This window comes from Ostrinia nubilalis, chromosome 29 (assembly GCF_963855985.1).
Source record: "Ostrinia nubilalis chromosome 29, ilOstNubi1.1, whole genome shotgun sequence".
NCBI lineage: Eukaryota > Metazoa > Arthropoda > Insecta > Lepidoptera > Crambidae > Ostrinia > Ostrinia nubilalis.
Window position 1 is genome coordinate 5,380,292 of NC_087116.1, and position 144,179 is coordinate 5,524,470.

At 41.2% G+C, this 144,179-nt stretch overlaps 2 protein-coding genes and 1 long non-coding RNA gene across 3 annotated transcripts; 2 read left to right on the forward strand and 1 right to left on the reverse strand.

Annotated features, from left to right (window-relative positions):
- Nucleotides 1-6,219: 6,219 nt before the first annotated feature.
- Nucleotides 6,220-107,649, forward strand: LOC135085617 (uncharacterized). The gene is made up of 34 exons (XM_063980393.1): nucleotides 6,220-6,483; nucleotides 40,937-41,028; nucleotides 57,493-57,652; nucleotides 57,709-57,731; nucleotides 57,839-57,971; nucleotides 58,332-58,400; nucleotides 58,860-58,964; nucleotides 60,601-60,711; nucleotides 61,387-61,569; nucleotides 62,075-62,235; nucleotides 63,444-63,579; nucleotides 67,452-67,567; nucleotides 68,986-69,190; nucleotides 81,363-81,497; nucleotides 82,774-82,884; nucleotides 83,662-83,751; nucleotides 87,574-87,704; nucleotides 87,995-88,123; nucleotides 89,296-89,421; nucleotides 90,885-91,012; nucleotides 91,503-91,594; nucleotides 92,796-92,912; nucleotides 95,312-95,401; nucleotides 95,741-95,865; nucleotides 97,104-97,254; nucleotides 97,392-97,448; nucleotides 97,917-98,061; nucleotides 99,264-99,433; nucleotides 99,590-99,672; nucleotides 100,072-100,219; nucleotides 101,028-101,174; nucleotides 101,711-101,800; nucleotides 102,470-102,596; nucleotides 103,918-107,649. The coding sequence occupies exons 1-34, from the start codon at nucleotides 6,283-6,285 to the stop codon at nucleotides 107,511-107,513; spliced, it is 7,683 nt and encodes a 2,560-aa protein (XP_063836463.1). The 5' UTR covers nucleotides 6,220-6,282; the 3' UTR covers nucleotides 107,514-107,649.
- Nucleotides 107,650-126,944: 19,295 nt separating this feature from the next.
- Nucleotides 126,945-128,229, reverse strand: LOC135085569 (uncharacterized). Its single transcript, XR_010260166.1, has 3 exons — nucleotides 128,105-128,229; nucleotides 127,562-127,654; nucleotides 126,945-127,047 (listed from the first exon to the last, which is right to left on the reverse strand). It is a non-coding gene; the product is annotated as an uncharacterized LOC135085569 (long non-coding RNA).
- A 1,727-nt stretch (nucleotides 128,230-129,956) lies between these two features.
- LOC135085646 (uncharacterized) lies at nucleotides 129,957-136,704 on the forward strand. The gene is made up of 6 exons (XM_063980416.1): nucleotides 129,957-130,046; nucleotides 134,160-134,240; nucleotides 134,577-134,675; nucleotides 135,098-135,180; nucleotides 135,620-135,834; nucleotides 136,466-136,704. Exons 1-6 carry the CDS (start codon nucleotides 130,004-130,006, stop codon nucleotides 136,572-136,574), a joined length of 630 nt encoding a protein of 209 aa, XP_063836486.1. The 5' UTR covers nucleotides 129,957-130,003; the 3' UTR covers nucleotides 136,575-136,704.
- The last annotated feature ends 7,475 nt before the right edge of the window (nucleotides 136,705-144,179 follow it).

Sequence of the window (144,179 nt, forward strand, 5' to 3'; positions counted from 1 at the left end):
GTTTAGCGCCATCTGTTGGCAAGTGGCGGGAATGCGTTGGTGATGGAAGCAGGCTTCATACCGGCCGGCGCGGGCGGTGCCGCCGGGAGCGCCGCGCCGCCTGCCGTGGTGGCGCCACCGGCGAATGTGATTCGCGCGCCGGGCTTGAAGAGAGGGAAGATGGAGGAGGCGATTTCTGATCGGGTGAGTTTTTTTTTACCAATATCTATGGGATCCGCTCGTGCCTAAATGTGCTTGTGGTAGTTAAGCTCGCTCGCGCTCACGGGTGACTTCTTCCGTGACTTTTTTGTCACCTCCATACATTTATTTGGAGGTGACAAAAAAGTTTCTGTCACTGTCACGCGTGCGCGCACCTCCTTAAATCTCCATGGGCTTGGTATGATTGACGAAACAGTTATGGTGACAAAAGTCACCAGTACAAGCGAGCCCAGACATTGTTTTCCAATTCGAGATTCTATTGCCCCAGTAAACAGAATCGACCCCAGTTTAGACCGACCAAAATAAGCGACCTTGTATTGTAAATAAACTGAACTTCCAGTTTCCGACTTGCCTTATTTGTGTGGCATTTCATATTTTAATGACCTGTTTATAATGACAGTATTTAAGGGGAAAAGTCAAGAGAAATCTTTGGTACCATACTGTTTTTGAGGTCGCGTTTCTTGCGCTGCTTCTTCTCAGCACTGGCCCGTTTATTGTCCCGTAACAGTGGTAGGGTTAGTAATAGGACGTGTAAAAGTGCTTTTTAAAAGCCTATTTGCAAAAATAAACGACCCATTGCGGAAAATAAATCCATTTTCGTTGTAGGTTGTACACCATTTTTGGTTCATTTGAAAATCTTCAAAATAAGCAAAGTTCTTTACTCATGTGCTTATGCTTACTAACGTTTATCAATAATTACCTATAACTACTTAATATAATTGTAATTTGTGAACTATTTAGTAAAGATTGCAAAATTTATTAACCGACCTTCTCTACCTTGACACAAATTCTTAAATACCCGTAAAACGATGCTCGGTTTTAAAGCTAAAAGATGAAACTGAAAAGGCATCTGAAGGGCCCTTCCTTCGACGGGTAAGTGGCGCCCTCAGCGATCCTCTTTCAAACGGGTCAGGGGATATGGAATTAAAATGTTCATCTCACATTTCTTTATAGATCGGTTTTTTGAAGTTCTCTGTAGGATCGAGGGATAAAGAATGGTGAAATATTTTGACTTGCTAAGAGCATTATTGAAACAGCTAGGAAGATCCAAAGCTGCAGTCAGAAGTTAGTTTAATATGCATCCTTTTCAAATAATCTCATCATCATCAGCCCTTTACAGTCCACTGCTGGACTATGAGCCTCCTCCACTATAGTGGAGTGCTTTGCCATAATCCCCACACTTGGCAAGCGGGTTAAAGATCGCAGTTCAAAAGATTTATGTTTTTGAGAGAGCGCTGCTGCCCGTTTTCTGTTTGATGTGTAGTCCCTAAGTCGCCTCTTACGTCACCCGCGGGAAGAGTAGGGGTTGGTGACAAATGTATTCTACTCTGCTGTCACCACACGGCTACTGCAGGAGCACGACCCTCTCTAATTTACCACAGACAAAAGGAGGATTTGGCCTTCAGTCCACATGCTGGCCAGACGCAAACCGTCTGGCCAGCATGTGGACTGAATTCATGCAGCATGTGAGGAATTCGCATATTTGTCCCTTAGTGGCCTCTTACGATATCCACGGAAAGATTGGGGTCCTATTCCAATTGCAATAGGTGTGGTTTTTCATCAAATGTAGCATCAATATGATGTACTGTCACTAACGTCAAGTTTTCCACGTAAACACCCACAGTTCGCATCGAACGGTATTTATTTCCGAGAAACGACGCACGCGCAACGGTGTCGCGGGGTGACTGCGAAAACGACTTTAATACCAATTAGTGTGGTTTAAAATGCATTAACGAAATGCTGGGCAGAGTATACTTACAAGGTCGATTTAAACTTTGAACTCAATATAATCCACTTAATCTGCTCAATATAAAAAAGTATCGAAAAACATTTTTAAAACAAGCTTCATCAGATACTATTTCCATCTCTCGTTCCCACCGCTGCAACTCCTGTGTAGCCAGGATGTACAGCTTGATCGCCAATAACCCAACCAGTGAAGGTCAAGTTAGTCCCGGGGGAAAGTTAAACTGTCATTGGACCCGCAACGAAATTAATCAAAAGAACATAGGAGAAAAAAGTTAAGGTACGACTTTTCTTCAAAACAGATGACAGGGACAAGTGAAACTAAATAAAAGTTTCTAAAAAAATTCAACGTACAGTCACCGTAATATAGTTCGTGTCACCCAAAGTAGCCAAAAAGTTCGCAACACGTCTTTGTTACATTTGGAATAAGCTTGTGCTGTCAACTTTTTGGCCACTGGGTGTCACGAACTATTTGACGCTGACTGTACCTAAACCAGCGTGTTTAGTTCTCCGTAAAACGGTCATAATGTTATCATAGACATCTCTTATCTGGCAGATAACCCACTAACTAACAATGCCTCATTTATTCGCAGAGAGTTATCATTGAAGCGCATGTAAACACAAAATTGCTTGTATTCTGTATGTTGTCTTGTAATGGTAGTTGAGAGAAATGTCTAAGGAGTTTAGATAATTTTAGTACGTAAAGGTCTACCCAACCCGTCTGGTCAGCGTGGGGAGTGTAGACCAAAATCTCCATTCATCATCATCATTTCAGCCACAGGACGTCCACTGCTGAACATAGGCATCCCCCAATGATTTCCATACTGACAGGTTGGCCTGCATCCAGCGCCTTCCTGCTACCTTTATGAGGTCTTCGATCCACCCTGTAGGTCGATGTTCTATGCTGCGTTTTCCTGAATGTGGCCCTCACTACAGAACCTTGCTGCACCTACTGCCCTATATGGCTATATGCCCTGCCAATCCTCCATTTGCCTCTGGTAAATTAGATAAGGTTATGCTGATGACCATGATGGTCACATTTATATGGACGATGGCATAAGCGGGACAAACTTGACCTTCACTGGTTGGGTTATTGGCGGTCAAGCTGTAGATCCTGGCTACACAGGAGTTGCAGCGGTGGGAACGAGAGGTGGGAATAGACCCGCATCTTATTTATTTCTAATAGGTGCTAGGCAGGGTTGCCAGATATCAGCTAACTCAATTCGCCTAATTTTTCCGACCGAGTAGCCTAAATCGCCTAATATTTTTTTTCCTGAAGTAGCCTAATTCGCCTAACATTTTGAGGTAAGTAGGTATACAAAAATACATATCAAATCGACACATTAATGACAAACACTGTTTATCTCTTTCTAACTTACTCATGGTGACGTATGAAAAAAGAGATAGATAATGTTTGGTCAGCTTACTCATTCTGGCAACATTTTTATGTGACGTCACTAACTACCTGACTAGTGCCGAGTACATACAAGATTTAAGAAATCAACATGGCTGCAATATAGGCAATCAGCTGACGACAACTACACACTCACGCACGCACGCACACACACACGCACACACACACACACACACACACACACACTCACACACACACACACACACACACACACACACACACACACAAAACCTGTCATTTCCTATATTGCGGCCATGTTGTTTTCTTAAATCGTGTATTTATATTGCGTGTAAGTGTGTGCGTAATGTATGTGTTTGCGGCAATTTGTATAATTTAGGAATTCTATACAATCCCTAGTCAATGTGTAAAATCAATGCCTGGGGCGCGAAGGCAATGTATAAAATCTTATTGTTCAATAAATACTTTACCTAGGCGGTGTATGTAATTCCTTCCTAGACATTGTATAGAATACCAGCTGGCCCACCGGTAATGTGTAAAGTAAACAGATTTTGATCATTATTATTTATGTACGGTTAGGGTGTAGCAAAGGGGGTGCAGGACTTAGCCGAATAACCGAATTTTCGAACGTTTGTATGGAGCTGACACTTAGAAAAAAATTGACGAATTTAGTATGGAGTTTGAACTTTTTAGAGTATTATAGGGGGTAGGGGTCATTTTAAAAAACTAACTGAATTACAGAATACTAGGTTAGGATTTATTTTTCCAAGGTAATCCTGAAGTAGTCTAAATAGCCCGATCTTATTTTCTAGGTAGCCTAAATGGCTACCGGTAGCCGTTTGCATTTTTTGGTCGCCATTTGACCCCCAGAGGTAGCCTAAATGGCGATAATTCGCCTAATCTGGCACCACTGGTGCTAGGTACTTTGCAACGAAAAAGTGAAGCTTAATGTAGTAACTATAAGTATACCTATTAATTCTCCAGTAACATAGTATCTTTTTGTTTAACTCACGTAACTGAAGATGACCACCGATATTTTTTATGCCACTTTTTGCCTCGTACAAAAAGCCAATTCGTCTACTTTAACGGTGCAAAAAACTACTAATGACGTAATAAGTATATTTCACTACGAAACGATTCTATGTATCAATTGTTTCGCTCGTAGAGTCGGCGTCAAATATTTCGTGACACCCGAAGCAAAAAGTTCGCGACACGTCTTTGTTACAATTGGAATAGGGTTGTGTTGTCAACTTTTTGGGCACTTTCATCATCATCATCTCAGCCATAGGACGTCCACTGCTGAACATAGGCCTCCCCCAATGCTTTCCATGTTGCCCGGTTGGTAGCGGCCTCCACTCCAGAACATTGCTGCCCCATCGGCCACTTTGGGTGTCATGAACTATTTGACTCTGACTGTACACTTACAGTCTTTAGTTTACGTCTATTAATGAGTGTAAAACTGGTTTTATATTTATAAAAAGACGGGTTTTTAGTCAATGAAAAACAAAAACTAAAACTATGTAGGTACTGGTGGCTAGTAAATATAAACTTTAGAGGCGACTAAAACCCAAAGGTTTTTGCTACTACAGTGTAGATTCTACACTAATATTATAAAGAGGAAATATTTCATTGTGTCTTTGTATTGAATAGGCTCCGAAACTGGACTTACTGGACCAATTTGAAAATATCTTTCACCATTAGAAGCCTACATCACCCCTGACGAATATGATAGACTAAAGTAGATAAGACAACCTTTTTCTGGCGGTACGAAGTTCACCGGGTCAGCTAGATTACTAATCTATTCTAACTGCATGCCGAATGCCGATTCGATATTCGAGGAATTCGAGTCAGATTCGACGACCGCTTACGCGCTTTGGAAATTGTGGTAAACCCAATCCTCCTAACTAAATGCTTGTGCACATAATCTCTACCCTTAAGATTATTTGGAGATGTTAACAGGAATATTATAATATTTTTTTTATTCTTTGCCTGGCCCATTCCCATTTTATTTGAGGTCGGCCCTGTAATTACAAATTACAAAAATATACTGCCCTGTTACGTTCTTTCTAAATCGGTCATGGTCATGGTCACCAACAAAATTATTCTAAAATCTATTTATTTAAAATTAGTACTGCGTCAAAATTACCATCATAAACATGGTTATTTTCATAGTATTCATCAAAACCTTTTCAGCTGTTGAAATATCAAAATTTGTAACGCTTCAGTGGCTTTTCGTAACAAACTGGGGTATCAATGGCGGCATATCCACTTACCATTGTTGAATGGACACCAAAAAATCTTTTGAATCCCACACACACCATACAACTTCGCGTATAAGGCAAGGACGTTTATAAGGTCATACAGGACATTTGAGATCCAAACAAAGTCACTGTATGACGTTTATTGAACATTATTTTTACCCTGTTACATCACATATTAAACCATTTATTTTCCGAAAATTCTCAGAAAAATTGAAAGGTCACTAACTAACTCACTCATCACGAAATCTCAGAAACTACAAGTGCTAAGAGTCTCAAATTTTGCATGGGGGTTCCTTTTAGAACGTAGGTGCTCAGTTGCTCACTTAGACGGGATTTTGCAAAATTCAACCTCTTAAAGGGGTATAACGGGATTAACGGGAAAGTCAACAAACACATCCAAATGTATTTTTTTTATATGATTAACTCACAGTCTGCCACTACTTCCGGACAATAATTTGGGCCAGTGCTGAGAAGCAACAGCGACAAACTCAAGTCACTCACTTAACCCTGTTATTGTTTTCCCCGCGTTAAATTCCAAAAGATCTCCCTTTACACACGAGACCAGACATCCGTAAATTAACGAATACATCACCTTCTAACTCCCACTCGTCCCACTACCGAGAACATCAGTCACTATTCCACCGCGACGCGAGGCGGTCGCCCGACGCGACCGAACGAACAAAATTTCTCTCGCCCGAGAGTAGTTAAATGGTTAAATCGAAATCTGTGCCTGTGCTGTTTAAAAAGTGTATGTGTCAATGCGGTACCACCCCAAACTCGACCGGAACTCGAAGTTGTAATCTCGTGACGGGAAATGCATGTTTTGCAGCCTCCATTGGAAAGTGCATTGCAGTGTCACACGATATGCGTTCGAGTTGGAAAATTGATGATGCCGAATCAGCTAATTCGGTTTGTTTGGTACATTTCACATATTTATGTAATTAATACGCGAGTTTTATTGATAACAGGGTCATGAATGTGTTTGATAGCGCGTACGGTTGAAGGGTATTTGCTCTGTCATATAGTAACCCAGCTGATTTTACTTCTAATTCGTATGAGGAATCGGCCGATACCAAATCGGTGTAATGTGCGCACTTTCATACGGATTAACAGCCCAATCAAATAATAATAGTGACTGAGTTTCTTGCGCTGCTTCTTCTCAGCACTGGCCTATTTATTGTCCCGAAGCAGTGGTAGAGTTAATACTGGGACGTGTAAAAGTGCTTCTTAAAAGCCTATTTGCAAAAATAAACGAGTTTTATTGGCTGACTAAAGTCTGTGGTCTACGAGGGCTATTTCTCTCTATTCTCTAAACTATGTATTGCTTGTTTAAATACTGCATAGATAAACTGGTTTAAACTAAGTATAACTTGTGAAAAACATACTTAAATATAGGTTTAAACTGTTTGCAACGTTCTCATACTCATGAAAATAATAATAGATAAGACGAGTTTAATTGCTTAAACTAGTTCATATCACATTTGCGTTCATACGCTTTTATCTTAATTTAAACAACTGAAACACAGCTGCTCTGTGACTTGAGAGTTAGGGTTGCCAGGTGTCCGGCTTTAACCGGACATATTTGGCTTTTTAGGGACGTGTGCGGCCAAATATTCTCTCGTCCGGCCTGTCCGGCTTTTGTTAGGCTTTTTATGTGGCTGCAGGGTCTTATTTGCTAACTTTTGAATAACGCAGGCAGTAGACACTGGCTAACATAAATATTACCTAATGTAGGATTACCCATAAGGAAATTCAGCAAGTTTCTAGGGCATGACGCACCAAAAAGAACAAGAATTTGCTAGCACATAAAAAATATTTTTCGGGGCTGGTGTACGCCATGAATGTCCGGCCAAATTACGCGCGAAGTCCGGCTTTTGTGTTTTTGGACCTGGCAACCCTAGACTTAGAGAAAACAACGCGATTGAAATTCCTAATTTATTTCTCGTTAAGCGTCAGTGCATAAGAAGAATTTCCGTTCTAACCAGGTATTCGAGCAAAATAAGATTAGCTCATAATATGTAAGTATACAGGATGACATTTAATTGTTCAGACAATTATTCTCATAAAGACAAATTATGCCACTTACATGAAAACACAGTAAAAAACAAAGATGTAATCGTTGTCGTTAAAAGAAATAACAAATAAAAATAAATAAATAATATACCCATCACTCAGTCATAGACCCAGATTTAGAAGCGACTAGCATAGAAGCCTAACTTTAAATCGTTGGCATCCTTTTAAAATAAGACTCTACTCATGATACATAGATGTATCACGTTCGTGTGTCACCCTGTGCGTCCACGCGCACTGTGAGACCTCATAGTAACATTTGTGAATACTGGCGGCGTTAGTTTAAAAGGATGCGAACGATTTCAAAGTCACCCTGTATTCCACCCAACTATATTGAGTTCATGGTTGTGTGACCAAATTTTTCGCATCTGTAGGCAGCAGTTTGGGCTGTTGAAGGTCGCGTTGAATAATTGCTACGTAATATTAAAGGCGTTTGATAGAACCAGTTTTGAGTAATCGATATTTTTGCCAAACGAAAGGTATGTGGGTCAAACTGAATGGTTTTTATGGGTTCTAACCAAATTGGCATGGAATTAACGATAATGTCTTCATTTTGTTGAAGGAAACTGGTAATTTTATTCACAGCTGATAGATAATAACTTGTATGGTAGACTACTCAATATGTAGTTAACTTCGAACTCCTCCTATGTTCTTCTCAATAGGTAATTTCGTTGCGGGTCCAATGACAGTTTTACTTTCCCCCGGGACAAAGGCCTGGTTGAATTTTTATTGGCGGTCAAGCTGTAGATCCTGGCTACACAGGAGTTGCAGCGGTAGGAATTTAAGGCAATACTCATTGCTAGAATACCACTTGATACCAAACTAGCATTTCCACAACATTAGGAACATTGGATTAGCAATCCAAATGCGCATTCCTCGCCATTCTATGTTCAACGAGACACAAAATGAATTATGCACAGAAAATCGGGTGCTACTCGGAATCTTGTCTGCCCTAATTTGTATGCTAAGCGTTACATAGGGCCTGGCGCACATGCGTGTGGCTTGAATTATTTTGATTCATGTAAAGTTGATCGTGAGGCACATATCTGTCCAAATTCAAATATAAATACTGTATTGTAAACCCTTGAAAAAGATTCTGACAAAGGTGACAGACATAGAGGTATAGAGATGCCAACTAATGCGCTGAGTTCGAAACTCAGTGTCGCATTAGAAATTCACACAAACAAAGAAATCAAAATATGTGATCATTATCCACTGCGGTATCAGTACTCAACGTTCGAATAATCTTTAGTACTACGCAAGCAATATGTCTTTAGTGCAATGTGTTCCGTTTTTGGGCATATTGCTGCGACACCGGCCCCGCCCCCTTGCCACATCTTCCTTTAGTTTCTGTAATCTGTGGTTTAAATACAAATAAATGCATTAGAATCCGGGCCTCTTCAAGGCGAGAGTGAATAGGCACTTACAGGGACAGGACAGATTATGTTATGTACCATCCTAGACTGCATCTCACTTAACACCAGCTGCGATTGCGGTCAAATACCTGCCTTGTCTTGCATTAAAAAAAACTTATCTAGTTCCTACTTCCGATATCCTAAGTATTGACGAAGTATTGCTTCAATGTGTCCACAGCCTATAAAAGCCCTTGCAGGAAGCTACCTAGACGTGTTTAAGGTTCGACACAATACATCTAGGTAAACACTGCATCTTATGCAATTGCTGTAAGTACTATTTTCCATTGAACTTGTGAGTCATGTGATGATAACTGTACTTAAGCACATCATGTGACAGGTTGACCTTGGGGCAGTTCTTATTGCCATCGAAATAAGGTCTACTTTGGAATTACTACCGTTGATGCAGTCTGTGTACTAAGGATACGGAACTTGTCAATATAAATGGTCTGTACTCTGTTCCTTTTACGGTAAAGAATATTGATGATGCTATTTATCTTTTAATTAGTGATAAGGGACTATTCCCTCTTTCCCAACTCTCGTTTCCACCGCTGCAACTCTTGAGTAGCCAGGATCTACAGCTTGACCACGAGCTGGAAGACGTAGCGTGGGCAGGCCTCCCACTAGGTGGACCGACGATCTGGTGAAGGTCGCGGGAGGTACCTGGATGCAAGCGGCGCAGGACCGGTCTTTGTGGTAATTATTATTTGATATATCCTGTGGAAAAGCACGGCGCGGAGGCCGGTCCTTTTGGAAGGCGTTCATGGGGATACAGATCCAACACGAAGAGGCCCCTTCGAGATACGATAATGTGTTGGATATTTTGAACTTTTTGTCCGTTATAGGTAGGCTTCGTTCAACTGTGTTTCTTGTTACTTTTATTTTGTGGTGTGCATAAAATGTGCGTGTGTGAGTTGGTAAGAAAATCCTCTCCCATAAAACAAATGACTTCACTTCACTTGAAAGTTAATTATAACAGATTATAAACGGCTGTAAACGAAAGTGATACAACACAGCATGGCGTCATTGCTATGTACAGTCAGCTTTAGTTCAGTTCAGTTCGCAACACGTCTTTGTTACAATTGGAATAAGGTTGTGTTGTCAACTTTTTGGCCACTTTGGGTGTCACGGACTATTTGACGCTGACTGTACGTACAGCATGTAAAATAATTTAACTAAAGTGCATCCTACGATCTCCTGTATTATTACATCCTGGACATGCTGTCTCATACAAATGACAGTTAATTTTGTGTGGCAATTTAAAGCGTTAGGTACTACGGTTGTCCCGAGAACTAATCTTGACGTACATTGTATGGATTATGCGACTTAGGAAATCACTAATTTTAGTTCCATTGACAATCGTATCTGTTTACAGTATGGCCTACAGCGCTAAAATGGCGAAACTCAAATAGGCATATAAATATTACTAGCTTTCCGCCCGCGTGGAATTTTGTCTGTCACAGAAAAACTTTATCGCGTGAGTCCCTGTTTCAAAAACCGGGATAAAAACTATCCTATGTCCTTTTCCGGGACTCAAACTATCTCTATGCCAAATTTCATCAAAATCGGTTCAGTGGTTTAGGCGTGAAATCAAGACAGACAGACAGACAGAGTTACTTTCGCATTTATAATATTAGTAATAGATAGAAATATAGATGACAGCAGCCAGTCCAGTATTAATACAGGTCAGTGATGCGATGTTACCACTGAAATGTGCTTTCGAGTGTACATTGCGATAAGTGAATCAACTGTAGGGAACTGGATATTTGTTGGGATGACTCTGCCAGTTGTGGTTCAGTTTTGTTTGCACGCTACATGAGTAACTTGTGTCTGTTAATTGAAATGTAAGAATACTGAAAATGTTAGATATATTTCACGTCATATCCCATAAAGGGTCACTTTTTGACTGTCTTATAAAGACCCTGGAGACAATATTTACATACTTACAAGTTTGTACGGAACCCTCAGTGCGCAAATACGACTTGCACTTGACTGGCTGTTCTGTTACATGAACTTGGTTATTATTTGGTATTTGGTATCAAAGATATTACAATACAGATCAACATAAAGAGCAAAAAAAAGAATTATTTGTACCAAATTGGTCTCTGCTCAGTATTACAAGAATCATCTCGTACATGGCAATAATTAATGTCTCGTAACCCTTACAGTAATTATTATACAAAAGCCATGATACTGCGTCTCCATAACACGTTCTATGCAATTACTTATAGCTCGACCTTCGAACATACGGCATAACAATAAACTCCGTACTTAAACACAGTAAGGACACTGATGTCATTCGTCTAAAGATATTACGTTATGACGACGCCTTCTACAGTCAGTGTCAAATAGTTCGTGACACCCGTGCCAAAAAATTGACAGCACAACCTTATTCCAATTTTCAAAATAACTTGAGTAAATCGAACTGCCTAAGGTGGGCATCGACCCCACGACCTTTGGCTTGCCGGGCGACTACTCTTCCATCTGAGCTACTTAGACACTGTACTCAACATTGATGAAACAAATGCTGGCCGTAACAGCGTATTACATTTGAAAATTTCGACGGGTTCATCCAGTGTCGTAAGTCGCTCAGCTGGATGAGCAGTCGCCCGGCAAGCGAAAGGTCGTGGGTTCGATTTTTTCAAGTTATTTTAAAAATATTTATATCGAGAGGCGACTCTTAACGTCAGAAAAAAAAAATAACTTATTCCAATTGCAACAAAAACGTGTTGCGAACTTTTTGGCTACTTCGGGTGTCACGAAATATTTGACGCTGACTGTACAGATGGTACATCAAGCTAAACTTTGAACCTTTGTATGGTGGAAATAAGTGCGGTTTTGCAACGAAAAGTTACCTAGTCTGTATGTATTTGAAATATCGAGACGGATTAGTGAGGTGTGGAGTGGAGTGCATAGTTTGTTTCGAAGTAGGTTATATCATAGGTTATATGCAGGTCATCGAATACCACGTGCTTGGGTCATGTTTTATTGTTTAAGGTCATAAAATCAAAGATAAAGCAGTAAATATTTTGGTATTACAAGCAGTAAACATTCCTCCGTCGCTTCTGTGATCTAATTGCTAGACCACTTGACTCAGACCTCGAGGTCCCGGGTTGATTTTCCCTCTCAGTGGACAAAATTTTCTGCTCGATTTGGTTTGTGGTAAAGCCCGGTCTGTGAGCACGTAGATTTTTGTCCAATGACCCCAAGCTACCCATCCTTATCGCTCGCGCGTAATTATATTGCTGTCGCGACTGTGCGACGGGCGCCCGCAGTGAGTGTGCGAGCGCGACAGCAACATAATTAGTTACGCGCGAGCGATAAGGATGGGTGGCTTGGGGTCATTGGATAAAATTCTACGTGCTCGCAGACCAGACTATAGAGCTTGCACTAAGTCCGCCTGGCTAACAAGTTTGACGCCATAACAACAATGTGTGTTTCGGCATTTGGAGGTAAGATAGCCAGTTCCTCTGCATTTGAGAATACGGGGTGAAGCTCGCTTCCACCTTCGGCCTGATCATCACTTTTTATCAAGTGTCAGTCAAGATGCAGGCCAAGAGCTTCCTAGTTCTGGATAAAATTAGTATATTTCTTTAAAATCCATTGCCAAATGTTTAATGACAAATGTTATCATCGTGGAATCTCAATGTGTTAATAATACTGTTACACATTCGGCGCAGTGGCCACGGTCGGCTGGCGATGGAGACCGCTTATGTAACATGGAGATTTGATAGCCATCGCATGCAGTCGCTATTCGCTAATAATGCTAATGGAGGGTTTGGTGACCCCTTATTCATATAAAGTGCAATGACTTGGTTTTTACTATTGACTACTCTGTCACTTTCTGTATAATATTATTTTTACGGAAACAATTAATTGATATTATCGTTACACAAACTGCGTTGGTAAAAATAACTTTACCACCGCAGTCTAACCAGTCTAACTAAAAATAAACAGCGCCATCTAGTTTTCAAAATGGAAAACTTTAAATACTTGGAATTAACAATTTTAGACTTATCACATGCTTGAATCGAGTTTTAAAGGTTTAAATTACATTGTTTTTGGACCTTAAAGACGGTAAAGTTAAAAATAAAGGGTTACTGCTTGAGTGTTTCCATCTTTAATTAATTTTGTATTTCCCAATCATCATCATCATTTCAGCCACAGGACGTCCACTGCTAAACATAAGCCTTCGCCAATGATTTCCACATCGCCCGGTTGGTAGCGGCCTGCATTCAGCGCCTTACTGCTACCTTCATGAGATCGTCGGTCCACTTTGTGGGTGGACGTCAGACGCTGTGTTTTCCTCTCCATAACCTTGCTGCTCTATCGGCCATATTTTCCAATACAAGCCTCAAATCTTGGCTACAAACGAGTGCTAATTACAACGTAATCGTGTATCATTAATATCAACGTTGAGCATTCGTGGGCTGTTATTCGTTTTCCTGCTCGGCCATATGTACACTTATATGGAAGGCACTATACATACAGTTATGTCAGTTGTTTTGACGTCGGATTCCTTACCTGATTTGTGGTTTGTGGTGTTTACTTCACTTATTGTCATTGTGTGTCTAATTTTCCTTTGTTTACGTTAAGTTATTTCTCAAGTGTAAGTAAAAGAAATTGAAATGTTATAGCGTAGAAAGCCTTAAATGTCATGGTCCAGTGGATAGAGAGTTACTTTCGACCCAAGAAGTTCTGGGTTGTATTACCAGATTGGACAACAACAAATAGTGCAAAATCACAGTAGTAATTCTTTTGCCTTATTTTCGTGGGGATATCAATTGTTGTTTCACAGTAGAATGAACAGAATTTCATTAATCTAGGAGAGAAAGAGGTTTATAGGAGTTTCATTGGACATAGTAACATTCTCTATAAATTTCGATTCGATAATGCCACATAGCGAAACTCCAGAACTGATCGACTGGTCATCATCAGTTTCACTGCAGATTTGCCCACCCAATTTCTACTTTAGCTTTTTGTAGCTATATTGTTTACCTTGGCTTTTAAGTTAGTAATATAAAAGTATTGTAAACAAAACTCTATACAAAGTTTTACAAGTTGTGTAAAAGCTATGAATACGAACGGCATAGTAAAATTTTACGATCGGTTTACGTCACAATTGTTGTAAAGATTCGTTTCGCATACAAAACCCATAAAATATTATTTATTAGTTGAGCCCGCGACTTTGTCGATGAAGAATAATTACTGCAAGTATTAAACACCAACTTTTATCAAAGTTTCTTACGGTTTACGTACTCAATAATTTATTACATTCATAATGTTCCATAAGGTGGTGATGTTACGTACTAAAATTATCAAGTGAACTACTCGTGACTATGCTTAACGAATAAAAAACATATTTTTATCTCTGAAAAATATTCTCCATACAAATTACAAACTGATATCCCCATTACAGTGGTTGGGTCCAAGGTTTTTCCATAACCAATGGCACATATTGGCGTATTGGTTTCAAGATTATAGCAATTATAGTCAATGATTTGGTGGTATAATAAGACGATCCCAAAGTAAATATGTTGGGCATAGCTACATAGTGAACCCAGAAGACTATTTTATTGGGTCAAACATTTGGTAAATATTACATTATAGTACGAGAGCCCACGACCAAAACCATGTCTCATAGCAATACGGCAAAAACCCTATAAAATCGTTAGATTGTATGATTCTGAACCCGACTAGGTGTGTAGTAACGGTCGAAAGTGTAGCAACTGCGTGGGAGGCCATTTCTGCTGTGTCAAAAAAAAAAAGACAGTCGGTATTATAGCAATACGTCTGATAGTGAAAATTTACATAGATTTTATAATTGTATTACGAAAAAGTTTGTTTTCAGACATTTTGCGCGTAGCATATAGCCTGTGCGCATTTTTGAAAATGTCAACAAATTTAGCCGACCTGTATCATAGCAATACGGATAATTTTTTTTTTCACCTTTTCGTATTGCTGCCATGATTACCAAAAACCTGTTTTCAGACACTTTAAGTGTATCAAAAAGTTGTATGATAGAGAAGGTGCTACACTTAATTTGTCTGATATAATTTTTTTGCACATGTGGACAACTTATTTTATCATGTCCAACAATTTTCAGACATATTGCTATGATACCGATCGGTAAAATTTGTTAACATTTTCAAAACGGTCTCAAAATTTAATGTGTTCACATTTCCGTCTGAAAATTGTTTTGTTCGCATCAAATAACCAAAATTTACTAATAAAAAAGATTTTCAGACGTATTGCTATGAGACATTTTTTTTGTCTCATTTTTAATTTTTTTAAGTGATTTTAAGGGTTTGCGCTACACCACTAACGTCTGAAAATAATGTTTCCGGTATCTCAGAACTATCATTCAACAACAGTCTGCAAATCAGACATATTGCTATGATGCAGTTCGGTAAAATTCTTTGACAATTTTGAAAATTCGGTCAGATCAAACGCTACGCGGAAAATGTCTGATATTGGTATTTTCGAGTTCAGGATAATCGTATCTATCCATTTGATGCGGTTTTGGCCGTATTGCTATGAGACAAAAATTTTGGTCGTGGGCTCTCGTACTATTAGGCATGCTGCATGTTTACGCTTTAGACCAGTTTGTACGTACGACGAAATTTATGCAAAACAGCGTGATGTTGCAACCAGCAAACGAATTCTGAAGTGTCTAACCGGTCTCTGAACGACTCAAGGTTAATGGTAGATAAATATGGATAAGTGTCAAAGTAAACGCTTATCTAATGAGTAATTATTTATACTTACTTCAGTCCTAATTACGTTTAATATCGTCATCAGGTCATTTAGTCTCCACTGCAGGAGCACGACCCTCTAATTTACCAGAGGCAAATGAAGGATTTGGCCTACACTCCCCACGCTGGCCAGACGGGTTGGGGAGGCCTGTTGCTCGCATATTTGTCCCTTAGTCGCCTCTTACGACATCTACGGGAAGAGTGCAAGTCTGATATTCGCATATTTGTCGCCTCTTGCGATATCCATGGGAAGTGGAGTGGTATTTTTTGCCGGAATCACATAGCACGTTCAATACTTTTTGTATGAACATCTCAGGTTTATAATCTCGAATGTAACAGGATATCTATTGAGCAACTGGCTTTTAAAATCTTAATTGCAGGCTTGCTCAATACTGAATTGTATTCGCGAAAAATTTCAAAACGATCCACCAAATACAATGCACCTTTGATCGTTAACTGTGTAATTTGCATCGATGATATAATACTTGCAGTTTCGTACGAATTTAGTGAAGGTAGGTAGATATCGGATTTAATTAAAAGAATTGAGTCTTGGTATTACCATAATCCGTATTTTTCCGAGTATAAATTTTATTTGACCACAATCAAATCTGATGTTAAGTTTAGATGCAGTATTACTGTATTAGGGTGGTCCTTAACTACCCAGGAGTGCCCTTTCCTCTTGTTTTGAAAAGAGTTGGCAAAACTTCGATCTCACTTGTTTATATATTAATTCTGATTAATTTAAGACTATTTATTTCTTTCTATGTTTAGAATGATCAAGCGTATATTTTTCAATCCATCAAAATCATCACCCAGATCAAAAATGCTGTACTAAATTGAAATCGCAACCGAAGGAAGCTAGTGTCCACCAAAAATTCGATGCTCTATGCTCGCTTGACAATGACGAATCCTCCTCAAATTCAACTTAGGAAAAAATAAACTCCTCCAGCTCGAGGAGTGAAGTCATATCCTCATTTGACGCTAATCTCACGAGTATATTGGACGACATTGACACCCACGTGTTCGTGAGCATATGCAGAATGATCTAGACCATAATACGGATTTGGGGTTCCGTAAATGTATTGGGAAACCTTGGTCTAGTTGTGGCGAAGAAAAAATTATGAATGTTAGAGAAGGCATGTTCACAGGGATGCTATTTAAGTTTTCATACTGAATCTTTTTGTGATTCGAATACCCGAACGATTCGAAGTCGAAAGTTATTCGTGCTAGAAATACCGAATTCTAATCGAAATTCGAGTGCAGAACTCGAGTCCGTTACCGATTTTAGGAAAAAGGAAAACTCGAGTCAGCTCGCATAATAAATTCGAGTCAGTGGGAACAAAATCGATTCTTGCAAACTGCACTATTGCACTGTTAAGCCATGCACGAGATTACAAAAACCGATCTAAAAATATCGACAACAACAAAAAACTTTGTACTCTCCGACCGTCAAGTAATATTTGCACCTCGCCAACTTTTTTAATGTATATTCATACATATTCAAGGATACAAGGACATTAGCGATTGTCTTCGATGATAATTAACTATTATGCATATACTTTTGCTTTTATGGTGCTTGCCTAACCAAGATCTCGCGACCTCTGCGTTGAATTTCACTTTCTATTGCCGCCTGAGGGCAAACTTTTGAGGAGGTGTGAAACGCCTTGATGGATTTTTGCGAGGTATCTTTAGATTCGTTAATCATCACGGGACTATTCCCACCTCTCGTTCCCACAGCTGCAACTCCTGTGTAGCCAGGATCTACAGCTTGACCGCCAATAAAGATCCAACCAGTGAAGGTGAAGTTAATCATCAGCATCATTTCAGCCACGGGATGTCCACTGCTGAACATAGACCCAATGATTTCCAGATAGGGTGGTTGGTAGTGGCATCCAGCGTCTTCTATTTTTTTAACTCGAGACATCTTTTATTTCTCCTTGTGTCGTACGTATCGTATACTATTGTGGATTTTGGTGAATTTTTGGTTTCTTTACTACTTCAGTAGATTGAGGTTATTACTCTATGTCCTGCTGTTCTTTCAAAGATCCGATCTACACTGGCATGTCACCACCACAGTAATCGACCAATTAATTACCCTAATGTCATTAATGAACTTTTTCTCAGCAAAACACAAACCTAACTGTGCAGAACGTACGTTCATTGCATGCTAAACATTCTAATAAATCATTACAGTTGCGTAGGACTTGTAGATTGATATTCTGAACCTTACTGCCTTGCTTTAAGGGTTTATGAAGTATAGTTACGAAACTATAGTTAGTTTTTGCTCATATACCTTATGTAGATTGTCGTAATGTGTTATTAGAATGCATGCATATACACTGCTGCCTCTGTTAAGTCAATTATGTTTGTTATTAAATAATGAAGGGGTCTTCATAAGGTGGGTTTAATGCACTAATGTTCGTTTTAGTTTTTTAACCACCAGTAGCTAAAGGATTAGTTAACAGGCAAGTAAGATTAATTCGTAGTGCATTGAAGGTTCTGGAGGCCACATACTGGCAAGCGCAGTGTAGTACGTCCCTCAAGTTGGATAGACGACCTCATAAAGGTAGCAGGAAATTGAGGAAGGAGCTGGATGCAGGCCGTTACCAAAAATCATTTGACGGCATATTTTCGGCAGTGGGCGCCCTGTGGCTGAAATGATAATGATGAAGTATTTTTCCAGATATGCTAATACGCCATGTAGTCAGCAGTCAGCACCTTTTTTGTTGCAAAAAGGCATATATGGGCGACGTTAATCACTTACCATCAGGTGATCCGTCTGCTCGTTTGCCTCCTGTAACATAAAAAAAATACATTAGATGCCACTCATGTATCTCGCAAGTCTCAATATATGAACCTTTGAAATAGTTTTTGAGTTATGAGGAGATCAAAAGTGGCTCCAAATGGTTCGTGTAATATTACACACGCCAGTTCTGTTACTTGAACTTGGCTTGACACGCTGCCGCTTGTCTAGATTAACGCTGTCCAACGTTTTTTCTTTAGAAACACAGCACTATTATTAAAATAACAAGCGATATTTCTTTTACTTTTTGTTCATTTGACATTGCTTTGACAGCTTAATTAGTCATTAGCTGTTTTGTATGGTAGCCGTTTTAATAAAAAATATTTAATAAGTTTATGCTAAGCTAGCTCGGCGAACTTTGTAAAGTCCTGTCAAATATTCACCCAATATTTGAGTGACACCTCATGAACACATTATTTGACAAATTGCGGAAAATGGCGGAGTCAATTATTATTTCATTTACTAGGTTTTTCCCTGCGCCCGCCTGACATTTTGTCTGTCATCGAAATTTTCATACGGATCCCTAACTTTTTTGAAAATATTCTATGGCCTATGTTCATCAGGGATAATTTGAGATTCTAATGGTGAAAGAATTTTTAAAATCGGTCCAGTAGTTTCTGAGTCTATTCAATACAAACAAACAAATCATTCCTTTTTATAATATTACTTGAATGTTTATGCCATAAAAACGGAGTCCTTTTAGATCGCCACCAAAAAGGTCATGACAGTTATGGTCAGTTTCCCGCGCTTTGCCTGTCATGGCGTCGCTTCCGGTCGACGCCATCTAGCGGTCGCGCCTTAAAAAGATATATTTTTATGGCATTGTTGATAGGCCGCGATTTCCGTGGTCACTGGTTGATTAATAACTCTAGTTTATTTATAGATCCTGTATGAGGTTGGTTTGATTACTTTAACCCTTTAACATAACCGAACATGAAGCCACGATAAAGTCGACGAAGCACATGATGTGCCTTGCGTGCACAAACAACTGCACGCAGGAAGATTTAATGAAGGCTACTGACAACGCCACTCTTGTGGCGGAGTTTTGGGCTGACACTGTAAAGGTTTGTTGTCGTCACAAGAAGATGTAGCCACGATAGCCGAATGGTGAAGGGGTCGGACTGGCCGACTCGTGACGAGGAACGCGGGTTCGAACCCCGCTGACGGTCGACTATTGTGGTGAGCCCACTCGTGACACAAGTATTTAGCTTAGTATGAGGGGCTAACGGGACTATTAGTAATTTGTGCATAAACAAAGTAAAAAAAACATGAATTTTTCATTGTCTTTGGACCTTAAGACAAGCGGATAAGGTTCAAAATATGGTGGGAATTATATTCCCACTTTTAAAGAGTTAGTTATTGACTACAATATGAATATGATAAACGATATTGATATTTAAAAAGTACCAACGAGTTTTCCTAAAGGAAGAGAGCGTTAAATCATTCGTTAAAGTCGAAAGCAAATTATGTGAGTAATTAGTTGGATACATAATATATTAAAAAAACCACTTCCGATATTATAAGTAAAGGAATGATTATTAAAGATGCAGTATAACATCAATTAGGTGGCTTTTTTGTTAAGAACAATTCTATTAATTAAGCTTAAATGATGCTGTCTATACTTTTCAAACATTTCCCCTACAATATCTTAAATCACCTCTATTCCTATTAAACATACGGTCGATAATACAAACCTTATAGACAATGCAGGGTACTTTCTCGCGGTTTTCTTGCACGGTGCGGTTTCCGCCATTATCTCAGATTGCCGGAAACGGCGACGTTTTCTTTGCGTTGATCTGAGGGCTTAGTGTGAGTTTAAACGTCGTCACTAGTGAGCGCGTAAAAAAATGACATTAAATGTATGACGGATTGTACAGCACCCCTAACGGGAAACGTTCAAAACAAATTTTCATATATTTTTTTAAATTCACACTAAGCCCACTGGGCTGTTCTGGATGACGATTAGTAGGTAATGTGGGAATATATTCGTCTTATTGACGCAAAAAAAGCGTCGCAAGCGTCGGTTACTTTACTACTACTAAGTAAAAGTTACTTTACGAGCGCTGAACACTCATTTAAAGTGACGTTTAGTATATAAATGTCATTGTCATACTAATGTTCAACGTGTGTGTAACTTCTTAAAGAGGTAAATGTTTTATGAAACAATTTTGTTAATAAGTATGTCTTTCAACTATGAGCGATGGAGTATTTTTGTTCTCTATCATAGTCCCACCCAATCACCTAAATGGTCTTCTAAAGTTAGAGTTAGCTGTCCCAAAAGATGTCTAGATTTTTTCGTGTTGTCAATGACTTAGAGGAGTATAAAATATTTTGAAATAAACAAAAAGAAAATACCTTTCTTTAAAGCACTATATTGACCTTTACTGTTATGTGATCTAACAATAAAAACAAACGTTACAAAACCTCTTCTGTCATCTGTTTAACCCATGTCACTTCAATCGTGAAGCTCAACTATTTCTGAAGTGACAACGCCTTGAAAGTTCAAACAACGAAAGCGAAAACGCTCAAGTCGTCTAGATAAACAAACAGAGATATCTTACCTAAGCATTCAAACGTCCGTCGCTCACGGAGGGCCTCGGGCGACTGGTGAACTCGCAAATGCCATTTCGTGACCTCTCGTTGCCTAATACTCCAATTTTGATATCGGAAAGTGCTTGGCTATGCAAAATTGGATTTGTTTCTATTTGAAAGTATTCTGTTGTCAGCTCCAAAGGGGGAAGAAGGAAAGATGTGCTTTCACCTTTTATGTAACGAGCAGACTTTGACATCTATGGATTGCATCATGTGCATTCCCGATTGCGGCAGAAGGAGGGTTATGTTTTTTTGCACCCTTCTGTTGAGAAATTTTTATTAGCAGCAGCGCGTGCCACAAGCTAAATAATTTCGTTTTAATATACCGTAGGTTTCACGTGTTTTGGAATCTTGTAATCAAAATTCTGGAATTCGTTGCCTGCTAATGTATTCCCGAACACTACAATCCAGGCCTTTTCAAGGCGAGATTAAATAAGCACTTACAAGGCAGATATGTACGTACCATCCTAGACTGCATCTCACTTAACATCAGGTGCGATTGCGGTCAAATACCTGCCTTGTTTGTGTTGCATTAAAAAAGTTATCAATGTTAACTTAATTAATTTGAATTCTAAAGTTAAAAACATCAACATTGCAATGTCATTATTTATCACTTTCTTATCTCTTAGTATGTTTACATAAATGTTTGCAATAAATTGTCAGATGTCTATTTATACTCACTTGAAATCCGATCAATGTTTACTAAGCAAATCTATGTGCAATAACATCTTGTATGTCCCAAAAACGGCTTTATTTTCTTACTTAATCATCTTGCGACAGAGTTGCGAACTAACAACATAAAATAGATAGGAGCAGAAGTCAATCTACATTCAAAGTCTTTATTTGAAATTTGAATTTTTATGAATTTTTATTGTCTGACAAATTGTATGCTCTTTGAGCGGAACATAGTGATACTACCTAATGTAACATGTCACCATTTTACTTATGATTCACAATAAATGATTTTGTATTTGTAAAAAGTGCGCTTGGCATAGACAAAAATTAAGGACACGATATCTCCAATAATCGTAATTGCGTAAACCAGTATAAACCAGTGCGAGCGCGAATGCCGCCCGCTTGAGACGCGTCTGTGTGGGTATGCAAAATGAAGTCAGTATCAAATAGTTCGTTACACCCAAAGTAGCCAAAAAGTTCGCAACACGTCTTTGTTACAATGTGAATAAGGTCGTTCCATCCACGAAGACGCGCCCCACCATTCTTCCGTGAATGTTTGAGTGTTATCGGTACACGCTAAATTATCCATGAGTGCACACGAACACTACAATAATGACGCTCGGGTTGCTCGGATCAAACTTCCCGCACCCCGCGCGACCGAGACCAAAAATTGGTGGAGCGCGTCTTCGTGGATGAAACAAAATATGTATACAGAGTATTTGACGCTGTGTGTAGTACATACAGGAGATTGTCTTCTGTCACTATCTATTCTGTGGTTACGATATGTTGTGTTTCGTATTCATCGATCGTGACACAATAATCGATACCTCATCGTGACGAGGCGAACCAAATTACGATGCTGATCCGATTATGAATTGGATTTAGTAACAGCATTAGTGCATTATGGCTTGAACGATATAATGTATTAGTGCTATTACTTTGAAGGCTTTCCTTGAAGTGGAACCTCGTTTCGTTATGATTGCCATTGATAGAGTGTAGTCAGTAGGTGTACTGTACACTTATACAGTCTATTTTTTTTCTCACATTTGTTGTTAGCTGACATAAATACACACGGGACTATTCCCACCTCTCGTTCCCACCGCTACATCTCCTGTGTAGCCAGGATCTACAGACAGACAGCTTGACCGCCAATAAAAACCCAACCAGTGAAAGTCAAGTTTGTCCCGGGGGACAGTAAACTGTCATTGAACCCGCAACGAAATTAATCAAAAGAACATAGGAGGAGTTCAAAGTTAAGGTTCGACTTCCCTCCAGGCGGGCTTGCTAGTCGTAGGTACATAATCAAAGTTTGAAGTGCTTATACAACAAGATTGTCAAGCCACCAATCTTTGTAAGTATTTATTAGTAGAAATCTTAAGTGAACTATGAGAATTGTGAGCACGTAATATTCTCACGGGCTTTTATATCTTGATTACAGTGATGGCGTTGATGAGATTTGATTTATGTTATGTACATTTCCTTATAGGATATTGTGCTAAGATCTATTTTGGAACCATTCTAATTCGCACGGGAAGTAGCACGAATTCTATTTGGAGCTATCATCATAACCTCCTAAAAAATTTGCTATTAGAAAAATGCTATTATAAATTGGAAGATTATTTTAAAGATAAACTTTGACATAGTGACCAATTTATACAATTTTTATTAATTTTTATTATTGACATTATACTACAATTCCATGACATTATGCAATTATTTAATTTATTTTTTTATTATCTTTGTTTTAGACATGAATATTATTATTAATTAAGTGTATGACTGTGTACTCAATATTGTATAATTTTAGCAAACTTCCACGTAAATTCTGTTATATTGAACATACCTATTATTATAATAATATTGACATTGTAAATTGACATCGTGAACTTGACATCTTTAAAACTATGACATCAAATACTTCCAGTTAAAATTAAGATTTTTCAATATTTCTGAAATTATTAACACTAATATGCATGCCGAATTAATTAATAAATGTTTTGTAAAACACAATGTTGCTGTGCCCAAACCGGGTCTATGTTTGAGACTATACAATATATTGTTAAAGACCTTATGTACAACATAGAATGCAATAAAGATTTTGAATTTGAATTTGAATTGATCATTTCGGCCACTGCTGAACATATGCCTCCCCCAATGATTTCCACGTCGCCCAGTTGGTAGCCTACATCCAGCCTCTTCCTGCTACTTTTACGAGGTCGTCGTGAATTCTTTGGTCTCTTTACTCGTTAAAAATTAACGAAAGGCGTAGTGTAGGCAGGCTCTCCACCTGGTGGACCGACAATCTGGTGAAGGTCGCGAGAAGTGCCTGGATGCGGGCGGCACAGGACCGGTCGTTGTGGAAATCCTTGGAGAAGGCCTTTGTCCAGCAGAGGACGTCATTTGGCTGAAACGAACGAACGAACATTAAAAATTAAAAAGAAACGGCTACCCACAAAATAGTGTTGCTATAACTATGTTTTTAACTTTTTATCGCGCCATAAAAGTCTTGATAGCAGGACAATACCGATGTAATGGCACATGGCAGGGGTCCAAACTCGCGCCACAAAGCTATTGTCTTTGAAGTACCCTCAGTGCTTTCCGAACTCAGATTTTACACTTGCCTTTTAAAACTTTATGCCAGCAAGAAGTGGTTTTAGTTTTTGTTTGACTGTGAGAGCTTTTTGGGTTTTAGTCTCTTTTCTATTTATCTCTCTTTTCTGTTTCAAATCAAATCAATTCGTATAATAAAGGTTCGCCTTGAAAGGGAGGGAGAGAAAGAATATGGTATCAAACAAAATATTTTGACCACATTTTTTTTCTGTTTATTCAATCATTTATAGCTTCTATTATGAACTTACATTATGGGCCTTGTACGGCAAGGCAAATAATTTTTTTTATGTGGCAGACTACTGGAACTTAGGATTTAAATTCAAATTGTATGCCTCATTTATACAACACTGATCTTAGGGGTAAATCTAAATTTAAGAAAAGAAACTAATTTTCTTGATCTGACATTTTCCGCGATCAGTCAGTCAGACGGGTATCACCCATTTTGACATACTTTCATGTGACAGAGCATACAAATGTGAAGTCTCGCTGACATTTGACGTGACAAAAAACACTCCCCTGCCGCTCCCATACCTCAGGCACTGACTTAGTTAAGCGCTACAGCTATAGCTAGGCACTATACTAAACCGCATCTCTTTTCACATCCAGAGAATTCCGGTGTGATTCTGTCAAATACAGGCTTTTTGATCCATAGCAAAAAGGTTCCAGAATAATCCACAAATATCTGACTTCTGCACTCTCCTGCACTGCACCGCACAAGCCGCACAACATCAACATTGCCCATAATAAAAAAACTGCATATTCCTTATTACGAATCTAAATGTAAAAATTGGGAAACCAAATTCTTCTTCTTCAAATAGCAAATCACCAGAATATTCCAAAAGTATTTGACTGCAGTAACTTATTAAAATCTGTACTACTGCACTCTCCTGCTCTATGCACAGCATCAACATTGCCCATAATAGACGGCCGGCGAAAGCGGTGCCCAATTAAGCCCCGTCCAGGTGAAAGTGGACAGTCTGCAGGGCTCGGGAAACGTGATAGATAAACTGGATGGAATTTACCGGACGGCCTTCAACGTCTTAGACTAGAGCATTGGTTCTCAAAGTGTGGGGCGCGCCCCCCAGGGGAGGCGCAAAGACCTTTAAAGGGGGGCGCGGGCCATCTGTGTACTTGAGTATAAAAAACCTGCGACCGCATTATGAGAAATAATGAGAATGCATTCCAGACTGCTCAATACGACCAGTAAATAATCTTGACTGGAGGAGGGGGGGTGCGGAATTTTTTGTATGGTCGTAAGGGGGCGCGTCTCAAATAAGTTTGGGAACCAATGTCTTAGAGGCTGCGCTAGACACAAACGCGTAAACGTACACATTTATGTAGCCTAGACCGACTTTTAGTCGGCTGATAAGCCCGGTTCTAATTTGTATGAAGAATGGGCCGATACCAAATCGGTGTAATGTGCATACTTTCATATATCTCCATACTGATTAACAGCCGGACTCAACTAGGCTTAGATGCTGCGCTTAGGGTTACATGTTACATGTTTGGCTTTTTACGGTCTTGTCCGTTCAAATATTGGCTTGTCCGGCTTTTGTTAGGCTTTATATGGTCGACCTACACAATAGTATCACTCGTGAGCTGTGACACTAATTGCACCCCCTTTTTATTTTCACGCTGTCAGTACTTAAATATAATGTTATTACATAAATGTATTTCTACTTTTAAGTGCACGTTTTGGAGTCTGTTTTTTAATAAATTTAACCTAACAAATAATTAAGACGTTTAGTTTGACTTATTGATCTAATTTGGCCAATAACTTGTCTACGAACGACCTTTAAATCGTAAATAAAATTACATTATTTTTAATACTCTTTATTGTCAGTAACTATGTAATATAACTTAATTAAAAAACCTTTTATAATTGCACACTCCAGAACGTTTTTAACCGATCGTCGCACATTTTGTTAATTAATAACAGCATGTAAAATAATTATGAAAATAAGTTGAAATATCTTTGAAACTCGTCTCTATGAAATGTATTAAACAACCCGAGCATGAAGAGATATGAATTCGCTGTTTCATGAACAAAATCAATGAAAATAAAGGACTTGACACACTGGATGCGATCTGCATTGCGTTCAGGTTAAAGGAACGCAGCCCGCATCATATAAGAACAGTCAGCATCAAATATAGATGACCTAAACTGAACTGTCCCACCAAACTCATTGACTAGGGGACGCCACCATCGTTCAACTATATGTATAGTTTCCAACATGGCAAAAATTAGAACCAGCGATCCGGTATTGACGGTGGCGCCCCGCTGTCAATGTCACGGATAGGACAGTTCAGTATATTGGGTTTGGGTCTATAGTTCGTGATCGTGACACCCAAAGTAGCCAAATAGTACGCAAGTAACACGTCTTTGTTACAATTGAAAAGGTTGTGTTGTCAACTTTTTGGTCACTTTGGGTGCCATGAACTATTTGACGCTGACTAAACAACATTATCGGTCAGGGTGACAGTTAGCGGTCGTGACAAGGCAATCTGTCAGCAGTGCAGTTTGCGTTTTTTGCTCGTGCCCGAACGGTCAGATAGCATCAATAAAAAATGTATAGAGACCTACAATGTTGCGGACTGCGTTCACTTTGACCTGAACGCTGCCCGCAGACCGCATCCAGTGTGGCAAATCCTTAACTAAAAACTATTGTAAAACTCCACAGATTTTACAGCAAAAAAGTAACATCAACTCGAACATTTGAACGTGCAAAAAGTAACGACTTATTAGTATACGGCAAATAAAGCAGCGTTACATTAAAGCGTTAATTCAACTGACCTTGTATTACATCAGTAGGAAGTGTGCATAAGCTGTGAAGTAACAACACGCTGTTATTTTTACTCTGTGCCTGTGCTTTACGCGCCAAAACTGACAGCTGTCAGTTGACTTTCTCATCGAGTTCGAAAATCGAAAACTGCCAGTGCTTTTCGGTGAATTTGAAATTCAAATTTGGAATGTGAAGTGCCATATGAAAGTGTTGCGGCTTGGACGGGAGTCCTTCCTTTCAGACAGTGAAGTGTCACAAAGTTTACAGTTGTTGGTTAATTGAGCTAATTAACTCGTTTCGCGTCGAGATTAATCATTTTATGTTTTAAAATGAAAATATGGCGTTTATCGGACCGAGGAACAGTGCGCCAGTCATCAAGGACAGCCTGCACACGCCGGCGTACGAGGTTAGTGAACTGTTAGGCTTACCCTACACTAGCGTCTTTGGAACGTCGTCGTTTCGCTAGCATTTGCGGGGTTACTTCGAAAAAAGTAATCCGGAGTTTCGGATATTATCATTCCTCACACGCGAAGCGAGATCCCAGCATGAGTGTCGATGCAGATAGATCCGAAACTACGTAAACAGCGCTTCGGAGTAGCTCTGCTGCGCAGCGTCGACGCGGCAAACCAATTCTCCTTAAACTGTGGTCTAGTAGTAAACACCACATGCTTCAGACCCACAGGTCCCGGGTTCGATTCCCAGTGGGGATAGATTTTTCTGTTCCACTTAGTTGGTGGTACCCTTGTCTGAGTCCGTTTGGCTAGCTACCACCATATTACCTAAGTCTGTCGCCATAAACACAATGTTAATAGCATTGTTGTGTTCCGGCAGTTGGGGGTAAGATAGCCAGTTCCTCTGAGGATTCTGGGTGAAGCTCGCTTCCACCTTCGGTCTTACGACTTTCCATAAGGCGAGATAGGTGAGATGCAGACCAAGGGCTTCCTCGTTGTGGATAGCTTCCTTCATATATCTGGCGTTCGACAAGACGCGAAGACGATCTCGAAAGACGCTAATGTGCGGTGTCCCTTATTCGTGAAACAATTTCGCTAACGTTGGTCTAGTTTAGTTTATCGTTCGTTTCGCCTTCGCTTCATGTTAGGAAAAAGTTTTCTTTCTTTTTCAATGAATTTGTCTATGTTTGTTAATGGATTGGCTGGCTTGAGGTTGAGGATGAATGAGGTTTAATTTGTGTAATAAAGGGGTATTGTGTGAATCGATGTTCTTCTGATTAATTCCGTTAGGGATCCAATGACAGTTTAACTTTCCCCGGGACAAACTTGACCCTCACTGGTTGGGTTATTGGCGGTCAAGCTGTAGATCCTGGCTACACAGGAGTTGCAGCGGTGGAATAGAGGTGGGAATAGTCCCGTAATCGAGAAATGTAATACCACCATGATTGATATTTTGGAGTCGGTGCCGGTATATTTATTACTTGCCTTGAACTTGACTCCGAGAATACCAATTTGTCCTAATAAATAAATAAATAACGTAATTATTTTTATACTTTATAGTAGACATTTTAATAAACAATTAGAAAATGATACCGCGACGTATGAAATTCACAAGAACTCGCCCAGACAAGTTATTTATTACCAGTAAGAAATCGTAAGGCTGTTTTAGAAAGCGGTCGTTATCAGAACCTAGATATTATAGGTCTAGCGCTTAACTCAGTCAGTGCCCGAGGTATGGGAGCGGTAGGTGAGGGCGTTTTTGTAACGTCAGATATGCTTCAGATTTGTATGCTCTGTCACATCATAATGAGGGCTATCGTTTTTATACTTAACAGTTGGCACCCCTGGCGATTGACAGGACCTTACTCTACAGTGGCGCCATCTTGATGAGTGCAAATGCGATAGTCCTCCTACTTTCGCGCTCACCAGTTGGTGCCACTGTCTTCGCTACTAGCAAGTGACAGGACCTTACTCTACAGTGGCGCTAACTGGTGAGCGCTAAAACGGTAGCCCTCATTATCGTCTCACGTTGCTGAAACGTCAAGTGGCAAAAATCAAAAACTAACGTCCGTATTCACAAACGGTGCTTGCTTAAGTGAAACAGAAAATCGAACGCACAGCGTTGAATAGAGCTCTGTGATTGGTTCATGTGTCACCTTATGCGTCCACGCGCACTGTGAGACCTCATAGTAATGTTTGTGGGCGCAGACCACCGACTTTTAGTTAGCCGATAGTTGTGCCCGATTTTAAATTGTATGAAGAATCGGCCAAATCAAATCGGTGTAATGTGCCCACTTCCATACATGCCCATACTGATCAACTGCCCGACTAAACTATCGGCCGACGAAAAATCGATGGACTGCGCCTAGGCTAACAACACAGTATGTATTGATAGTAGCGCCCTCCTGTAAATATTATGTCATAATTATATGGTTGCCCAAAGTGCCAAATGACGTCCACTGCTGGACAAAGGCCTCGCCCAAGGTTTTTCACAATGAACGGTCTTGCGCCGCCCGCATCCAGGCTCTTCCCGCGACCTTTACCAGATCGTCGGACCACCTAGCATCGTGGCAAAAATCAGAACTAATAATCCAGTATAGATAGTAGCGCCCTCCTGACAATGACATGGCTGGGACGGTTCATTGTTGGCCATCTTTATGTCGATGTCATCCCTCCCGGCTTATTCCACTATTCCCCGTTGACAATCCCCGTCAACGGGGATTAGTGAACTTTTTGTTCACTATTCCCCGTTAACGCCAATTGGAGCTTAAAATGGGGAATAATGAACTCAAAAGTTAACTGATCCCCGTTGACGGGGATTGTCAACGGGTAATAGTGGAATAAGCCTCCCTCCCGTGCCGCTCCCATAGCTCAGGCACTGATTGAGTTTAGCGCTAGACCAATAGGTATAGAAAATAGTTTTGACGGCTCCTGTGTTTGATAAAGCGGTGTTTTCAAGAGAAACGTGAAAGCTATGTTGTATAATGTATAAATTAATTACATCATTGGTTATTGAACCCGCTAGGAAGTTGATCGGGTGTCATGCGACTGTAATTAATATTATACGGAATTAATATTGATTTAATCAATGATTGAGTTGGTTGATTGGAGAAATTTTCGCTTGGAGGTGATTTGCTTGTCATTATTATCATCATCAAGTCATATAGGCCTAGTTTCCATGCAAGCGGAGAGGAGAGACAGACTGACTGACTGATGTTATGACGTAGGCATCCGCTAAGAAAGGATTTTACGAAACTCCACCCCTAAGGGGGTAAAACGGGATCAACGCGTACGAAGTCGCGGGCGGCCGCTAGTTTTTTCATATGTTCAAAAATCGTTAGTTTGTTATTCCGTCCTCTATTATTATGACGTTATGTATATTCGTTGATTCAATGAGATCATACCAGACGAATGGCTAAGACAGTAAAACTGAGCAAATGACGATTTAAATTGACTATTGCGTAGGTGCACTGTGGTGCACAGTAAAACTGTGTACAGTAACTTCGTTCGCTCTGAGATGCAAATTCCGGTAAAAAATAACTTTTTGTGGCCATAAGACAAAAACAGACCATAGTAAGATTCATGCCCGTTTTCACCATCAATCCCTAATTTTTAAGTGACCCTTATGAAAATAAATTCTTGTTTTGTGTTACCATAGGGGTCACTGTTAGGTATTGATGGTGAAAACGGGCATTATTTCGGATTGATTGTGGCATGTCAAACCACCAACCCAGGCCTCTGATTAAGCTTAAAGACTGCGCAAATGTCACTTCTGTACGGCTAAAAGATGTAATAAAAATTTCTAATACTCGTAGATAGCCCGATTCGGCCGGACCGACACCATTGGGCTATTGTCGCTAAATAGTTATTGTGTCTTACGCCCGTATTCACAAACATTACTATGAGGTCTCACAGTGTGCGTGGACGCACGGGGTGACACATGAACGAATCACAGAGCTTTATTCAATGCTGTGCGTTCGATTTGCTGCTTCATTTAAGCAAGCATCGTTTGTGAATACGGGCGTTTTTTTCAGAACCTCCTGTTTCCTTTCTCCTTTCGCGTTTTCGAGTTTAAAGTTACTGCTTTTAACTGATCTGCACTGTGGTCTATGACCTTATGAATAAGATCATATCAGACCATATCCTCTCAGCTGATTCAAAATAACGACCTCGTAGGACATTTTACGGTTGGTTTTATATGATTTTGATTCGAAATAATAGCTGTTTGTTATTAAAGACCAGCCCTATAACAGCGGCGATTATTGTTACTATTACTTAAGTAGTTATGTACGTACAAGCTTTTTTCTCTGGTTGTGCTCGCGTGGATTCATAATATTGGAAAATTGGAATCGATATAACATTTATTACTTATATCATTTAATATTATTGAAGTTGTAAACGTGAATTTATTGGGTTTATTATCCTTTTAATGATAAAATGTTAGCGTCATTTATATCATACATAATATCGTTTCAAAAGCATTACATTTCCAAATTGGCTATTTATAATAATAATATGTAGTATAGCCAAATAGAATACTTAAATGTAATTAATGACTGGACACGAAGAACTTGGTAATTCGATTATAATAACATGTGTCTAATCAGTCGCTATGTGTTTGTTGTGAACAAAATACCATTTTGACCTACCTACCCACCTCGTCTGTAATAACAGTATGTGTGTATAAAGATGTTTATTTCTTAGAGATTACGTAATGCCAATATTAAAAACACATCGATCATACTGTCATATTGCACTATGGCATTATGCAATCCAAGGTTTGGTGCTCACATTTACCAATACCAACGTCGGAGGTCGCGGGTTCGATCCCCGAATACATAACATAATACATTCAATCATCATCATCATCATCATCATCTCAGCCATAGGACGTCCACTGCTGAACTTCTCCCCATATACATTACAGAATACATAACATTAACAGAGGCAAATGGAGGATTTAGCCTACATTCCCCTTGCTCTGGCCAGACGAACATATTTTGTCAGCCTTTTCTTTATTAGATACCAACCGATTTGAGAACCTCCTCCTTTTGTTGAAGTCGGTTAAAATATGTATTAAGTGCCGCTAAAGGCGCTAATTTAGATAGATAATCTATAAAAGCGAAAGGTCACTGATTGACTGACTCACTCATCACGAAATATCAGAAACTACAGGTGCTAGGAGTCTCAAAATGCATGGGGGTTCCTTTTAGAACGTAGGTGCTCACTAAGACGAGATTTGCTACCCCCTAAGGGGGTAAAACGGGATCCACGCGTACGAAGTCGCGGGCGGCCGCTAGTAATAAATAAAATAATGAAATGTTACCTCCAATAGAAAAGCACGTGGGCTAAATTCTATTACGATCCCACTATAAATTAACCCTTAACCACGGACGTGTCATTTTGTTACACTAACACTGACGTACGTACGGCATACGTACGTAACTTTGAAGACCTCCTGATGTATCAATAGAGTGTAACTTTGGTGATATTTGAATTTAAATTATTAACACATGTTTATATTAAACAGAGATAGTAAAAAAAATCATAGTAACATTAATAGAATAGTATGATATTGGTGAAATCCTCCAGACGTAATAAAAGTTACACAGGCATTTTTTAAAAATCAACACAAAAATATTCGATAACACTAGGAACTTCTATTTTGGCCATATTAAAGATAAATAACAGTTTTAATCAGAAAAAAATCACAATAGCAATAATTCACAAAATAAGTCATTTTTTAATACAGTTCATTTAGGAAGGCTATTTTCTATAGTCTTTCTTTGTTTGATGACCTGGTCAAAAGTTTGCCGTGCTTCAAACTAGCTAGGAAATATGAAAATATGGTACACAATCTTCAGAAGAAGTCAAATCCAAAGCCACGAACTAAAGCTCCTTCACCATCATGATGATTATCCTCGAAAACAGCAACTAGTATAAAAATTTTCATCCACTGGATTTTTTGCTAATTTCTTCGTCATTTGTAATATTTTTTGGCGTAAATAAGGTTTTTTATATACAGACGGCCAAGTAAATAAATTAGACTGCTAACAATTAATTTTATCTATGGACCAACATACAAAAGCGATGTTGAAAAAGTTACACTAACACTGACGTTACGTACCACATACGTCAGGTGGTCTAGCTCTCCTACTTAAGGACGTGCTACCTATCAATTTTCTCCCGTCGCACACGCATCTCTGGCCACTAGGAAACTACCAAAAAGGACACGGAAAAATTCCCGCACAAAATGAAGTTTTGAATGAAAAACCGTTTGACCGACGTACCACGTACGTACGTCAGTGGTTAAGGGTTAAATTAGACTAACCATGAAGAATCTAACCGCCCAGGCGAAATTCAATTAACAAAACATTTTATGTGTGGACGTCAAAACAACGCTTGATAATGATTTATCCGATTATAAGGCTCGCCGTACACGGACAGCTTGAAGCAGCTTGTATCGACAGCATCAAGCTACAGACACCAGATCGTTTCATCTACGAAGACGCGCCCCACCATTCTTCCGCTAATGTTTGAGTGTTATCAGTACACGCTAAATTATCTAAGAGTGTACACGCACACTACATTAATGACGCTCGGATTGCTCGGATCAAACTCCCCGCACCCCGCGCAGACCGAAAATGAGTGGGGCGCGTCTTCGTGGATGAACGATCTATATCTAATTATCGACAGCTTCAAGATGTGACTTCACCGAACCGCTCGAGCAGTTACGTAGTAAGCTGCGACTGCATATCAAACTATAGTATTCTTAATTCTACGCATAGATCAGAGAAACTATAGGGAGATGTGAAAAGGGGGCGGGGCTAGTGTCGCAGCAATATGCCCAAAAACAGAACATGTCATCATTGCTGTCTCGAGCATAGCAGCGACGTCATATTTTATGTGTACAGACTAACAGAAGAATACATTCAATCGCACGTCACTGCGTATGTAGTGGTGCTGTATGTGACTGCAAGAGCGGTCCGTGCATGGCAGGCCTAACAGTCTAATACATTGTTAATTGCGACGTTGATTTATTAATAGGTCCGACAACTGTCATTACAGGTGAATTAAGCGATGCTTTGTGTTGGTGTTGAAAGGCTTATAAATGAGCACATTCTTTGAGAAACAAATCCTTCTGGTGTTGTAGGTCTAGTAAAATTCATACAAGATTTATATGTGGTTCCGACCGATTAGAATTAAATCACTTCCTCTTTTCTCGTGGAGGGTCTAATATGCGAACCACTTTAGCCAGGATGGGGAGTGGTAGGCCAAATCCCCCATTTTTCTCTGGTAAATTAGAGAGGGTCGTGCTCCTGCAGTGGAGACTAATGCCCGTTTCCACCATCAATCCCTAATTTTTATTAAGTGACCCCTATGAAAACAAAATTCCCGTTATGTGTTACTTGATATCAGGGATTGATGGTGAAATTCGGCATAAATGACATGAATATGATGGCTGCTGTACGTTATCAGGAATCCCTACTATCCCTACTTCCCTACTAATATTATAAATGCGAAAGTAACTCTGTCTGTCTGTCTGTCTGTTACGCTTTCACGCCTAAACCACTGAACTAATTTTGATGAAATTTGGCATAGAGATAGTTTGAATTCCGGGAACGGACATAGGATAGTTTTTATCCCGGTTTTTGAAACAGGGACGCGCGCGATAAAGTTTTTCTGTGACAGACAAAATTCCACGCGGGCGAAGCCGCGGGCGGTAAGCTAGTGAAGAATATGAATAAGATTCCATGGATCTCTCCCCCCTAGTACACCATCATTATCATCATCATTTCAGCCACAGGACGTCCACTGCTGAACATAGGCCTCCCCAAGTACACGCGGTAGGTACTCCTTAGTATACGCGGGTAAAAAACTTAAAAAATTTAGCTACGTCCATGATATTATTATACTATTACGCATTTAACCTCAAACTATTGACTCTCTGTAGGACGTATTTATAGACTTGAGTCTATGGTGGCCATAACGAACTAGACAGATATGGCGAAGGCATGCGCGTGGGCACGGCTTTGCATATCAAATGAAATAATAATGGCACTTGCCACTTGCTGGACTGTTGCTGTTTATAGGAAAATTTATGTTGAATACGTCATTGCAGTCTTATTTTTTTCATGACCGTGGTTTATGTGTTTTGATTAATGTCAACTGACCGACCCTTGTTGAAGCGTCGCTCCAGGAATTTGACTGCTGCCGAAAAGTAGCTTCTCTAACGGTTTTCTACAGGCTACAGGAATTACACGAACTAATTCCACCAGCCCCCTTCCATCACCGGGGAACCAGACACAGATTAGCGTACCATCCCTACATTGTCGACATTCCACCAGCTCGCATTAAGCGTTTTGATAACTCTTTTATAATGCGAACAGCTAGGGACTGGAATTCGCTGCCTGCTGCTGTCTTTCCTGAACACTATAACACGGACCTTTTCAAGGCGAGAGTGAATAGACACTTACAGGGCTGATATGTACCATCCTAGACTGCATCTCATTTAATACCAGGTGCGATTGCGGTCAAATACCTGCCTTGTTATGCATAAAAAACCCTAAATCCAGGTCATAAGCTTCAAATTGCACTGGCAACTCCAGGGTCTATAAAGTAAGGCAAAAGTACGGCAGAAACTCATGAATGGAATGCCTAACAATCAGCTGATGCGCCCACGCAGAAATGGCGAAACTATGTTGAACATTTCGAAATGGACACCTCTTACAAACTGAGGACTGTGTTGCAAGTGTGGAGAATGTTTTGAATTGTAACAATTAACTGTACTGGGTAGTTAAATTCTGTGGTATAAGGTGGTGTTTGAATTTTATTCTGATTTCTTTTGACTTGAGGCGAGAATAGCCCAAGATTTAGACATCTGACGGCCGATTCTACAGGCTGCTAGTGTAATACCCATCAAAAATGCTTAAAATTGCATACCAGATCAGATCGTTAGTTCACCTAGTGGGAGGCCTGCCCACACTGCGTCTACGATCTGGCGAACACGCAGGGAGTACCTGGATACGGTCAGCGCAGGACCGGTCTTTGTGGAAATCCTTGGGAGCCTTTTTCCAGCAGTAGACGAACAGTCATTTGGCTGACACGACGAATGAAAAAATAAACCAAAAGAATTGAGAACCTACTCCTTTTGTTGAAGTTGGTTAAAAAAAGACAGTGGCGGTCGTCTGACAACATTTGACAGTTCCATATTACTTTTAATTGCTTCCCACTTCAATTAGTCGGACATACACAGCCAGATGAATACCGAGAATCGAGATATCGCATAAACTATTCACGATCGTAATCGTCCGAATCGATTTCCAGCGCTCCAATTGTGCTCCGATCGAGTGAAAGCGAGAGTCTATCTCTCGATTATTAATTTTTATAGTATTCGAAAGTCCGGTATGAAGTAATTATTTAGATTAAACTGAATAGACGGCGTCTTAACGGTGGTTAAGGTCGGAACGACAGTAGGAGCTATTATAATTATGGTATAAGAAAAATACCTGTCATGCGCCTTGCACTGGAGTGGAGGGAAGTCGAACCTTAACTTCGAACTCCTCCCATGTTCTTCTAATTTCGTTGCGGGTTCAATGACAGTTTAACTTTCTCCCGGGACAAACTTGACCTTCACTGGTTGGGTTATTGGCGGTCAAGCTGTAGATCCTGGCTACACAGAAGTTGCACGGTGCGAACGAGAGGTGGGAATGGACCCATATAAGAAAAATAGTAAATAAATGATGAAGAGTTCACGATGTCAATGTGACATTGAAGATAAATCTACTTAGTTGTATAATTAATCATAGATCGCGACTGTAGCGTCGCTGTTAATAGACTTTATGCGACTAGAAGAATTATTTAACTGGACTGTACTGCGTTTTTGTCGCTACAAAAAGTGTGCAGTGTTTATAGCGCTTAAATCTTCGTCATTCATCAGATAAAATTCTGGATCTATCTACATAATATTTCTAAAATACTGACTTATATTCCTGAACTTCTTAATACATAGCGTCGTATATTTTTATCCTCGCTTCAGCTGGACCACGAAACTTTATCAGCAAATGAATTTTTAAACTGTTTAATATAAATTGGGTTTTATTTGCCAGTTATGCAAGCTGCATAATTTGGTTCATTCCACCTGCATAATACGGTGAATTGCATTTTTATTAGCGCGTTATTAAGTGATAATATCGTCCACAAGTTCTATAACAGACTCCCAACATTATTTGTTTACTAGTTTCTCTTCTCTCCTCATCTGCCTCTCAATATACAGGGTGGCCAGGGAGTTGACATTCAAAGCTAAAATTTAGATTCCTTACATAAAGGTGTATCTAAATCACCCCATGTATGTTCTATGATTTTGCTTAGTTTAGGTTAGGAAAGTGAGAAAAAAAATTAAAAACGAACCCTATGTGACAGTTAAGGATAAATCACAAAATTAACTCTATCTCCTAAACTAAGCAAAATCGTAGAACATACACGGGGGTGATTTAGATACACCTTGATGTAAGGAATCTAAATTTTAGCTTTGAACGTCAACTCCCTGGCCACCCTGTATTTTGAGATGCAAATGATAGTGAAAATTGCACGCCCTTTGTACCACCTGCTCTTAAAATATGATGACAACCCTATTTCTGTGTAAAGGCCAAAAACACGTATTTTAGTATTTTAAACACCAATATTATATCAGTGCCTTAAGAACTAAGGACTGGTCAGTGTCGCTGAACAACAGACCCGAAACTACGTAAACTTCCTTGTAGTCTCAAAAACGTAAATCAATATCATAAGTCAATTGAAATAATGAATCCATTTTCAGTTTATGTTCAAACTTGTGTTCTCACAAATTCACAATACAGAGCGGAGTACTGAGCAGGCTTGTATAAAATTTAGGGCCTCGTTCACCATCTCTAGTGGAGTGTCAAGTAGGCTACTCATTGCTTAAAGTCACGGGTAGCAAGGAAACCATGACACTGACAAGCCTTTGACGCTAAAATTATTTCTTTTACATGCCAAATTGTGTTAATCAGGAAGTAACTACTCAGAACTTTACTCAGAGATCGTGAAAGAGGCACTAAGGCTGGGTTGCACCATCTTACTTTAACAAACGTCAAAAATCTGTCAAACTCCATAGTCCATACAAACCGGTTATCGTTATAGTTACGGTCAAAGTTAGATGGTGGAAGTCAGCCTAAAGGTAATAAAGATAACTGTAAGTTTAACTATCCAACTGTTTACCTTCCTATAACCGTAAAACCTGACCTTTAAACGCCATCAAACTTTTAGAAAAACCTTTTTTACGCAACTCTTGCGCACCTCCATAATCTGTAGGCAAACAGCGTGTGCACACTAGATATAGCAGACAAGGTTGGACTAGTTCCTATACAAATATACTAAAACCTTGACTTGATAAAGACTTCTCCAAATATGGGGTTTATTTGTTTAGTTCTAGAAGAAAACAAAATAAAATGAGTGAGCATTTACTTGACATTTTTGAACCACGTCACTGACAATCAAAAAATGAAATTCATATCTTTAGTTTCATATAGGCAATGGATCTAAGCAAAAAGCATTTCATTATTTACGGGACTATTCCCACCTCTCGTTCCCACCGCTGCAACTCCTATGAAGCCAAGATCTACAGCTTGACCGCTAATAAAAACCCAAACATTTAGTCAGGACATTTAGTCTCCACTGCAGGAGCACGACCCTCTCTTATTTTCTAGAAGTAAAGAAAGAACAGCGTATTATTGTTAAAAATCAACAATTTAGAACCTACTGTCTACCTCAATATGAATCGAATGCCTATTAAAAATTTAGCGTTCAAACTAATTTATAATGAAAATACTGAAAGTTATTACCAGCTATTTGCTGGCCATTGTCCGCTGCCGAAAACTGTCACTTGGAATGACAGATGTCACATGTGGATCTATCAAAGATGGCCGCGCGTACGCTGGTTTCACGTCTAATATTGTTGATGCGAGATGTCATTGCAAACGATTGTGAAATAAAAGAGCAGTGATGATGGTGATTAATGATGAATATAAACATTTTTGTACAAAGAACAGACTATATTTTTGAAGTTAAAGGAGGAAGGATCTACTACAAGTAGATAAGACAGCACACTTAATGCGAAATGTAATTATCTTGTCTGTTACACTGGATTTTGATTAATTTTAGTATTGAGTCTAGTGATAAATGACACCTATCAGACCGTATAATTTTTGTCTAAAACAAGCGATTTAAAGTTTCTATGACTAATTTCATAATTTGATCAGAGGTGGAATTGTGTGAAGCAATCGTAATCATTTTACAGTTCATATCGTACCTACGCGATAAAATCCGTTAAACAAAGCGTTTGATGAATCGTACGTTATCCAATCTGAAAACGTAAAAAATTCCGCGGGTCAAAGCCAGTTTACATGTAACCTCACGGAAGGCTAAAAAAAGTAAAAACGGCTATCCACACCGCAAGGTCACCACAACCAGTCCGGTAACTGTACGCATCCTTGCGCGGACGCAAGGACGGCAGCCATCTTGGAACGACCTTGCGGGGGAAACTGGTTCCTATGACGTGTGAGTTGAAGGCTGAAGTTCGTAATGTGGAACGTTTATTTTAGGGTTCGCTTGTATTCTTGTATATCACTGGGATTCTCTTCCTGCTGATGTCTTTCCCGAACATTATAATCCGGGCCTTTTCAAGGCGTGAGTGAATAGGCACTTACAAGGCAGATAATTATGTACTATCCTAGACTGCATCTCACTTAACACCAGATGCGATTGAGGTCAAATACCTACCTGCCTTGTTAAGCATAAAAAATACTGCAATTTGGTAGTTAATACTAAAAGGCAATTGACATAGTTTTGACGAGCCATCAAAACGCAGCAATATGGGATTTTGTGTATCAATTAGGAGTTACTTTTTCGTCAATCCAATCGACTTAGCCTGGTTTGCACCATCTTACTTTAACCGGTTATGGTTATAGTTACTGTTAAAGTAAGACGGTGCAATTCAGCCGTAGAGAGATGCAATAGAGATGCGTTGACGTTGCGACGCGATGCAACGCCGCGGCCCCCCCTAACCTGAGGGCTTAGTGTGAGTTTACATCAAACGTCGTCGCTAGTGAGCGCGTAAAAAATGACATTAAATGTATGACGGATTTTACAGCGCCCCTAGCGGATACTTTTAAGAACTAAAATTTTTTTTTTATCCACAACGAGGAAGCTCTTGGCCTATATCTCACCTGATGGTTAGTGACGATCAGGCCGAAGGTGGAAGCGAGCTTCACCCGGAATCCTCAACCACGGAGGAACTGGCTATCTTACCTCTAACTGCCGGAACACAACAATGCTGTTAACATTGTTGTTATGGCGACTGACTTAGGTAAGATGGTGGTAGCTAGGCGGACTTAGAACAAGCCCTACCACCAACCAAACCGAACAGAAAAATCTGCCCCCACTGGGAATCGAACCCGGGACATCTGCGTCTGTAGCAGGTGGTCTTACCACTAGACCACCGAGGCGGTTAAAAAAATCTTCATAGATTTTTTAAACGCGCTCACTAGTGACGACGTTTGATGTAAAAAACTCAGTATTCATTGCCACTGGTTCGCAGGGCGTCTTGCTTGCTCAATGGCCGCCTAAAAATTAAACCTAAGCGAGTCCAGTTCTCTGACTACCTTCACTAAATGTGCTGTTTCCTTGTCCACAGATCAAGTTGGAGAGCGTGTTGGGGCTGACAGTCGGCAGCAATGCGGCGCTCGACTGCGACCCCAACACCGAGGTGGTGGCTTATCCTGCAGGGTGAGTGGTCTTTGTTAATCTTCTTCTTCTTATCGTGTCGATAACAAACCTACATAGTGTCAGCCCAGAACTCCGCTACAAAAGTGGCGTTGTCAGCAGCATTCATTTAGTCCCAGTGAAATATAGCCCTAAATGTAGTAGTGTGGATATACCTTTAATCGGAAATGACGTTGCGGGATGGGATGATACGACACGTTTTACGGTGAGCGGGTCGAATTCAACCAATTTAACGCTCGCGCCCAATGGCCCGTGAATTTGATAACCTGCAAATTGCGGTAACATATCCTATGTAGGTTGGATGGAAATATGGTTAAGGTTAAAGGTTGAGCTGATGTTTTGGCGAAAACTTTCGATGAAATAGAAGGGATGATCCTTTGATTTTATGCACAAATTATTTGGTAGCGACATAAAAACATATAACGCCCATTACAATGGGACCTCACTCTACAATCTGCATGTCATGACTACGGTGATGAAGGCCACGACTCTACCATAGATACCGTAGTATAATAATGACTGAGTATTGAGTGTGCATTACTTATGAGAAATGAGTCACGGTTTTTCTTTCGCAATTATTTTCTTTAAGTAAATAGGAAATGTCTGCTCAAGTGAAGTAATTTAAGTATTTCAAGTACATTCGTTCGTAGAGTTTATAATATAAGATAGGTCTAGGAACTTAATGAGTCCAGAATAATACCTAATACGAGAAATGAAAAATAAATTAATAATTCAGAAGTTAGAAAATATGTGTATTTTACTAGCGTGTATAACCAGATAATTCAATCTTTTAAACTGCGATCTCCAACCCGCCTGCCAAGCGTGGAGATTATGGCAAAACCTCAGATCATAGAAGGGAATAGATGTGAAACGGGGGCGTGGCGCGTGTCTCCGCGATATGCCCAGAAACGAACATCGGCCGCGACGCCAGGTTAGTCGCGATTCAGTCGTACTGAGGAAATGTTCTCCGATATTGTTGGATAATGCGTCGTAACGTGCAATAACATAAGTGAAACGAAGAACTACAGGAACAATGAAGTCATTTACCACATGTAAGTATTGCAAATCCATTGGTATTTTGCTTATAAATAAAAAAAACTAAACATTTTTACGAACGAATTCAGTGCCGTGACATTTACTGCGATATCGAAATTAGTGGTGATAAAAATTCAAACACGTTGTACATTGACGATTTAGTTAGCAACCACTTTATGTCATGCGTAACTACTGCGCAATGTATTTTATTTCTTCCGATATCCACTGACGCGTGAAAATACACAGTACGGCCGCATGTGCCGGTCGTAACATAGTGCAGGGCTCGTGTTCTAATACGGTTTCCTATTATCGATAAATAGAAGTAAATTATTATTTTCTATTTTCTAATTTTGAATGAAAAAATCATGAGTTGCTTGCGATTTTTAAGTTTTTACAAAAACAATAACAATAGTAGAAGGGATTAGTAACTGTCAACTATGTAATTACTATAAGAGCTAGTTGAAAGCCTAATATAGGCATTATTTTTGATAAACATAGGCGGTACGAATTTCGCCATAATTAAAAAGTTAATGCGCGATAGTAGTTAATAATAATTACAGTGATCCTGTTATTATTATTAAAGTAAATAATAATATATTACCAATATTGTAAATACTGGTAAAAATCGCAAGTACCTACGTAACCCATGACTTTTCATACAAACTTTGTCAGTCTATAACTTCTATACTCCATCGATAACGACATTGAGCTTTGGTTGGGGTAAATTAATGTAAGGTAACTTCATTTAGTCCCAATAATTGATTCTGAGTTTTTCTTCCATACAAAATGGAACTGACTCCTTTATGCAAAAATCGTTAAAGAACATAAACATAACGTATAATAATAAAAAGGTTTTCATACAAGCATTTTTTAAACCAATTTCGAGCCTTGCCCCCAGGATTTAAAGTATCGATATCTTATCGACTCCATTTTATCTTTCTTCTCTCTAATTGCTTTTTTCAAAGTGTGCGTCACGTCACGCGGCCATTGATTGGCCATAAGGCACGCCTTCTGGCCAATCACAGCACTTTTAAGCCGGTTGCACATGTTGTCGTAGACTCTCAGTCGCTTTGTTTTTACACAGTTGAATGTGTGTGTGGGAGCTGTGGTGGGGGAAATGTGGGGACACTGGTTCTCGTTGTAGTTACGCGCGACTTCATATCTATTCTCTTTCTATGATCTGAGGGCAAAACCCTCCACTATAGTGGAGGAGGCTCATAGTCCAGCAGTGGACTGTAAAGGGCTGTTGATGATGATAACCAGACGAAGTCGCGGTTATTAGCTAGTACATACACAGGGAAATAATTTACGAAATTGCCGGGCCTCGGATACTTTACCAAATTGCTTTACAGATGCGTATCTTGGGAGGCTCCTGTACCCTAAGCACGAACAACTCTCGTAATAAAAAAACTAGACGAAAAAATAAAGCTATCTTTCGACAAAAGCTAGTAGCTAACATTATTTTCATTGTCATTAGGCAAATTAATAACAATATTAGCATGATCTTAGCATCTCAAACAATCAATAGTCAGGATTATTAAGCGGGTTTCCCACCGCCAGCGGAGCGAGTCCATTAATGACTCCGTTTACCTCGCAATACAAAAATGCTTAAATCTGTTTCCACCAATAAAAAAGAGTCGAGTGAAAATGACAAATAGGGCAAAAGCAAAAAAAGTCAAAATGAGCTCGCTAATCAAATCAATACTCCCGAACTCTTTCTCGGTGCAATTGTTACTATTTTATGTATACGAAGACCTCCGCTAGTCATTCCTAGTTTATTCCTCTTTGGCGGTGGAAAACGGGCTTTACGATTGTTATACGATTACGAGATTCGTGCTTGGGGTACTGTATCTTCAGGTAAGCTGAAGTATTATTAAAGATTAATATTAAGTAAAAGTTCTTTAATATTCCTTGGGGAAGTTTTGGAAAGTTGTAAAAGTTAATTGCAGACTTTTTCTTTGGATGTGAAAAAGTTTTATTGGGCAACTTCAAAAAAGGTCGAGGTTCATTCAGGTTGTATTTTCTTGTTTGTTTAAGAACTCCGTTATTTACTTACTGATTTGGAAAATAATAATTGGTTAGAGCTGCTTGTGATCCAATTTAAATGTTATTTTATTTTAACAACCCTCTTTCTGTGGCAGTCGGGTAAAAATCAGTTCAGTAGATGGGATATTAAAATGATATTGGTTTAAATAGATAAACACGGGTCTCAACTCAACGCGACATTTTTTATACGAGATCCTACTAATATTATAAATGCGAAAGTTTTTATGTATGTCTGGATGTTTGTTACTCTTTCACGCAAAAACTGCTGAACGGATTTTGATGTGTATTTTGTTTATAACCCAGAATAACATATAGGCTATAATTTATGTCAATCTGTGACAAACTAAATTTCACGCGGGTGAAGCCGCGGGCAAAAGCTAGTACATAATAATATGTACTCGGCTTGACGTTTCAGCTGCTATGCTAGCGTTGAGACCCGTGTTTAGTTACCAAACTAATTTGAAACCATTCAAATCAAAATAATTGGAAAAAAGTTCATCCAAGAAAACTGAATTTGCGTGTTTTGATGCTTTTTGTGATTTTCCTCCAATTTCAGTCTGTATATTTCAGAAAAAATTAAAGTGATATAAGTGAATGCAATTAATTCTGAGTTCAATCAAACTTTTTCCATGTTTTTAGACCTAAAGATAAGGCCACAAGGTTCAAATTGACACGGTGATACCGCGACCGGTTAAACTTTGAACTTTGCGCCCAATTACAGTTAGGGGTGAAGGTCTTGCCTTCGCGATAAAGTTTATCGGAGAAACGATTCCTATTTTCGTAGTAGATCTTATCCCGCTATAATATATTTAAAGTGGAAAAGAAGCCGAGTTTTCGCCTATAAAACATTTTATTTTTCCTTCCTTCACAATACTCAACTTGGTCAAGATATTTTCATTTCCATCAGGTAAGATGCAAGCCTAGAGTTTCCCTTTTGTGGTTAAAAAGACTGGTTCGTCTTTTCAGCCAATGGCAGTTCAATAAAAAAAAAATGCAAGACCCCCAAGAAGTCACAAAGCACGATTTGTCCTTTTTTTATCCACGAGGAAGCTCTTGGCCTGTATCTCACCTGATGGAGTGATGATCAGGCCGAAGGTAGAAGCGAGCTTCACCGGAATCCTCAACCACGGAGGAACTGGCTATCTTACCTCTAACTGCCGGAACACAACAATACTGATAACATTGTTGTTATGGCGACAGACTTAGGTAAGATGGATGGTGAAGCTAGCCAAGCGGACTTAGAACAAGCCCTGCCACTAACCAAACCGAACATAAAAATCTGCCCCCACTGGGAATCGAACTTACCACTAGACTAAAGGAGCTAGCTAGGGAATAATTTGGAACTTTATAATTTATTCAAAAGGAAATTATTGTTGAAAGCTTTTTGAGAAACAGATACTTCACGGAAGAATTCTCCAGGGCCTTCGCAAATTAATCCTGTCATTAAAACAGAATTCGTTCGAGAAAATTTTCATGACAATGATTGTGTCAACGACCGCTCGGCATTGTGACATTGACATAATGACTTCCGGTTCGCGTAGCAAGTAGCGGTGGTCGAATTTTGCTCTTTCAAGTTCAAGAACTTTTAAGGCTTGTATTTTTTTATTCACGGTGGCCAAAGACTTCGAGCGCTTCACATTAGGGCGTTAGAAGCGCGACAGCAGCGCGGCAGCGGCGTTTTTATAATGTAAAGGCATGCATCCACTGTCACATAGAATGATGTTTTCGGCAGCTCGTCTGTCGCGCGTTTGTCGCGCTGCTAAATCGCCTAAATGTGAAAGCGCTCTTAGAGCGTGCCCTGACAAATATTTCGACAACCCAGGACAGACTCTCCTGGCGCTTCAGAACAAGGAGAGCCGACCCCAAATAATGGAAAAAAGGGCAAGGGAAAAGAAGAAGAACAAGGAAGCTCTGGGCCTGTATCACACCTGATGGAAAGTGATTATTATGCTGAAATTTCTGCTCGTTTGCCTCCTTTCACATAAAAAAAAAGTTGTGAACTAGCTTCACTCGAAATCCTCAACCACAGAAGAACTGGAACACCTTTAAAAGGCTTTTTCTGGGCTTGCTTCAAACCTGCTTAAAATATCTTGATGATCTTTTATCCGGCCTATTTTGGCTATGGCGACCATTTCCACTCATAACTGTCATGGCGGCGCTTGTGCGCCTGAAAATGGCTTACGTAGCCGATCTTCGCGGCAAACTCCCTCGCACATTGAGGGCATCTGAGCACGCCGCCAAGGGGTGTAGTGTGTTAAGAGCGCCTATCTCTGTCAGGAGACTTCTATAGAGGTGGCAGAAATGTTTAGCGAAGAACAGGGGAGGTACCCTTGAAGCCAGTCTTCGCTTGCTCAAACAGAGCGAGCCACAGTCTGGGGTGGAGCCGCGAAAGAATGTCTAGGCCATCTAGCTCGGACAATAACTCGCAGTCAAAGACTTTGGGAGGACACCGTCAGGTTTTAGTGAGTAGGCCCTGCCCATCTGGCAGGGAGAGCCTCACATAACCGACTGGTTCCCCCGGGCCAGTGGGTATGCAATTTCATGCATTTCCTGACGAAAAAAAAGGGTGCAGAGATGTGTTTTATCTGCTGTTAGCACATAAAATCTTTCCAAAATATCTTATTAAAGTAGCTAGTTAATTAAGGTGGACAGAAATGACATTTCTCTGGTTTTTCCCAACTCACTAGTTAACCATTTCCCTCGGTCGCACCATCACCTGCCAATGCGCAGATCGGAAGTGATGACGTCACAATGGCCGGTCGTCGACCCCTGCGGTCGGGCCATTCATTCGGACACCGTTCCGTCTCGCGTGGCATGAATGAAGATTTGACAGTGACGTCACATGCGACGTTGTCAAGACGATCGGTTCTTCTGATTAATTTCGTTGCGGGTCCAATGACAGTTTAACATTCCTCCGAGACAAAAGGCCTTCACTGGTTGGTTTTATTGGCGATCAAGCTGTAGATCCTGGCTACACAGGAGTAGTAGCCTCGCTTAAGACCATCGGTGAAAAGACAACTGCCAATTATTTAATTTTGTGCTTTTACATTGTTTTCAATTCAAAATGAAGGCAGAAACACAGCAGGTACTAGCTAAATAAAAGTTTTACAAAATTCTATTAAGGTTCTCGTAATAAATTACCCCAAACACATTAAAATAATTAGAAACCATCTCACTTTGAATTATCCAAATAAACGACGAAACTTCATAACAAGCTATTTAAGTTGGTGTATAAATAAAACAACAATAACATTATTCATCGTGTTTAGGCGTTTAATAACGCCCAAGGGCGAAGGAATGGACTTCACCATGGAGAGGTGACTTGGTCATGGGGTTCCGTACTCATAGTATTTTTTTTAATTCTCGAAGTTTAAATTCCGACCATGCAAACGCCCGTATTCACAAACATTACTATGAGGTCTCACAGTGCGCGTGGACGCACAGGGTGACAATGACAAACGAACGAATCACAGAGCTCTATTCAACACTGTACGTTCGATTTGCTGCTTCACTTAAGCAAGCATCGTTTGTGAATACGGGCGAAAAAGCTGTTGCAATTGAAAGAAAGAAAGAAATAAATGTTTATTTAGTACCAAAATAAAACAATAATGCTACTTATTCTTCATGGCCACTAGTATTCTTGAACTACAGAATCAAACCTTTTTCATCGGACAAGGTTTTTTAAAACTACTATACTTACGAGCAAAAGTATGGAATCATCCCTTTATGTTTCGAGCGGTCTTAACAACTGAATGACTATGTATTGTATGTATCTATGGTATCAATTTAAAGTTTATAATATCACCTTTAAAATGGTACCATTTTTATTGATCTTCTATTAGTCATTTAGTTCTTATGATCGCTCGGAATAAATAGGGTGATTCCATATTTTTGCTCGCGAGTGTAGAAAGCCTGTAGAGTCAGCGCCAAATAATTCGTGACATCCAAAGTGGCCAAAGTTGAGAACACAACCTTATTCCAATTGTAACAAAGACGTGTTGCGAACTTTTTGGCTACTTTGGGTGTCACGAACTATTTGACACTACAGTAAAGTTTTAGTGCTATAATGGTAAAAAAGTCCAAAGTAATTACAAACTTATACCATCACTCAGATTTTTCCCTAAAGACAACTGGAATATGTGACGACGAGAACGATAGATTTTTTAAGGCCATTTATTTATTCATCACATCAAATTGCCTATTCATTGCGGTCTACACATTTCCCAACGGAACCCCAACTCGAATGATATACAACGACGAACCCACGGGCGCGGTCTGGCTGCACCCCCAATCGATACTAGACGCCCGCCTGGTTTTACGCGGGGTAGCTTTAAAGCCTATGATGCTATTGGTGCAAGTACACTATTGTCGAGACTTTATAGTGTGAACACCATCTCGGTAACTTTTTCCCGTGCTAGCCCATACTTCGGTGTGCGATCTAGCGCTTCGTCTCGATCAACTTTCCGTGTGTACTTGCAGTCAGTGTAGATGCAGTCATATGCATGATTCAGACATGCGATTTTCGCGGTTGCTGGACAGTTTTAAAAACTAAAAACTCATAAAACTCATTTCATACTTGCATTAAATCATAACCGCATGGTTACTCAGTGCCTCACCAATGAGATTCACACAGAAACCGCGCGGTTATCGCACGTCGAACCAGGCTTTAGTGGAGGCCTTTAATTTTTAAACTTATTTCTTAGTTGACCTCAGTTTGGTTTCTGTTTCTCTGTTGGGATGATCATTTTTTAGTTTTTTTTTATGCATAACAAGGCAGGCATTTGACCACAATCGCACCTGGTGTTAAGTGGGATGTAGTCTTGGATGGTAGGTACATATCTGCCCTGCAAGTGTCTATTTACTTTCCCCACGGAGCCCCAAATCGAATGATATAGGTTATAGCAGACTTATCAACTCGGAAAGGGTATCAAAAGTATCAACACCAGTCACCATCATCGGGACTATTCCCACCTCTCGTTCCCACCACTGCAACTCCTGTGTAGCCAGGATCTACAGCTTGACCGCCACAAAAACCCAACCAATGAAGGTCAAGTTTGTCCCGGGGGAAAGTTAAACTGTCATTGGACCCGCAACGAAATTAATCAGAAGAACATAGGAGAAGTTCGAAATTCCAGTCACCATCAGTATCGCCTTTCGCTAGCTGTCATCCGCGAGGCGAATACGGCGCGAATAAGTGTGCGTTGCAGTATGGAGTTTCATACAAAGAATACTGACCGCCTCGAGTTGATACGGTTACGATCCCTTTCCGGGTTGATAAGTGTGCTGCGTCCTTACAGCGGTGAAAAGCGGGTGCGGTCTGGGTGCACCCCCAATCGATACTAGACGCCAGCCCGGCTTTACGCGGGGTAGCTTTAAACTAATTTGTTTAGCGATCGCCTCCGTGCATTTGCAGACATAATAGACTTCAATTTGGCTTCTCTTTCTCTCTTTAGTTGTCTCTTTCTAGTTAGAAATGATCGATTTGTGATCTCCGAAGGATAAAATTCCCCGCAGACTAAACAGAATTTTTGTCGGCCGATAGTTTTATTGACTTTCAATATGTATGAGGAATCGGCCGATATCAAACACATAGTGACTGAGTTTCTTGCGCTGCTTCTTCTCAGCATGTATTGTCCTGAAGCAGTGGTAGGGTTAATACTGGGACGTGTAAAAGTATTTTTTAAAAGCCTACTTGCATAAATAAATGAGTTTTACACAATAATACTTCTGATTTTAATGCTTCCAGAATACGTACAAAAATTTTCTTCGTTTATACACATGGTGCAGGATCGGTCTTCGTGGAATTCCTTGGGGGAGGCCTTTGTCCAGCAGTTGACGTCTTCCGACTGAAATGAACGAACGAATACACATGAACGATGCTTAATGACATTTATATTACGAGTATATTTAAGTACAAGAATTTAAGAATTATTTAAGTTTCAAATGTCAGGAATTTCCTCCAGGATTTTTATTTTTTGATCTGGGAACCCTAACTGTACCTTTTTTCGCAACTTCCTGTCTGCAGCATCCTGCAACAAAAAAGTGTCTGCAGGTTCCTTGCACCTTCATTGGTTCGAATCGATATGAAACTGCGCTGGTGTTAACTTGCAATTAGTTTTCCAAGACCTTTACTTAATGATTTCTTTTATGTTATTTAAAGTACTTCCAAGAGACCACTGAATCAATTTTATTGTGAAAAATCATCCCATTTATCTTATCAATTAAAAAGATTTATTCCGTATTCACAAACGATGCTTGCTTATGTGAAGCAGCAAATCGAACGCACAGCGTTGAATAGAGCTCTGTGATTGGTTCGTGTGTCACCCTGTGCGTCCACGCGCACTGTGAGACCTCATAGTAATGTTTGTGTATACGGGCTTGAATCTGCTAAGCACATCCAAATTCAAAAAGACGCATTTACAATCGCATTGAGTACTCCTTTTTTTAAGTCGGTTAAAAAGGCAATTATTAATTTATAACATTGCGTTCAAATATTGTGTAACAGCTCTGAAAGTAGCTTATACTGATATTAATTTGAATTTAAAGTAATCAATAACATAATAATGTATTTATCTAAAGTAACTAACAATCTAATTTCTTAATATTTTACTTTGCAATTAAATAAAAATTTTCCGGTTATTTACTTTATTGAAATATTTTTATTCTGTTTCCTTTACTAAGGAAATAATCAGCTGTTGAATACATATTTAATTTCGCTAATAAATAATGTATAACACTAAATTATTATAAGTTTCCACGAGCTGTTTGTTTATACAGAAATTATAACGAGACAGAAGTGCGATTGAAATGAATGAAATAGGTAAAGTGCGAGTCGGGTATAGGGTTGCCAGGTGTCCGGCTTCAGCCGGACATGTTTGGCTTTTTACGGTCTTGTCCGGCCAAATATTGGCTTGTCCGGCCTGTCCGGCTTTTGTTAGGCTTTTTATGTGGCTGCTGCGCCAAGCTAAAGTCGAGAATACCAAGCGCACGCATCAGGATGTTAGGCAACCGATGATGGTAGTACTCACTCGTGAGTTATGACACTAATTGCCCCCTCGTGACATGTCCGGCTTTTAGGGTAAAATGTCTGGCCAAATGAAGCACAGACTCCGGCTTTTGTGTTTTTGGACCTGGCAACCCTAGTCGGGTATGATGTGTAATGTGTGCACTTTCATACATACCCATACTGATCAACTGCCCGATTAAACTATCGGCCGACGAAAAATCGATGGTCTGCGCATAGGCTTTGATTTTTTCAAGTTATTTATACTTTTCAAATGTATTATCTTTGTTTTTATTCTCAATAGTTGTAATTTTTCCAGGCAATAAATTGATTGCCCCATAAAATTACCGTTTGTTGTGCTTTTTCCCTATAAAATGATTGCCCCATCAAATTATAGTTACGCCATTCCCGTTCATTATTATAATAATATCCTGATTCCCTATGCGAGGGGGCAAAGCCCTACCCGTTGAGTCATACAACACAAAAGGGAACATGCAGGCCACACCTTAGTGTGAATGACCTTGTGAATCAGCAGTTTTGTATTTGTGACACTAAAATTTAAGTATACAAAGAGATTTTCGGGAAGGACATTGTAAAGAAAAAACATGATTGGTTATTTTTGACATGACATTGACAGATATGTCAAAATCCACCAATCATGCAGCATTTGGACCTCCCGTCTACGTATTGCCATCTGGCGGATTTTTCAATCGCGAAAACCCTCATTGCATGAGCACGACCCTCTCCAATTTACTAGAGTCAAATGGAAGATTTGGCCAACACTCGATGGGATGGGAGGCCTGATGTTTTCTTATTTGTTCCTTACTCTTAGTACCTAGCTTCTTATGACATCCACGGGTGAGGGATTGGCACTCTTCCAGTGGGATTCCCACTGGTAGTAATCTTATACTGGCCTGCATGCTGAAACCATTCGGGCAAGATTTTGGTTTTCAATCAATGCAAAAAAGCAGTCAATTAGTTAAAATTATGTGACAAAGAGAATTAGGAAAAGAACTGAAAAGAAAAAGGAAAAGGAAAAGAAAAACTTTGTCCAGTAACGGTGGTGCGTCTTTCCGTTCTATACATGGCCAGAACGCACCCATAGGAAACTGCTCGTGTATATTTTGGAGTGTCTCTTTGTAAGTCGGTCACTACAAACTATACACGAATTTTGCGTACTGATCGTGTATAGTTTGTGTCGTGGATGGATTCCGTCTTCGCTCCAAAATATACTACACCACTTACAGTTGACTAGAGTGTGTTTAGTTTATTTGATTTAATAAAATATGGAATTATATTTAAAATTATTACATTTATTAGATATTATGCTCGTGCTTTGTCCTCGAGATTAGAAATAAGAACTACCTATGTAGATCACGTACGGTGATGCCATTTTTAAATTCATTAATTTTTACATAAAATATTATTATTTTACTAAATCTACATTTTATTATAATAAATCTAGATTTATAACACTAATGTAAGTGGTTTCTGAAATTAAATTGATTAGGTAGATTTCAAATTAAATAACAATTATTTATTAGTGAGAGTGAATGAAGAAAGTTAAACGTGCATTATTAACTAAAATTGTCGACCGTTCGGTGTAGTGGTTCTAAACGGATAACTGTTCCGGAGGTAGCGGGTTCGATTCCCGCACAGTACAAACATTAATTTGTGTGCATGAACATATTTTGATATTTGTTTGTATTGGACTGGGTGTCTTCTATGTATAATAAGTATGTATTTACAAAAAAAGTATTTAAGTATGTTTATATCCGTTATCTAGTACCCATAGTACAAGCTTTGCTTAGTTTGGGACTAGAAGCGCAGTGTAAAATGTCCAGGGATATTCATTTTTATTTATAAGCTTTTATCTCAAGAACAAAAATCATTTTCACATACATAATTCTTAATTTCAGAGTTATTCAGCCCCAAAACAAATATCTTTTCTATGGCAGAATATGAAACACCAAAAAGCTCTTTATCAAAACAATGGCACGTGTCGAAATTGATTCAATGTTTAAAGTAGACACGCAGTTATGAATTAATATGCAATAGAAAGAGAGGTAAATAAGTCAAAATGACGAGCATGCAACTAAGTACTCGCGTATACATTGTAATCGCGAACTTATTACAATACATACATGATTAGTCCGTATGCGTACTGACGATGTATATTTTGGAGTAAGATAATTGACCTAAGTCACTACAAAGTATACGCGAGCAGTACGCAGCGTATGCGTACTGGTCGTGTATAGTTTGGAGGAGCTTAGTAAAAAAAGTCACATCCAAACTATACTCGATTAGTTTCACACCCTTGCGTTCTGGCTATGTATAGAATGGAAAGACGCAACGGTGGTCTTTGCAAACGAACAAAAAAGAAAAGATCTAATTGGACGTTATTAAACTATTTTTTCTCATCTCGACAACAACATTCAGTTTAACGGAAAACCGTTCTTCGCTAAACCGTACTATTTATAACTCAATCGCCCGCCGTCAGACAATGACGCGTTTGTAATGACGAAAAAAACAATGTCACCGTAACGGGCACGCGACGTCATCAGTGCATTGACTCCGGCTAAGATGTGTCATTGTCACGGGACTATTCCCACCTCTCGTTCCCACCGCTGCAACTCCTGTGTAGCCAGGATCTACAGCTTTACCGCCAATAAAAATCCAATCAACAGGACTATTCCCACCTCTCGTTCCCACCGCTGCAACTCCTGTGCAGCCAGGATCTACAGCTTGACCGCCAATAACCCAACCAGTGAAGATCAAGTTGGTCTCGGAGGAAAGTAAAATTGTCATTGGACCCGCAACGAAATTAATCAGTAGAACATAGTTTAGGTGTTCGAAGTTATTGAAGTTTACTAGTGTACCTTAAAATAAATATTTTACTTTACGAACTTCATCATCAGCCTACAAATCACTCGTCATAGGAACCAAAGTTCATGGGTCCAGTGGACCCCTTAGACTCCTCGCAGACTTTAATCGATCGATATTATAGTTTGGTCGGTTTCTAATTTGTATGAGAAATCGGCCGATACCAAATCCATGTAATTTGCTTTCATACATGTTCATAGTGATTAACAGCCCCCCAAACTATCGGCCGACAAAAATTCTGCCGTCTACAGGGTGTCTCTTGGGATGGTAGTTCCCTTTCCCTGTTGTGGGTGTGACTGTTGTTAACACGCACATTCGGTCGTTGACCCCCATAAAACACTTCTAAACAAGCAATTTTAACTGGCCAGTTACCACCATCTTACTTAAGTTTGTCGTCATTAACAATGGTAACAGTATTGTTGAGTTTCGGCAGTTGGATTGGAAGATAGCCAGTTCCTCTGTGGTTGAGGATTCCAAGTGAAGTTGATCATCGCTTTCCATCATCTGCAGGCCAAGAGCTTACCCGTTGTGGGCGAAAAAACTGAAAACAATCTTGATTGGTTATAAGTGTTTTGTTCGTAACAAATTACTAGGTATAGTCGAGTTCATAAATATACTGGCAGTGCCAATGTTTCAAAATATTGTAAGCGTTTCAATTCAACGATCATTACGGCCCACCCCAGAAAATCTTAGAAATACAATTTACAAAATAAATCTACATACTTATGATACTAATTGCACCCTAGATACGCCAATGGGTATATCCTTGTTGAACCCTCTAAGTAATCTAATTTAGGAGTGGGTTTAAAACAAGTCTCACAATGGATTTGACCTATAGTGTACGCTGGTTGACAAAAAATGCGAATCCCCTCATAGAATAATACATTTTATGCGTAATCGAATCAAGTAAACGGACTCTACATTCGATTGTTTAAGCGACTACCGTACAGTACAGTACAACGTGGGCCGTATTGACAGTCGCATTAGAAGTACGATGCGGGTACTGTGGTGAGCGGAGCGGTAGGCGATTAGAAACGCCTCAGCAATCTTTTAGGGATTTGTTTTTACCCGACTGCGCCAGAAGGAGTGTCATGTTATTTGCTGTACATCATCAGCCATAGGACGTCCACTGCTGAACATAGGCCTCCCTCAATGCTTTCCATGTTGCCCGGTTGGTAGCGGCCTGCATCCAGCGCCTTCCTGCTACCTTTACGACGTCGTCGGTCCACCTTGTGGGTGGAGGTCCCACGCTGCGTTTTCCGATACGCGGCCTCCGCTCCAGAACAAGGTTCTGGCCTAAGCCTAACAGCAAAAAGTTGCCGGAAGAAAAAATATTTTAAAATTCAATCCACTTATTGTCCCGTGGACCAAGATAAATAAAAGTGGGCCAAGTCGCTGTAAGCTAAAGTGGCAATGGGCAGGGCACATAGTACGCAGAACTGACGGCCGATGGGGCAGCAAGGTTCTGGAGTGGAGGCCACGCAGTGTGTGACGTCCACCCACAAGGTTGACCGACGACCTGATAAAGGTAGCAGGAAGGCGCTGGATGCAGGCCGCTACCAACCGTGCGATGTGGAAGTCATTGGGGGAGGCCTATGTTTAGCAGTGGACGTCATGTGGCTGAAATGATGATGATGATGAAGTCGCTGGAAGATTCTTAGTAGGATAAAGCCTAGACTAGCGCTATAAACTATACTTGAACGCTTCCGCTAATCGCTCATTCTATCACCATACCCTACCCAACTTGTTAGTATTCGCTGGGCATGGGACAGCGTCCCACGGCCCCATGGAACGCTTGGTAAACACCATAGAAACACGTGCGGTGAAAGGCTGACGCTTATGGGGATTTTATGGTGTTGTTAACGTGGGGCTATCGGTTTTTGGATGTGTAAATGTTGTATCGAGTAGGGAACTCCTGATGGTTATGTTTATCTTGGTAATTGGGGCAGGGTGTTGAAATCTAGTAGTTAACATTATAAACGAATAATATCAAGGCGCAACTTTTACTTACGTATACATGTAGATATGTATCATGTATATCCAAATAAAACATTAATTAGGTATAATATTTTAAACTATTATGTTGCATTTTTTACTATAAAATTATCACTTCACGGGATTTATTGCAACAATATCTATTTTAACGGTAAATAATATTTACCCTCCCGACGTTTCGGCTCGGTTGCACGAGTCATGGTCGCGGGCAGACTGAAGAGATGCGGCGTCGTCTGCTCCGGCGCGATGAGTTTTCTTCACCCACCCGCATTTGCACAATATTTTCGTCAGTGGTATCGCGTTCTAGGCCGTCTCAGAGAAACCCGGACACTGTTAGTGTAGTTTGTCGGACTGACTGTACCACCAGGCCTGTTCATCTCCGCGAGTTTACATCGAAAACAAAACACGCACGATTGCCCCCTACAAGAGTACTATTCGACAAGGCCTCACATACGAGCGAACATTGACTCACGCACGCGTATTCTTGTGTATGATGGAAAAAAATAAAGAAAATGGTGTACTAAATACTGTGCAGTATTTAACTGCCTAAATAATAATAAAAACACAGAATGTACTTTTTTAAGTTGCCTGAAGACACTGAGAGGTAAATAAGTAGTTAATATTATTCATGATAATTCATGCTAAATCATGTATTTCCTCCGCCATTTTCTGCAGATTGGCACCTCACGTCACATCATTTTACCGAAGTCAGCCCTATAGCTTCGGCGCAGTACCGATCACTGACGTTTGTCAACAAAACTTCTGACAAACTTGCTTGACTCTTGAGACAAGCTAAATTACACCATATTGTTAATGACATTGAGCATACATTTTTTTAAATACCTTCGCGAAGTAAAACTTCTGTACGTAGTACTTATTATTATTCTGTGGTACCACTGACGAAAATATTGTGCAAATGCGGGTGGGTGAAGAAAACTCATCGCGCCGGAGCAGACGACGCCGCATCTCTTCAGTCTGCCCGCGACCATGACTCGTGCAACCGAGCCGAAACGTCGGGAGGGTAAATATTATTTACCGTTAAAATAGATATTGTTGCAATAAATCCCGTGAAGTGATAATTTTATTAATTAGGTATATTATAATATTCTAAAGTAACTCATAAAATTTATAGCCCAATAAATCCAATGAATTAGATTATATTGTAGTACTTATGAAAACAATAAATTGCAAGTTATTAGCAATATACAAAATACATAACGCCCAAATAAAAAACAAACAATATGGAAGAAGAACTGTCTTTCAGCTCATATTCCCACGAACGAAAGTTTCGCCCGTATTCACAAACGATGCTTGCTTAACTGTAGCAGCAAATCGAACGCACAGCGTTGAATAGAGCTCTGTGATTAGTTCATGTGTCACCCTGTCCGTCCACGCGCACTGTGAGACCGCATAGTAATGTTTGTGATAGAGCGTTAGTGTTTAATTTTAATAGAAGACCCTAGCCTAAAAACACCTTTTTAATGTCTTCTCTCCAATCTTTCCAGATGCACAGTGGTCCTGTACAACGTCAGGAAGAACAGGCAGTCCCATGTTCTCAATGCGTCAAGGAAGAGTGTCACGTGTGTTGCCTTCTCTCCCGACGGAAGGTTTCTGGCTACGGGGGAGTGCGGACACGCGCCCGCCGTGCGGGTGTGGGATCTACAGGTAATTTAACGCCATCTGTTGGTGGGGAGTTAAAACAGGGATTTTGAACTCCTGAGATAACACCATCTATTGGTGAAAAGTGAGAACGACGCTGCGGTCTGGAAACTTCGCGAAAAAGAGTCACGGGGGAGTGCGGCCATATAGTGGGTGTGGGATCTACAGATAATTAATAAATTGTTAAGTTAGCGCCATCTGTCGGTGGTCCTATGTACTAAATGCTGGGATGAGCGTCACGTGTGTCGCCTTCTCTCCCGACGGAAGGTTCCTGGCTACGGGGGAATGCGGACACGCGCCCGCTGTGCGGGTGTGGGATCTACAGGTAAATAATTAATTGTGAAGTTAACGCCATCTGTTGGTGGGAAGTTAAAACAGAGATCTTGAAATCCTGAGATAGCACCATCTGTTGGTGAAAAACGAGAACGACGGAGCTTATGATCAGCTACATAGTGTTGTATCGTTTGCGGAAGAGGGTCACGTGTGTCGCCTGATCTTCCGATGGAAGGTTCCTAACGGGAGAACGCGGACACGGTTTCGGGTCTGCCGGTAAATATTGAGTTAGCGCCCTCTATTGGTGGGAAGCGAGAACAGCAAAACGCAATTCAGTAAACTCCTATTACCATGAGTAAGCACCATCTATTGGTTAATATTGAGTACTAATTGTTTGTCATTTGCATTGCAGGATCCGACAGCGTCTGGTGCCGTACAAATAGGGGAATTCCCGGGTCACACGCATGGAGTCAGCTGTGTGGTAAATATAATTCAATATATTTATAAATAATGGACAGTTTGTATGGATACTGGCACATCAAATTTCGGAGTAGCCGTTGTCATGTGCTTTCGACTGTACAGTTAGCTGTGTTGACTTCTTTAAGCTATCTTTTGATTAAAGATGATCTTAATTACATGCCGATGATGTTCAATAATTAAAAGCAAGATTTTATTAGGTGACGAATATTGTTCTTTAATTTGGTAATACTGCGATTGAAATTGCAATGGTACTAACTGTCACAGGTAACCACGACTTTGTCAAACTATTTTCATTGCATTTGCAATAGTATTTCTTTTACATTAAGGTACATGATTATAATTAAATCTATGATGGTTTAGCAAACCACGGTCTTGCCACCTGACTACTATAACGACAATTTCAACCATACTACTATAGTATCAAAGGTCCGTTCAATCACAATGTTTTCTCCATTTCCAGGCGTTTTCCACGTCGTCCAAGTATCTAGTCTCGGTTGGGTCGCAGCACGATATGATCGTCAATGTGTGGGACTGGCGAGCCAACCTGAAACTGGCCAGTAATAAAGTGAGTATGTTATTTTAAAATTAAACGGGGCCATTACAGGTCTAGCATTTCTTCTTCTTTTTTGATGATGTTGGCAATACACGTCGAGGTCGACTTGATTTGTGCCATTTTCAAGTATTTATGTGATACGAGTTACAAAATGAGATCAAGTAATGATATAATGAAGGATGATAGATGATACCCCTTCCCACCCTTTGAGTCTCAGTAAAGTTGTGGTGCTTTACTGAGACCTCCTATGGACAACTTGAGAGAACCCGAAGAATCACGATGCACTGTTTTGCTTCACTTGCCCACACTCATGCACGTTCACGAACACACAATGGTTTATAATCCACCATTATTACACATTAATAGTCGCCTAAACACGAATTTGAGGAAATAAAACAAAACCGCTAACATGACGCTTCAGATTCCCGCCAAGAAGTCAGGTCTAGCATTTGTTAATCATCCTACCCTAATCATAATAGCCTAGCGCTTAACTGAGTCAGTGCCTGGTTTGAGGTATGGAAGCGGCACGAAAGGGTGTTTTTGAGATGTCAAACGTCATCGAGACTTCAGATTGTATGCTCTGTCACGTCATAATGCTACTCCCGTGCCGCTCCCATACCTCAGGCGTATAGTATTATTTCTATTTTAATTGATTATTTATTTAATTTAAGATAAGATAAGATAAGATAAGATAAGAAAAACTTTATTTGACACAAAAAGAAAAAATAAAAAATAGAACAAAGGGACTTAAAATTATACACGCATATTTACTAATATAGTTGATTTTTTTGATTTAAAAAATGCAGTGTCAGTAAATAAATTAAGCACTAAATATAGTTTCCACCAAATGACGTCCACTGCTGGAAAAAGCCTCCCCCAAGGATTTCCTCAATGAACGCGGTTCTGCGTTGCCGCATCTAAAGCCTGGTCCGTGAGCACGTAGAATTTTGTCCAATGACCCCAAGCTACCCATCCTTATCGCTCGCGTGTAATTATATTGCTGTCGCGACTGTGCGACGGGCGCCCGCAGTGAGTGTGCGAGCGCTACAGCAATGGGGTAGGTAGCAGGGTAGCTTGGGGTCATTGGACAAAATTCTACGTGCTCACGGACCAGGCTTTAGGCCGTTTGGTCCCGGCAGAGTAGAATAGGACTACCCTCACTCTTCCCGTGGATGTCGTAAGAGTCTACTAAGTTACAAAAATGCGAACATATAGAAGACAAAAATTCTGCAGTCTACAGGGTGTCTCTTGGGATGGTAGTTCCCTTTCCCTGTTGTGGGTGTGACTGTTGTTTACACGCACATTCGTTCGTTGACCCCCATAAAACACCTTTAAAACAATTTTAACTGGCCAACTACCATCGTCTGTCGTCATTTACAATGGTAACAGTATTGTTGAGTTTCGCCAGTTGGAGGTAAGATAGCCAGTTCCTCTGTGGTTGAGGATTCCATGTGAAGCTCGCTTCCATCTTCGGCCTGATCATCACTTTCCATAAGGTGAGATGCAGGCCAAGAGCTTCTTCATTGCGGATTAAAAAAGCTTCCCCTCCCCAACCAGCCTGGCCTGTGGGGGAAATAAGAGTCGTGCTCCTGCAGTGGAGACTAAATGACCCGATGATGATGATTAATAAGTATTTTTTCTGTTTCAGGTGTCATCTCGCGTGAAGGCTGTCAGTTTTTCTGAGAGCGGAAACTATTTTGTCACCGTTGGCTTTAGGCATGTCAAGTTTTGGTATTTGGAGTACTCGAGAAGTGCTAAGGTGAGATTAACATATTTTTTACCTTATCCCCTTGACTTGGGGCTGATTTTTCAATCGTCAGATAACTTTTAACTGAAGAATAACCTTGCCATTTTGACATGTCCCATACTAAATCTGTCAATGTGCCAAACTTATTCTTCACTTAAAAGTTATCTATCGATTGAAAAATCAGCCCTTAAGGTAAAAAAACAATGAAAAGTTTTGGCTTTGTATTCGTCAAAGGGTTAATAAATACTTTAACAGTCAATTTAAGCGACAATAGATCAATGGTGTCGGTTTCGGGTCAGATCCGCGAAGTTAGGAACGCGGGTTCGATCCCCGCCGCCTGACTATTGTGGTAAACCTACTCGTAACACAAGCATATTTAGCTTACCACTAGGATTAACAAGGTAAAAAATCGGGACAAGTGCCATATTTGGCACATTCAAAATATTTTCTTAGGATGTTTTATTTGACATTGTGAATTTATTAACGCCCGTATTCACAAACGATGCTTGCTTAAGTCAAGCAGCAAATTGAACGCACAGCATGGTATAGAGCTCTGTGATTGGTTCGTGTGTCACCCTGTGCGTCCACGCGTATTGTGAGGCATCATAGTAATGTTTGTGCATACGGGTGTAAATGATTTTGACGTGAACGATATAACTTATTAGACTTTTTTTACCTCATTTCCAGTTCAAAGAACCAGTGCCTCTTATGGGTCGGTCGGCCATCTTGGGAGAGCAGAAAGACAACGAGTTCTGCGATGTAGTCTGTGGTCGAGGAGCGGCGAGCGATAGCACGTATGCCATTACTAGAGGAGGGCTGCTGTGTGAATTTAACAGCAGAAGGTTGCTGGACAAGTGGGTGGAGCTTAGGGTAAGTTTTCTTTAGGAAATTGAATCTTATGTGTAATATTAGAAGGATAAATAATGGACAAAATGACAGGCTGTGCTCTGGTGTGTACGAAGAGCTTTGGGTAAGTTTTATAGAAGAATATGGACCTTATAGGAGACTAATTAATGCATAAAGGTAAGGTTAGTAGAGGAAAATCGACATTATCGTATTAAATAGCGCATAAAATGCAATAAGAACAGGTTTGTGCCACTTATGGGTCGGTCCGCCATCTCAGGAGGAAAAAAATATGACGATAAAGGTGAAACAAACGTCCACCCATTAATAAACTTTCATAATAGTACTCTAAAATCTCATAAACCAAGTTTAACTTTCCCCCGGGACAAACTTGACCTTCACTGGTTGGGTTTTATTGGCGGTCAAGCTGTAGATCCTGGCTACACAGGAGTTGCAGCGTATCCCACATCTCGTGCTAGGAATATTCCCGTACAATATGACTGTTCTTATACTATAATGTTTTTATTCCCAGACATCTTCAGCTAACTGCATGGCCATCGGTTCGAACTACATCTTCGTTGGATGCGCGGAAGGAATCGTGCGAGTTTTCGCGCCGGATTCACTGCGCTACGTCACAACGTTGCCCAGAACACATTACTTAGGCGTAGACGTCGCCCAGGGAACAAATATCAGGTACCATAAACAAAACACTGGATATAGATCGTTTCATCCACTCAGACGCGCCCCACCATTCTTCCGCGAATGTTTGAGTGTTATCGGTACACGCTAATGCTCCATGAGTGCACACGCACACTACAGTAATGCCTTACGGCTTGCTCGGACCACACTCCCCGCACCCCGCGCGACCGGGACCACACATTCTGGGGCGCGCCCGAGTGGATGAAACGATCTTTAATTACGAAGTTATGATGCGTTGAAGTTTCGCGTGGCGTCACATTCACATAGTGCTACACTTTTAAGCACGCCTTGACGTCACGGGCCTCTTCTTTTGAACTTTGGCACTTTTTCTATTTACATTAGTTTGAAAAAGTGAATCATACGTGTCGAGTATTTTTTGGATAAGTTAAACGACGGACTAATTCAAACCCAGAAAACATTCCTATTGAGTGTATCGTCCAGGGCACTTATATTATAGGTCTAGCGCTTAACTGAGTCAGTGCCTGAGGTATGGGAGCGGCACGGGAGGAATGACATTGACATAATGTGATAAGATAGCATACAAATCTGAAGCATATCTGAAGTCTCGCTGAAGTTTGACGTTTCAAAATCACTCTCCCGTGCCGCTCCCATACCTCAGGCACTGCGCTTTTTAGAAGCCTACTTCATGAAAATAAATTACTTATGACAATACTCAAGGTCATTGCACACTTATCAACTCGGAAAGGGATCAACACCGTATTCCCTTCGCCGCAAGGCGAGGCGTTTACGTTACGGTGCGGTTAAATGTGCGTTGCGTTACTACAACAAAAAGTTTCATACAGAGAATACTGACCGCCTTTAGTTTGTTCGGTTACGATCCGTTTTCGGGTTGATAAGTGTGCTTCATTCTTAATTTTGACTCACGGTCTAGATTGAAGCTTCATTACATTTTTTTATATACCCTACACTGTAAACTGTTATACCTATTACAAACTAGCTTTCCGCCCGCGGCTTCGCCCGCGTGAAATTTTGTCTGTCACAGAAAAACCGCGCGCGTCCCTGTTTCAAAAACCGGGATAAAAACTATCCTATGTCCTTTCCCGGGACTCAAACTATCTCTATGCCAAATTTAATCAAAATCGGTTCAGCGGTTAAGGCGTGAAAGCGAGACAGACAGACAGACAGAGTTACTTTCGCATTTATAATATTAGTATAGATAAATAAATAAATCTCTATTTCAGCCATATGTTCAACCAGCCTCCAAACGCGAGGTATCCAGACGCGGTTGCTCTTACATACGACGAACGAAACCACAAGCTGACGTGTGTGTACAACGACCACAGCTTGTATGTGTGGGACGTCAGAGATATCAAGCGGGTGAGTTGATTTTGGACTTTATTTACTTGTAATAAAGTTGAAAAAATAAGATTAAGAGTCAGGTGACATTTTGTCAAAAGAATATGAACCGTATGTCCTCCACATTAGGGTGATATTTGAGTATTGTTGTAAGACGTAGTTGCTCTTACATACGACGAACGAAACCACAAGCTGACGTGTGTGTACAACGACCACAGCTTGTATGTGTGGGACGTGAGGGATATCAAGCGGGTGAGTTGATTTTGGACTTTATTTACTTGTAATAAAGTTGAAAAAATAAGATTAAGAGTCAGGTGACATTTTGTCAAAAGAATATGAGCCGTATGTCCTTCGCATTAAGGTCGTATTTGAGTATTGTTGTAAGACATAGTATCCATTACGTACGACGAACGAAACCACAAGCTGACGTGTGTGTACAACGACCACAGCTTGTATGTGTGGGACGTCAGAGATATCAAGCGGGTGAGTTGATTTTGGACTTTATTTACTTGTGATAAAGTCGAAAAAATATGATTAAGAGTCAGGTGACTCGCGCAGAGTCACCCGGTTGGCATTTTGCGTCAAAAGAATATAAACCATAATTATATCCTCTGCATTAGGCTCTTATTTGATCGATGCTACTAGAGTGTTGTGAAACGCAGTGAATTGAAACCAAAAGTTGAAGCCAATTAAACAATAGTTGAACTTGTAGATTTAACAACTTTTGTCAGTCTCCATTTTGCGGACAGGCAAAAAACCTCGCAGAGAGGTTTGGTTGCCATTAAAAATAAACTTTTAATAACTTCATTATAATGTTTGCCCACAGGTGGGCAAGTCGCACAGCGCGCTCTACCACTCCGCGTGCATTTGGGGCGTGGACATGGCCGGCGGGCCTCCCCACCCCCCCGGGACCTTCCTCACTTGTTCCAGCGATGATACTGTGCGAGCCTGGCGACTGCACCCGCCTCAGCCGCCGAATATATACACCAATGTGAGTCTTATTGCCTTGGAGATAGAGGTCATTGTTGTCTCAAACTACCACATCGTCTTCTAAAGCCCGGTCCGTGAGCACGTAGAATTTTGTCCAATGACCCCAAGCTGCCCATCCTTGTCGCTCGCGCGTAATTATATTGCTGTCGCGACTGTACGACGCGCGCCCGCAGTGAGTGTGCGAGCGTGATAACAACATAATTACGCGCGAGCGATAAGGATGGGTAGCTAGGGGCAGGCCTGACCGACTTTGTAGGCAGCACTGTGAATTTTATTAGGTGGGCTGCTAAATGTGTTCCCCGATCCAAAAAAATTCTAATAAGGATTTTCTCAAACGACAACACTTAAGTCATTTGTCAGTTTGTCGGTGATTAATTTGTCACAACTTTCAAAATATAAAAACGGCTATTTAAAGATTGTCGTGTTAATCTTTATCTATTGTGATAATAATGTATCGCGCATGGTATTTATTCTTCTTTTTTCTGTTTGCGCTACAAGCTTTAGAAATTATTTGAACATTGCATACAATTATTTTTTTCGTTTAGGTACAACTGCGTTATTCAGAGTAAAGCTTTCGAATGGTGAAAGAATTTTTAAAAACGGTCCAGTAGTTTTTGAGCCTATTCATTACAACCAATCAAACAGACAAAGTTTTCCTCTTTATAATAATATTAGTGTAGATATCTTTGAGAGTTGTTAATCAATATCGATTATCTTTATCTGTCTGACTCTGAAAGACCAAAATCTCTTGAAGTTTCCTGAAAATTTCATATTGTAAAATGTCATGGTGGTCATGGTTAAACTGGATGGTTATCCTGAAAAACATATTGTCTTGAGACTGGTACTTAGTAGGATAGTAGGTTTCATAATACAATCTTCTTCTTATCGTGTCGACAACAAACCTACACAGTGTCGGCCCAAAACTCCGCCACAAGAGTGGCGTTGTGAGCAGCATTCATTAAATGCTCCTGCGTGCAGTTGCTCGGGCACTCAGGGCTCGACATAACGTGCTTCGTCGACTGGGGACACAACCACACTCACTTCAAGTTTGAGCCATCCAAGAATCCCCACCGGAGCAGATTGTCCTTACTACCTTACCTATGAACCGAAAGTTTTTCGTGCTAGTGGTACAGAGCTTTATTCAACGCTGTGCGTTCGATTTGCTGCTTCACTTAAGCAAGCATCGCGTGCATCGTTTGTGGGAGTAAGTCTCGGACTTGGCGACATCGTTCAATTGTGACAGTTGCCATTGCAATGTGCACTCTCGCTTATTTATTTATTTTTAATTTATTTATTTTAACATGGTACAAATTCCTAAGGAGGATGTTCCGCCGCGAACCGAGAAGTGTAGACAGACGCTTCGTGTTCAAACATCGGAGCAATTCGAGCCCTTTGAATCGGGCGCAATTACATACCGAAAATCTTCGGAAGTTGGTCGAAGCGAAGTGAATTACGTGTCCACACTATCTATTGCCGCAGTTACGCTATGCACCAAATTAATCGAGACATAGTTTAGTCTTTAGTGTAAACGCGCACTTCAGTTAGTTTCGCCGTGCGTCTCGCGGCTCGCCCTTACTTCGGTATTTCTCGCACAGTGTAACTGCGTCAGTATGACTGAACTTCGGTCAATTTCGCGAGAATTAGAGTAGTAGTATAATAGTAGTAAAGTATTGTAGAGATGTAACACTGTTTAATAAGGGAGGGTGTAGTCTGCGACCGCCCATCGATATGGCGTCTGAACCACAACCGTGCGGAAGATAACTCCTACTTCAGAACACGCAGATGGCGCTGTGCCGATTTGATTCACGATATCATTTGATTTTTTCTAAATAAATAAGTAGATGCCACTGTAGTGGCATTTAAAGACTGAAAATTAGATTCTAGATATGTCTACTAATGAGCATGTACATAAATGAGAACAATTTTTGTAAGGAGGTCATCTTAGTATGATCTCTTGAATTTATTTAGGCCTTTGTCCAGCAGTGGACGTCATTCTGCTGAAACGAACGAACGAGGGCCTAAATTCTAAATTCTTATTATAATTTTATTTGACACTTTTTAGTTGTATCTCAATCTGGGCTGGGCGGTCATCATTTTTAACACCAAAGTGCTCGGGAAGACGAATCCAACGAACCCAAACTCGATGAGTTTCCGCCGTTTTGTTTAGGAGTTCCTATGGCCACCTTCCGAATCCATCTTCAGGATCCTGGACATCATCTAGCACTAAAGTTTTCAAAAAGACAAATCCAATGAACCCAAATTCGATGCGATTCCGCCGTTTCCTTTAGGAGTTCCTATGGCCACCTCCTGACTCCTTCATCAGACCAGCTCAATGGTATCATAACCTTGCATTGTCATCGTACTTACATAATTATACCAAATTTCAGCTCAATCGGTTGAGGAGAACTGAGACTCTAGACAAAGTGCAAATTGTAATCGCAAACCAGTCGAAAAGTCCCTTTTTTGTATGGAGTTTTGACGGATTCGATTTTCGATTCGATCAAAAAGTGCGTTTTGTCTAGGGGGGCTGGTCTTAATTTCACTTGCAAGATTTGTCCCACACATACTAACAAGTGAAGTCAAATAAAGCTTGTAAAATAGCTGATCGCATGTTATGCAGCGAGCTACATTTGATCAATGAGGGTTTTCGCGAATGAAAGATCCGCTAGATGGCGGGACGTGGATGTGGGGTCTGACTGCTGCGTGATTGGTGGATTTTGACATATCTGTCAAAGTCATGTCAAAAATAACCTATCATGCAGCATTTGGTCCTCGCGTCTACGTATTGCCATCTGGTGGATTTTTCATTCGCGAAAACCCTCATTCCTTAAAAAAAAATACGAAGCAATAAACCCAAAATGTGTGACCATTTACAATATACAAACATGGTTTTTGTATTCTAGGAACTTTGCAAAGTGCTGTACATTGACCCCGAGCTGAAGTTCCTGAAGGACGTGGATCTGACGGCGACGAATGAGAAGGACAAAGCAAAGTCGTACGACGATAAGACTGGCGTTCGGTGAGTTTGATATTCGTTGTTAGTTTCTTCTTCTTTATCATCAGGTAATGAGGGCTATCGTTTTAGCGCTCACCAGTTAGCGCCACTGTAGAGTAAGGTCCTGTCACTTGCTAGTAGCGAAGACAGTGGCGCCAACTGGTGAGCGCGAAAGTGGTAGGAGGACTATCGCATTTGCACTCATCAAGATGGCGCCACTGTAGAGTAAGGTCCTGTCACTTGCTAGTAGCGATGACAGTGGCACCAACTGGTGAGCGCGAAAGTGGTAGGAGGACTATCGCATTTGCACTCATCAAGATGGCGCCACTGTAGAGTAAGGTCCTGTCAATCGCCAGGGGTGCCAACTGTTAAGTATAAAAACGATAGCCCTCATTAACACTCGTATTTACAAACATTTCTATGAGTTCTCACAGTGCGCGTGGACAGGGCGACACATGAACCAATCACAGAGCTCTATTCAACGCTGTGCATTCGATTTGCTGCTTCACTTAAGCATCGTTTGTGAATGCGGGCGTTAGTCCGCTGAATGCAGGTTGCTACCAACCGGGCGATGTCGAAATCATTGGGGGAGGCATATGATCAGCAATGGACGTCCTGTGGCTGAAATGATGATAATGATGAAGAATTTAGTTTCTACTGTACGAACACGATTCTCCATTTTATTATAGCTATTAATAGGGGCCCGTGTGCACCTTTAGTATCTAAGGGGTTCCGCGAGGTTCTATGTTTTTCAGAGGGTCTGCTAGCACCCTATATTTCTTAAGGAGTTCGCGAGCGCTCTACGTTTCTCAAGGGTTTGCGAGCACCCTAAGTTTATTACGGGATCTGTGAGCATTCAACGTATTTCAAGGGATTTGCGTATCTTAGAACATCTGTGAGCACTCTACACCTTTCATGGGTTTGCGAGCATCCTACGTAGGTATCTTAGGGGATGTGTGAGCACCCTATATCTTTCATGGGGTTTGCGAGCACTCTACGTATAAGCCCTCAGCCTCGAGTTTAGCGGGCAGCGGGGCGGGAGCGGCGGCGGCGCGGGAGCGGCAGGATCTTATGCGTAAAATCAAATAGACCGGTTCTCGAAAACAGCGGCGCGGGAGCGGGCAACAAGCGGGCAGCGCACTCCTTCTTTTGCCCACAATAAATCGAGCGTTAGGAATAAATTTGAATCGAAATAAAATTGTCGCCGTTGTTCAGACATTTCGTTTGCGAATAAAAACAAATATCTCGACAACACAACCCCGAACACAACACTTCGCCGCTAAAGCGCCGCGCGAGCTGCCCGCTTGTTTCGAGAACGGGTCTGCGTTGCCCGCCCCGCTCCCGCGCCGCTGCCCGCTAAACTCGAGGCTGAGGCCTAATAGGGGGCCTGCAACCTCTCAATGTATCTGAAGAAGTTACATCTATATCTTTCGTCATTGCAGATGCGTCCGCGTATCCCCGGACGGCCAGCACATCGCGTCCGGCGACCGGGCCGGCAACATCTGGGTGCACTCGGCCTCCGGGGCCCTCTTACGGACTCTGGAGGCTCACGACGCGGAGGTCCTGTGCCTGGAGTACGCCGCCACGCCGCGCCTGCTGGCCTCGGCGTCGCGGGACCGGCTCATACACGTGTTCCGCGCGGACCAGGTGAGTTGGGGGGACAGTAAGTGCTCTAGGAGGGATAGTGGGCGATCTAGGAGGGATACTAGGGGGATCTAAGGGGACACTGGGGGCTCTTGGAGGACACTAGGGGTTACAGAGGGACACTGGGGGCTCTTGGGGGACACTAGGGGGGACTAGGGGGACGTGGTGTACCTTAGGGGGCCGAGGAGTCGCTAGGCAGGCTGGGGAGTCGCTAGACGGGCTGGGGAGTCGCTAGACGGGCTGGGGACACTAGGAAGACGCTAGAAAGACACTAGGGAAGGGAGTCGCTACAAAGACACTAGGGAAGGGAGTCGCTAGAAAGACACTAGTCGCTAGAAAGACACCAGGGAGTAGGGACGGACGCTGGAGCCCATGACGCGGAGGTCCTGTGCCTGGAGTACGCCGCCACGCCGCGCCTGCTGGCTTCGGCGTCGCGGGACCGGCTCATACACGTGTTCCGCGCGGACCAGGTAAGGACAATGAGGGATCTAAGGGGACACTAGGGGATCTAGGAGGACAATGAGAGCTCTGGGAGGGATAGTGGGGGCTCTTGGGGGACAATGGGGGCTCTAGGGGGACACGAGGGGCTCTTGGGGGGATAGTGGGGGATCTAGGGGGACACTGGGGGCTCTAGGGGGACACGAGGGGCTCTTGGGGGATAGTGGGGGATCTAGGGGGACACTAGGGGAGACTAGGGAGTCGCTAGAGGGGTAGGGGAGTCGCTAGAGGGGCTTGGGAGTCGCGAGGGGGGCTGGGGAGAGACTAAAGAAGGGAGTCGCTAGAAAGACACTAGGGTGTCACTAGGGTGTCGCTAGAAAGACACTAGGGTGTCACTAGGGTGTCGCTAGAAAGACACTAGAAATACACTAGGGAAGGGAGTCGCTAGAAAGACACTAGGGAGTAGAGAGTCGCTAGAAAAACACTAGGTTGTCACTTGGGAGTCGCTAGAAAGACACTAGGGAAGGGAGTCGCTAGACAGACACCAGGGAGTAAGGAGTCGCTAGACAGACACTAGGGAGTAGAGAGTCGCTAGAAAAACACTAGGTTGTCACTTGGGAGTCGCTAGAAAGACACTAGGGAAGGGAGTCGCTAGACAGACACCAGGGAGTAAGGAGTCGCTAGACAGACACTAGGGAGTAGGGAGTCGCTAGACAGACATTAGGGAGTAGGGACGGACGCTGGAGCCCACGACGCGGAGGTCCTCTGCCTGGAGTACGCCGCCTCGCCGCGCCTGCTGGCCTCGGCGTCACGGGACCGGCTCATACACGTGTTCCGCGCGGACCAGGTGAGTTGGGGACGCTAGGAGTGACTGGAGGGACACTAGGGGGGGCTGGAAGGACTCTAGGGGGACACTGGGGGTTCTAGGGGTACACTAGGGGAGACTAGGGAGTCGCCAGAGGGGCTGGGGAGTCGCGAGGGGGGCTGGGGAGAGACTAAGGAAGGGAGTCGCTAGAAAGACATCAAAGAGTAAAGAGTCGCTAGAAAGACACTAGAGTGTCACTAGGGTGTCGCTAGAAAGACACTAGGGACGGGAGTCGCTAGAGAGACACTAGGGAGTAGGGAGTCGCTAGAAAGACACTAGGGTGTCACTAGGGTGTCGCTAGAAAGACTAGGGAGTAGCTAGAAAGACACCAGGGAAGGGAGTCACTTAAAAGACACCAGGGAGTAGGGAGTCGCTAGACAGACACTAGGGAAGAGAGTCGCTAGACAGGCACTAGGGAGTAGGGAGTCGCTAGAAAGACACTAGGGAAGGGAGTCGCTAGACAGACACTAGGGAAGGGAGTCGCTAGACAGACACTAGGGAAGGGAGTCGCTAGACAGACACTAGGGAAGGGAGTCGCTAGACAGACACTAGGGAAGGGAGTCGCTAGACAGACACTAGGGAAGGGAGTCGCTAGACAGACACTAGGGAAGGGAGTCGCTAGACAGACACTAGGGAAGGGAGTCGCTAGACAGACACTAGGGAAGGGAGTCGCTAGAAAGATACTAGGGAGTCGCTAGAAAGACACTAGGGAAGGGAGTCGCTAGAAAGACACTAGGGAGTAGGGAGTCGCTAGAAAAACACTAGGTTGTCACTTGGGAGTCGCTAGAAAGACACTAGGGAGTAAGGAGTTACTAGAAAGACATTAGGGAGAAGGGAGTCGCTAGAAAGACATTAGGCAAGGGAGTCGCTAGACAGACACTACGGAAGAGAGTCGCTAGAAAGACACTAGGGAAGGGAGTCGCTAGACAGACACTAGGGAGTAGGGACGGGCGCTGGAGCCCACGACGCGGAGGTCCTCTGCCTGGAGTACGCCGCCACGCCGCGCCTGCTGGCCTCGGCGTCGCGGGACCGGCTCATACACGTGTTCCGCGCGGACCAGGTGAGTTGGGGACGCTAGGAAGATTAGGGAAACGCTAGGGCGGCTGGAAGTTACTAGAGGGGACGCTAGGGGCTCTAGGAGGACACTAGGGGAGACTAGGGAGTCGCTAGAGGGGTAGGGGAGTCGCTAGAGGGGTAGGGGAGTCGCTAGAGGGGCTGGGGAGTCGCGAGGGGGGCTGGGGAGAGACTAAGGAAGGGAGTCGCTAGAAAGACACTAGGGAGTCGCTAGAAAGACACTAGGGAAGGGAGTCGCTAGAAAGACACTAGGGAAGGGAGTCGCTAGAAAGTCACTAGGGAAGGGAGTCGCTAGAAAGACACTAGGGAAGGGAGTCGCTAGAAAGACACTAGGGAAGGGAGTCGCTAGACAGACACTAGGGAGTAGGGGCGGACGCTGGAGCCCACGACGCGGAGGTCCTGTGCCTGGAGTACGCCGCCACGCCGCGCCTGCTGGCCTCGGCGTCGCGGGACCGGCTCATACACGTGTTCCGCGCGGACCAGGTGAGTTGGGGAGTCGCTAGGAGTAATTTTAGGGATACTAGGGGCTCTAGAGGGACACTGGGGGCTCTAGGGGGACCCTTGGGGCTCTAGGTGGACACTGGGGTCTCTAGGGGGACACTAGGGGCTCTAGGTGGACACTAGGAGCTCTTGGAGGCGCTAGGCGGGCTGGGGAGTCGCTAGGTAGGAACATTAGCTAACGGAGTTACTAGAAAGACACTAGAGAGTCGCTAGAAAGACACTACGGAAGAGAGTCGCTAGAAAGACACTAGGGAAGGGAGTCGCTACAAAGACACTAGGAAAGGGAGTCGCTAGAAAGTCACTAGGGAAGGGAGTCGCTAGACAGACACTAGGGAAGGGAGTCGCTAGAAAGACACTAGGGAAGGGAGTCGCTACAAAGACACTAGGAAAGGAAGTCGCTAGAAAGACACTAGGGAAGGGAGTCGCTAGAAAGACACTAGGGAAGGGAGTCGCTAGAAAGACACTAGGGAGTAGGGACGGACGGAGGCCCACGACGCGGAGGTCCTCTGCCTGGAGTACGCCGCCACGCCGCGCCTGCTGGCCTCGGCGTCGCGGGACCGGCTCATACACGTGTTCCGCGCGGACCAGGTGAGTTGGGGGGACACTGGGGGATCTAGGGGGACGCTGGGGGCTCTAGGAGGGATAGTGGGGGATCTAGGGGGGACAGTGAGTGCTCTAGGAGGGATTGTGGGGGATTTAAGGGACAGTGGGGGCTCTAGGGGGACACTGGAGGCTCTAGGGGAACACTGACACGCTGGGGAGTCGCTAGTTAGGGACATTAGGGAAGGGAGTCACTAGAAAGACACTAGGGAGTCGCTATAAAGACACTAGGGAAGGGAGTTACTAGAAAGACACTAGGGAAGGAATTCGCTAGAAAGACACTAGGGAAGGAATTCGCTAGAAAGACACTAGGGAACGAATTCGCTAGAAAGACACTAGGGAAGGAATTCGCTAGAAAGACACTAGGGAAGGGAGTCGCTAGAAAGACACTAGGGAAGGAATTCGCTAGAAAGACACTAGGGAAGGAATTCGCTAGAAAGACACTAGGGAAGGGAGTCGCTAGAAAGTCACTAGGGAAGGGAGTCGCTAGACAGACACTAGGGAAGGAATTCGCTAGAAAGACACTAGGGAAGGAATTCGCTAGAAAGACACTAGGGAACGAATTCGCTAGAAAGACACTAGGGAAGGAATTCGCTAGAAAGACACTAGGGAAGGGAGTCGCTAGAAAGACACTAGGGAAGGAATTCGCTAGAAAGACACTAGGGAAGGAATTCGCTAGAAAGACACTAGGGAAGGGAGTCGCTAGAAAGTCACTAGGGAAGGGAGTCGCTAGACAGACACTAGGGAGTAGGGACGGACGGAGGCCCACGACGCGGAGGTCCTCTGCCTGGAGTACGCCGCCACGCCGCGCCTGCTGGCCTCGGCGTCGCGGGACCGGCTCATACACGTGTTCCGCGCGGACCAGGTGAGCTGGAGGGACACTGGGGGCTCTTGGAGGACAGTGAGTGCTCTAGGAGGGATAGTGGGGGCTCTTGAGGGATACTAGGGGGGACTAGAGGGGCCGGGGAGTATCTTAGGGGGGCCGGGAAGTTGCTAGGCGGGACACTAGGGAAGGAAGACACTAGGGTGTCGGCCGTTTGGTGTAGTGGTTCAGAACGGACTACTATGCCGAGATGTCCCGGGTTCGATTCCCGGCCGGGCAGAAATTGAAATGATGAATTTTAATTTCTGTGACGGGTCTGGGTGTGACTATGTATAATATTTATGTATTTAAAAAAAAAGAAAGTATATAAGTAGTATATCCGTTAAGCTAGCACCCATAACACAAGCATTAAGTTGCTTACTTTGGGGCTAGCTGGCGCTGTGTGAAATTGTCCAAAGATTTAATTTGTAATTAATTTGTGGGTGTCACTAGGGAGTCGCTAGAGGGGTAAGGGAGTCGCTAGAGGGGCTGGGGAGTCGCGAGGGGGGCTGGGGAGAGACTAAGGAAGGGAGTCGCTAGAAATACATCAAAGAGTAAAGAGTCGCTAGAAAGACACTAGGGTGTTGCTAGAAAGACACTAGGGAAGGGAGTCGCTAGAACGACGCCAGGGAGTCACTATACTGACGCTAGGGCGCCACTAGAGCCAGCAGGCACCAGGCAACATCTGGGTGCCATTGGGGGGTCACTGGGGGCTTTAGGGAGACACTAGGGGCTCTTTTAGGACGGTAGGGGAGACCTGGGAGTCGAGAGGGGGGCCGGGGAGTCGCTAGACAGACACTAGGGAGTAGGGACGGACGGAGGCCCACGACGCGGAGGTCCTCTGCCTGGAGTACGCCGCCACGCCGCGCCTGCTGGCCTCGGCGTCGCGGGACCGGCTCATACACGTGTTCCGCGCGGACCAGGTGAGTTGGGGGGCCACTGGGGGAACTTGGGGAACACTGGGGGATCTAGGAGGACACTGAGTGCTCTAGGAGGGATAGTGGGGGATCTAGGGGGACAATGGGGGCTCTAGGGGGACACTGGAGGCTCTAGGGGAACACTGACACGCTGGGGAGTCGCTAGTTAGGGACATTAGGGAAGGGAGTCACTAGAAAGACACCAGGGAGTAGGGAGTCGCTAGAACGACACTAGGGAAGGGAGTTACTAGAAAGACACTAGGGAAGGGAGTCGCTAGAAAGACACCATAGGGAAGGGAGTCGCTAGAAAGACACTAGAGAGTAGGGAGTCGCTAGAAACACACTATGGAGTCGCTAGAAAGACACTAGGGTGTGACTAAGGTGTCGCTAGAAAGACACTAGGGAAGGGAGTCGCTAGACAGACACTAGGGAGTAAGGAGTCGCTAGACAGACACTAGGGAGTAAGGAGTCGCTAGACAGACACTAGGGAGTAAGGAGTCGCTAGACAGACACTAGGGAGTAAGGAGTCGCTAGACAGACACTAGGGAGTAAGGAGTCGCTAGACAGACACTAGGGAGTAAGGAGTCGCTAGACAGACACTAGGGAGTAAGGAGTCGCTAGAAAGACACTACAGGGAAGGGAGTCGCTAGACAGACACTAGGGAAGGGAGTCGCTAGAAAGTCACTAGGGAAGGGAGTCGCTAGAAAGTCACTAGGGAAGGGAGTCGCTAGAAAGTCACTAGGGAAGGGAGTCGCTAGAAAGTCACTAGGGAAGGGAGTCGCTAGAAAGTCACTAGGGAAGGGAGTCGCTAGAAAGTCACTAGGGAAGGGAGTCGCTAGAAAGTCACTAGGGAAGGGAGTCGCTAGAAAGACACTAGGGAGTAGAGAGTCGCTAGAAAAACACTAGGTTGTCACTTGGGAGTCGCTAGAAAGGCACTAGGGAGTAAGGAGTCGCTAGACAGACACTAGGTAAGGGAGTCGCAAGAAAGACACTAGGGAGTAGGGACGGACGCTGGAGCCCACGACGCGGAGGTCCTCTGCCTGGAGTACGCCGCCACGCCGCGCCTGCTGGCCTCGGCGTCGCGGGACCGGCTCATACACGTGTTCCGCGCGGACCAGGTGAGTTGGGGGGCCACTGGGGGAACTTGGGGAACACTGGGGGATCTAGGAGGACACTGAGTGCTCTAGGAGGGATAGTGGGGGATCTAGGGGGACAATGGGGGCTCTAGGGGGACACTGGAGGCTCTAGGGGAACACTGACACGCTGGGGAGTCGCTAGTTAGGGACATTAGGGAAGGGAGTCACTAGAAAGACACCAGGGAGTAGGGAGTCGCTAGAACGACACTAGGGAAGGGAGTTACTAGAAAGACACTAGGGAAGGGAGTCGCTAGAAAGACACCATAGGGAAGGGAGTCGCTAGAAAGACACTAGAGAGTAGGGAGTCGCTAGAAACACACTATGGAGTCGCTAGAAAGACACTAGGGTGTGACTAAGGTGTCGCTAGAAAGACACTAGGGAAGGGAGTCGCTAGACAGACACTAGGGAGTAAGGAGTCGCTAGACAGACACTAGGGAGTAAGGAGTCGCTAGACAGACACTAGGGAGTAAGGAGTCGCTAGACAGACACTAGGGAGTAAGGAGTCGCTAGACAGACACTAGGGAGTAAGGAGTCGCTAGACAGACACTAGGGAGTAAGGAGTCGCTAGAAAGACACTACAGGGAAGGGAGTCGCTAGACAGACACTAGGGAAGGGAGTCGCTAGAAAGTCACTAGGGAAGGGAGTCGCTAGAAAGTCACTAGGGAAGGGAGTCGCTAGAAAGTCACTAGGGAAGGGAGTCGCTAGAAAGACACTAGGGAGTAGAGAGTCGCTAGAAAAACACTAGGTTGTCACTTGGGAGTCGCTAGAAAGGCACTAGGGAGTAAGGAGTCGCTAGACAGACACTAGGTAAGGGAGTCGCAAGAAAGACACTAGGGAGTAGGGACGGACGCTGGAGCCCACGACGCGGAGGTCCTCTGCCTGGAGTACGCCGCCACGCCGCGCCTGCTGGCCTCGGCGTCGCGGGACCGGCTCATACACGTGTTCCGCGCGGACCAGGTAGGATGGAGGGACACTGGGGGCTCTAGAGGGACACTGAGTGCTCTACGAGAGATAGTGGGGGATCTAAGGGACAGTGGGGGCTCTAGGGAGACACTGGAGGCTCTAGGGGGACCCTTGGGGCTATAGGTGGACACTGGGGGCTCTAGGGGGACACTAAGGGAGACTAGGGAGTCGCTAGAGGGGTAGGGGAGTCGCTAGAGGGGCTGGGGAGTCGCGAGGGGGGCTGGGGAGAGACTAAGGAAGGGAGTCGCTAGAAAGACATCAAAGAGTAAAGAGTCGCTAGAAAGACACTAGGGAAGGGAGTCGCTAGACAGACACTAGGGAGTAGGGGCGGACGCTGGAGGCCCACGACGCGGAGGTCCTCTGCCTGGAGTACGCCGCCACGCCGCGCCTGCTGGCTTCGGCGTCGCGGGACCGGCTCATACACGTGTTCCGCGCGGACCAGGTGAGTTGGGGAGTCGCTGGAGGATCTAGGGGAGATAGTGGGGGATCTAGGGGGACACTAGGGGATCTAGGGGGACACTGGGGGCTCTAGGAGGACACTGGGGGCTCTAGAGGGACACTGGGGGCTCTTGGGGGACACTAGGGGCTCTTGGAGGACGCTAGGGGTTACAGGGGGACACTGGGGCCTCTTGGAGGACGCTAGGGGTTACAGGGGGACACTGGGGGCTCTTGGGGGACACTCGGGGCTCTTGGGGGACACTGGAGGCTCTAGGGGGGCGCTAGGGGGACTAGAGGGGCTGGGTTAGGAGCTGTCGCTAAGAAGGGCTGGGGAGGAGCGAAGGGGGCCGGGGAGTCGTTAGGTAGGAGAACATTAGGGAACGAAGTTACTAGAAAGACACTTAGAGAGTCGCTAGAAAGACACTAGGGAAGGGAGTTACTAGAAAGACACTAGGGAAGGGAGTCGCTAGAAAGACACCATAGGGAAGGGAGTCGCTAAAAAGACACTAGGGAAGTGAGTCGCTAGACAGACACTAGGGAAGGGAGTCGCTAGAAAGACACTAGGGAAGGGAGTCGCTATAAAGACACTAGGGAAGCGAGTCGCTAGAAAGACACTAGGGAAGGGAGTCGCTAGAAAGACACTAGGGAAGGGAGTCGCTAGAAAGACACTAGGGAAGGGAGTCGCTAGAAAGACACTAGGGAAGGGAGTCGCTATAAAGACACTAGGGAAGGGAGTCGCTAGAAAGACACTAGGGAAGGGAGTCGCTATAAAGACACTAGGGAAGGGAGTCGCTAGAAAGACACTAGGGAATCGCTAGAAATACACTAGGGAAGGGAGTCGCTAGAAAGTCACTAGGGAGTAAGGAGTCGCTAGACAGACACTAGGGAGTAGGGACGGACGCTGGAGCCCACGACGCGGAGGTCCTCTGCCTGGAGTACGCCGCCTCGCCGCGTCTGTTGGCCTCGGCGTCGCGGGACCGGCTCATACACGTGTTCCGCGCGGACCAGGTGGGCTGGGGAGTCGCTAGGAGTGATTGGAGGGATACTAGGGGGGCTGGAAGGACACTAGGGGTGACTGGAAGGACTCCAGGGGATATTGGGGGCTCTAGGGGGACACTGGAGACTCTAGGGGGACACTGGAGGCTCTAGAGGGACACTAGGAGCTCTAGAGGGACACTGGAGGCTCTAGGGGGACACTGGGGGCTCTAGGGGGGACGCTGGAGGCTCTAGGGGGACACTAGGGGCTCTAGGGGGGACGCTGGAGGCTCTAGGGGGACACTAGGGGCTCTTGGAGTCGCTAGGCGGGCTGGGGAGTCGCTAGGTAGGAACATTAGGGAACGGAGTTACTAGAAAGACACTAGAGAGTCGCTAGAAAGACACTAGGGAAGGGAGTCGCTAGACAGACACTAGGGAGTAGGGACGGACGGAGGCCCACGACGCGGAGGTCCTGTGCCTGGAGTACGCCGCCACGCCGCGCCTGCTGGCCTCGGCGTCGCGGGACCGGCTCATACACGTGTTCCGCGCGGACCAGGTGAGTTGGAGAGTCGCTTGGAGTGATTGGAGGGACACTGGGGGCTCTTGGAGGACGCTAAGGGTTACAGGGGGACACTGGGGGCTCTAGGGGGACGCTGGAGGCTCTAGGGGGACCCTTGGGGCTCTAGGGGGACACTGGGGGCTCTTGGAGTCGCTAGTCGGGCTGGGGAGTCGCTAGGTAGGAACATTAGGGAACGGAGTTACTAGAAATACACTAGAGAGTCGCTAGAAAGACACTAGGGAAGGGAGTCGCTAGAAAAACACAAGGGAAGGGAGTCGCTAGAAAGACACTAGGGAGTAGGGAGTCGCTAGAAAGACACTAGGGAAGGGAGTCGCTAGAAAGACACTAGGGAGTAGGGACGGACGCTGGAGCCCACGACGCGGAGGTCCTGTGCCTGGAGTACGCCGCCACGCCGCGCCTGCTGGCCTCGGCGTCGCGGGACCGGCTCATACACGTGTTCCGCGCGGACCAGGTGAGCTGGGGAGTCGCTAGGAGTGATTGGAGGGACACTAGGGGGGGCTGGAAGGACTCTAGGGGGACACTGGGGGTTCTAGGGGTACACTAGGGGAGACAAGGGAGTCGCTAGAAAGACACTAAGGAAGGGAGTCGCTAGAAAGATACTAGGGAGTCGCTAGAAAGATACTAGGGAAGGGAGTCGCTAGAAAGACACTAGGGAAGGGAGTCGCTAGACAGACACCAGGGAGTAGGGACGGACGCTGGAGCCCACGACGCGGAGGTCCTCTGCCTGGAGTACGCCGCCTCGCCGCGTCTGCTGGCTTCCGCGTCGCGGGACCGGCTCATACACGTGTTCCGCGCGGACCAGGTGAGTTGGGGAGTCGCTTGGAGTGATTGGAGGGATACTAGGGGTGACTGGAAGGACTCTAGGGGGACACTGGGGGTTCTAGGGGGACAGTGAGTGCTCTAAAGGGGATAGTGGGGGCTCTAGGAGGACGCTAGGGTTTACAGGGGGACACTGGAGGCTCTAGGGGGACACTGGGGACACTGGGGGCTCTAGGAGGACGCTGGGGGCTCTAGGGGGACACTGGGGGCTCTTGGAGGACACTAGGGGTTACAGGAGGACACTGGGGGCTCTTGGAGGACACTAGGGGTTACAGGGGGACACTGGGGGCTCTTGGAGGACACTAGGGGTTACAGGGGGACACTGGGGGCTCTTGGGGGACACTAGGGGGGAATAGGGGGCCGGGGAGTACCTTAGGGGGCCGAGGAGTGGCTAAGGGGGGCTGGGAAGTCGCTAAGGGGGACATTAGGGAGTCGCTAAAAAGAGACTAGGGAAGGGAGTCGCTGCAAAGACACTAGGGAAGGGAGTCGCTAGAAAGACACTAGGGTAGGGAGTTACTAGGAAGACTAGGGAGTAGGGAGTCGCTAGAAAAACACCAGGGATGGGAGTCGCTAGAAAGACTAGGAAAGGGAGTCGCTAGAAAGACACTAGGGAAGGGAGTCGCTAGAAAGACACCATAGGGAAGGGAGTCGCTAGAAAGTCTCTAGGGAAGGGAGTTGCTAGAAAGACACCATAGGGAAGGAATTCGCTAGAAAGACACTAGGGAAGGGAGTCGCTAGAAAGACACTAGGGAGTAGAAAGTCGCTAGAAAAACACTAGGTTGTCACTTGGGAGTCGCTAGAAAGACACTAGGGAAGGGAGTCGCTAGAAAGTCACTAGGGAAGGGAGTCGCTAGAAAGACACTACGGAAGAGAGTCGCTATAAAGACACTAGGGAGTAGGGACGGACGCTGGAGCCCACGACGCGGAGGTCCTCTGCCTGGAGTACGCCGCCACGCCGCGCCTGCTGGCCTCGGCGTCGCGGGACCGGCTCATACACGTGTTCCGCGCGGACCAGGTGAGCTGGGGGGACACTGGGGACTCTAGGGGGGATAGTGGGGGATCTAGTGGACACTGGAGGATTTTGGGGGACACTGGGGGCTCTTGAGGGATACTAGGGGGGACTAGAGGGGCCGGGGAGTATCTTAGGGGGGCCGGGAAGTTGCTAGGCGGGACACTAGGGAAGGAAGTCACTAGAACGGCATCAGAGAGTAAGGAGTCGCTAGAAAGACACTAGGGTGTCACTAGGGAGTCGCTAGAGGGGTAAGGGAATCGCTAGAGGGGCTGGGGAGTCGCGAGGGGGGCTGGGGAGAGACTAAGGAAGGGAGTCGCTAGAAAGACATCAAAGAGTAAAGAGTCGCTAGAAAGACACTAGGGTGTTGCTAGAAAGACACTAGGGTGTTGCTAGAAAGACACTAGGGTGTCACTAGGGTGTCGCTAGAAAGACACTAGGGAGTAGGGACGGACTCTGGAGGCCCACGACGCGGAGGTCCTGTGTCTGGAGTACGCCGCCACGCCGCGCCTGCTGGCCTCGGCGTCGCGGGACCGGCTCATACACGTGTTCCGCGCGGACCAGGTAGGATGGAGGGACACTGGGGGATCTAGGGGGACACTAAGGGCTCTAGGGGGGATAGTGGGGGATCTAGGGGGACACTGGGGGATCTAGGGGGACACTAGGGGCTCTTGGGGGGATAGTGGGGGATCTAGGGGGACACTGGGGGCTCTAGGGGGACACTGGGGGCTCTATACCACTGATTTGAGCAATTTTTATCAATTATATCTAAAAATATATGACTTAAAGGCGACTGACTGACTGACTAATATAGTGATCTATCAACGCACAGCCCAAACCACTGGTCCCTGGTGACGGTGACCTGTATTCTTACATCAAGCACCAGTTACTCACAACGACATGGCTACACTAACAGACCTTAGTTAATTAAGAACATGTACTGTTGGGGAGAGATTAATAAAGTTATTTATTTATCATTATTATTATCTCTACTCCAGGGCTACCAGATCCTGCAGACCCTGGACGAGCATTCGTCTTCCATCACGGCGGTGCGGTTTCTGAACGCGGGAGGCGGTTTGCAAATGGTCTCGTGTGGCGCGGACAAGACTATACTCTTCCGACAGCTTAGAACGGTAAGATTTAATGCCTCCTTTTGAAAAATAAGTCCAATTCCTGTTATGTGTTATCATAGGGGTCACTTAAAAATTAGGGATTGACAGCTTAGAACGGTAAGAATTAACCTCCATTTATTTAGACACCCTCCAAATGATCTATTCCAGTCTGATCACATCAATGAAATCTGCTGCCTGCCCATAATCGACACTAAGTATTCTATGATCACCCTTGGATATAATAACCTGGGTCAATCTATCAAAGTGGAATAGATCCTCAGCACTATGTGAGGCTTCTGTGGGGTTACTTCGTAAAACGGTATCCGAAGTTTCGAATGTTGCCATCCCTCTCACGCAAGTGAGATGCAAACATGAGCGACGGTGACAGATATACCTGAAACTACGTAAACATCGTTTCGGAGTAGCCCTCCTGAACGCGAGAGGTTTTCTAATAGCTTGAGCAAACTTGACCTTCATATTGGCGGTTAAGATCCTGGCTACACAGGAGTTGCAGGCGTGGAAACGAGAGAGAAATAGTCCCATAAGTTCCAACAGCTGAAAGCGGTGACATTACGCTTCATTTATGTAATTACGCTCTACGCTCTTCAAGTAAGCAGCATTCGTCTTCCATCACGGCGGTGCGGTTTCTGAACGCGGGAGGCGGTTTGCAAATGGTCTCGTGTGGCGCGGACAAGACTATACTGTTCCGGCAGCTTAGAACGGTAAGAATTGACCTCCATTGACACAGAACGGGTTAATGCCCACATTTTTTGTAAATACACCCTTCAGCTGGATTCGACCAAACAAGAGTAAATATAAATCGTCCATTATTCGACATATTTCCCATACTGAAACTGTCAATGTGTCAATTATACCAGGAGTTATTCTCGGATAAAAGTGGACGAATCGGGCCTAAGAGTGATGTCTTGCGAAAGAATTATGTCAGGGGGTGGATGAGACTCAATGAAGGTTTAAGTCTCATCTCTCCCTTTCTGTCAATACGCCCAGTCATCCAGCTAGGCGGAGTGACGAGTTGAGAAAAGTAGCTATACTTGTGTTTTTTGCTTTGAAACTTTACGTCAACCGCCTAACCCAGTGGTTGATAACGATTTGTTAGACGCATTTTCAAATATTTTCATTTTCTTGTATAAAAAATTCGTTTGTTGTGACCCTGTTTGCTATTTTGTATGGAATCTATTTTTATATACGAATTTTTGCCAAATACGAAATGTTTTATGTCCTTTGGACTAGATGGCGCTGTATAAATCTACCAACAATTATTTCTTTGTTTTTTCAGACGTCCGACGGTAGTTACCAATTCGCGCGGGGTCAGAACGTGTCGGGACGAACTACTCTATACGATATGGAGGTGGACGCGGGAGGCAGGCATATACTCACCGCTTGTCAGGTAATATTCTAATTATCTCATCATCATCATTTTCAGCTATAGAACGTCCACTGCTGAATATAGGCCTCCCCCAATGACTTCCACAATAGCCGGTTGGTGGCGGCCTGCGTCCAGCGCCTTCCCTTTATGAGGTCGTCAGTTCACCTTGTGGGTGTACGTCCTACGCTGCGCTTTCTGGTACGCGGCCTCCCCTCCAGAACCTTGCTGCCCCATCGGCCGTCAGTTCGTACGTTCATGCGTACTATGTGCCCTGCCCATTGCCACTTCAGCTTGCTAATCCGTCGGGCTATGTCAGTGACTGTAGTTCGTTTACGGATTAATTATCTATACTAATATTATAAAGTGAAGAGTTTATTTGCTTGAACGCACTAATGTCAGGAACTACTGGTTCGAGATCATCATCATCTGGCTCACATCACACCACGACCAATACCGAGCCTCAATGAAAACTGTTGCAAGAATGGGACAACTATGCATATAATTTTAGCAATTTTGGCAAGTAGATAACAGTTCACATTATAGGTCCCCATAATAAATGCACACTGTCGTTGCTGCAGAAAAAGATACCTTAATTTTTTTTTGTCAATCGAAATCCGTTTTTCTCTAGGCGAAAGTTGAAACTTGTGAGTCATGTCATTACGGATCCCTTGACATTTTAACTTTCGTCTGGGATAAACTTGGCTTTCACTCCTTATCTACAGGTACCAGACCGCCGTACCTACTAGTCAACTAAATTATGTAAAGGATATAAATATTGAATCTATGTTTTTTGTACAGGACCGCAATGTTCGAGTTTACAGCGCAGTGCAAGGCAGACACACCAAAACGTTTAGAGGCACCACGGCTGAAGATGGAACGCTTATAAAGGTGAGATTAAATTATCTTCTCTTCGCGAAATCTTATGCGTAGTACGTATACATCGATGATATTTTGTATGTAAATAATTCAAAACAAAACTCTTTTTTTCTCTTAACTCCAGGGATAGATTTCAATGCGCTTCGGTTTACAAATTAGTATTGGCCTGAGGAACAAAATGCACTATGGTTTCATTCTGGGCAGCACTTGGTCCAACTTCCATACATGGATTGGCACTGTCCTTTGTTTGTATGTTTGTTAAATTGTAAGGGGTAATCTCGGGATCTACTGAACCGATTTTAAAAATTCTTTCACCAATAGAAAGCCACATTAGCTGAGTGTCATAGGTTATATAAAAATCCGAAAAATTCCACGCAGGCGAAGCCGCGGGCGGAAAGCTAGTAATTAATAAATGTAAAATACTAGCGTTTGACTCGTGGATTTGCCCGTGTTAAGGCGATTAGAGTCCTCAATGACCTTGGGCGTTTGACCTTCACGCCGCGAGTAACACCCGCGTACCCCGCACCAAAAACTCCGATTTGACACCGATCAAAATTACACGGGCATAGGTAGATACAGAATAGAAGCTCTTTCTTCATACATTACTGCCTATTATTTTAATCTTAAATTTTATTGATGAACCTTGATGTCGGTGTCATTTAACTCAGGCGTAAAGGTATTTAATAAAAATAACAAAATCCATGAACATTTTGTACGGGATAAAATTTTATTTTATTTTTCGTAAATTTTCTAATGCTTTTGTCGGTTCAGTCGTTCTCGAAATTTGAACAAACCCGACTTTATTACAACCTTTTATTTAGCTTGCAATTTATGATGTATGTAGGTAATTACATAAATGTTTGTTCGGGTGGAATCTGGCAAGCTAGACCAACTTCCTGACGACAACTAGGCTAGATGACAAAATTTCAATTATTTGTCCGTCAGACAGATAATTAGAAAATATTAGACTCATATTTTTTATTTTCTTTCATAATTAAATAATAACAGTGCTACATCGAGTTGAAATGGCGCGATACGCCACGCTTGAGTAGAATTTTTACTCAAATGTGACGTCACGCGACATTTCAACTCAATATAATACTGTTATTATTCGATTATGGAAAAAAATAAAAAATATGAGTCTAATGTTTTCTAATTATCTGTCTGACGGACAAATAATTGAACACCCTGTATAAGCAAGTACCTAATGTTATGTAAGTACGCTACTTTGAAAATCACGAGTCTTCAATTCTCTAAGGTAAACTGCAGGGTCTGATGATGGAGCTGGAATGTAGCCATAGGAATAGGCTAGTTTCTTAAAAAAAGACTTTTGGTCCGTCAATTTTACATTATCAAAAAATATTGGACACAGGATATTTTTATTTGTCAATTAAACAAGAGGAGGCCTTTGTCCAGCAGTGGACGTCATTTGGCTGAAACGAACGAACGAACGAACGAAACAAGTAATTACGAAGATATGATGCGATGAAATTCCGCGTGACGACACAAATCGCCACATTTTTAAGCAGGCCTTGACGTCATGTGCCTCATCTTCTGAACTTTGGTGCGCTTCATCTTTTTAAATTTTCATAAGTTTAAAAAAGTGAAAATACATTTAGAGTTTTTTTTTGTAAGTTCACCGACGGACTAATTCAAACTCTTGCTACTTTCTTGCTTTATCCACGAAACATCCCTATTCTTCGAAATTATTACGATCTACAAACGGAAAATCTCTGCTACTACGCCGCAGTAAATTCCCCATCATAAATAAATAAATAAAAAAAATTAAAAAAAAAAGATTTTTTTTAAAACAAGCTCTTATGCTAATAATTTTGGTTTCATGACATGCTCCTAAAATTCATCACCTTATAAGAGGATTTCAGTTTTTATCTGCGAAACTTTTTAATAATATAGGTACCTACGTTTCATGGTTTGGTAATTTAGGGAAGTTTATTTGCACTTAACATGAAAAATATGGTATCAATGTACTGTGTACCTATGCACCTTCAGTGGCAACAACATGGTCTACTGAGTACCTATAGTCTACTAAAGGCATGAAATAGATTAATTTCACTAAAAATTAAAACCAACTCCAAAACGAATCACCAAAGGGTAGGCTGCCACCGACTCCGAAAATGGCTAATTTTGTAATCAGTATTCAAAATTTTTAATAAGCTCCATAGAACAATTCAATACCACTTTATCTTAATTTTTTTTAATGTGACAGGAGGCAAACGAGCAAACGGATCACCTGTTGGTAAATAATTACCGTTGCCCATAGACACCCGCAGACCCAGGGGCGTTACAGGTGTTATTTTTCATTGTGGTATTTTCGCGAAGAAACATATTGAAAATCTAATTCTAATAAGTATTAAAAATATAAATTGTTTTCTTCACGTAAATCGATTAAGTTACAGATTCTGACTAGCTCCTAATTTGGATACTGATTGCAAAGGCCTAGTAAATAAATAACGAAATAATTTTTCTACTTGTATTTATCTAGTGCAGTTGTTTTGGAGTCAATTATAGTTTTTTTACACTAATAGATTCTATTCAGGTAGAAAATAGCGTCTGAGCGCGTCATAATTCAATTGTATCGTCTGACTGCACGTACTCTATGAACAATTCTGACATAAAATCTATTGTCGAACAAAAGCTGGGTTGCACCATCTTACTTCAACTTTGACAAGCGTCAAAAGTCTGTCTAACTCCATACAAAAAACACCGGTTATTGCCAAAGCTACGGTCAAAGTTAGGTCACGTCAGGTGGTGCAACTCAGCCAAAGAAAAAATTCATTTTGATCGCTAATGTCAGTTTGCAGCGAGTGACACAACCTCCCCGTCTGAAGGCCAGCGGCCGACTGCCGCCCGCACCCCGCGAAGGCCCCCTCAACAGCAAAACGTTCGGAATTTATCAAAAGTAAAATTTATGAATGAAAGTAATGTTCGATTGAAAAACGCAACGTGTCATTTAAAGATTAAAGAATTCCTAATCTATTCGTGCAAAAATCTTTTAAATTAACATAGCCGTTTTGGAGGAGTAGGGAATTTAAGTAAAAAATCGATGTCCCGTATTTATTTTTTTAATCCAAAACAAAGAGACGTAGCGAAAATTCAAACGTCACAAATGTAGTCCTTGAACTGTTGTATAACATATATTTTTTTCAACTATTTCTGTCCAGCAGTAAAAGAGGAGTAGGCTTTACAAAATGCCCATTTGGCGCGGATTGAGGACTCTAATCGCCTTAATTTCCGCACAGCAAGATTTTATCGGGCGTTTTCGGTCTAGTTGGGTTAAGCGTGAAAGTGTAATGAATATCCATCGATTCAATCCTTCACATTTATATTACTAGCTTCTGCATATAGTTTTACCTACGTGGATTTATAACAAAGTCATAAAATATTCCGTACTAGCTTTTGCCCGCGGCTTCACCCGCGTGAAATTTCGTTTATCACAGATCGTCATAAATTATAGCCTATCTGTTATTCTGGGTTATAAACAATAATACTGTAAAGTTTCATCAAAATCCGTTCAGTAGTTTTGGCGTGAAAGAGTAACAAACATCCAGACATCCAAACTTTCGCATTTATAATATTAGTACGAAGTAGGATAAGTTGTTCTGATAAACAATAATACTGTAAAGTTTCATTAAAATTTGTTCAGTGAAGAGTGTGACGATAACATCCATTCATTCAACCTCACAAACTTTCACATGCACCTCTGGCATTGACTGAGTTAAGCTATACCTATAGTAACCATTTTTTTAAGTCATTTGTCAAAGCAGACTTATGTTACTGCTAAACTGGATATTAATTCCTCATTTTGCCCAACAGGTGGCACTAGACAACAGTGGCATCTACCTAGCCACCTCCAGCACAGACAAGATACTCAGCGTGTATGACTACTACTCTGGAGAGTGTATGGCCACCATGTATGGTCACTCGGAGATCGTCACGGGGCTCAAGTGAGTATTGGTGGCTATCTACTAAAGTCCGGTCGCCGAGCAGATAGAATTTCGTCCAATGACCCCAAGCTACCCATCCTTATCGCTCGCGCGTAATTATATTGCTGTCGCGCTCGCAGACTGCGACCGCCCGTCGTACAGTGACCGGACTTTAGTACATAAATTAGAGAAGGTCGTGTTCCTTCAGTGGATACTAAATCACCCGATGATGATGATCTATCATTTATTTAGGTCAAATCCCCTCTTCATCCAATTTTCGCATATAATAATTAATGTTGGTATCATTCCAGATTCACTCCTGACTGCCAGCACTTGGTCTCAGCATCAGGAGATGGTTGCATCTTCGTGTGGAGGGTGCCCCATGATATGGTGGTCACCATGAGAGCCAGACTTGCTCAACAGGCTATTAGGCAGGGCAAGTGAGTATACACACATCATTATAGATCGTTTCATCCACGAAGACCCACCATTCTTCCGCGAATGTTAGACTGTTATCGGTACACGCTGAATGCTCCATGAGTGCACACGCACACTACAGTAATGCCTTACGGCTTGCTCGGACCACACTCCCCGCACCCCGCGCGACCGGGACCACACATTGCTGGGGCGCGCCCGAGTGGATATAACGATCTATACAGGGTGGAAACGATAAGTGATCTCTCTCGATTATTTCTAAACTATACAAGATATCCAAAAACTAGTTACTGATCCTGAAAGTGCTTCACGAGCTCTATCCAACGGTACCAATAATAGGTTACAAAATAAACTGGATCTATCTGAAATTTCAATGTTTCCAGCCTCCATACATTTAGTAAAACCACATAATATTAAAAACTACACAAGATATCGAAAAACTGGTTACTGATCCTGAAAGTGCTTCACGAGCTTTATCCAATGGTACCAATAATAAGTTATAAAATAAACTGGATCTATCCGAAAATTCAATGTTTCCAACTTCTTACAATTACTACTGCCACAGTCATGGCACTCATGTCTTGATAATATTATAGCAAGTAAAGCCTAAAGCCAATGTTTTCCATGAATAATTTTAAATAAGAATGCAATTTACGAGTTAATTTTAAGTGTTCATTATTTGAAATGAAAAAAATAACACTTCTAATATTGTGTGGCTAGCATAGTGGCATACATTTAGTATGGAGGCTGAAAACATTGAATTTTTGGATAGATCCAATTAATTCTGTAACCTATTACTGATATCGTTTGAAAGAGCTCGTGAAGCACTTTCAGGATCAGTAATCAGTTTGTCGATATCTTGTGTAGTTTAGAAATAATCGAATGAGATCACTTATCGTTTCCACCCTGTATAAGTGACATGACATTGGATCCGCAACGAAATTAACGAGGAAAAAATAGGGGAGGATGTCGAAGTCAAAGTTTGACTTCCCTCAGTGTGTTTGCTTTCCCCCGGGACCACTTGACCTTCACTGGTTGGGTTATTGGCGGTCAAGCTGTAGATCCTGGCTACACAGGAGTTGCAGCGGTGGGAATAGTCCAGTTTATACACTCGACTACACCAAATGACTAACATTATTATATTATTTATTTATCTCAATAATACATTTTCTTCCAGGAAAGTACCAGCGTCCAACGGCATGTCAGGTCTTGAGAGTGAAAGCGAATCTCATCTCGGATCGCCACCGCGAGAGTTACCGTATGAAGAGAAACAGTTCACCACTCCCGTGGTTCCTGACTACACGTGAGTATAATCATCTATGATGATGCACCATCATTATAATATCATTCTCATCGTCATTATCCCTAAGGTCATCATAATCAGTAATATTCCATCACCGGGGAACCAGACGCAGGTTAGCGTATCATCCCTTCATTATTGAAATTCCACCAGCTCGCACTAAGCGTTTCGATGACTCTTTTATAATGCGAACAGCTAACAAAAGACAATGCCGGAAATTGGCGTCTTTTTTTTTTCGCTCGGCCATCGACCAAACTTTGTTTTTTGATTACAAAATAGTGTAACAAATCAAACTTATTATGACATGTATACCTCTAAACTCAGTCTGAACTGAGTTACGAGCATTACAAGTTTGATGATTTTCATACTAGATTTGCTTTTTGCGCGCAAAGTTTTGTAAGAAATTGCAACAAAATAGTGAGATTGTATGTGTAAACAAACAATACCATCCATTAAAGGCTCCAGACATCAGTATGGAGCAGAATCAGCGCAATAAAAAAATAGCGCAATATTTTGTTGCAATTTCTTACAAAACTTGCGCACAAAAAGCAAATCTAGTATGAAAATCATCAAACTTCTAATGCTCGTAACTCAGTTCAGACTGAGTTTAGAGGTATACATGTCATAGTAAGTTTGGTTTATTACACTATTTTGTAATCAAAAAACAAAGTTTGGTCGATGGCCGCGCGAAAAAAAAAAGACGCCACTTTCCATACAAAATCTGGCATTGCCATTTGCTGCCTGCTGCTGTCTTTCCCGAACACTATAATCCGAGCCTTTTCAGGGCGAGAGTGAATAGGCACTTAAAGGGCAGATATGTACCATCCTAGACTGTAACATCAGGTGGGATTGCGGTCAAACACCTGCTTTGTTCTGCATAAAAAACATTATTGTTATCATCATCACCAATCATCATAATCATGGTGATTGGTGATGTGTGACATGAGGTGTCAATTGTCATTTTCCACTATTAACACGTTAACACACATTATCCGCTATTGTCAAAAATTTTAGGAGTCAAACTGGATACGTTGAGAATTTAATATTGCGATTTCAAAGACAACTTTTTAATGGCGGTACAAAGTTCGCCAGTTCTTCCAGTCTGTTCATAAACAAATGCCATTTGTTTATATCAACTAATGCCATTTGTTCATAATCAACAAATCCCGTTTGTTCATAACCAACAAATTCCTCTATATCTATGTATCTATGTCTTGCCTGCTTGTATACCTTTCTTTCAAATAAAAAGTTTTCTATTCTATTCCATTTGTTCATAATCAACAAATGCCATTTGTTCATAATCAACAAATGCCATTTGTTCATAATCAACAAATGCCATTTGTTCATAATCAACAAACGCCATAATGTTCATAATCAACAAACGCCATAATGTTCAATATCAACAAATGCCATTTGTTCATGATCAACAAATGCCATTTGTTCATACTGAACTTATTGTTCTACAGGTTAAGGATAGGCCGCCTCCCGTCCTGGGCTAAGAAGAGTTTAGGCGACGAACTGGTCGCCCCAGAGACGCCTGCCCCCGACCCCCCGGCCCGGGGCAAATGGGCTACCAGGATACACCCCACCGCAGGTAATATACTACAGGCATAATGGTCTCTAAGTAAGTTCTTACGTACTGAAATGAAGGAGTGTCATGTGCCCTAGCAGATATGTTTGAAGCACAAGTCTCGCTGACGTTTGACGTAATAAAACATCATGTGAAAGAACCAACTTTAAATATTAATGCATCTAAAAAATCTGGCAGACCAGGAGTCTGTGGGAGTGGGACTCCCAACAACCTTATCCGAAGTTTTATTATTCAGATCATCTAAAACCAGTGGCCTAATTCACGTATTTTGACAGTCAAGATCTCGCTGACGTTCAGAAGTCGTCCCATTGAAAAACATTTCTACAGGTTTCGATATACAGCGTGTAGAAAAAACCTTTTGTTCATAAAGAGGATAGAGTCTCGTGTTTAAATACTTTTTATGTGGGACCAACGAGATAGTTACGAAGCAGAAATAAGATAAAGAAATACTGAAATACATAATTATGTATAATAATACTTTTTCTATCTTCAGAGAAACGCGATTCGGACGGCTCTAAAGACAGCTCTTTAGACAGTGGCACGGATACGCGGTACATCGAGAAACGGCAACAGAGCGCTAAGCAGGTATGTTAATAAACGTTCAAATGCGTCAAATAATGTACAAATGTATTCATTTTTTTTTTTAAACAAGAAAAGTATTTGTTTATTTGTTCAAACAGGAACAATATTTGTTCAAATAGGAACAGTATTTGTTCAAACAGGAACTGTATTTGTTCAAACAGGAACAGTATTTGTTCAAACAGTAACATTATTTGTTCAAAAAGAAACAGTATTTGTTTAAACAGTTACAGAATTAGTTCAAATAAGAACAGTATTTTGTTTAAACGGGAAAAGTATTTTTTCAAACAGAAATAATGTTTCTGACATTGTGTCCAATATTATGATTTTAGTTTCCTTGTTTCGTTAAATGTTCAGCACTTATTTATGTTGGTTTAAATGTTTTCACTTTGATTATATTTTTGGGATTTGCACTATTTTTTATTTCCTGTAAAAATAAAGTCAATTTTTTGGGGATGGTGGTATAAAATATTTAAAGCATTAGTATAATTTACACTCTAGTATTATACAATACGTTTTCAAATGGACTAATAATAACGTAGTACCCCCCTAACAGTAGTTGAACACCACAAAATGTTGATATAACAGCAAGATTTTTTCCCTTTTATCACTAATTTGTGTTGTCTAATCACTCACAAGGTTTTGGTTTTTTACGGTGTTGGTTTTTCTTACTGTAAATACTGTATATTTTTTGTGTATTTTTTATGTAAAATCTGACGAAAAAGTACTATTGATTTACTTTACATGAAGGTGTAGATTTTGATTTGTATTTAAAAAAAAATATCTGTTTTTAAGTTAAGTCTCTTTCTAACGCCCGTATTCACAATCGATGCTTGCTTAAGTGAACCAGCAAATCGAACGCACAGCGTTGAATAGAGCTCTGTGATTGGTTCGTGTGTCACCCTGTGAGTCCACGCGCACGGCCGGGCGTAAGCCTCACATTAGGGCTTAAAAACGCGTTTCTAACGGCGAAGAAAGTTGGTCAGTTGTAACATGAAAAAAAAAACTGATAAGTGTGACAATTTTTTAGCATTTTACAATAAATTTTTATATTATTTTTATTTTTATATTATCAATTCGTCAGATTTTACATTCTGTACATATTTTTACTTTTTATTTTCACTCAAGGGCGATTCAAGCGACACCTACTGGCTACTTGAATCGCCCTAACTGCATACGGTTATGGTGTTTATTTCCACGTGAATAGAGGCCGAAATCGCTCAACTTGAGCCAGCTGCCACGAGTCGAGGCTCTGTTCCGCCATTTTGACGCCACGATGCGGAAAACTTATGACATTTTGACGATATCTCCGAGAGTTGAGAAGGTTTCGTTTTTGTTTTTATTTTTCTTTTAGTTGGCACTGTGTTGTGGCTTTTGTATGTCGCCAGTTTTCATTGTCGTACTTCATTGTTTTGTGTTTTTGACAGTAAAAAAAAGTAAGTAATAATTAGATAATATTACAGTAAGGCCCGATTCGACCAAACTTTTATCCGAGAATAGCTCCTGGTATAACTGGCACATTGACAGTTTCTGTATGGGAAATATGTCAAAATGTCGAATAACTGACCATTTATTCTGAGATTAATATTTACTCTTGTTTGGTCGAATCCACCCTAAGTATGTAGTTTTTAAAGTAGAACTACATACATACAGTTAGTTTGAAGTAAATTAAAAGACAGTATGCTATTTTCATAATAGTGAATTGTATGTATGTGTCTTTAAAGTTCAAGATCGTACATTAAAAACGTAAAATTAGCAAGTAAAAGTACTTATGTATGTTTTGGAAGTAAAGCAGAGGGTAATAATCTAGTATAATAGAATAGAATAATGATTTATTCGGGTTTAAATATAACAATTAGTATAGTATGTGTACGAAGAGTTTAACTTTAAAATTAGTTAAAATGGTGTGGGTAATATTTGATTTCAGTAGGATATTTCGGACACGCCTTTCCAAACTATCATGCATGACTTCAAACTCTAAAGGTGAGTATAGATTAGAGCATTCACTTGTAACTAAGGTAAAAACCCTTATTGTGCAGTCAGCATCAATAAATTTACAATGTATTTTGTTTTTGCAATAAATAAATAAATGAATGAATTGGTTCGTGACAATCAACCAAGGTGGTTAAAAAGTTGACAGCACAACCAGTTGACAGTTCCAGTTGTAATGAAGATGTGTTGCGAACTTTTTGGCTACTTTGGGTGTCACGAACTATTTGACGCTGAATATACCGTTCATAAGAATAATATTATATTACATAGAAATGCTCGAGAAAATGCTCCAGTGTATATTCACCATAAGCCAGGGTTGCTCAAACTTTAATCTTACTTGCCATGTTTGAGAAACCCTGTTAACTAATCATCATCACACTCATCACCTTCTCACTGTAACGTATCTCATCACTCTGTCGGCTTTGGCGCTTTATTTTTAATTTATGATGTATATTTTTTCTTGATACCTATTTTTTCGGGAAATGGCTTTTTTGAAGACTTCTTCCCACATAAACGAATTGCAGAATAAATAACGACATAGACATAGAAGTGTATGGCAAAAATATGATTTTAGCGAGTTTATGATCCATTAAATAACAGTAAATTAGAAAGCCTAAACATTTTCGTATTATGAGACAACACCTACATTATTTACAAACTTCTTCCCCATCAGCAATATTATGGTCCCCATAGGCAATATTGTGGTCCCATTAGCAATATTGCGGTTCCCATTAGCAATATTGCGGTCCCCATCAATAATATTGTAGTCCCCATGTAGGTCTTTAGATGTCAAACGGCTGCTATGTGAATCCGTTTGCCTAATATTTAAAGGATTTTAATTATATTAATTAAGACTATTTAGTTACTACTTAGTATAGCCTGACCAGGAACATAAAAACCCTCGCCATGTTGCGGAAAACTAATGGTACTAATTTCTTTTAATGGCAACAGTAACTGAAAACTTCATTGACATGTCACCTTGCATGTCAATCTATTGCTGTCAAAGTGTAAACAAACTTTATTTTAAATGTGCGCAATTGGTTTTATGAATTAAATTGCTAAAATATTTTTATAGTCGTGAAAGAAAAGTGGTTCACAATGTGTTAAAGTATTTGTCGAAGAGAAATACTAAGGGTTCGGACAATATTTTCATTGAATAATGTTTCCGACAAAGGTTGTCAAATTGACTGACATGTTTATCGTATAGTACAGTCCACTATGAAAATTAGCTGTGGTTTGTTTCAACTACCTATTTTAAATTTTTTTGTCACTTTCTAAGTGTTGAATTTTATGGGATTGAGAAAGAAGTACCGAGTTTGAAGCGTTCATGAGCAGACATTGCAGTTGAATATTCAAGTTCTGAATTTGATTATTGATGAATAAATAAATTCTACTAGCTCGATTGATGGTTTCATTTAATTTATTTAAATCAGGTTACCTATAATAATATTTTTTCGTTAATTTATGAAAATATCAAATTAGCCCGTAATCCTGAATCCTGATACATAAAGTTAGCCTATTAATTTAACACAGGTACGACTGTACTCAGTGTTGCACTATCAAATGCAATTGACGCGCCTCTATGCCAGGGTTTTTTATGTTCCTGGTCAGGCTATACAATTATTATTTAGGTACAATATTTCAGGTTAATACGCTTCTATGCCATGTCGTTATTTTTTTTAAATTTATGTTTTCTTTGCTTATTTTTTATTTATTATTATTTTCCGTTAGGTAACGATAAATTTGTCCAAAACACGGACGACGGAGAGTCGAACTCGGCACCACACGGACGATTCTTCTCTCGGCAGCTTTAAGTATGAGGTTCGTTTTGTTTTGCTTTTTGGTGTGTATTTTTTATGGACGTTTTACTGATTTTTTTTCTTTATAGTGTTTTGATTTTTTTACTTTTTGTTTATATTTTTCCTTTTTTTAAGAAAATACTTTAGAGTTACACTGGTAATGAATAATGAAAATACTGTTAATTAACGCAGGGTACAATAAAAACGAATTATAATTATTTTGATGACTTGATTTCCACGTCGGTCTTTTCTGCGCCGTCGCTCGCCAGTTATCGACGTGGAAATCGCGCATTCGTCTCTTCAGCGGGACCTGACTGATGATGATAATTGATATTATTAGATCATTTCTCTTTCTCTTCAGGACCAAGAGTCCACAGAGCATGACGGTGACATCGAAGACATCTCTGACGGCGAGAGGACATCATCTTCCGAGCGAGGGAACCGGACCATGTACTATCCTGGGAACAACGATGAGGACACGCCTGGGTAAGTCTGCACCTAATGATTGAATGTAGCCACAGATCTGCGATTTTTTATAGCCGGGGCAAAAATTTTTCGCCCCCTCCCAGTGTTTGAGAGATACCTAAAAAAAGCTCGACGTTTTCATAGTTTGATTTGAGTGTGTTGTTTTATGAAAAACTTTTTTTACAGTGTTCCCTTCTTTTCATTTACGTATAATTTTACCTTTTGTAGCATAAGATTAGCCTAAAGTTTAAACTGTCAAATAAGTTATTCAATAAAGAATTTATAGCCCGACCAGGAACATAAAAACCCTCGCCATGTTGCGGAAAACTAATGGTACTAATTTCTTTTAATGGCAACAGTAACTGAAAACTTCATTGACATGTCACCTTGCATGTCAGTCTATTGCTGTCAAAGTGTAAACAAACTTTATTTTAAATGTACGCAACTGATTTTGTGAATTAAATTGCTAAAATCTTTTTATAGTCGTGAAAGAAAAGTGGTTCACAATGTGTTAAAATATTTGTCGAAGAGAAATACTAAGGGTTCGGACAATATTTTCATTGAATAATGTTTCCGACAAAGGTTGTCAAATTGACTGACATGTTTATCGTATAGTACAGTCCACTATGAAAATTAGCTGTGGTTTGTTTCAACTACCTATTCTAAAATTTTTTGTCACTTTCTGAGTGTTGAATTTTATGGAATTGGGAAAGAAGTACCTAGTTTGAAGCGTTCATGAGCAGACATTGCAGTTGAATATTCAAGTTCTGAATTTGATTATTGATGAATAATAAAATAAATCCTATTTGCTCGATTGGTGGTTTCATTTAATTTATTTAAACCAGGTTACCTACATATAATAATATGTTTTCGTTAATTTATGAAAATATCAAATTAACCCGTAATCCTGAATCCTGGTACATAAAGTTGGCCTATTAATTTAACACAGGTACGACTGTACTCAGTGTTGCACTATCAAATGCAATTGACGCGCCTCTATGCCAGGGTTTTTATGTTCCTGGTCAGGCTATATTTATTATTATTATTATTATTTGACAAAATTTCTAGCAAGTTCGTGGATGAAACTTGGTGAAAACCTTTATTAGTTCATTTAAAGATTTTAGCGTTTAGAAGCTAAAGAAAACCAGAATAAGATATAAAATAGAATCAAAGAATCTACTTCTTTTCCTATTTAATTGACGTTCAGCTCCCCATAAATAGAAGAAAACAGTGTCTTCTAAACAAACTATTTGTTCTAGGGAGTTCATGGTGAACGCAATGGACGCCGAAGAGCTCCGGCAGTCGGTGCGCCGCTCAAAACGCTGGCAGGCCACCGGCTCGCCGCGGCTCGAGCTCCCGCCCGGCGGCACCTCGCTGTCCGGCTCCGGACACGACTCGGACGACGATGAGGTAGATAGATAGAGTCACTAATGTTGTAGGGACAGTCTATCCCCACCTCTCGTTCCCACCGCTGCAACTCCTGTGTAGCCAGGATCTACAATAAAAACCCAACCAGTGAAGGCCGAATTTGTCCCGGCTCCCCGCAGCTACCTCCCGGCGGCACCTCGCTGTCCGGCTCCGGACACGACTCGGACGATGACGAGGTACAGTTCCTCCACCTAACCATGGTTCTACGGCGTACGAATTGTACTGCTCGAGGCTCTCTTCCTTCATTATCATAATTTCAGCCACAGGACGTCCACTGCCGGACATAGGCCTCCCCCAATGATTTCCATAATAGCCAGTTGGAAGTAGCCTGCATCTAGTGCCTTCCTGCTATCTTTTATAAGGTTGTTTGCCCACTTTTTGGGTGGACTGCATCCCACGCTGCGTTTTCCGGTACGTAATCTCCACTCCAGTTGCTACCGTATCGTCCTTGACACTTGAAATTAATCAGAAGAGAAGACCTCATGGTTGTAATGGACGCTTGTTCGAACATAATCATTCAGGATTTTCTATCTTGTCATTTTTCTTATTTTTTGGTATTACCATAGTTCTTGTCAAATAAAGTTATCGTAATCTAACTAAACAATTAAGTTTAAAATCTTATACAATTTTTCTTTTTATCCTAGGTGTCAACCCCGTCCGGTGACAATGCGGAACGTAACCCGTTATCGGGTTCGTGCGAGTCGCTGGACACGGCGGGCCGCCGTGAGAAGTACATCAAGTCGGCGTACGATAGCTTGTGTGCTGACGGGGACAACGATCATAATATAGGTAATTATTATAATGTGGACCATAATATTATTGACGGGGACCGCTATATTATAGATGGAGACTACAATAATTTTCATGGGAATCACAATTTTACGGTTGGGAATCGCAATACTACGGATGGGGAATACAATATTAGATGGGGACCACAATATTACAGACTAGGAACACAATAATTATAGGGCACGCACGAATCGCTGGACACGGCGCGCGGCGGGTCGCCGCGGGAAGTACATTAAGTCTGCGTACGACAGCTTGTGCGTTGACGGGGATAATAATTACAATATAGGTGAGACGGGGACTGCTATATTACAGATGGGGACCACGATATTACAAATGGGGATGACTTATAGACAGGGACGACTACATTATAGATGGGGAAGCAATATTACTGATAGGGGCCATTATATTATACCTATTATAATGTAAGATTAATGTGATCAAAAGAAGCAAAAGATACACAACATCGCTCGCTTCCATCTTCGGCCTGATCATCACTTACCATCAGGTGAGATACAGGCCAAGAGTTTCCTCGTTGTTGATAAAAAACATTACATACAACGACAAACATTGAACTAATAAAATTGAATAGTATTATAAGCATTTTAGAGCACTTTTATATCTTACCATACTTGTATTATTACTGTACGGGCGGGCGTCGGTGGTTGTAAGGCACCGCTCCCGTGCCCGGGATATGCGGTCAGGAAGGGAACTAACTCCCTAGTGAGTCTAGAGTCCCTATTCCCTAAGACACTAAGTCCCTAGAGCCCTAGTCCTGTCTAACAATAAATACTTAGATATAATAAGGGTTTGATAGGAAGGAAGCTGCGCCCAGGTCACCCAGGGTAGCAGCGTTAGGACGGCAGGTAGGCGGCGGGGACCCGCTGTCAGCCCGGCAGACTCACCGGACTGATCATAGCGACGGCTAAGGGTGTCTTGGCCGCAGCGGGAGGAAATGAGATACAACGACGGACGGTTGATATCTGATTTATTGGTATTATGTTATGCTATTTATACATGGTTTATTGTTTGTACACATTTACATCTATAAGTTAGTGTGCCGTCGGTGTAGAGTGCCGACGGTGCACGTTGAGGGTTCATGGGTCGCCCGGCGGTCGATGCTGACGGTGCAGCAGGATGTATGATCGTGCTCGTACAATTACATCAACCAAAGTCATAAATGACGTATAAATCTCATCCCCCAGGCAACAACTCGCTCTCCTCCAAGCACTTGTCCCGCGCGCCGCCCGCCCCCCCGCGCGCCGCGCCCTCCCCCGCGCCTCGTACTCCGTCCAAGACGCAAGACCCTGAAGCGGCGAGGCGGAGGGAGGAGCTACACAGGCGCATACTGGAGACAAGAAGGCAGCTGGAGAGCGTGAGTAGAATAGAACCACCTTTATGGTTTTCTATAGATGTCTTAAGAGGCGACTAAGGGATATTGCATACTGGAGACACGGCGGCAACTGGAGAGCGTGAGTAGAATAAGACTATGTCTGTTCTTCCGTTGGATTTCATGAAAAAATGCCCTAAGGTGGCAAGATGGAGGGAGAAACTACAAAGGCACATACTGGAGACCAGGAGGCAGCTGGAGAGCGTGAGTAGACTTCTAGTAATGTTCGTTCGTTTCAGTCAAATGACGTCCACTGCTGGAAAAAGCTGCACTGCTCTCTTCTCTCTCGCCTCTCACTCAATTTTTTCTTTCTCTTCTCTCTCTCTTTTCTCCCTATCTTTTCTCTTTCTTCTCCCCCTCTTTTCTCTCTCTCCTCCCTCTCTCCTCCCTCTCTTATCCCTCTCTTCTCTCTCTCCTCTCCTCCCTCTCTCTCCCCCCTCTCTTCTTTCTCCTCTCTCCTCTCTCCTCCCTCTCTTCTCCCTCCCTCTCTCTCCCCCTCTCTTCTCTCTTTCTCTCTCTCTTCCCCCTCTTTCTTCTCTCTCTCCTCTCTCTCATCTCCTACACATGTCCGCAAGAAGCGACTAAGCCACAAGCATGGTCGCAACAACTCGCTCTCCTCCCAGCACTTGTCCCGCGCGCCGCCCGCCCCCCCCGCGCGCCGCGCCCTCCCCCGCGCCTCGTACTCCGTCCAAGACGCAAGACCCTGAAGCGGCCAGGCGGAGGGAGGAGCTACACAGGCGCATACTGGAGACAAGAAGACAACTGGAGAGCGTGAGTAGAATAAGACTATCCCGTGAATTTCTTGAAAAGATGTCCAAGATGGTTGGATCTTAGGTGGCTGGATGGAGGGAGAAACTATAAAGGCGCATACTGGAAACTCGGCGGCGGTGTAAGTGGAGATACAAATGTATGTACATTAGGCAGTCGTGTGCCAAGACGCTCGACCCTGAAGCGGCGAGGAGGAGGGAGGAGCTACACAGGCGCATACTGGAGACACGGCGGCAGCTGGAGGGCGTGAGTATACCTCTGTTCTTTCCTTGGATTTCATGAAAAAATGTCCAAGATGGTTGGATCTTAGGTGGCTGGATGGAGGGAGAAACTACAAAGGCAAATACTAGAGACCAGGAGGCAGCTGGAGAGCGTGAGTAGAATAGATTTCATGAAATAATGTCCAAGATGCTTGGCCATAAGGCGGCAAGACGGAGGGAAGAAATACATACTGGAAACTCGGCGACAAGTGGAGAGCGTGAGTAGACTTCACTGATCTCTTCTCTCTCGCTTATCGCTCTCTTCTCCCTCTCTTCTCCCTCTCTCTTCTCCCTCTCTCTCTCTTCTCCCTCTCTTCTCTCTATTCTCCCTCTCTCTCCTCCCTCTATCTCCCCTCTCTCTCCTCCCTCTCTCTTATCTCTCTTCTCTCTCTCCTCCCTCTCTCTCCCCCTCTCTCTTCTCTTTCTCTCCTTTCTCCCCTCTCTTATTTCGCTCTCTCCCTCCTCTCTCCCTCCTCTCTCTCTCATCTCCTACACATGTCCGTAAGCGACTAAGCCACAAGCATGGTCGCAACAACTCGCTCTCCTCCCAGCACTTGTCCCGCGCGCCGCCCGCCCCCCCGCGCGCCGCGCCCTCCCCCGCGCCTCGTACTCCGTCCAAGACGCAAGACCCTGAAGCGGCGAGGCGGAGGGAGGAGCTACACAGGCGCATACTGGAGACCAGGCGGCAGCTGGAGAGCGTGAGTAGACTTATTATAAGTAAAGCCTGGTCCGTGAGCACGTAGAATTTTGTCCAATGATCCCAAGCTACCCACCCTTATCGCTCGCGCGTAATTATATTGCTGTCGCGACTGTGCGACGGGCGCCCGCAGTGAGTGTGTGACCAGGCTTTAGTCATAAATCGTTTCATCCACTCGGACGCGCCCCACCATTCTTCCGCTAATGTTTGAGTGTTATCGGTCCCCGCTAAATGCTCCATGAGTGCACACGCACACTACAATAATGCCTTACGGATTGCTCGGACCACACTCCCCGCACCCCGCGGAAGAAGGATTGCACAGGCGCATACATACTGGAGACCAGGAGGAAAACTGGAGAGCGTGAGTTGAATAGGACCCCCCCATCCTTTCCATAGGAATTTCATGAATACAAGTCCAAGATGGTTGGATCTTAGGTGGCTGGATGGAGGGAGGAACTACAAAGGCGCATACTGGAAACTCGGCGGCAATGGAAGTGTGTAAATGGAGATATAAATGTATGTATGTACATTAGGCAGACGTGTGCTAAGATGGTCGACCCGGAGGCGGCGAGACGAAGGGAAGAATTACACAGGCGCATACTGGAGACCAGGAGGCAGCTGGAGAGCGTGAGTAGAATAGATTTCATGAAATAATGTCGTGCGGGTCCGGCAGAGTAAAATAACACCCCACTTTATACCGTGGATGTCGCAAGGGAGACTAATGCCCGTTTTCACCATCAATCCCTAATTTTTAAGTGACCCCTATGGGTAACACTTATCAGGAATTTTGTTTTCAAAGGGGTCACTTAAATATTAGAGATTGATGGTGAAAGCGATCATAAGGGGCACATATTCGTTCACATTGTAACTTGTAAAGGGTTATAGCGCGCGCAGCGATAGTTGAGGCAATCAACAGAAGCAAAGATTTGTATCTGTATACGCTCGCTGCGTTGACGTCTTGCGTAGTCTAACTGACAAGTGCTTTTTGTCTCGCTTGCACATGTTTAGCGAAGTAAAGTAACAAGTATTATTCGACATTTGAATTTTAATGTTTTGTTTTATGTAATGGTTTCTGTATTCATATATATTATTACATCAATGTAAGTACCGCCTTCCCTTCCCAACCCAATCGTTTGGGCAGGGAGGGGAGTGTAGGCCAAATCCTCCATTTGCTTCTGGTAAATTAGAGAGGGTCGTGCTCCTGCAGTGGAGACTAAATGACCTGTTGGTGTGAGTACCGGTTTGCCTCAACTCTCTCTGGGCGATCTATAATAATAATTTCTAATTTGTTTCCAGGTGGCATTCCGTTCGAACCTCAAATCGAGCCAGTCCACCCACGACCTTTCCTACATCCCAGAGAAAGACGGCTCGAGGCGCGCGAGACCCGTCTCCATGGCCGTGCCGAGCAATTCACGACCTTATGGTGAGTGTAGCAACGTTTATAACGCTTTGAAGACTTGGCGGGACTTGCAGGTGATTTCTTTTGATGAATAGGATAGTGGAGATCATAGTCAACTAGCTTTTGCCCGCGGCTTCGCCCGCGTGGAATTTTGTCTGTCACAGAAAAACTTAATCGCGCGCGTCCCTGTTTCAAAAACTGGGATAAAAACTATCCTATGTCCTTTCCCGGGACTCAAACTATCTCCCTGCTAAATTTTATCAAAATCGGTTCAGTAGTTTTTGCGTGAAAGAGTAACAAACATCCAGACAATCTTTCGCATTTATAATATTAGTAGGATTGACACACTTTTTCGAGCTGTCAAAATGAGTTGCTAGCGTAGATTTTGTATAGCAATAGAGACTATGACGTCATCCAGTCGCGAATTAAATTGAATGACAGTTTAATGATTTCAAAGCTGCTAAATACCGTATTTTATAGTCCACAGAAAACTAACTGGGTTTTTAGAGGTAGAATGAAGTCTTTTTCTTTTTTTTTTTTTTCAAAAAAAGTTGCGTCTTCGTATTTTAAAGAAAGTTTATATTCGTCCCATTACTGGACGCAGACGTCACTCCAATGGTGTTCTACCCCTCAGCTTTTCATCATTTATTTACGAAAAATAATTAAGTATAAGCAGGTGACAGCAAAAAATACACCGTTGTCATGACAATGACAGCTCTTGAACTAAGTTCAGTAAACTCTTAAATTAAATTAAAAAAAAATATTCAATAATTTCGTTTGACAACAAAAATCTTAAAATTTCTACATCAATTGATTTCACCTGCAAGACCCATGATATTGCTAAAGAGTGCCACATCATTAACATTTGCATATTTTATGATATATTGTGAATTGACCAACAATATTGTCACCTTACCTCAAAAACTTAGCTTACATATAAAACTTTTTTGGTATAGCCAGCGTCAAAAAGTTCGTGACACCCAAAGTAGCCAAAAAGTTCGCAACACGTCTTTGTTACAATTGGAATAAGGTTGTGTTGTCGAATTATTGGCCACTTTGAGTGTCACGATCTAGTTTACGCTGAATATACAATCCGGTTGAATTAACTGCACACCTGGCTGCCGTGACGTCACGTCGCCGCTCTGGTTCGAACGGGAAGGTGTGCGAGTGAGTGCGAGAGAGAGTCACATTCCAGCGAGGTGCGCAGTGTACTAACCATCTTTATAAAATCAAACAGAGATTATTTTTGTAAAATTAAAATTACATTGAAACATGTTGTTGGTCAATTGAAACCATAATATGTATCGCTACTAACCGATTATTTAATCCCCACCACGCTAACCAGGACATAACCCCCCCTGTCCAGAAGAGAATCTGGACAGTCTGAATTCTAACTACTTCGATAGTTTGAATCCGTTCCAAAACGTGGACTATCGACAGAAGAACCCTTACGCTATCCCCGCAAATCTAAACAAACTCATCCCCGATTATATCGACAATCCCCCGTATGTCCCTCCCCACGCAAACATACCTCAATCTAGCAACGATAAAAGAACTATGAACTTTACTCCTTACGGAATAAAGCCTATGATTTTCAAAGACCAATTGCCGCAGAAACAAAATCTGGCCTTTACTATTGATATGGGCAAAAAACCAGTTCAGTCCAAAGTGTTCAATAGACTGTTCCCAAATGTAGAAGAAAAGGAACCACCACCAAAAGTACCGCCTAGAAATTTCCATTTGAATCTAACTAAGCCAGATGAAAAACCACAGACGAAACCTAAACCGAATCGTAGTATATTTAAGAATTATAAGTCTTGTCCAGTCTCCCCAGTCTCTGAAGAATGCAAATGGGCTGACAAAGTAGCTCAAAGCAACCAAAATCAAGGTAAACCCAATCAAAGACCACAAACGCACTCTTTGGATCCTAAAAAGAGAAACTCGCTATCTTTCTTTGTTGGTCTCGATAATAAATCTTTGAAAGACAACGGCAAAAGTATCGTAGATACAATAAAAAGTGACACAGAGAAAATGATAGCAGAAATCACTAAAAAGTACGGTGATTTAGACGAATATGAACCTAATAATCTAGGTGATTTAGACTTGAAACCAACTAAAGAAGTTGAAGAAAAAGACGACGGTAATTTCTCGTCTGATTCGCTAGAAGATTGTAGTCTAAGTCAGGATGCTAGTTGCAAAAACAAATTGTACTCCAAAAAGGTTTGCAAAAAGCACAATAAGGGTAAACCGCGAAGAGCTATATCGAATTACGAAATATACGCAGGTGAAAAACCCGCAGTACCGGCCAAACCTGCTAATATTAATCAGAAAAGTTCCACTTTGCCAAGGAATATGCCGTCCAATCTTGATGATATTCTGGACGAAGATTCCATGAATTACAACTACTCTAATATGTATAGATGCCAAAGTGTGTTAACAAAACGATGTGTGACCAGATCGAACGAATCAGTGTTGAGCGATAATTCAAATTGCTCGAGCGTTTCAAACGAAATATTTCTCAAATACGGCAACGAAGTAGCCTTCCAACAAGCCAAATTTTGCGATAGTAGATACAATCTGAATGACTCACAAAACTGTTCGTATGAAAACATAAATGATGCCAATTATTTAGAGAATCACAGACACAGTAGTGCTAGCTTCTTTTTGAACCAGAAGAAGTACATGAAATCTAGTTGCAGTCAGGAATCTGTCCTCTCCGATGAAATGTATTTGGATAACGACAATCAGTTGTCCAGGACTAATTGTAATTCACTAGAAAGCGTGCTATCAGATGATTCCGAATGCACTAAAAGTGCGCCTCTAGAAATGCTATTCGAAGGCACCAAACTGAAAAGACTCCAAAGAACTCAAACAAGTATTCCAAGAAACAGTAAGAGTTGCTATGAATTCGAAAACACATCGAAGAGCTACGGATCAAGTCCTAATGACGCTCCACACTTCCCTGGTTACATGTATAACAACTACTTCGAAGGGACTAGTCCAAATTACAAAAATCAACCAGCTAGTATAAGTCCAAAGCCTCCAGCTCCAACCAGTAAAGTATACGGATTCGATGTCCCAACTGCCGAATATTCCGGTCACAAAACTGTGACCAGATCGCGAAGTCTATACGATTCGTCATCGAAACAGCCTCCTCCTGCGAAGAATATTGCGTATTATTTCGACGGAAATAATGTACAGCAGTATACTAAAGAAAATAAGGCTAGCGATGAGATTCCAAGACTCAATACGACAGACTACGCTGCTAATACTAAATCTTTACAACCCAAAAGTGAAAAACATAAGTACAAAAGTGAGATGGCTGGTTGTGAGCAGAGCGCTATGGTTAAATCAAAGAGTTGCAGCTTCGAAGTGGTTCTAGAACCCGCGTCAAAACCAAATCCACTGAAGAATTTGATGGAGAAACGCAACTCGCACGTGCAAAAGAATTTAGAGAAATTTGAAGAGCAAATTCGTAAAAACACTCAAACGAAAACTAGCAAAAATCAGCAGAATAAAGAGAAAGCTAACGGTGCCAAATATAACAATACAACGAAAAGTCTGGAGAGAGGCTCACAGAAAAATAATAACGTTAAGATTACTATGGAGTTTGTTCCGCACAAACCTCCGAAACCAATCAAAAGGACGTCGTCTGTCAAAATTAATAACAGACTTAAAGCTGGCTTGGATAAGGCAGCGCTTAGTTCTTCCATATCATCCCAGTATAAGGCCAAATTAGACGGACTCCAGAATAAAAATTACTTAGCAAATCAACAACAAGAAGACAAAAATTCTAACCAAGTAGATCCTTCAGATAGCACTGAGAAATCGTTTGATGTTTTCGTTAAAGAAAAAGACGTCAATGAAAATAAATCTGAAATTCAAATGGATAGCTTAGAAGTGTATGCTATGCAAAGAATGGAACGGATGAAACAAGTCAGCATGGATTCTTTAGATGTCATTGAAGATACTAATGATTTCGCTAAGGATTCTTTAGATTACTACGCAGAGCAAGACAATAAGTTTGCTTACAAGTCTAAGAAAGATCAAATCAATTCTAGGCTGTCTAGAAATGACAAAGATGTATCTGTGCCTTGTCACAGCCGTAACGTAGAAGCCAAAGAGAATATAGCGCCTGAGAGTGACGACATAAAACAGTATAAGAACATCGAAAGAAAGATCGAGATTATTAATAAACTAGTTGAGATGGAAGAACGAAAGATTTTACAAGAGAAAATACTAAAGGAGTGGCGTATGAGACCTTTGAAAGCAAACATAAACGATGGTACAGGTGTAGTCAAAGTTTTGTCCAGAAAATTCGAGAAGCTAGCAACGAAGCAGACTACAGTTCCTAACTTTGCGTCTCTAACTTTAGAAGAAGCAGACACAGATACGGAAACTAATTCAGAAAATAAAGAAATAAAGCGCAATCTAAGTCTTCCAGATATTTTAGATTCTGAACAAATCGGAGGTTTAGTTACTGTAGAAGGGATAGAAGTTTCCAACGAAGCGGGGAATCCCAATCCGGAACCCGACGACACTGAAGTAAAACTTAATAACGCAGTCAAAACGGATTTGAACGCACCAAAGTGTCTCAAGCAAAGAGTGTACAACGAAATGGTAATACCGAAGACAGACGTCCATTTAGATAGCGAGAATTACGAATCTTCTACTACTAGTTCGAGTTGTACGAATTCGCCGAAACGCATGTCGATATACGGTTTCAATCGCGCGAAAACCCCTTTTAGGAAAATTATAAGGGGTCCCACCCCTAGATTGTGTATGGAAAATCGAATTCATGAACCGTCTATGGGCAGAATCCGTCCCGTAATATATTCAGGGGGTATCGTAAGGGGGTCATGTCTGGCCAAAAGACTCCCGTTCCAACCTCCGATGCTACCGTCAAAATTCACACCGCAAGGTTGGCAACGCATGTTTTAAAAAGATAAATGTCGTTTCGGTTGCGCTTTTGCGAGGCATCGTATTATTTTTTAATAGTGACGCGCTTAAAGTCTATCGATACTATTGTAGATTTATACCGATTACCGTTAATGAGTTAAAAAAATACTGAAATAAATTGACATAATGATATGATAGTATCGATAGAATTATAATAGTTATCAAATCTTTAGATGTTTCTATATCGATGTAAATTTTATCGCGAGTCACGACCTCTAGGGTTTAGCAAAATTTATTCAACGATGCCTTTCGCGTTTTTGTTATTTGAGATGTGAAGACAGTTAGTGTGGTGATAAAAAATATTGAAATTATTTGCATTATTCAAATATTGGGATTTTTTAATTAAAAAAACGATGAAATCTTTTATTACTGGGCACTCGCTGTTTCTTCACAATCCATCGCAAACCACGGCTTTTTTATTATAAAGTTTTAAAGCATGTGTTTTTAATCTTCAATTTATTATTTTTATCATCCATTTGAATTTTGCATGTGTTTTTGTGCTTTTGCCTTTAGCTGTCTGAACGTATGCGTTATGTGCAAAAAAAAAATGCAATTCTTAAAACACAAGTCACAAATTACTTAAGAATTTTTAACAGCAACTCCAAGTTATTAGAGTAAAGACACTTTTGGAGATAAAAATGACAAATGTCAAGAGAAAATTGTTTTATTTATGTACTACTCTCAGACAGATTGTCTCGATAATATACCGGTTTAGTATAGTCACATCACTTTATCCCGCGATGTGTTCATAAAAAATACCTAGAGTTCTAGAATAACCTGCTACACACTATATCCTAAAAAGTATCAATAAAGATACCGGTTGTCGAAATCTGAATCACATCGCTGTATTCTGAAACGTAGGTTTTTTATTATACCGGTTCAAGCACATTCACAAAACTATATTCAACAAGTGCTTTAGCTATAAAATACCGGTTTTAACACAACCAAATCATTATATCCTACAAAAACTATCGATAAATATACCGGTCGTCACATCACTATATTTTTCAACGTAGGTTTTATCAATATAATACCGGTTCTAGCACAACTAGATCAATTTATCCCGAGTCACGACCTAACTAGATCAATTTATCCCACAACGTTTTATCGATAAAGATACCGGTCTTAGCAATTTTAATCACATCAAATATATTCTACGCCATAACTTGTATCGATATAATACTGGTTCTAGCACAACCCCACTATAACGTAGGTCGTACATCTTAAAATACCGGTTATCCTACATTCTATCGACAAAAATACCGATACCATACGTTCAGACGCCCGCATGTTAACCCATCCTCGATCGCAGCGAGTCGCCAGACGTCGGAGGAGGAGGAGTCTTCTGGCATGCGTCGGGCGATATCACTCTCAGATCTCGCCGTCAAACCGATGCCGGCGCCAAGGACCCCGCAAGGTATGGTTGTGAGGTTAAAAAGGTGGTGGTGGTTAACAGGGGATGTATGTTGGTGGTGGAAAAAAAGGTAACGATTAGGAGAATTTAGTTTAACTTGTGGATAATACCGGTTCCCGGTAAAAAACCGGTAAAACCAGGTACATATAGTATAGAAATAATCTGCCACAGTTGAGAAGATAATCGACTATAACCCATTGGAGTCGGTGTCGGAGTGGCCGAATTGCGATTCGACGAAACGAATCGAGATCTAAGAAATGCGGGTTCGAATCCCGCTGCTGGACTATTGTGGTGAACCCACTCGAAACACAAGCATATTCAGCTTGCAACGAGGGGTTAACGGGAATAAGGAAGAAAACAATCGTTTATGCGCAAATTGACAAATTCGCAAATTGTCAAGTGGTCGCAATGTGCCAGATTCTCACTTTGTCAAATTCGCAAATTGCCAAATTCGCAAAATGACAAGTTTTAAAAATGTCCTGTTGTTTAGGTTTTAATAATAAAAATCAAGTAATTAATTGGCAGAACTTTTAATCATTAAAATGTTAAGGTTTTTTCTAAATATGAAACCATAAAACCGTAATATAAAGACATTTAATAGAACTTGACATTTTGCGAATTTGACAAAGTGAGAATCTGGCACATTGCGACCGCTTGACAATTTGCGAATTTGGCAATTTGCGCATGAATGAAAAAAAAGGCTTAATAATTTTGTAACCAAATAGGTAGGTACTTTAGTAATAAGATAAAGTGCAAGAGTGCGACTTGCATTTGACTGATATTTCAATTTTAAAGATGTTATCGTAATAATGTCTCCATATCTGTAATAACGGCATGCTTACATATACATCATGCTATAAACTTACTATAACATTATGTGCATGAATTTTCTATTACATATTTAGCATGTTTCGCTTTTATCAACTTTTGTAATAGATATTACCTTCTTTTATTTATAAAATCTCTTTGTGTGTCTTTTACCAAATCCTTAATTTATTCTATAAAAATCATCTGTACCATTTGAAAAAACAATTATTATAACAGTAACTTGTTCATGTTTTCTATTCTAACTACATTATTTAAAAAATCTATAAAACGAATACTTAGTATTGTTTCTAAATTCTTTCCATCTTGCCACGATAAAATCTTACCAGTTACCAGTTCTCAGATGTAATTTTAGTTCCTTTAACGACAACCTAATGTTGTATTCTGACGGCAGCCTCATCGAAACCGGCCCAGCCGAGCCCGGGTTCGAACAAATCGCCGAGCGGGTTCGCCCGGCCCGCGCCCCGGTATAACGGCAAGTCGAACATGACCAGGAGTTCGAGCGTCGGCGTGTTGAATAACCAGGTGAGAATCTAAACTATCCAGTAACACACAGCCTCATCGAAACCGGTCTAGCCAAGCCCAGGTTCAAACCAGAAAGTTAATATTCCTTCGGAATAGAGCAACAACCACGAGCTGTCAAACGAAACTGATTTTGGATGACACTGGATATCATTTGTGTGTCAATGTCAGGATTAATTCACTGTTTTGTACAATAAATCAATCACTGAACCAGTCACCACGTTTCTGAAGCACTATTTCTAATAATTATCCTGACATAAGATCGGAAAAAATCTCAGAGCTCGAATTTTTAGCGTGCCAATAAGTGCTAACGAACTGTGAAATAGTTGCAAAAAACGGTTCTGTTTGACGTGACGACGACGGCATCACGCATCTCTTTTAATCACACAGTGTTGCTGCTAGCGACATCTCGCTCGCTCAGTTCTTTGTTGCTCTATTCCGAAAGAATAATAACTTTATAAAAAGTCGCCGAACGGGTTCGCCCGTCCCGCGTCCCGGTATAACGGCAAGTCGAACATGACAAGGAGTTCTAAACTATCCAGTAAGACACACAGTCGATGAAGCACCTGATGTCGTGCCCTGAGTGCCCAAGCAACTGCACTCAGGAGGATTTGATGTGTGCTGCTGACAACGCCACTCTTGTGGCGGAGTTTTGGGCTGACACTGTGTAGGTTTGTTGTCGACGTGACAAGAAGAAGAAGAAGTAAATCACAGCCTCATCAAAAGGTTTACTAAACCTTTGTTCGTCACCTGTCATCCGCTTTGCAATGTAGGGATGTCGAACCTTAACCTCGAACTCCTCCTATGTTCTTCTGATTAATTTCGTTGCGGGTCCAATGACAGTTTAACTTTCCCCCGGGACAAACTTGACCTTCACTGGTTGGGTTTTTATTGGCGGTCAAGCTGTAGATCCTGGCTATACAGGAGTTGCAGCGGTGGGAACGAGAGGTGGGAATAGTCCCGTAATAGATGACCTTTTTCTTTACTGAAGTTTAACTTTCACAGAGCGATTCGGAGTCAGACCCGCAGCCTTCCAGGCCTCAGGCCAGCAGTCGGACCCAAGGCCTGATGAGGCCCACCATCAGTTCCATGAACAAAGCAGCCGCGAATACCGCCAGGAGGCGAGGCCTAGCGAACGCTTATAGCTCTGGTGAGTTGAACTAGTGTTTGGAATTTAATGTCAGCGTCAAATAGTTCGTGACACCCAAAGTGGCCAAAAAATTGACAACACAACCTTATTACGATTGTAACAAAGACGTGTTGCGGACTTTTTGGCCACTTTCACGAAGAATTTGACGCTGCTATACACTGTATAGTCATATAATTATAATGCCTAGAAACCGAGTAAGCGCAAGAAAAGTGAGGCACTTCAAACTAAACTATTGGCTTATAGGTCTAGCCTTTAAGTTTTAGTGCCTGAGGTATGGGAGCGGCACGGGAGGGTGATTTTATGACGGTCAAACGTCAGCGAGACTCAGATTTGTTAGTTCCAAAATACTGAACTGTCCTATGCATGACATTGACAGCGGGGCGCCACCGTCAATACCGGATCGCTGGTTCCGATTTTTGCCATGTTGGAAGGCATATAGTTGAACGATATGGTAGCGCCCCCCTGTCATTAAGTTTGGTGGGACAGTTCGGCGTGGGTCATCTATACCATGTCATAATATGTCAATGTCATCCCTCCCATGCGCTCCCATACCTGAGTCACTGACTTGTTAGCGCTGTATATTTAGTGTTTACAGTCAGCGTCATATAATTCGTGACACCCAAAGTGGCCAAAAAGTTGACAACACAACCTTATTCCAGCTGCAAAATCCGTGCTGCGAACTTTTTGGCTACTTTGGGTGTCACGAATTATTTGACGCTGACTGCATTGGGTGGGTAATGATGGGTAAAATTGGTAGACATTATGTACATAAAATAGAGGGTAATGTGATATATGATAGGTAAAATTGGAGTCAATTGGGACAAGAGATAATAAGCTGTGAATTTGTATACATCACTTTGTTTCTGTATTCTAAAAGATGTCTTATTAGCCTTAACAAAAACAGATTTTTGCAGACATGCATTATTGTATAAGTTCAATCGTGAGCTGAGATTCTAAAAATATACATTCCGTTACGTATACGTATAATATTATTATTAATTATTATAAAAACGAGACTCACGCTTAACCGTCTGATTCAGAGGTCCAGTTGTGTAAAAATTACAAAATAAATGTTATAGATAGTGCTAAATAAAAGTCCAAATGCGAATGCATTACAGAAAACACAGCTACACTAACATTAATTCCCCACAACACACATAGTCTAGTCTAACCGAAAAGCAACCGTAAGGCCGCGTACTAAAGCACGTTAACGCACGCACAGTGAGCTTGTCGACGGGCGGGCAAGAGGAATCCAGTTCGGAAGCCGAGGAGAGAGGGGCGGAGAAACCGGCCGTCCCGCCCCGACCTAGGGCGGGGTCTGTGGACCATACCCAGAGGAGGATCGGTGAGTGTTGCCAGCTGTAGGACTAGTATAATAGTGTTGCCATTAAGAAAAGTGGCAAGGTAAGTGTTGCCAGCTTCAAGACAAAAATATCATGGTATGTGTAGCCAGTGTAAGACAGGTGGCATGGTAAGTGTTGCCAGTTTTACGAAAAATGACATAGAAAGTTTTGCCTTTTAAGAAAAGTGACATAGTGTTGCCAGCTTTGAAAAGGTAAGTGTTGCCAGCTGTAAGAAAAGAGTCATTGTAAGTATTGCCAGCTTTAAGACAAGTGTCATCGTACGTGTTGCATTAAAAGTGACATGATAAGTGTTGCCTTTTAAGAAACGTGTCATGATATGTGTTGCCAGCTTTAAGAAAAGAGCCAAGGTAAGTGTTACCAGTTTTAAGAGAGGTGTCATGGGGGGTGTTGCCAGCTTCAAGACACATCACAGTAAGTGTTGCCTTCTAAGAAAAGTGACAGGGTTTGCGAGTTTTAAGACAAATGACAAGACACCAACATCCGTATTCATAAACGATGCTTGCTTAAGTGGAGCAGCAAATTGAACGCACAGCGTCGAACTCTGTGATTGTTTCGTGTGTCCTGTGCGTCCACGCGCGCTGTGCGACCTCATAGTGATGTGAGTACGGGCTAGGCTCTCAGTGAGCTTGTCGACGGGCGGGCAAGAGGAATCCAGTTCGGAAGCCGAGGAGAGAGGGGCGGAGAAACCGGCCGTCCCGCCCCGACCTAGGGCGGGGTCTGTGGACCATACCCAGAGGAGGATCGGTGAGTGTGGATAGTTTTAACACTAAAGCCCGGTCTCTGAGCACGTAGGATTTTGTCCAATGACCCCAAGCTACCCATCCTTATCGCTCGCGCGTAATTATATTGCTGTCGCGACTGTGCGACGGGCGCCCGCAGTGAGTGTGCGAGCGCGACAGCGACATAATTACGCGCGAGCGATAAGGATGGGTAGCTTGGGGTCATTGGACAAAATTCTACGTGCTCACAGACCAGACTATAGTGACATGACACTTAGTGTCATGTAGGCCTAGGATACGCGCCGTGATAAGCGTTTATCGCGTAATTATATGGATTTTTATCGATAATACATTTTGACGTCTACAATCATCAATAAGAACTTTGACGCGCATCCTAGCCCGGATGGTAAGTGTTGCCTTTTTAAAAAAAGAGACGGAATGTGTTGCCAGCTTAAAGACAAATATCACGGTAAGTGTTGTCAGTTGAAAGACAAATGTCATGGTAAGTGTTGTCGGCTTTAAGAAACATCTACCAGAAACTGAGTAAACCGTAAAAAATATATTTCCATACAATATAAACATTATTAACTAGTGTCGTGAAACCATCGATAGTTTCAATGTCGATAGTACCGATTGTTTTTGGTTAATGCTATTAGAAATCACAATAATATCAATACTGTCGATTGTGTCGGACGTAAAACTATCCGTTATGAATAGTATGTATTGCTCAAAATAGCCTATCTATAGACTATTAATAGGGATGATGACTGGGTAATGAAATCGAAATTCTATTTAGTCCGTCAGACAGATAATAAAAAAAAATTTGACACATAGTTTTGTTTTTTTCATAATCGAATAATTACAGTATAGCCTGACCAGGAACATAAAAACCCTGGCACAGAGGCGCTTCAATTGCATTTGATAGTGCAACACTGAGTACAGTCGTACATGTGTTAAATTAATAGGCTAAATTTATGTATCAGGATTCAGGATTACGGGCTAATTTGATATTTTCATAAATTAACGAAAAATATTATTAAAGATAACCTGGTTTAAATAAATTAAATGAAACCATCAATCGAGCTAGTAGGATTTATTTTATTATTCATCAATAATCAAATTCAGAACATGAATATTCAACTGCAATGTCTGCTCATGAACGCTTCAAACTCGGTACTTCTTTCCCAATTCCATAAAATTCAAAACTTAGAAAGTGACAAAAAACTTTAAAATAGGTAGTTGAAACAGACTACAGCTAATTTTCATAGTGGACTGTACCATACGATAAACATGTCAGTCAATTTGACAACCTTTGTCGGAAACATTATTCAATGAAAATATTGTCCGAACCCTTAGTATTTCTCTTCGACAAATACATTAACACATCGTGAACCACTTTTCTTTCACGACTATAAAAATATTTTAGCAATTTAATTCACAAAATCAATTGCACACATTTAAAATAAAGTTTGTTTACACTTTGACAACAATAGACTGACATGCAAGGTGACATGTCAATGAAGTTTTCAGTTACTGTTGCCATTAAAAGAAATTAGTACCATTAGTTTTCCGCAACATGGCGAGGGTTTTTATGTTCCTGGTCAGGCTATATAATATTTAGTTGAAATGTCGCGTGACGTCACTTTAGAGTAAAAAATCTACTCAAGCGTGACGTAACGCGCCATTTCAACTCGATGTAGCACTGTTATTATTTAATTATGAAAGAAAATAAAAAATATGAGTCTAATATTTTCTAATTATCTGTCTGACGGACAAATAATTGAAATTTTGTCATCTAGCCTATTCTATTAGTTTATTTTTTGGTCTAACCCGTCTACTCAGTGAAATCCAGCATTTCATCATCATCATCAACACCACAGTCCACTGCTGGACTATGAGCCTCCTCCACTTTAGTGGAGGGTTTATCCATAATCCTGCATTTGCCTTTTATAAATTAGAGAGGGTCGTGCTCCCGCATTGGAGACTAAAGCCCGTTTTCACCATCAATCCCTAATTTTTAAGTGACCCCTATGTAAAGAAAATTCCGGTTATTTGTTACCATAGGGGTCACTTAAAAATTAGGGATTGATGGTGAAAACAGGCATTAATGACCTAATGATGTTTCTGACCGCAGGCCGCAGCGGTAGCGAGCGCGATTTGTCCGCGAAAGCGAGAGAGGTGACCGCAAGACTGACGTCCAATACGCGACAAAGCAGGCCGCCTAAACAGGAGTCTACGCCGGACGCTAACTGTGAGTGTTAAATAATTTATTTATTTGATTACTTAATTGATTTACTTTAAAGACCCCGTACACTTGCCCTAGTTTGGTCGGTTTCGAATTTGTATGAGAAATTTTTTGATATCAAATCGGTGTAATGTGCATTGCCAATAAACAAATTTAAGATACATATAAAAATACCCTTATGTCCAAACGATACAAGGTTCGAGACTATATTGATGACAAGGATGCGTGGTCAGTTCAGTCTGCACATATTTGATGTACTTAAATTTGACTATTCTTACCGTTAGATAATTCCTGGCAATAAGTGGTGATTGAGTTTGTTCCGGCGTTTCTTCTCAGCACTTGCCATATGTTTGTCTCGAAGCGCTGGTAGGGCCCAAAAGATAAGGAGACATGTAAAGTGCCCCATAAGGGCTACCTTTCTTTTTTTATTATTTTCTATTGACGTTCATAAGTGCCACTTGTGGTCTAAACTGAATAAATATTTTTGATTTTGATTTTTTTTGACTTTCATACTTGTTCACACTGATTAAGAGGTCGACTAAACTATCGGCCGACAAAAAGCCTGCACGAGTCTTAGGCTGCGTTTCCACCAGAGATGTGCTAGGATGCGTACCTCGCCTCGGTAAATTAAGCGATTCTATTGGTTCTTTAAAACACATCCCTCACTACGCATCCTCGCACACCTCTGGTGGAAACGCAGCCTTAACCCTTTTCTTGGCATCGTAACACGGGTGATACATCACAATTTAAAAAATCCTGAGGGCAGCGAAAGCATTAGATATAATTTATTTTATACATAACCCGTTCCTGATATATCATAGAATGAGATAAAAAAAATTATTCACACAAAAATGCATTCGGCTGTCAGTTATTGTCAAAATTGGATAACCTAAGCATGTTTGCTTCAAACGCGTGGTAAGTTTATTTGCATATTGGAGATATCACAAAATATTTGTGTTATTTTCTGTATGTAGTTTACAGAAGAAGGATTACTCTGTGTTTTTCGTTTGGTTTGGATGGTGTGTATTGCTACTTGCCGATTTTATAACCGTCCATGTGCCTGTGTATCATATATGTTACATTGCCAAGTGCTTTGTGATGTATTTTTAAACCATAATTTAAGAAAAAATGCGTATTTTTAAAAGATATTAGTGTTACATTAGAAGGAAATACAGTAATTAGAGTGGACAAGCTTGTGGAGTGCAATTAGTTCACAAAAATCAATTAAACTCCATCCACCCTACCTTCTGATGCCGTCAAGTATGACAATGTTGGCCTTTTTATTCTTCTTGTGGAAAATATAAAACTAGAAAAATGGGCAGATAAATATAAAATGCACAAAATATAATCAACTTCTATGTGTGGTAAAAAGTTATTCGATTTTATGACTTTCATCATTATTAGTAAGTATAAAAAGCAAAGAGTCTGAGTAATTATTATTTGCTATAATTTGATTTGGCATATTCTTTTCACTCTGAGTTTCTGTTTTGATAAGGAAGTTTAAAAATTACCTTTTTAAATTATTTATTTATGTTTTTGTTCATTCAAAATTAATTTTTGAATATTTTAGCTGTTTAATTTTCTATACCCTAATCTTGGCAGTGTATCATATATGATACACTTGGTTTCTGAAAAACTGAAAACAATATATTTTTTTAAACATTTTTATTGGCCTATTAGGATCATACTTAACTCATAAATATCAAAAAAATTAAAATCGTAGTGAATTTTTGGTCATGCCAAGATAAGGGTTAAAAGGCTGACAGACAAAACATTAAAATGTTTGTCTACGAATCCACACTGATTTATAAAATAGGATTTGAATCCATTACCATTCAGGTGCTGGAGAGCAATCACTGTGCCTAATGTTTGAAAATATTAAATGCTAGTAAATAATATTCAAATTAACAACAGCTTGATCTGGTGGTTCGTATATTGAACTACTTTTACGTAGTTTGACGGGAACAACTACACCAAAAGGCCGTCAATCTAAAGCTGAAATCTTTTTTGTTGCAGTGTCGTCATCGCAGCTCTGTTCAGCGTTAACGGAACAGCTGACCAAGACAGCGTGTAAGGTGGTTCAGTTGTATGCCTCCTTGCAGAGGGAACCCGGGGCTGCCGCCGATATTAGTGGTGAGTTGGAGATTCGTGGTTAAAGTCCGGTCGCCGAGCAGAAATAATTTCGTCCAATGACCCCAAGCTACCCATCCTTATCGCTCGCGCGTAATTATATTGCTAAGGCAGGCTGACTTAGGATGCCTGACTAAGATGGCGTGTAAGATGGTCCATCTGTATGCCTCGCTACAAAGGGAACCCGGGGCTGCTGCCGATATTTGTGGTAAGTTTATAGAGGCTGATGGTTAGTAAACATAACCGCTTGTCGATGATCGGGCTGGAATTAGATGAATTGACCACCACAAAACGTATGGTGGTTAGTTATGAGACCACCAGACACTGACTAACCATCTTAAGACAGACTGACTTAGTTAGGATGCCTGAGTAACTACGACTAGGTGGTCCAGTTGTATGCTTCCCTGCAGGTTTTCGACCTTGATACAAGGTAATAAAGTTCAAAATAATGTCGTTACTATACTACTATTAACTGCTCGAGGATATTAGAGGTTACTGGTTAGTAAGGATAACTACCTATTGATGGACAGGCTCTGCGTTAGTTTTACTGCCATCTATTCGATGCACTGACCTTGTGGAAAGTGTACGCGGACTGGTGGTTAGTCAGGACAACCACCTGTTTAGTAATAGACATATCGTTAGCATAGGCTGGCATTGTATTTACTTATTAAAACTTTAATATTATGTCTTTCCAGGACTTGAAGCGGCGATACTAGAAACGCAGAAAGTGTTAAAGAGCGCCGTGTCCAGACAAACACAAAATGGCGACGCCTTGAGCAGCCTGTCGTCCACCGAAGGCGACTGTCGGCCTAACGTCGACTCCACGAGGAAGAAACTAGAGAACCTGGTCTCCAAAGGTAGTTTTATTGTTTACTAAAGCCCGGACTGTAAGCACGTAGAATTTTGTCCAATGACCCCAAGCTACCCATCCTTATCGCTCGCGCGTAATTATATTGCTGTCGCGACTGTGCGACGGGCGCCATCGGCTCTCATCAAATGGTGATTCTTTGCGATAGAACGAGACGACATGACAGGCAATAGATAGTTAACACTATTGCCGATGGTACATAGCATTTATTTTAATACTTACTGTTTTAGCTCTTGATTTTCTTACTAAATATTATTAACTCTCCCATTCCAGAAGCGAACAACGCCGGGAATCCAGCGATGTCTCTCATCGAGCAGTACTCAGATATCCTCCTAAACATGATGCAAAGCAAAATGGTGAACCAATTCTCGCAGAGCCCACAGAGCTTGCCTCCCAACGCGAGAGATGGCGCTGACAGCTAGTACAGCGACAATCGGTAGCGTATCGGTAGTTATATCGATAGGTATATCGATACTATTGACAGCGAACCCCCCTAGATAAAGTTAAGAGCGTGACAGTTGTGATTTGGAGTGGTTATAGTTAGTACCTACAGCGACAATCGGTAGCGTATCGGTAGTTATATCGATAGGTATATCGATACTGTTGAGAGCGAACCCCCCTAGATGAAGTTAAGATCGTGACAGTTGCGATTCCGAGTGCTGACAGTTAGTACAGTGTCAATCGGTAGCGTATCGGTAGTTATATCGATAGGTATATCGATACTATTGACAGCGAACCTCCCTAGACAGAGTAATAACGTGGCAGTTACGATTCCGAGTGCTGACAGTTAGTACAGTGACAATCGGTAGCGTATCGGTAGTTATATCGATAGGTATATCGATACTATTGACAGCGAACCTCCCTAGACAGAGTAATAACGTGGCAGTTGCGATACCGAGTGCTGACAGTTAGAACAGTGTCAATCGGTAGCGTATCGGTAGTTATATCGATAGGTATATCGATACTATTGACAGCGAACCCCCCTAGATAAAGTTAAGATCGTGACAGTTGTGATTTCGAGTGCTGACAGCTAGTACAACGACAATATGTAGTTATATCGATAGGTATATCGATACTGTTGACAGCAAGTCACCTTAGACAGAGTAATAACGTGACAGTTGTGATTCCAGTTAGTACAGTGACAATCGGTAGCGTATCAGTAAATATATCGATAGTCCTATTGATTCTATTGACGGCCAGCACTAAACTTAGTTAGTGGTGACAGTTGAAGTGTTTTAAGTGAAGCGATTTCTAAAATTACAACTGTCACGAATGTCACTTTATCTAGGGGGTCATAAACAGTGTAATGTTGATTATACATAGATTCGTGTGTAATTTTGTCGGGTCGATAATGGTTATTGCATTGTCTAAGAACTTATATTATGTCATTGACTGAGTGCAATACTATAGAAATGTCACTGTCTTTCCTATGCCATTGTGAGTTAATGATTATTATTTTGACAAAAATGTTAGGTAGGGTAATAATAAATCGATGTTTTAATAAATAATTTTAATTTATAATAAAAGTATGGACAGTTTGAACGTCTTAAAATTCTTAAGAGTCGCAATTTGACCACAAAATGAAATAATGATAATTTAGTAATTGATTATTGATTTGAAATAATGGTAATTAATAAGTATTTGGTTATTGATTTACTGGATTTATTAGAGGTATTGCCCTCAGTCAATCGAGCTGTCAATAGTATCGATAACAATCGGTAATACCGGTACTATCGATATCGAATCTGTACTACAGTTACAACACTAAACCGTTGACATATTGAAAGTGACTCAAGTGATGTGCGAAACGAAAATCGACTTTACGGCGAGTTGTTAAGTCTTAGTTTAAGTTGAAGTCTTTGGAATTGGAAGGAAATTGTGAATGAATTAAGGTACAGTCGACAGCATATTAAGATTTCTTGCAAAATGTAGTACAGTCAGCGTCAAATAGTTCGTGTCACCCAAAGTAGCCAAAAAATTCGCGATACGTCTTTGTTACAATGAGGGCTATCGTTTTTATACTTAACAGTTGGCACCCCTGGCGATTGACAGGACCTTACTCTACAGTGGCGCCATCTTGATGAGTGCAAATGCGATAGTCCTCCTACCACTTTAGCGCTCGCCAGTTGGTGCCACTGTCTTCGCTACTAGCAAGCGACAGGACCTTACTCTACAGTGGCGCTAACTGGTGAGCGCTAAAACGATAGCCCTCATTGGAATAAGGTTGTGTTATCAACTTTTTGGCCACTTTGGGTGTCACGAACTATTTGAAGCTGACTGTACAATGATATAATATGCCACTGTATTTAGTTTAATGTGCTGTCGTGTGTACTGTGTAAAGAACATGTAATTATTGCTACAGCACCAGAACATTAAAATATGTTGAAAAGACTAAAAATCTGCTACAAATTGGGGATGATGACTGGGTAATGAAATCGAAATTCCATTTAGTCCGTCAGACAGATAGTAAAAAAAATTTGGACACATATTTTTTTAATTTCTTTCATAATCGAATAATTACAGTATTATATTGAGTTGAAATGTCGCGTGACGTCACTTTTGAGCAAAAATTCTACTCAAGCGTGACGTAACGCGCCATTTCAACTCGATTTAGCACTGTTATTATTAAATTATGAAAGAAAATAAAAAATATGAGTCTAATATTTTCGAATTATCTGTCTGACGGACAAATAATTGAAATTTTGTCATCTTGCCTATTGTACTAATAAATTTTAGACCTTACAAACAAAGGATATACATTTCAAAATCGATCGCGACGTTTTAGTTTTGTAGCAGATCGTGGAATACTTAAATCGGTCTTAAAAAAGGTTTTTAACTTCCAAATATTTGATTAATCGCATTGATTTTAACAATACGGGTAAATAATTGAAACAATACATTTATTAATTCAATAAAAAATACATAAAACTCACCTACTTTTTGAAATTGTCATTGATTGTTTATATTTAAATTAACACTATATGATTTTAGGTTTTAAGAAAATAGTCAAAATTTCTTTTTACTAAATAATGTGTATATTTGATTATCAAAATTACTTTTATTTTATATTATATTTATCAAAATTGATACTGATCAGCAAATCGTTTAAAACGTGATTTTATTCAAACAATAAAATCGTGTTGTTTTACTTTAATTTGAATTGTGATCAGGTATTTTTAATTTGAATTTGAAATTTGGTGGTCTTACGTCCTAAACAGGATGTTGAAAGAAAAGACATAACTACTTACTTTTAAAATAAAATTTTAAATCATTCCTTATTCGGACATACTTAAAATTCTACTTATTTTTTTCTGTATCTATGTATATTTCATTAGATTCTTCTTTTAAGCCTTTATTCGATATTTTCTTCAATACATCAAAAAATAATATTCTTAATGTTGCCAGTAACGACTGTTTTCTTATTTTTTTGTTTGACTCCTTGAAAAAATTATTCTAACTTTTCTAAAATGTCCACAAACAACTGAAGAATTATATTGCATTTAAAATATCATTCCATTTATAAAAATAAATGAGTGTCAATTTAACACGTTCTAAGAATGTCTGATATAAAAAATAAATATACAGTCAGCTGTGCGCAGGGATTCTGCATTATTCCTGATAAATTGCAACTTAACCTATCGTAATATAGTTCAACATTGTAAAACAGCGAAAAATTTAGAACAGCTTTTCAGCATTGCTAACATTGTAATGAGGACTATCGTTTTAGCGCTCACCAGTTGGCGATAAACTGTAGAGTAAGGTCAATGTCATTTGCTGTAGTCCGGTCGCCGTGCACATAGAATTTCGTCCAATGACCCCAAGCTACCCATCCTTATCGCTCGTGCGTAATTATATTGCTGTCGCGACTGTGCGACGGGTGGCCGCAAGCGATAAGGATGGGTAGCTTGGGGTCATTGGACGCAATTTTACGTGCTCGGCGACCGGACTTTAGTACCGAAGACAGTGGCGCCAACTGATGAGCACTGAAGCGGTAGGGCTATCGCATTTGCACTCACCAGGATGGCGACACTGTAGACTAAGGTCATGTAAATCGCCAGTGGTGCCAACTGCTAAGTTTAAAAACGATAGCTCTCACTGCAAGAAAAGTTTGTTTGACACTTTAAAAAATCGTTATTTTTCGCGCCAAATTAAAAACCGAGGGTAAGCAATAAAAGAAACTGGAATTGAAAAGTCGAAAGATTACTGTAAATAGCAGACTATTGTAAGATACAGTTTCACGAGCGATTGTAAAGCAACGCGAGATAATACCGTTATTGTAATAACGATTCAATTTTTACCGTTATAACGTTACTTCAAAGTTTTCTTCCACCAATCATGTTGATTGTGTTTGAAATTGGAAAGATCTCGCGTTGTTCGAAAAAAAGACGTGTGGTGTCCCAAAAATATTATTTTAAGTGTACTTTTTTCAACAAAACGTTAGACTGCATCTTACTTAAAATCAACCCCCCCTAGACAAGTGCCAAAACTTGACAGTTGTGATGTCGAAAGACGGTCGAAAGGCCTTTTTTCCGCCGTGAACGGAATCGATTTTCGATTTGATTAAAAAGTTCCACTTGTCTAGATCTACAGAAGTCAAATACCTACCTTGTTCTGCATAAAAATGTCGATAAAGGTTTAATATTAAATGCAGTGTTATATCTAATTAATTACTTTGAATATTAAAAAATAATACCTTAATATTGCCGAAAGAGAGTTTGTTACACTCTAAAGCAATTTTATAATATTTTTGGGAGCCACACTGTTAATTTAAGATGTGTAATAAATTAACATCTAACTAACTATTATTATGAATTTATTAACGTCCTTAGGTAAACGTTATTAGTAGTCTGTAAGTGTTTTTATTTCCATTTAAAATACGTCACAATTAGGCAATTTTTTTTATATAATGTAAAAGTGCATTTTTTAGTTAAAAACTGACGTTTGATTACGCTTTTAACTAAAATTAAGTTTCAAAAAAATTACAGTCGAGGGCACATCAACCTATACATATTTTTTGGCAAAATCGTCTAAGAGATTAAGATACAACTGTGTATGGTTGACGTGCTGTCGTCTGTATTTCATTATTCTTGAAAGGTGTAAATAATAAGAATAACTTTTATTCGTTTTAAGTTTCTTCTTTTTAAGAAAGTACCAATGATTATTTTCTTTTTATGTAACAGCCGTATATCAACCTACCACGAAATTTCATCAATCGATTTTTAACCTTATTTTCGAAGGTATAAAATCCAATATCAATTGAAGGTCTCGTAGTAGGTTCGCATGCGGTTTTTTCTGCTTGTAAATAGAGTTTTAGTTTACAACATGCTTTTTTAAGCGTCCAATAACTTGTGAAAAAAACTTTAGAGCTCAAAGTTGTGGTTACCTTTCGTTTTGTTAACATTTTATATCATTTAAATTAGTTTGGCATTTGGCATTTTTTTATAACTGAAAGATATTCACACTTTATGAATCTCTTAAAATAACTTTAGCAAATGCCTCACTTTTTAAACAACGCGAGATTTTTTTTTATTGTAACCTCTATGGTCTCGCGTTGACAGCTTGCACAGATTATACTTTGACAGGTCCCAAAGCGCGCGTTTTTATTATTTTTTAGCTGTGGCGATGTCAACGTGTTGACGTCGGTCGTGTAGATACTTTTTATTTAATGTTCAAAATTGTATTGCCATTTAAAGAAAAGACTAATGTTATTAATGATTACAATATTACAATTATTCAATTATTTTCTTTGTTTGTTTTATTTTCCACATCTATCATTAAAAAAATCTGGCTAACTTGAAAGAAGTTTGAGCAGAAATGAGACCGAAATAGTGTTATCTAAAATAGCAAGTAAAAAAAACATAGTTTTTAGACATAAACGCCCGTATCCACAAAAATTACTATGAGGTCTCAGTGCGCGTGGATGCACCGGGTCATAAACGAACCAATCACAGAGCTCTATTCAACGCTGTGCATTCGATTTGCTGCTTCATTTAATCAAGCATCGTTTGTGATTAGGGTTGTGAATACGGACGTAAGACAAAAGGTTAAAATAAAGAAAGGTTAAAAAAATATAAGTACAGTTAATTATGAAAGAAAAATCATAATAAAATTCTCCAATCCATTTACTCATCTTGGCTCATCGTTGCACTGGTCGTCATGCACCACATTGAAGGAGTACGAGGTCTCCTTCAGGATGCCGAGGTTTAGCAGGAACTCCAGCAGAGGGCGCCGCCTTACTACCCTCTCGCGGTAGGTTGCTGAGCGGACTCCTGTGAAAAAATCAAGTGATTAAGATTTTCTTTCGTTTCAATCAAAAGGTCTATTCCACTTTCATCATCATCATTTCAGCCACAGGAAGTACACTACTGAACATAGGCCTCCCCCAATGACTTCAACATCTTACGTGATTGGATTACCCAGGTGATCAAAGTTGACTCCAGGCGACACTTTGGTGTCCTTTGATCACCTATGGATAAGCTCACCTAGGTGATTATAGTGGACTTACTCGTAATAATATTATATCCAAAATGGAATAGATCAATCAAAAACCGACTCCAAAAAACCTACACTAAAAAGTAGAAAAATAATTACTAATTTCCTACTTATTTATTAGGACGAATTAATATTTATGTAGGTATACCATGATTGATACTTCTGGAGTCGGTGCCAAAATTATGAAACATGTAAAGTTTGCCTGCACCGACTCCAAAAGTATCAATCATGGTATACCTACATAAATATTAATTCGTCCTAATAAATAAGTAGGAAATTAGTAATTATTTTTCTACTTTTTAGTGTAGGTTTTTTGGAGTCGGTTTTTTTTTTTTTTATAAAATTTTACTTATTTCTTGCTTTTTAGTTAACTAATTATTACCTTGATGTTACCACTGAAGGTAGGCAGTACATTGACACCATATTCTTCATGTCTAGTGTAAATAATATTCCCTACAAAATACAGGTTACCATATAGGAAACCTAAAAAGACCTTAAACCGTCAGCCCACCTTAAAAACATGAAAGAATACAACTGTTGGTCTAATTTTGTACTTATAATATTTAAAGAATTATCCTCCAACTCCAAAGCATTAAGGAGTTGTACCTACCATGACCAATTCATCATGATGAGATGATGAATATCTGATGTAAACACTTGAGTAACTTTAGAAACTATACTTATCTATAAAATTAAAAGAATTATCCTCCAACTCCTAAGCATTAAGGAGTTTTACCTTCTATCATCAGCTCATCAATATGAGATGATGATTTCCAGAAGCAAATACTTGAATAACTTAAGAAAAAGTTTGAAAAACGATATACGTGCCTATAAAATTTGAGGGTTGCCCTTGATTTCCCTAGGATCCCATCATCAGATCCTGACTTGGTGACAATGGGACCACCTCAGAAGTGTACCCTATCGAACAAAAAAAGAATTTTGAAAATCGGTCCACAATTGACGGAGTAATCGGTGAACATACATAGAAAAAAAAAAATACATACAGTCGAACATATAACCTCCTCCTTTTTTGAAGTCGGTTAAAAAGACATCTATTGCTGACTGCTGTGATTATCCTATTGCATGCATTGGACGCCATGAATCAATAAAAATTCTTTCCTCTTTACATTTTTTGAATGAGACTACCACGCGCGTGTCCCCTTTTTTACCCGACTGCGCCAGAAGAAGGGTTATGTTTTCAACATGCAATCCTAGGGTTTTGCGCTCTCTATATCAAACACTTAAATCGGTTAACAGACTGAGTTACTTGTGGTTTCAGCAGTGGAACAGGACCACCTCCACTCTTCGAATAGATATCGTAAAAAGCGACTAATGGATAAAATATACGGATATCAAATCTCCCCAACCCGTCTGGCCAGCGTGGGGAGTAGAGTGCAGGCCAAATCCTCTAATTGCCTCTGGTAAATTAGAAAGTCGTGCTGCTACTCCTAGTGGAGACTAAATGATCTGATGATTAATTATCTATAGATCGTTTCATCCACGAAGACGCGCCCCACCATTCTTCCTCTAATGTTTGAGTGCACACGCACACTGCAATAATGACGCTCGGATTGCTCGGATCAAACTCCCCGCACCCCGCGCGACCGAGAACAAAAATTGGTGGGGCGCGTTCGAGTGGATGAAACGATCTCTATTGAAATAAAACACTATCTACTTACGGACAGGTTGCAGAGGCTTGGTGTACATCTGTGGACCCAGTTCGTACATCACTTGGAAGTCAGCCTGGTTGCCCAGACGGAAACCGAAGCCGAAGCGATGGTCGTTGACTGTGACAGTTAAACATGGTCAGCATTGCAGTCGGTTAAAAAAGAGAATGGTCTGCTTGTGGGAAAAATTGGAATGTTGAGGCTACAGTTTTGGTCTAGGTATTAGGTACAGACAGCATTAAATAGTTCGTGTCACCCAATGTAGCCAAAAAAATCGCAACACGACTTCGTTGCGACTGGATTAAAGGTAGTGTTATCAATTTATTGGCCGCTGGGTGTCAGGAAATATTTGACGCTGACTGTTCTTGTAATTTTCTCAAAAATATCAATAAATACAGTAATGAGAGTGATTTATAGAACAGAAAAGATTCAGAATTCGTTTCTTTGGCACATAATATCTAAACAGTCCATGCAAATCGCGTTTTTTTTTCAGGCGCCATCGCCACGCGTATCTGCGCTGCTAAATTATTAGGTCCCCAACTCAGTATTTTCAGAAGTGACTAGGGCACTGGGATAGCGACCAGTATGGTAAGTATAAAGGTAAAACATTAAATTGAAATAAATAATAACCTACCTTTCAATAGCCGTGGTGAGAAACCATAGATGGTAGCGAATCCAGCAGGGACGTCTTCTGGGACCACGAAGATGATGCATCTCACAGGCACAACTGTAAACAAACAGCTTTTAAGCAAGGTAAACACTAAAGCTAAACAAGGTTCTGGAGTGGAGGCTACGTACCGGAAAACGCAACATGGGAGATCCACATGGCGGACTGACGACCTTATGGAGGTAGCAGGAAAACGCTGGATGCAGGCCGTTACCAACCGGGCGATGTGGAAATCATTGGGGGAGGGAGGCCTATGTTCAGCAGTGGACTCCTGTAGCTGAAATGATGACGATGAAACACTAAAACTGAAAATGAGTTGCTCTCGTGCCTCTGTGGATGATATTGAACCAAAAAAATTGTGTTGTCTCCACTACTAGGTTTGGTTTTCATGTTTCACGAATTATAAAAATTGCAAAACTCGGGTCCTGCTTTGGCTTAGTTAGTACTCACCTAAACTATCCAATTTTATCGTCACATAATGAAAAATGTAGAAAATAAATTCAAACTTACGCCCAAATCCGAAAACAGCTAAGAACGCCAAAAAGATCCTGCGCGCCATTTTAGGTCAAGGCAAAACAAAATGGCCGCCTAGTACGTGACGCGACCCTTACGGAGTTTGATTGTCGAATGATAGGTCTCAGCTTAGGCACAAGGAGTTAATTACTGGTTAATATTTAAGAGCGAGTTGTTGTAAGGAGTGTGGGTTCTGTATAATAAAATTTTTGTTCCTAGAGTTCATAGGCGACTTCATACCCGGTTGAGTTAACTGCGTACCTAGCAGCGGTGACGTCACATTGACGCTCTGGTACAGACGGGGCGAACGTGGGGGTGTATGCGGGTAGTGGGAGGGAGTCGCATTCCAGCGAGGTGCGCAGTGAGTTCGATAGGTGTACAAGCTTTTCCTCCGGAAAAACTATGCCTTCACTGATTGGGATTTATTTTAGTGTAGATCCTGGCTACACAGGAGTTGCAGCGGTGGGAACTAGAGGTGGGAATAGTCCCGATAGTACGTCCTATATTACCTACTGTTTGTTCAGAATAAAAAATATATCAAAGCTAAAATAACGAAAAAAAATACAGCAGGAAAATGAAATCTAACTTTTTATTACGACGAATTTAAGGAATCTTATCGCTGAGAAGCAAATTCCTCCAGACCACCCATGAACCCAGATATAATAATAAAATGCAAAATAAACATCAAGGACTGTTTGAACCTAAGTAAGGAATTCTAAAAGTAATTGTTTCTAACTCAAATGATTTTCACACGAGGTTACTATAGGCGTCGGTTTTTATTCGTTGACATACTTTAACATTTCGACATATAACTATATACCGTTTCGACATATAATTTTAGATTATTGGTTCTCACAAACCTCAAAAGGTATTTTATTAATAAATAGGTCACCATCATCAGGTCATTTAGTCTCCACTGCAGGAGCACGACCCTCTAATTTACCAGAGGCAAATGGAGGATTTGTCCTACACTCCCCACGCTGGCCAGACGGGTTGGGGAGGCCCCATGTTCGCTTATTTGTCCCTTAGTCGCCTCTTACGACATCCACGGGAAGAGTGGAGGTATTCATTCAGAACCACCTGGCTTAAATTGATTTTAAAAATTGACCCAACCAGGAATCGAACCTGTGACCTGTTGTGTAGCGCAGTGAGCCACTACGCCATAGGGTCATCGACTTTCTAAGTAAACTTTTATCCTTTTTCTCACAAACCTAGACAGTTGATTATTTAATATTATGTCATATAAAAGAGACGGTGATATACTATCCATACACATGTCACTTTCTACAGCAGCTGTCTCTTTCTATTTATTGAAAGTTCCGAAGAAAGTGCTCAATGCTGTATTCTAGAAGGTCACACATCACGACAGTATACACTCTAAAATATTTCTTATTTCATAAGCAGTAGCCTCGAAATTCAACTGATGAGACCCTTGAACCAATGTTGCAGAACATTAAATTCATTGAAGTGAATGGACAACGCACACAGAAACCATACGTGTGTACGAAACAATCAATAGTGCACTTTATTTTCAAATAACAAAGGTTCAAAATGTTTTTTTTAGTTTGTCTTAAATGCAAACTTCGCATAATTTAAATTTCGAACACACTAGTGCGTTCATATTACTCATTGCAAGAGAATTCCCACCTAATCACCTACGTGATAAGGTAATAAGTTAATCGTTTTACTTTCACTTACGTCACTCTTAGTAGTGGGATACGGCAGTCATATGTTTTTGGCTCACTTTGGCGGCAAAACTCGGAGTGACAGTTTACTTTTTTATTGTTTTTTAATCACAGCTAAGGTTAAAATTGAGTTACCAAGGAGGTTTAGTTTTTTGTACAATGTTAATAACTTTATGATAATAATAATTATTAAGACAAGTGATTAAGCAAAATGATTGTGAAACTGTGTTTTTTCCTGTTCCTGCTTAAATACGGTGAGTTAATCAGTTGCAAAATTATTTGTATCGCTGGAAAGTTATGTTCGGTGGTTAAATATAACCCGAGTTGGGCATAAAATAGTTTTTGCGTGTTACCATTTGACCTAGTTTCTGTTACATTGTGTTACGTCTGTTTGTCTAGTTTTATCAGGTTTCATAGATTTCAAATTACCTACTGTGAATTAGTTTTTTGGCACTGAAAATTACTCACACCAATGGATATTTTCGTGATTAAAAACAAAACAATAGCAGAAGGAATATTATGAACGAGTAAGTACGTAATAAGAAAATAAAAGTCTTACAAATTGTAAATTACTGTACCTAGTTGGCATGGTGGTTTTCAAACAACACTTTGCGGTTGCGAGTTCAATTCTGAGCAGAAATATATCTAATTAAATGAAAGGAGTGGAGGAGGGTCAGAGATTTATGCCAAACCCTCCATTTGCTTCTGGTTCATTCCTGCGGTAAAAACTAAATGTAGAAAGCGTACATACCTTCAAAAACATTGAGTTTTAGCCAAAATAGTTTATTTTTATCGCTAGCATACAAAAGACATCAACGCGTCACTAGCGGCCGCCCGCGACTTCGTACACGTGGATCCCGTTTTACCCCCTTAGGGGTTGAAGTTTGCAAAATCCCGTGTTAGTGAGCACCTGCGTTTTAAAAGGAACCCCCATCCAAATTTGAGACTCCTGGCACTTGTAGTTTGTGAGATTTCGTGACGACATAGTAGCTAAACACTGGTCTTTTCTTTCAAAAATATATCTTCTGTAAATAGTTGTTAAAATTACTTACAGAAGATCTACCTATCTATCTTATCTAATCTAATGTTGTAGGTAGTAGTTTTAAAACAATATACATAGATACGTTCTATAATAAGTATTACCTACAATAATATCGATTTAAACATGTGTTTTTTTATTTGATTCCAATATTATGAAGACAAATGTAAAACAAAGGCAAAATTATTAGCTTATTTACAATCGCTACATAGTTTTATTGCCAAGTGAATGGGAAATAATAAGGCATAAGTAAGTATAGTAAATAGACCTTGACAATAGTATAATACTTATTGGTTTGTTTGGAGTTAAGAGTCCTGTACCCTGAGCACGAAAAACTGTCGAAATCCTATAGCACAGATAACTTGATACTATAGTTCGAGAGAGGTATGGGAGCGGCACGGGAGAGGTTCAATTGACATATTAAGACGTGACAGAGCATATAAATTTGAAGATCTGAAGTCACGCTGATCGTTGACGATACAAAAACATTCTCCCGTGCCGGTCCCATACCTCATTTATATTAACCGGCAGACAGTGGTGACTGAGTTTGTTGCGGCGCTTCTTCTCAGCACTTGCCAAATGTTGGTCTCGAAGCGCTGGTAGGGTAAAAAGATTATGAGACATGTAGAGGCTCCTTAAGAGCAAAATGACGATTTGTAAGAACTATTTATTAGTCTAAACAAATAAAGAAATTTTGACTTTGACTTTGACTTCAGGCGCTGACTAATTTAAGCGCTACACCTATAGTGATCGTATTCCATAAACAACCGTAGAGTGGCTGTTTTATTTAAAAAAATACCATACCATAACGAGAACGATATTTATTCGTGCTCCGGATACAGTTTTTCAAACTAACTATTCGACTGGTTAAACAACTAGATTTCTATCAAGTTTCGCAGCATTCATGCAGTTATGTAGTACTTATGACTAACTTATGTACTTGCATCCTACATATTTGAATAATTACATTAACATTGATGTGCTCGTAGATACGCAAAAATTCTTGCCTAAATAGGTACTATAGTTATAATATCTTTGCATTATATTAATGTGCCTTGACTTAGATTTATATTTATACATAAAGTGTATAAGTGAAAATGTTGTATCACTCCGCTCCAATATTTTTGTTAATTTTGCAATCAAATCCATCATTATCCGTCCACAATATTGTTGATAGAAGATGATTTTAATAATTACTGAAAAAGCATGCCGCCCACTTAAATTTTTGTTTGGCGCTTCATACGTTACGGACAAGAATGCCAAATGACACAAACATATGAACCAATCATAGAGCTCAATACTGTGCGTTCAATTTGCTGCTTCTTATAAGCAAACAAGCATCGTTTGTGAATACTTTGCACCTAGTAGGCTACATTTGTTTGGGATACGAAAACTTTAGGCCTTCCCAACCCGTCTGGCCAGCGTGGGGAGTGTAGGACAAATCCTCCATTTGCCTCTGGTAAATTAGAGGGTCGTGCTCCTGCAGTGGAGACTAAATGACCTGATGACGATGATAAATAAATAGGAAGTTTTATCTTGCCAGGATGGTACGTAATTCTTCGCTATTAGTTTTTATTAAAGACTAGCTTTCCGCCCTCGGCTTCGCTCGGGTGGAATTTTGTCTGTCACAGAAAAACAATATCGCGCGCGTATTTGCTCACCGTTTAGACCTACCCTGGACGACAAAGATTTTAAAACCAAAATCAGCTCAATCGGCCCAGCCGTTCTCGAGTTTTAATCAGACTAACGAACATCAATTCATTTTTATTTAGACCCGTTTTTAATTTGTATGAAGAATCGGCCGATACCAAATCGGTGTAATGTGCGCACTTCCATACACGCCCATACTGATTAACTGCCCGACGAAACTATCGGCCGACAAAAAATCGGTGGTCTGCGCCTTGGCTAAAATGAGTGAATGATGATGATGAATCTTGTAATAGTGGTACGGAATTCATTACAATATGTTGTTAATTTAAGCATGTTTATGGGTCAAATGTCAAAATAAACAAATCTTTATTTTTCTGCCATTTTGCTTTGTTATGTCACACAAAGATCAAAGAGTTTAGTGCCAATGTCAAGATGGCGCCACATCTGTGGTCTTGCGAGAACTTGCGCAAACGCAGCCTCAATGTGTTGAGCAATGTGTGGTTTGTGGTCGGTACTTAGTTGTATCCTGTTAAGACAGTATTTTAGGATATTTCTTAAGTTGTAGAATGTTTTTGACTCTAACATCTATGTACGTTCTTACGAAATATTTTTAGGATACTTATATCTTAAGCTGTGGAATGTTTTTGACCCTAAACTCTATAAGATCTACAGCCTAACAATCCAGAGTTTTCCTGGCTTCAATTTATTCAAAGTAATAATATAATGAGTATTGATAAAAGTATGGCCTTTTATCAATACTCATTATATTATTACTAGCGTGTGCAATTGAGCATACTAATATTCTTGCGATGCTTCTCAGTAAGAACAATTATAGATATCCCTCGAACCACTTGAGTTTCGTATTCGCCACCCCAGTATGGTCTAGTGCCCACCCCAGATTTAACTAAATTATGAATAGAAAATCTACACTACTTAAAAGAACTTGAAATGAAATGTTGTACATCATAGATTTGTTATTGAAAGCTGACAGTCTTTGTTTGGTTAACCAATTAGGAACCCAGTTTTGTTTTGAAACTACATTTTGGAGTTTCGTAAACTGTCAACTACCAATTAGAGTCAATGAAGAGTCGTTATTTCAAAATAACAAAATTATAATTGAATTAAATGATTTATTTGTTCATATTCACATTTATTATTTCACTTCGTATAATTTGGAAATAAATTGGTTATTTTATTTATAAAAGCCAGTTCAAATATAAAATATTAGCACATTTCATTAGTTTTTCTGTATGTACCGTGAATCAAATCTCTAATATTATAACGCCGAAGAGTTTGTTTGTTTGCTTCGGGCTAATCTCAGGAAGAAACTAAACTACTAGTTAGCTAGTAAAACCATTTATCAATTTTTTTTTATTTAGGTATTTTATTTGTTTATCAACAGCATTAAATTGTACATAAATGTGCAGGAAGATCAAGGAAGGCTTTAGGCAATATAACATCACCCTATAGTCAATAGGGGCGGAGCAGTAAAGAAAATAAAAACGGGAAATATTAAAACTATTTTCACCCGTACGAAGTCGCGGGCACAGCTAGTGTGATATAATATGATCGCTCTATTGATGGGTATTGTGTACTTTTCTTCCATAAATCCCCATTTAGTGCTATGAACTGAATTTTGTATTAATATGTATTTTAAATTAAATTTCTCTGTTTTCAGGGTCATGTTCCATCATCATCCCGGAGGAGTTGCCCTCGCTGCTATCAGTGGCATACTCCAACATCCCTCCTATAAAGAAAGGTAAGAAGCTTTTGGTGCTCAGCCAGCATTACAAGGTGTGCTTAATTTGTGCCTTTGTGCCAAGATCACGCAGAGCAAAATGTCGAAGGATAGTTATACTATATTTATTTTTATAATTTTCCTAGCCGTCTTTGGAGTAGATAAGTACCACCCCCACTTTTCAAGTGGATGTCTAAGTCACCAAGGGACAAAAATATGCCCATATCAAACCTCCCCAACCCGTCTGGCCAGCGTGGGGAGTGTAGTCCAAATCCTCCATTTGCCTCTGGTAAATTAGAGGGTCGTGCTCCTGCAGTGGAGACTGAATGACCTGATGATGTTTATTGTTTATTTCAGGCACAGACTCCCGAGTCGGCTTCGGCTTCGCGTTCGGCAACCATGCTGATTTCCAAGTCATGTTGGAACTGGGACCTCAGACCAACACCAAGAACCTCAGTAAGTTTTGACACAATATTTAACTGGCTAGCATAAATATTTCAAGACTATTTGTTTAAAAAACACTTCTTTTTAAAACTGAAAAGAGAGGGCTAGTTTTAATGAAAGCTATCGTTTTTATACTTAACAGTTGGCACCCCTGGCGATTGACAGGACCTTACTCTACAGTGGCGCCATCTTGATGAGTGCAAATGCGATAGTCCTCCTACCACTTTAGCGCTCACCAGTTGGTGCAACTGTCTTCACTACTAGCAAGTGACAGGACCTTACTCTACAGTGGCGCTAACTGGTGAGCGCTAAAACGATAGCCCTCATTGTCTGTAAAGTAGAACCTATCTTCCAAATTTCAAGTTTCTGAGATTTTTAGAGCTTAAAGTGAGGATGATTTTATTTCTAACCTAAATTCGTTTTTCTTATTTCAGCGGGAACAGGGTTTTCTTCTTCAAACAGCAAGCGTCAAGCGCCATCTCCAGTGCCACCGAAAATTTTTAAAAATAGAGAAAAGGTAATAATAATAATAATGTTCTTACATTACGTAATCTTTTACGTGTTGTAATGTAATACGAATTCTGCGTGTGGACGGCACTACGAGCATTACATGTAAAGTGCTGCCCATACTATTTCCAATACATTCCATTACGCGTTACATCCATCTGGAGCCGGCTTAGTGTATCTTATTCGTCCAAATCAGGGAAAACAACAAATGAGACGGTGGTAGAGCTTATTCAAATGTTCAAGTCCAAGTAACTTAACAACTAACCAAACCGCAGAACATTTGGCCCCTCTGGACATCGAATTTGACACTTGTGGTCTGACCTATAGACCACAAAGGTGGCTATTTAAAGGAATTAGCATAAAGCAACAGCTCCTACTAGTGACCAGTTTTTAAACATGCCAAAATCTTTAACAAAACAATTAACACGCTTATATTTTTAAACTTCCAGTATCTCCAAACGGACGCCAGCAAATTCCTCCAAAACTGGGCCCAAAAGATGAAGTACCCAAAACCGGCGTCCCGTCCCGCGCCCCCTCGTCCCGGGGACGTCCCGAACTTGGAAGAATCAGTGGTGGAACTGGTGAAGAACGAGAAAGGGGAGTATGAGATTCACCAGCCTACCCCTGGGAATCTGCCGAAGAGTATCCTGGATGATTTGAAGAGGTAAGAGTAGAAAGCACTGCGTTTCTTGCGCTGCTTCTTCTCAGCACTGGCCCATTTATTGTCCCGAAGCAGTGGTAGGGTTAATACTGGGACGTGTAAAAGTGCTTTTTAAAATCCTACTTGCAAATATTAGTTTTTTTAAAGAGAGAGCTTATGTTCTGTCATCATCAGGTCATCAAAGTGTACGAAAAAATGACATAAAACCTATCATAATTTATTGAATATGTTTTCCATTATTATTATTTTCTTCTTTTTGTTGTTAAACCCTGCATTGAAAATCAGTGTTTTGGCAGTTACACTGTCAAGATGTTACTGAGTGGCCTTTTTTGGCAACTTTGTTTCATTTTTTTTGGGTATTTTGTTGCCAAAACAAAATTATTTTCTTTCTTTCTTCCTCATCAAACAATACAGTATTTTTAAAAAATCACTGAAAAAATGGTTTTATTCATATTCATTTTATGATTCTGGCGTTTAACGCCATCTATGAGCAGCGCACTGACTTACCCAACATACTGAAGATCGATTAGCACAGTAAATCAAGCACATACGTAGTTACGACAGATGGCGCTTCATAAATCGAATTCGAAGATACCAAAAATGCTGACATTTATTTTTTATATTTTGCTTGCAGATTATATGGAATCAAAAAAGAAGAAGCAAAGAAGTTGTCAGAAAAGAAGAGGACAGAGGAAGAGGTTAAGAAGATAACAGAAGACCTGTCAAACGTCGATATGGATTAGACTATATTAGTTTTAGGATTAGAATAAAAAGATTTAAAGATAAGGCTTATTTTTTACGGATATTTTGTTAAAAGATATTTGCTCAAAATAAATATAAAATGACAATGGCCATAAAATATTCAAGTATAAAGTATTTCTTTTCATTTTTGTATATTATAGTATATTTCTTTTCATTGTTGTATATTATATTAGCACATCATCTTATATCATAGGTACTTCTAGACCTAGAGATCCCGGGTTAGATTCCCAGGGGGAGGGAAATATTTATAATCGGTGGTAGGTTCTAAGTCCGCCTGGCTAGCTACCACCACCTTACCTAAGTCTGTCGTCATAACAACAATGTGAACAGCATTGTTGTGTTCCGGAAGTTAGAGGTAAGAAGCCAGTTCCTCCGTGGTTGAGGATTCCGGGTGAAGCTCGCTTCCACCTTCGGCCTGATCATCACTAACCATCAGGTGAGATGCAGGCAAAGAGCTTCCTCGTTATGGATAAAATAATTCTTTACGTATAGCCTTTAATCCGCAAAGTCACATCCACATTATCTTCAATCGATTAATCTAAAGAAAAATCGATTCTTTCAAAACAACTCTAAAGATTTCGATGGCAGATCGATACACAGACAGACATAAAGTCTCTATATACGGATCGTAGCGAACGAAACGCGGGGAAAAACAACGAATGAGTGCTTAAAACGTCATATAAGTACTTGAAAGTAATTTATTAAGAGATCAGAGGGTTTTTAAAACGTAGGCGGAAGCGGAAAGCTAATGGACATACCTATATCAACAAAAAAAAAGCTTAAAAAATATTTTATCTTAATTTTACTTACTAGGTATATAAAAATAAACAGTCGTCGGTCTTCCTTGTGGGTGGACGACCTACGCTGCGCTTTCCGGTAGGTACGTGGCCTCCACTCCAGAACCTTGCTGCCCCATCGGCCGTCAGTTCTGCATACTATGTGCGGTATACAAAAAAAGGCCAATTTTCTTTCAAAAAATCACTAGAAAAAATAATGTCATCCAGATACAAGAACTTACAGATTTTGGCCAATAGATAGTCTCAATGAATCTAACATGTAGTTACGAGTGGTAACAACAAGGTTCAACAAGGACTACAAAAAGGTAAGAGATATTTTTGTTAAAAAAAATCAAATTAAATTAATAAAAAAAGTACGAAAACCATTACGTTATTTTGATAACGTAATGGAGCGTAATGGACGCTGATATTGTGGAGACAAAAGGTAAATAAAATTAATATTGACTAGGCAATGTAGAATCCGCTACCAACCGGGCAACATGGAAAGCATTGGGGGAGGCCTATGTTAGCAGTGAACGTCCTATGGCTGAGATGATGATGATGATGAATGTAGATATTTCAAACAGCCTCAGCTTATAACTTGCGCCTCACCCTTCACAATAGTTTTATTTGCCGCCAGGACGACGGGAACCGACCCCGCACTAAGCGGCTTACCCTATAATAGACACATCGAGCCACTGATCCCATCTGACAGCCGACTTGGAAAGTAATATTTCGATGCGAAGTTTAAATAGTCCATTGAGAGTGGAAAATGAATTCTGTTATTACAACTTTGTTACTATTGGTCTAGCGCTTAAAACTCAGTCGGTGCCTGAGGTATGGGAGGGTTATATTGATAGATATTACGACGTGACAGATCGAGAGATAAGATCTAGTCCCGCTGACGTTTGACAGTACAAAAACACCTTCCCAAAGGTAATCTATACTTATAATAAATCTGTAGAGAGGTCAGTTCTGTAATCTGTACATGAAATACAATATTTTCAAAATTACTATCAGGGGGTGATTAGTGATCGATACTGATGCCAAAAATGCAATCAGTAAAATTTTTGTCTGTCTGTCTGTCTGTCTGTCTGTATGTTCCTTATAGAAACAAAAACTACTCGACGGATTTTAACGAAACTTGGTACAATTATTCTTCATACTCCTGGGCAGGTTATAGGATACTTAGGAATTCCCACGGGAACGGGAATTAGCGGGAAAATCCTTTTGTATGAAAAATCTAAACCGCTTAAGTTAGACGCTTGAAATTTGGCATGCAGGTACCTTAGTAAACTTAAAGCTTAGTTACAACAGGATATTGCAAAATTCCCACGGGAACGGGAGTTAGTGGGAAAAATCATTTGTATGAAAAAATCTAAACCGCGTAAGATAGACTCTTGAAATTTGGCATGCAAGTACCTTAGTAAACTTAAAGCTTAGTTACAACAGGATATTGCAAAATTCCCACGGGAACGGGAGTTAGCGTGAAAAAACATTTGTATGAAAAAATCTGAACCGCGTAAGATAGATGAAGGGGGGGTAAAACGAGATAGTAGTAGGCCGCTAGTATATAATATATTTTTAATATAACAAAGTAAAAGTAGTTTTAGTTCTCGAGTTGCGACCACGAACCGGAAGATGGAGTGTGTAGGCCACTCGGTGGGCCGACGATCTGGTGAGGGTCGAAGGAAGCGCCTGGACCGGTGTGAAAATCCTTGGGGAAGTCAGCTTTATCCAGCTGTGGACATCATTTGAATGATACGAAAGAACTAACGGCCGCCCGCAACTTCGTACGCGGTGGACCCAGTTTTACTTCCTTAGGGGTTGCATTTTGCAAAATCCCGTCTTAGTGAGCTACGTTCTAAAAGGAACTCCATGCAAATTTGTGACTGTTAGCACTTGTAGTTTCTGAGATTTCGTGGTGAGTGAGTGAGTCAGTGACCGTTCGCTTCAAATAATAGAATAATAATAATAAAATAGATAAAACTTAGGCTATATTCATACATTCGTTCATTTCAGCCAAATGACGTCCACTCCTGGACAGAGGCCTCTCCAAAGGTTTTCCACAATGACCGGTCCGGCGCTGCCCGCATCTAGGTTCTTCTCTATCACTACCTCCTACAAATATTACAGAAAAAGAATTAGGGTTCAGTACAAAAAATAAAACCACTTGAATTGTGTCCAAAACCGTTAATATCGAAAATATCACGAAAAAGTTAGTTAATCATTAATTTAGAAATCACAGCGTCATGGAACACTGATTCTCACAGTCACATCAATCTATACGTATTTTGTTGCAATATAACCTCTATTTACAAATGAATAAGATTCTATAGTGTATAAGCTTGAAGTGCTGTAACACTATTTGCACTTTTAATTAAATAATGGGGTAATGATACCCATAATAAGATTAAACCAATAGATAGTAATAGCGATGGGAGCTAATTAAGAGAAAAAAACTTTTCTCATACAAATTATCGTCTAATTAAGAAAACATCGATATTTTAATGCAATTTTATGTTGGTTTTGTATTTTAAGTAGCTTTTAGCTACGGTTTTGTCTGTTTCTGCCTGTCAAAAGTTTTTCATCGTCAGGTAATTTAAGTCTCCACTGCAGGCGCACGATCCTCTAATTTACCAAAGGCAAGGCCTTTGGCCTTCACTCCAAAAAAATCTTCTCAATAATAAGGAAAGAAGAAACGTTTTATTTACTTCTTAATAAAGACATAAAATTTAGATCCTTTGCTTGAAAGAGAGAGTAAGCTTTGTTTTAAAAAAGTCCGAAAAAGCTTATATTTTAAGGGAGCTCTTTAAACATATACTTACTTAAATGACTAATATTTCTGTAAGTTCTACTCTATAAAACCATACTTAACATTTTGCGATGTTAGGTATAGATAGAGAAAGGTCGTTAAAGGAGTGACACGCAGGCGCGGATCCAGCCGTCAAAAAAGGTTGTGGGCACAGCCACCAAAAATGAGCAAAGTGAGAGTTGGATCACTACATGCCCGGACATACATGCATGCCTATCGATCTTATCAATAGATCATAATTAAAACAAGCAAATTAGGGTTGTGGGCATGCCCACAGTGCCCACAACGGTGGATCCGCGCCTGGTGACACGGTAAAACGGATAGAAAACAAGGTAAACCAACAAAGTCAAGGAATTTTCGACGTATTAAAGAGTTTGTTGTTAAATCAAGTAACGTTAACTTGACCTTCATTGGTTGGGTTTTTGTGGCAGTCAAGCTGTAGATCCTGGCTACACAGGAGTTGCAGTTAACATAGAGTTAACACTGTAATGCTTTGGTTTCACCTCAATTTGATGGGAATTACAGGAAAAAGTTCGATCTTGTAGTCGTAGGGCACACCTTATTGATTTTACATCATCATCATCACCATTTCAGGCCTCCCCCAATGATTTCCACATCGCCCGGTTGGTTCCTGCTACCTTTATGAGGTCGTCGGTCCACCTCATTTTACATACTGCTGCAGAACTCTCTCATTAAGCCTACTATCACGCCATTTCTCGATTTGTCCATCAAAAATTTTCCTCCACATCATTATATAGGCGGTACATACAAAACCACTCCCATGCTGTTGCGTTTTCGTATAAAAAACGCAATTTGGGCGGAGTTTTCTTTAGTAACATCCGATGACAAGCTTACCGAAGCTTTGGAAGTTCAATTAGTGACTTTAAGTCTTTGGGGTAGGGTTTGAATTGTAATTAAAGGGTGTACAACAATTTGTTGGAGGCCACTCGTTCACAATTGTCGTGGTCGAAAATGATTAAGCTCATTTTGTGGTTCGTTGTGGTATGCCATAGTTTTTTGACGAATGACTTGGCGCAGTTATGTTTCTTGCGACTGACAGAGATATTTGTCCTGGGGAAAGATGTGCGAAGAATGGACACGGCAATTAGGAGCTGGGTATAAATAAATAAATATCCTTAGACATTTTATCGTCAATCACATGTAGTTTTAATAAGAGCTATATGTATTCGTGGAAAGGCCTTTGAAGGACAGCGCAGGACCGATCATTATAGAAATTCTTTGTCCAGCAGTAGATGTCATTTGGCTGAAACGAACGAACGATATGTACTTATACCGTGGGTACCAGACAACGAATGTAGAGACACTTGCACATTTAGGCTTCTTGTCACAGCGCTTCTTTCTTTCTTTAAAATTCATCATCATAATTCAATAATAAATATAATAAAAATAAATATCTTTGGACAATCTCACACAGCGCCATCTAGCCCCGAAGTAAGCAATTAATATGCTTGTGTTATGGGCGCTAGCTTAACGGATATACTACTTATATACTTTTTTTTAAATACATACATATTATACATAGTTACACCCAGACCCGTCACAGAAATTAAAATTCATCATTTCAATTTCTGCCCGGCCGGGAATCGAACCCGGGACATCTCGGCTCGGCATAGTAGCAGGCCTCCGTCACTCGCCTATGCCGGCCGAGATAATTACCTACAGCGCGCGACAACTTCAAGTTGCAAATCAGTCAGGGCCGGCGGCCGCCACGCGCTTGTGAGCACACGCGTATTTCTATACACGCTCGGTCGATCATCGTCGCAATCAAGGTTTATTGTTCCAATAGCACTGTTATTCTTCTTTAATGGAAAATCGTAATATTTAGGAATAATAATTAACTGCAGTGATTTAAATATTTAAAAAAACTACACTTTTTAAATAATTTTGAAATACTTATGACAAAAAACTCTAGCAAAAAAATATTTTAGCTAATAAAACATTAACTTTACTTCACCGTGTCTATTTTCCGACACTACGCCTTTTAAAACTGTTTGTCCAATTTTGAATTATCGCAACACTGAAGTTTATTAATAGGTACTTTAGAGAAGGTACGATTATACAAACACCACTAGATTAAAGTTTACCAATCGTAAATACAATAAATGCTTCTTAAAATTAAGTTTTTATTTATTTTACTTTGCTTAAACAACCCTGACGCTTGAGCTGTGAGGTAGATCAATTCTGAACACAAAAAAATTGCGCTCTTGTGAGCGTAGTAGTAAGGTGCGATTTCGAATGCACCATGTGCGTTGGATATTTTGCATTATTATTATTACCGTTAAAATGCCGGCATCTGATCCTACACAAAGGAGTGCAATTTCTGTTGCTACTATTATGTATTCTGTGATAGTAGTCCGTTCTGAACTACTACACCAAACGGCCGACAAGACAATTTGGCCTCTATTGCAGGAGAGTGATGCTCTTTAATTTAGCAGCGCAAATGAAGGTTTTGCTCTATAATCTCCATGCTGACGTGCCGGCCAGACGGGTCAAGGAGTCTTAAGCTACAGATACACATGCTCGAAAGTAGCACACTACTAAGCATGCTTGACAGCATGCTAATATTGAGTATGCTATCGTACTGGGTACACATGCTAGGTATTGGCATGCTAGTTTTGAGTATGCCGTTGTATTAGCATGCTCAAAGCAAACATCCCAGTCACACTTGCTACAAAACTCTTGTTGGTAGTACAAGCGCTGCCTTGAAATGAATAATCAATTTAGCTATTCGTACTGAACTCAATAAAATTGTGTTTTTGCTGGGTCCATATTCGGTTGCATAAAAAATATTGTCATAATTTAAGAGTGCATAAAGTTTTTTGGCATCCTCATCATTTCGCATAACGTTCATACAGAATAATTCATAAGGCATATTTTTTTTGCCATAACCACTTTTAATATAATAATATTTTAGTATATATTTTTTCTGTATACTTGTTTTTTTAATAACGATTTCTAGGTATAACATTTATTGGCATCTAAACCAATGCCATAAATATTATCATTAATAATATACAAAATACCATAATTTTAACAAATATGAAATATAAAAATGTTATAAGTTAACAAATATAAATAGACAAGCAAGCATGCAAACAAGCATGCAAGCAAGCAGCAAGCATGTAATCAAACAGCAAGCATGCAAGCAAGCTGCAAGGAAGCATGTAAGCATGCATGCAAGCAAGGATGCAAACAGCAAGCATGCAAGCAAGCTGCAAGGAAGCATGTAAGCATGCATGCAAGCAAGGATGCAAACAAGCAAGCCTGCAAGCAAGCAGCAAGCAAGCAGCAAGCAAGCAGCAAGCAAGCAGCAAGCAAGCAGCAAGCAAGCAGCAAGCAAGCATGCAAGCAAGCAGCAAGCAGCAAGCAGCAAGCAGCAAGCAGCAAGCAGCAAGCAGCAAGCAGCAAGCAGCAAGCAGCAAGCAGCAAGCAGCAAGCAGCAAGCAGCAAGCAGCAAGCAGCAAGCAGCAAGCAGCAAGCAGCAAGCAGCAAGCAGCAAGCAGCAAGCAGCAAGCAGCAAGCAGCAAGCAGCAAGCAGCAAGCAGCAAGCAGCAAGCAGCAAGCAGCAAGCAGCAAGCAGCAAGCAGCAAGCAGCAAGCAGCAAGCAGCAAGCAGCAAGCAGCAAGCAGCAAGCAGCAAGCAGCAAGCAGCAAGCAGCAAGCAGCAAGCAGCAAGCAGCAAGCAGCAAGCAGCAAGCAGCAAGCAGCAAGCAGCAAACAGCAAGCAGCAAACAGCAAGCAGCAAGCAGCAAGCAGCAAGCAGCAAGCAGCAAGCAGCAAGCACGCAAGCATGCAAGCAAGCAGCAAGCAAGCATGCAAGCAAGCAGCAAGCAAGCATGCAAGCAAGCAGCAAGGAAGCATGCATGCAAGCATGCAAGCAAGCATTAGGATTGCCTTATCTCCGGCGCTGCGGGAAGTGCGGTCCTTCCGCTCTGGCGTAACATATACCCGGCATGCCATGATATATGTTACAGC

Coding starts and splice junctions, on each gene's coding strand:
- LOC135085617 (XM_063980393.1), top strand. CDS start 6,283: ATGGTTAAATCGAAATCTGTGCCTGTGCTGTTTAAAAAGTGTATGTGT. Junction 57,732..57,838: donor ACACCATCTATTGGTGAAAA/GTGAGAACGACG, acceptor TTGTTAAGTTAG/CGCCATCTGTCGGTGGTCCT. Junction 83,752..87,573: donor AAGATGGAACGCTTATAAAG/GTGAGATTAAAT, acceptor TTTGCCCAACAG/GTGGCACTAGACAACAGTGG.
- LOC135085646 (XM_063980416.1), top strand. CDS start 130,004: ATGATTGTGAAACTGTGTTTTTTCCTGTTCCTGCTTAAATACG. Junction 134,676..135,097: donor GACCAACACCAAGAACCTCA/GTAAGTTTTGAC, acceptor TTCTTATTTCAG/CGGGAACAGGGTTTTCTTCT. Junction 135,181..135,619: donor TTTTTAAAAATAGAGAAAAG/GTAATAATAATA, acceptor TTAAACTTCCAG/TATCTCCAAACGGACGCCAG.